This window comes from Schistocerca piceifrons, chromosome 1 (genome assembly GCF_021461385.2).
Source record: "Schistocerca piceifrons isolate TAMUIC-IGC-003096 chromosome 1, iqSchPice1.1, whole genome shotgun sequence".
NCBI lineage: Eukaryota > Metazoa > Arthropoda > Insecta > Orthoptera > Acrididae > Schistocerca > Schistocerca piceifrons.
The window spans coordinates 848,517,800-848,661,978 of record NC_060138.1 but is presented as its reverse complement, the minus strand read 5'-3'; the positions used below and the strand labels follow the sequence as shown (position 1 = coordinate 848,661,978).

The window sequence follows — 144,179 nt, the reverse complement described above, 5'->3', positions numbered from 1 at the left end:
TCCAACACTTTATACAGGTGGCATAGAAGGGAGATAGGCCTATGGCTTTTGGAATCATGCCAATCTTTTCCTGGCCGACCGGAGTGGCCGAGCGGTTCTAGGCGCTTCAGTCTGGAACCACGCAACCAGTACAGTCGCAGGTTCAGGCTGATTCTGAGCACTATGGGACTTAACATCTGAGGTCATCAGTCCCCTAGAACGTAGAACTACTTAAACCTAACTAACCTAAGGACATCACACACATCCATGCCCGAGGCAGGATTCGAACCTGCGACCGTAGCGGTCGCGCGGTTCCAGACTGGAGCGCCTAGAACCGCTCGGCTGCACCGGCCGGCTCGCATGTTCGAATCCTGCCTCGGGCATGGATGTGTGTGATTTCCTTAGGTTAGTTAGGTTTAAGTAGTTCTAAGTTCTAGGGGACTGATGCCCTCAGATGTTAAGTCCCATAGTGCTCAGTGCCATTTGAACCATTTCGATCTTTTCCTGGCTTATGTATAGCTATAATTTTTGCTTTCCTCCAGGATTTAGGTATCTCACAGCTCTTGATACAATTATTCATTAGTTCGAGTAGCCAGCACTTTGCGCCTGGACCAAAGTTCTGATCTGTTCAGTTCTTGTATCATCTACCCCTGCTGCTTTTCCGACTTTGCACTTGTTTAGAGCCGAGTCGAGGTCGTTCAGACTGAAAAGTCAACACAGAAAGTTGTCCTCTTGCTCGGGGTCCCTTTCCAGGGTTCTTCTCCCGATTTTACTCGTGCGGTCAGGTTTACCATTTTTCAAGAGCTGGTATGCAATCTGGTCTGCCTTCACATTTGGATGTGAATGTGATTGGGAGAAATCGTTGTTGAGGCGTCGTAACAGTCTCCAGAATTTTTGGCTGTCTCTATTCATCTCACATTCTGTCATCAGTTTAAACCACTGTTCTCTCTTCGCCTCAGAGATCGAGAAGAGATCGAGCGAGATATGTTTCCTCGCTATAAGATTTGTCTTCATGTAGCCGGTAATATTCGTTCAGCAGAGCAGCTGTTTCATGTGTCACGCCCTGCAGATACTTTGGCCTACACCGTCTCGGAATTGGGAGCAGTGTTTTACAGTTTGAACAAAGCTGTCATACTCTTCAGATGTGGGTGGCACAGAACTAATCTCCTTGTCCAGCATGTTAGAAAAGTTCGTCCTATCAGCTTTCCTGAGTTTATACTTCCGTTTGTAACTAACCTCCTGTGGCCTTATGGATGGGAGAACTTGACACAGCAGTGACCTGTATTGCGTTTTTGGTACGGGCGAGCACACTGATTTGGAGCATATCTGTGCGATGTTTTCAGTCACAAAGAGGATGTTAGGGTTGAATCCACGCTGCCATCTGCCACTATTGAAGGAAGGGGCTAGCTTGCTGTCATGTACAAGAGACAACTGGCAGGATTGAGACCGGGAGAGGACAGCCTCCCCATTTTCATTATCTTCAGAATATCCTCACATGTGACTATGGCTGTTAACGTCACCGATCACTATAGACGTCTTGCTATTGTGGAAGTTCCTAGGTGGTGTAAAGGAAAAGGCAGCAGAAGGGGGCTTCATACAGAGGTAACCAAATAGTTACTCAGCTCCACTGAAATAACTTCGGTATTATTTTCTAAATTGCAGTGGGCACTGATTATCTGAAACCGCGGTCTTACAAACATCACATGAGTTTAGTACAGTTACGAAGGCGTGGACGTTCTACGGGTACGACTTTTTTGGATACATGTGACTAATGTCTCTTGCAGCTATTTGTACAAGCTGCTTTTCCAATCGCATTTACGTCATCACGCGAACTTTTTTATAAAATTTAGAAAGCAGCGTTTGTGCCAGCTAATGACCGTTCTATACATTACGCAGAAAATCGTACACGCAAAATATCTTCACTGATATAAATCCACTCGATGATTGAGATACCGAAACGCGCCGTGGAAAATATAGAAGTGACTGGATTAAGTAATTTTCTGTTTCAATTGCTATTACAGTCAGCGACAAGCCTAGTCTAAAGTATTTGGATTTAAAGACGAAAATAGGTTAATATGAAACCAAAGTAATCAAACAGCTAACGAGGATGGAAGAATGGGGTCCCAAAATTAGCTATTGGTTTTGCACCCTGTTAAGCGTAGGGCGTAGTCCGTGAAGCTTGACCACCACGAAAAATGGATGTTTATAAAACATCGAATATAACAGGAGTAGTCTCATTTTGTTGTAAGCTTCTGACTAAAACAGTTGTTTCATCTTTAACATTAGGAAAATCGTTCGCCGCTGCGTAACAGTTTTTTATTAGTTAATGTAGACGTTAAGCAAACCATAATTGTGATTATCAACAGAAGACGTACCTATAACCTGATTATTTCGGCAAAACAGACATGCAGTCTGTCAGCCTGAAGACAGGCACGGGAAGTATTAGTGCACGTTATGGCTTCCGAAAGTTTCTCAGTACTGATTCTTTTAGACATACCCATACTGCGTACTTAGGGTGATACGAAATAAAATTTTTGTTCCGTCTGGGGTCGCGACTACGTCACCGTGGTGCTCCAGTAACGTCCTGTGTTAAGCTGAAAAGCGTAAATTGGCTTCTCGTATACGGGGACACTTAACAACCAAAGTTTTATGGCAAAAAAGTTTTTTTAACCAATTCTTTCTATTTGCTGCTGTTAAACCGAATATAGGCCATCAAATACGCATTGCGACTTGGACAAAACTTAATCCTATTGACCGTTTTTGCACAGTGTCTAAACATCAGCCGTAAGTAGGAAGGGCCCTTAGCGATATGTTAAGTATGTTATTCGGCATTACGATGAATAAAACCATTGACAGATAAAGGATATTTCTTCAGAAAATAACCGATGCATTTCCTGCCCTTGCTTACTGGCTTATCGTGTGTTTAGCACATATTCCCGGAATTCTGTCTCACAAAACTATCGACAAGTAATGGATCCTTCTCCAGAATATGAATTGCTATTTCCTTGGAACTTTCCATCCCTCGAACGCTGCCTCCCGCCATTAACGCAGTCAGTGCGCCTACAAGACTGTGCGATAAATTACCGACTCGCAGAGGACTGATATAACAAGTTATGCCCAGTTTGGGGAAGTTTTGCGATCTTTAAGCACACATACATGATGAAGTTGTCGTCCAATTTCTGAACTGTGTTCGGTCTGTGCGGCCTCGAAGCCAGAAATGGCTGTCGAATTAGGCAGATAGGATCCAAATGGATGTAAGTATGTGTTTTTTTAATGGTAATTTTTGTAATTGGTTTAGTGACTTGAACCTGAATTTATTGTCACGCCAACGAGTCAGTCTAGACTTTTAGTTTGCTGTTCCGAAAAGGCGCAGTAAGCTGTTTGTAACTGAGGTACAAATATCTATTACTGCATTTTAACGACGATACAACACATACAGTACAATACAGGGTGTTCCAAATAGAATGACAGGAGTTAAAGCTGCATATTTATTGATAAAAGCAAACTACAAACATGGGATAAATTGCAATATACTCACAAAATCTTAAAATTTTGGCTATAGTATTGCAAATGCTGTATTTGTCCACCATCAGCAACACAGACAACATCTAGATCCTAGACGATAGCTAAATTCGTCATAAGCCTTAGACTATGTCTCTGCTTTTATAGAAGTTATGGCGGCTGTAATTCTGTTCTCCATATCTTGTACGTCACGAGCTAAGGGCGAGATGAACATACTTTCCTTGACAAGTCCCTACAAGATAAAAATCGCATGGAGTCATGTCTGGCGATCTTGGAGGCCAAGAATGCAGGGTACCCGGGCGCCGTATCCACCGTTGAGGCAGAGTGTAATTGAGAAACTAACGTACGTTTTGCCAGCAATGTCATGAGGGTTCTGGAGTCCCCATATGCGCATGTTATGTCGCTTTACTTTGTCGCTGACATGAAGTGTAACTTCATCATTGAAAATTAACCGTGGTAAAAATGTAGCAGAGCATTGCTGAAGTCAACCCGTTTCCTTTCATCACCGACCCGAGGGGCTTGCACTAATCGTAGTCTGTATGGTTTATAGACCAAACGACGCCTGGTAACACTCGCCAGACGAACGAATGGGGTATTGCCGGGTCTGTGCTTGTGTTGCGAGTAGGCTTCGTCGATTTCGCTCAAACGTTTTCCCTGTCATCAGAAGTGCGAGGTCGACCTGGACTGCTACCTTTGCTCAAGCGTCCGGCCTTTTCAGATGGTTTTCTGTGCCGACGGACCAAGTCGAATGCCGACGAAAAGCACGGAGTAACGAAGTCACGGACTCAATCTTTCCAAACTGTAGCACAGAAAATTTTCTGTTGAGCGAAACATGTAGCGCTGAATGTCGATGGAAAATTATTTCGTTGTAAGACACATGTTTCAGGAGATACATTAGCGACAACACGTATTTTGACAAACACATTTTCAACAGAAAAGCAAATTATTCAAAGGAAACTCTTTATAATTGTTATGTCACTTGATTAACAGCGATAATTGCGCTAATATCATATAACAAGGAACTTTTTGTCCCATAACTGGCAATTCACAGATAGTTTTAGAAAGTTACTATAGTTTTTATAGTTTGACGAAAGTCACGTTACAGTTTAAAAGACTTATGGAACTCGAATCGATGCACATAGCCATTAGTACTTGGTTGTGTAACCTTTCGACTTAGTTACAGCCGCAAAGCGTTATGGAATGGAGTCAACGAGAGCAGCCAAAAGGTGGAGGGGGACTTTTTGCCATTCTTTAACAAAAGGCTACAATAATTGGTCTCGGCTAGAGAATTTTCGTCGCCTTAGCCATCGATCGAGTTCGCCCCACAGGTGTTCCATGGGAATTGGGATAAGGTTGGCTTTGGCTAGGCCACTTAAGCGTCCTTACTCGCCTCCTTCACAAAAAGTCTGTGACATGACCGGAGGTGTGCTTAGGATCATTCGCGCTGAAATTCCCATTTTATTTTGGCATGGGGCAACATTTGCGGGCTCAAGATTTCACAATATTTGAAACGAACCATAATGCTTTCGGCAGGCACCAGAGGGCTGCCACCTGAAATGGAGAACCATCTGCACACCACGACGTTCCCAACCCCATGCTTAACAGTGGGTACTTGGTACCGGACATCGTTTCTTGCATTGGCCGGTCTTAGAACATATCGATTCCCATCGGAAGAAAACATATTAAACTCAACTTTCATCGGTCCAGAGCACACGCGCCCAATTTCGAGGCGTCCAGTCCTCGTGCACCCTGGCAAGCTTCGTCGGGTTTTCCTATTCTTTGCTGATATTAACGGTTTTTTGCTTGGGCACCGACCGTGAAGATTAGACTCTCCGCGGATCCGTTTTACGGTACTGTTCGATATTTCCACGTTGTGAAATTCACGTGGCTCTCTGTTTATCTCAACAGCAGTCTTCTGTAGGTCGCCCTTTGACATCCTCGTGACGAAATTCTTAGTTCGGAGTGTAACTTTGCTGGGCCTTCCCGTTCTTTTTGTCTATATCTGTGGTCGCTGTAAATCGTTCTTCGTATTCCAAACACTCAAAATTTGTCTGGACAGACAAAAATCCTGAGCAACATCTGCCTGGATCTTTCCTCGCTGTAGGGCATCGGCTACCGCATTTTTTATATTGCTGAATACTCTTTTACCTTCTGCATGTTGCGAACTACCTAAAAGCAAAACAAAAGCGAATGTAAACCAAAGGTATTCGACATAATACTCGCGTAGGCAATTGTTTTCCGACAAGAAAACACATTGTCAAAATACAAGGTGTATCAGAAAGAATCATCCGATTTAAAACTATCATAACGATCATGTTATCTGAGATACACTATGTTATCAAAAGTATCCGGACACCTGGCTGAAAATGACTTACAAGTTCGTGGTGCCCTCCATCGGTAATGCTGGAATTCAATATGGTGTTGGCCCACCCTTAGCCTTGATTACAGTTTCCACTCTCGCAGGCATACGTTCAATCAGGTGCTGGAAGATTTCTTGGGGAATGGCAGCCCATTCTTCACGGAGTGCTGCACTGAGGTGAGGTATCGATGTCGCTCGGTGAGGCATGGCACAAGTCGGCGTTCCAAAACATCCCAAAGATGTTCTATAGGATTCAGGTTAGGACTCTCTGCAGGCCAGTCCATTACAGGGATGTTATTATCGTGTAACCACTCCGCCACAGGCCGTGCATTATGAACAGGTGCTCAGTTGTGTTGAAAGATGCAATCTCTATCCCCGAATTGCTCTTCAACAGTGGGAAGCAAGAAGGTGCTTAAAACATCAATGTAGACATGTGCTGTGATAGTGCCACGCAAAACAACAAGGGGTGCAAGCCCCCTCCTTGAAACACACGACCACATCATAACACCACTGCCTCCGAATTTTACTGTTGGCACTACACAGGGTGGTAGATGAAGTTCACCGGACTTCCGCGTACCACCGTGAGTTTCGCGGAGCGCCCCATTCTGCTCTCTCACGATGTCTAATGAATACTGAGATCGCTGACATGGAATACCTGGCAGTAGGTGGCACCACAATGAACCTAATACGAAAAACATATGTTTTTGGGGATGTCCGGATACTTTTGATCATGTAGTGTATGTGCGTGTACAACATACTGTTGGAAAGAACAAACCGGAAAGAACAAACTCTTAAATTTTACATGGTTCCCGATAGGTAGCACAGGCATCTGGAAGTGCAGGAATTTTTGAATCAAAGGTTACTGAACGATGAATCGGTCGCACTGGACCAAATGATTCAGCCTTACATTACTGGCCCTCAAGGTCACTGGACATGACTGTATGTGATTATTTCTCGTGGGGATTTGTAGAAGACTCCGTTTATGTACTTCCGTTACCAACAACAATGAATGAATTGAGACAACGCATAGCTGTAGCTGTGGAAGCTGCAACTCAAGACATGCTCGCTGCAGTGTGGGACCAATTTGAATATCGCATTGACATATGCCATGCATCTCAAGAGGGACATATTGAACACCCTTGAAAAGGTATGAAAAAAAAACTTTTTGAATTTCTCGTTCATCAAAAAACTAAATTTATTGTATATGTTTATTATTTTCAGAAATACAGAAGTGCCAAATCGGATGATTCTTTTTGATACACCCTGTACTTTTGGACCGACCACAAACAAAATTGTCAGTGTTGTACTTACGCCACCGCTCTGAATCCTGATCCTAGTGTTTATAAAGATGCGCACTGCTTCACAGTGAGTCAAGACGGGCTGGTTAGGCAAGGAAGCACACTACGCACACACCCCAGTGGCGAAAATGTGTTTGTCGAAATACTTATTGACGCTACTGTAAGATTACGTGAACACTGAGATGCGCGAGAAACTAGCTTTTGCTTAACACGGAGCCAGAGTTGTAATAAGATAGCCCTCCAAGCGACTTTCAACAAATCCTTTCCAGAGTTTTTCTCGCGTGCATGCTTAATGTGATATTTAATACGTTAATTCATTTGTAAGATAATCATAAATCTAAAGCTCCCCCCCTCCCGAGGGGGGGGGGCCGAGATATATACCTGCCTGTCATAATAGGCGACTAAAAGGAGTCTTTCACCTTTTGGCCCTACAAGTTCAGCTTCATTTTATGATTTGACCTTCTGCTTTCCAAATTCTACAGAAGTGCGGGCCATTTGGGAAATCTCCTGCACCTCTTCTTGTCGTGGCTTTGCATCTCCACCTGCAATTCAACTATTTGGGCGGAGGGCATCTTCTGGGGTACGTCATCTTCTTCCACTGTCTCCCGTCCTCTTGCGTCCCCATGACAATATTGGATTTCTTGGCACCCGACATCCAGCACGGTAGTCAGTCCATTGTGGTGGAGCTGCCATTCACCCACTTGGTGGTAGCCCCCTGACAACACAGGGATTGCACTGCTGATGCCTGAGCTGTGAACTCCCCCCGTATTCCAAGGAGTAGATGCTCATCTTCTTGGGGCATCGGGACTCCCAGCAACAGCCATCGTGCCAGATGGCCTTTGCTGTGGCTGGGTGGCACCCATGGGGACAGCCCCTGATCGGAGTGGGTGGCATCAGGGCAGATGACCCGCAATGAAGCGGACCAAGTTACCTTTTGCAGGGGACGGAATGGCCCCAGCAGTCTCTAAAAAAGGAAAAGTTGACTTTAATGCTGAGAGGTATGACCCCAAATCATTCTCCTCCCTAGTCACTTCATTGGACGAACGTAGATCCATGAACAACAGAGAGCCATATTCGCCAAGGTATTTAGTCTGCAGCAGAACGGATGGAGACTCCTTCCTAGTTATGAAGCCTCAATTTTTGTTGAATATCTCGAGTATAAGTTTGGGGAAGTGGCTGCGCTGTCAAAAATGAAAAGTGGGGCAGTCATCATACAGACAGCATCCCCTGCCCGGTCCTGTGTGTTAATCGCCTGTGACCACCTGGGTGATATTCCCATTTCCGTCACCCCCATAAAAGCCTCAACATGGTCCAGGGGATTATTTTTCATTTTTTCTGGCGACGAGCTCCGCGCCAATTTAGAACAGTGGGATGTTCATTTCATCTGGCGTGTCTACAGGGCATCCAAAGGCAATAGGGTTGCTATCGGTGCCTTCATCTTGGCCTTTGAGGGTGAGTCACTACCTGAAAACGTCAAGGTGATGGTTTACCGCTGTGACGTCGAACCTTACGTCCCACCCCCTATGTGGTGCTTTAAGTGCTGGAAATTCGGACACTTGTCTTCCCGCTGCAATTCCAACACCACATGTAGAGACTGCGGACGTACACTGTATCCAAATACCCCATGTGCGCCACCTCCCAGTTGTGTCAGCTGTGGAGAGTACGACTTCTCCTGCTCGCCAGACTGCACAGTACTCCAAAAGGAGCGGAAAATTATGGAGTACAATATCCTGAACCAGCTGACTTACCAAGAGGCTAAACATAAATTTGAATGATTGCACCCCATTTGGTTGACATCCACATATGCTGCAGGACTGTCAACATCACCCTCTCATGTGCCAGTACTTCCACACTCCCTGCCGCATACAGTGGGCTCTCTGGGCCACCCTAATACATCCAGCCCCTTGGTGGTAGGGGGCATATCTTCTTCTGCTGCTCTCAAAGCACCTACTTCAGGAGCAATACCAACCCCCCCAAAAGCCTGGGACATCGGTCCCCTCTTCCCAGCCTCCTCTGGCTCCTTGAGACCCTCCATCTCATGGTCTCTATTAATGCCACAGTGAACACTTACCAGTGGCTGAAGGAGCCACAAGCTGCTGGCCGAAGGGCTTCACGATTTTCCACCGTTCCTGAAGCTACTTCAGAGATGCCCTCCCAGCAAGCCCCTACAGAGAACCGGGAGAGCAAGCAAATGAAGAATTCTACTAAGAAACAGGACCCTCAGTGGCCCTGACACCACCACTCCCCACCAGTCCTGCACTTGAGGACGAGATGGAGATTTTAGCATCCCCCAAGGACCTGGCTCTCATCGCCACCTCATCCACAATAGCGACGGATACAAATACTCAACCAGTGGTGGCAGGTGATGCTACGACATAACCTGCCTTCTTGGTCACTAAATGTCTTCTCTGATTCCAGATAGCGTCATCTTCCAGTGGGACTGCAACGGTTTTTTCTCCCACCTGTTTGAGTTTCATCAACTTTTAAGCGTTACACCTGCTTTTTGCATTGTCCTTCCGGAAACCTGGTTTGACCCCCGCACTTCATGGCTATTGGGGGTAATACAAAAACCGTCCTGCCTGTGACAGACTGTCAGGTGGAGTTTGCATTTTTGTCCTTACCTCTGCCTGTTGTGAACCTGTGCCCCTTCAAATACTTTTATAAGCTATGGTTGTCGCAGAAAATTACCATATGTAATATCTACCTCCCTCCAGGTGGTGACACACCGCCCCATGTATTTGCTGCACTTATTTGGAAACCCCCCCCCCCCCCCCCAACATTTTCTCATTCTGGGTGATTTTAATGCCGATAACCCTTTTTGGGGAGGAACCAAGATCACTGGCTGTGGCAAAGATGTTGAAGACCTGCTAACTCAACTCGACCTTTGCCTCCTGAATACAAGTGCCCCCACACATTTCAATGTGCCAATGGCACGTATTCAGTCACTGATCTCTCGGTTTGCAGTCCTGGGCTTTTCCCATTTATCCACTGGAGAGCACATGACGACTTGTGTGGTAGTGAACACTTTCCACTGTTCCTGTCCCTACCATTGCATCCCTCATCTCATCGCTTGCCCAGGTGGACTCTTCCCAAGGCTGACTGGGATACTTTCTTATCCGCTACCACCGTTGAATCTCCGTTGCATGCCACCATTGATGATGTGATTCACACCATTATTAATACCATTATTGTTGCAGCCGAATCTGCAATCCCTTGTTCCTGCAGTTGCTACTGGGGGAAATCAGTGCCTTGGTGGTCGCCAAAAATCGCTTAGGTGGGCTCTCTAAACACCATAAGCGTCACCTGTCCCTGTGGAATATCATTGCCTTCAAACAGCTCCATGCCCAGGTACGCTTACTCATCAGACGAAGGAAGCAGGAGTGTTGGGAATGCTATGTCTCCACCATTGGAACACGAACCTCCCCTTCCCAGGTTTGGACAAAGCTCCACCAACTTTACGGCTATCAGACATCTGTAGGTGTCCCTGGAATTTCCACAAATGGAGCTGTATCTGCTGATACAGACATAAACGCAGAGCGTCTTGCTGAGCACTATGCTCACATCTCTGAGTCTGAGAATTATCACCCCACCTTTCGTCTCCGCAAACAGAGGGTGGAGAGACAACACCTCTCTTTTGCTCCATGCCACCCTGAACCATATAATGCTCCATTCAGTGCGTGGAAGTTTCTCAGTGCTCTTGCCGACTGCCCTGACACATCCCATGGCCCATACTGCATCCATTCGCAAATGCTGAAACGTTTGTCAGCGTATTCCCAGTGCCACCTCCTTGCCGTCTTCAACTGCATCTGTAGCGATGGCGAATTCCCATCACAGTGGTGGGAAAGTATCATCGTCTCAGTGCTAAAGCCTGCTGAGAACCCACTAAATGTTGATAGCTATCGTTCTATCAGCCTAACTAACGTTCTGTGCAAGCTATTCGAACGTATGGTGAGCCGGCGGTTGTGTTCGCTTCTTGAGTCTCAGGGCCTTCTGTCTTCATCCCGGGGCAGTTTTCGCCAAGGACGCTCAGCCATCGACAAGTTGGTGCACCTGGAATCTGCCATTCGATTGCCCTTTTCCTGGCGACAACACCTTATTGCCGTCTTTCTCGACCTGACGAAGGCCAATGATACCCCTTGACGACACCACATCCTCGCTACTCTGCATGAATAGGGTCTCTGGGACCTGCTCCTGATCTTTATACAGAACGTTTTGTCGCTCTGCACTTTCAGAGTTCGCGTTGGTGCATCCCACAGTGCACCCCATATACAAGAGAATGGGGACCCACAGGGTTCTGTCCTGAGTGCCCCACTCTTTTTAATTGCCGCCAATGGTTTCGCATTAGCAGTAGGATCGTCAGTCGCTCCCCTCCTATATGCTGACGATTTTTATATTTCCTTCACTCTTCTATTGTTATGGCTGAACGCTGGCTGTAGGGAGCTATACGGAAGGCACAGTCGTCGGCCCTCACTCATGGCTTTCAGTTTTCGGCCGCCAAAACTTGCGTCATGCACTTCCGTCATCGTCGTACTGCAAATCCCTATCCAGAACTTTACCCCGATGACCAACTACTAGATGTAGTGGAGACTTGCCGCTTTTTGGGGCTGGTATTCGACGCCCACTTAACTTGGCTTCCCCATCTTCATCAGCTTAAGTACAAGTGCTGGCGGCACCTTAATATTATTCGATGCCTGAGCCAGACTGACTGGGGTGCTGGTCGTTTTGCACTGCTGCAGCTGTACAAAGCCCACATACAATCCCGTATTGACTATGGAAGCGTGGTGTATGGTTCAGCATCGCCCTGCGCACTGTGTCTGCTGGACCCTATCCACCACTGTGGAGTTCGCCTCGTGACGGGGGCCTTCCAAATGAGCCCTGTGCACAGCTTCCTTGTGGGAGCTGGCATTCCTTCATTGCGGCTCCAGCGGCAACTATTGCTCGCAAATTATACCGCCCACGTTCACAGTTCGCCCCTGGCATACCATCTCCTTTTTCGTAACACGGCGATCCATCTCCCACAACGGCGGTCCAGCACTGGGAATCCCCTCGCTGTCCGTCTCCGGTCGCTTCTTAATGATTTTGACGTTTTCCCCTGACTACCTTTCCTGCAGATCCACTTCTGTACATCCCCATGGTCCATTCCTCGGCCACGGCTTCGCCTGGACCTATCACAAGGCCCAAAAGGCTCCGTTCCACCTGAGGTCCTCTGCTGAGAATGTCTCTCTCTTCTCAGCGATTTCCAGGGCTCAGAAATAGTCTACACCGATGGATCAATGGTCGACAGTCTTGTTGGCTTCGCTTACACTCACGTTGGACATACTGAACAGCGCTCCTTGCCGGATGGCTGCAGTGTTTTCACTACAGAGTTGGAAGCCATTCATCGCGCCCTTGAACATATCCGCTCCTGCACCGGTGAGTCCTTCGTCAACTGTAGTGACTCCTTAAGCAGCCTACAAGCTTTCGGCCAGTGCTTCCCTCGTCATCCTTTAGTAATGACCACCCATGAGTCTCTTTATGCCCTCAAGAACAGTGGACGTTCAGTGACCTTCATCCGGACCCCAGGACATGTCAGGATACTGGGCAATGCATTTACTGACCACCTGGCCAGACAGGCTACCAGTAAACCAACTCTGCAGATTGGACTGCTGGAGACTGACTTGAGATCGGTCTTCCGCCACAAAGTTTTCACGATCTGGGATACTGAATGGTGCACCCTCAGAACACCAAATAAACTCGGTGTTACCAAGGATACAACAAATGTGTGGCAGTTCTCTATGCGAGGCACTAAAAGGGAATCTGTTGTCCTTTGCCGGCTCTGCATCGACCATACGTGGCTAACACATGCTCACCTCCTCCTTCGCAAGGACCGACTACGGTGTCGCTGTGGCTCTCCTATGACTATCGCCCACATCTTGTTGGACCGCCCAATTTTAGCCACTTTGCAGCAGACTTTTAACCTTCGCAGCTCCCTGCGTATGGCGTTGGGCGGCAATGCCTCAACAGCAGATTTAGTTTTACGTTTTATTCTTGAGGCGGGGGTTTTATCGTACCAACTAAAGGTGGGCGTCTGACCTTCTCTCTGAGGCCTCCACCCTCCCTCCGATTTCACTCTCTGTCATCATTTCTGTGCATTTAGTTTGCTTTGTTGTTCGTCTTTTCCCTATGTGTGTTTATCTTGTCTTTTTGCTGGACATTTTCGTGTGTCTCAGAGTGACTGGTTCATTCTCTTTTATTCTTGTGATCAGCCAGCTCAGACCACCTGCTCTATGGTTTTAATATTTTCCTCTACTTTTCCTTGTGGTTTCCGTTTTCCCCCTTTTTTGTTCCTTTCTTTCGTTTTCTCTTTCGGTGTGGTTCCCCATTCCTTTTACCCTTTTTAAATCCACAAATTAAATTTGGGTGTTGTTTTACCTTGAACCTTGTTTGCATCAGGATAAAGAGACTGATGACCCTGTAGTTTGGTCCCTTTATATCCCAAACCAACCAATCAACCAATCCAAAGCTGTTATAATCGTGGTAGTTCGATTCTTTTAAGAACCACAGGTTGACTGGTGTATTACAGAACCACAGGTTGACTGGTGTATTACGATATTCCTAACCCGGGGCACGGTCCGCGTTGCTGGATGCCTGCCTACAAAAATTTGATTTTCAATATTTCAGATAATTATTGACCCAATTTAAGAATTAAAAATCCTTTCGTAATCTAGGCTACTCATTAACCCTAGCAATACCAACGCACATTACGAGGGGGAGGGGGAGAGAGTTACTTTATTACTTTATGCAAAAATCATCAATATTCATTATTTGTCGATGACTTAACATCAACAACACACATTTTAAAGATATTCTGATGCGTAAGTAAGGTCTGGAATCTGGAAGCATCTTTTAGCACTCTCTTAGCATTATCAGTGCAATTTCAGTAACGTGTATTGCCAACGGGGGTGGGGAGAGGGTTTACTTTATGCCCACATAAAAAGATTTAAGAAATGCAAATTTCAGAAATTCGTTGTTGTCTTTTACGCTTGACTCACTGCGAGCAAACTAGTCAGACTATATTGGTCCATTTGCGGATTTTGAGAGTGAGAGTGCTTTACGTATAATCTCGGACATTCCCAAAAAATTTTCTCGCAGGAACCCACCATAAAATGATGAAAGGAAAAGAGTTTCTCGCTTTCTACACTTCCACTGTTCAAAATTTCAGAATCGTGCTTGACGTTTTAATTGATTACTTCCTTAGCACTAATTCTATTCGAAACACAATTTGCAGACTCTTATCTACATAAACAACTGAATGTACCTGCAGAATGATGTTACACTTACAAGTTCTGTAGATATGTCGTCATAAACAGTGAGTTGCGTGAAGAACCAGTTTTTGCTTAAAACGCAGCACAAATTACCCAGATTTTACTCATCCAGTGTTCGATAATGAGAGCACTTAGTGCATTGCGACAAACATTAAACATAATTTCAACCTTTTTCTTAATGCAAATAATCCTGTCTGAGAAACAACCGTGACTGAGCATTGTAACAGAGGTTGAAAATACTGTTTCAGTTGTAAGGTTCTTTTTATTTTTCAGTATTTAAAACACTACTGGTTTCGGGCTCTTACTTGGCCATCATCAGATGTAACTTTGTGCTGTGACTCTGAGCACCTCGGAGCCCTGCGCTCTGTGCTTGCTGATGAAACACTGCGTCCTCTACTTGGAGTCACAGCAGCATGATGGCCATGTAAGAGCCCGAAACCAGTTGTGTTTTAACTACTGAAAAATAAAATGAACCTTAAAACTGGATGAATAAAAATAAAATACTGACTAATGCTCAAAATGGGTTTAGAAAGAACAGATCCACAGAAACGGCAGTGTACTAATTCATGAAAATGATTCTAAATGCCTTAGACAAGAACGAATTAAGCTGTGGAATATTCTTAGGTTTAGCTAAAGTATTTGATTTAGTCAGCCATGACTTATTGCTTATGTAACTAGAATGTCTTATCTCTCTGATAGACAACAGAAAGTACAAATACGTCATGAAGGCAAAGAGTATCTTTCAGATTCCAAAAAACTAGCTATGGTGTGCCCCAGGGTTCCGCGTTAGGCCCTCTATTGTTCTTGGTGTACATAAACGATTTGCCAAACCATCTGACAGTTGCAGAAATGGTGATGTTCGCTGACGACACTAGCATTTTTATAAAAGGATACACTGAGGATGATCTACAACAGTGTGTCTCTAGGACAATAAATGAGACAGGAAAATGGTTTAGTGATAATGCTTTGATCATAAATAAGGATAAAACAGTATTGTTGCATTTCAGTAATATTAAAAGTAAAGCTAGAAGAAGAGTAAAAACTGAGTTAGGGAACTATGTTGTTGCACAAGCTCCATACACAAAATTCCTCAGTATATGGATGGATGAACACTTGAGATGGGAAAAACATCTAGAAGTTTTGAGTAAAAAATTAAGTAAATGCTGCTATGTGCTAAGAATGCTTCGGGAATGTTGCAACACCAAATCATTGCTGTGTGCCTATTATGTTTACATGAACAGTTTGCTTAGATATGTTGTGACATTGTGGGGAAATACAGGTACGTCAAAACAAGCTTTCAAACTTCATAAAATGGCTATTAGAATAATTAAAGGGGTTCCTTGCAGAGTGTCATGCAGGGAAATATTTAAAGAATTAAAAATAATGACTCTTCTTAGCTTATACATCTATGAATGTGTATGCTTTCTGAAAACTCACCAGGAGTTTTCAACATTTAATAATCAGGTTGAAAACCATGAAACAAGGAACAGGGATGATTTTTGCAGACACACCCACAAAGGAGCACTCTACCAAAAAAGTGTAACCTACCAGCCCAAAATACTTTTTAGTGCATTGCCTTCTACAATAAAGAAAATTAAAGAATTTCATAAATTCAAGGTAGATCATAAACAAATTTTACTAACACATACTTTTTATAGCATTAAAGAATATCTGAATATGGAAAAGTAATGTTATTTATATACACTGATGAAAAATATTTGTATTTATTATCCAAGTTTTTGAAACAAATTAACAATAATAAACTGTTTTGTAATTGACTACATCCATACAACCTATATTGTTAACAGATGAATAAAGAGATTGATTGATTGATTGGTATTTTCAACTTCTGCCTATTCTTAACATTTCCCCCCCCCCCCTCAGATACATGACAAATTTTTAAACATTAACTCCTTTGAAAAGCAATCAGACGCTTGAAGCTGTTCTCTACATAATTTGTTTGACTCTTTAAAAAATGCTATGACAAACACTGTTTAGTTTCCTTGCAGTATGTGTAACAAGTATTCGGGCAACTAGGTATTTTGGTTTTGCTGCTTCTTTGGGAGATGAAGCAATGTACTAACAAAAACGTACACCACAGATTTGAAGTGTGTTTTTTTCTACGCGAAGCACAAAAGATTAAATACATTAAGTCAAATAAAATAAATCTTTGAACATTTGTCCATTTTTTTACACACAGCAAGGAATATTTGGACGTCTAGGAGTTTTACTTTTAATACATTCTCTGGAGATATGCTTGTGCTAAGATCCATCTAATGTATTTTGGAATTGTTTTCACATACTAACATTACGAAGTTGAAGATGGCGTGGAAATGTGTCACTATCAACATACAGGGAGGGCTGGAAATGGAACCTTGGCCGCCTGCGTTTCTACTAGGTACTTATGGATACGCGAATGACGCCTCGGCTATGCTTATCTTATGGTTATGTTGATTAGTACGGCCCCTAATCTCTGCTGGCATCCTCAGGCAGCTGACATGAACATTGTACTTACTGTAAACAGTGCGAAAAGTTTAACATTCACTAACCTGACTTTGGCAAAGCAACAAGAAGGAGTACTAGTGTATTTAAGTAAACAGATCCCTGTACATCGTGCGCATCTTTCCCGCTTGTGAACCATTTGCTGTCCTCCTCTCTCAGCCGTCATTCTTGTTTGAAGTTACCAATATGTTCCTATATACCGAGGTGACAAAAGTCATGGGAAACCTCTAAATATCGTGTCGGACCTTCTTTTGCCCGGCTTAATGCAGCAGCTTGACATGGCATGGACAGAAAATTTGTTAGAAGTTCCCTCCAGAAATATTGAGCCATCCTGCCTCCATAGCTGCCCATAATTTCGAAAGTGTTTCCGGTGCAGGATTTTACATACGACTTTACCTCTCGATGATGTCCCATAAATGTTCGATTGGCCTGATGTCGGGCGATCTGGGTGGCCAGATCATTCGGTCGAATTGTCCAGAACATACTTCAGACCAGTCATGAAGGATTGTGACCTGATGATATGGCGCATTGTCATCCATAAAAATTCCATCATTGTGTGGTAACATGAAGCCCATGAACAGCTGCAGATGATCTCCAAGAAACTGAACATAACTAATGATAGGTTCAATTGGACCAGAGAACCATTAACATTATGGAGCGACTAAAAACTTGCACAGTGCCTTGTTGACAACTTGGGTCCATGGCTTCGTGGGCTCTGCGCCACAACGGAACTCTGCCGTCAGCTCTTAGCAACTGAAATTGGGCCTCATCTGACCAGGCCACACTTGTTCCAGTCTTCTAGGGTCCAACTGATTCGGTTGCGAGCCTAGGAGAGGCGCTGGAGGCAATGTCGTGCTGTTAGCAAAGGCACTCGCTGTCGGTCGTCTGCTACCATTGCCCGTTAATGCCAAATTTCACTACTGTCCTAACTGATAAACGTATGTCGTACTTTCCACATTGATTTCTGCAGTCATTTCACACAGTTTTGGTTGTCTGTTAGCACTGACAACTATGCAAACACTGCTGCTCTTGGTCATGAAATGAAGGCCATCAGCCACTGCATTGTCCGGGGTGAGAGGTAATGCCTGAAATGCCTGAAATTTTTTTTTCTCAGCACGCTCTTGACACTGTGAACGTCAGAATATTGGATTCCATAACGATTTCCGAAATGGAATGCCCTATAAATTAGCTCCAGGTATCATTCTGCATTCAAAAGTCTGTTAAGTACCATCATGGCACCATAATCACGTCGGAAACCCTTTCACATGAATCATCTGAGTACACCATGACTTTTATCACCTCAGTGTACAGTGGAGTCACATTATTATGGCCACCAATTAGTGTAGACCGAAATCGGAAACATGTACATGTCTGCTCAACAAAGCACTGTGAAGGATGTGGTGGAAGGAGTGTAACAGTTAATACGGGCTTCTTTTCGTTACATTCATATATGGCTCACAGGAAGAGTGATTTATCCCTTTGGAAGTGATTCAGAGGTGGCTGTAGTATATTCCTAGAGATATCATTTAAAGCCGGTGCTTGAAACTTCGTAAGTAGGCTTTTTTGGGATAGTTTGGGTCTGTCTTCAGACACCTGCCAGTTCAGTTTTTTCAACATTTCTGTGCCAGTCTCGCATGGGTCAAACAAATCTGTGACCATTAGTGCTGCACTTCCTTATATACATTCAATATCCCTTGTTAGTGCTGTTTGGTACAAGCAATATTCTTGGGTGGATTGCACAAGTGTTTTGTAGGGAATCTCCTTTGTAGACTGATTGCATTTCCCTAAATTCTACCAGTGAACCGATGTCTACCATCTGCTTTATCAACAACTGAGCCAATGTGATCATATAAATGCAAATTGTTACACCCGGGTATTAGTACATGTTGACCAGTTCCAGCTGTGACTAGTTGATATAGTGTAGTCGGAGAATTACACTTTTTCCCTCCTCATGAAGTACACAATTTTAAATTAATCAACACCTAAAGCAAGTTGCCAATCTTGTGCCACCTTGAACTCTTTATCAAACTCTGTCTAAATATTTGTACAGCTTTTTTCGGACAGTACTTTATTATAGCTGTTCCATGCAAGACGCAGGGTGCAGATGAATCTGCATGCACAGTTGTGACCAAGCAGGGTCGGCAGGGGACCAGATAAATTCGTGAAACCATAATTACGGTCCTCTAAACATTGTCAGAAATGTCAGGCACTCATACGTACTACATTGTTTTCGTGAAAGATTGTGTATATGTTCAGGGAAATGCAGTCATCAGTTATAGATCTATACTGTTCACGATGATGTATTCATAATCTTTCAGTAGTATGGATGGCCTTAGAGAATTCCGCTCGGGTTTTTGTAGAGTGTTACGCAATGGCCAGCAGATTGTGCGCTCATTGCAGTTGTTGGAGAGAGATGATCCGTTACTTTTTCACCTGACACTCAGCCCCTCAAGTACAGTCCATGAGGCCATTATCCAGTATGATTTACACCTCTTGGTTGACATCTGCCTGTGCTTGAAAACATCAGTGGACTTATGCCAGTACGCTTCACATTCAGCAATTAATGATTACTTTTGAAATTGGGGTCAAGACGTCCCCTTCATATAGCTCTCGAATTATCCTGACTGTGCTTTATTGACTACATCTCAGTCATCCCAGGAGGTAACATTTCTCGATGATTTACAAGTATGTATTACAGATAACCAGTTTGCCTTTAATATGGTTTTAGTTCCGATAGTACTTATCACAGATGCAGTGACTGTTCTTTTGCATCAGGGTCCCTCATTCTGCAAACTTTACTGAACTTTTGTTTTAGGTATATCTGACAAAACTGTGGCTCATTCAAACCGTGACCTGATCCACTACACGCTGAGAGACAGAGAGAAAGATTATACCAAAATGCATCTGTGTAAGACATTTGCACCCCCAGTGGTGTATTGTGTTTTGTGGGCATCCACACTGATTTCCACTTCTCTGCTCAGTAATGTGCTTTTGCCATAAGAGCATACACACCTTCTCATATTGCAGGGTCCAAACAAGGTGCTGTAGTGGCAAGAGGCTGCACTAAGAGGATGGGGTTTCAGATCCCCTCCTGGTGAATCAGTTTTACGTTTTCTGTGATTTTTCCCGTAATTGATAAAGGCAAATTCCAGGAAGACACTTTTGAAAGGGCACTGCCAAATTCATTACTTAATCTTCCAACCCATGCTTGCGATCTTCTCTCGCGATCTCGTCATCATCAAATGTTGAAACCTGATCTTCCTTCCTTTCAAACTGGTGAAAATATGGGGTGATGTGAAGTAAAATAAATGCAAAAAGATCATTTTAAATCAGAATAATGCAGCATAAATGTCAATTTCAAGTTTATAGTAGTTAACTTTCTTATTTAGTTGGAACCTTGATGTCATTCTTGATGTATAAATGTTTGGAGTACCTTCTTAAAACTCTTCAATATAATCATCAACATTTCTTCTTACTCAAGCTGCAATATCTTTGTGATCATGAGTTCCCATTTGTCTACTCTAGAAGGCTTGCAAGTCTAGACTTTGGGTTTCAGGTAACTCCGCAGGAGGCGGCACAGTACAACAAATCTTGGTAACCTGGGTGTCAAGGATCAGCGTTGAAAGGCTTGACTAAATATTGGTACATAATTTTCCTATAAAATATTCTTCCCAGGTCTTACCACTTGGTTTGTGGTTGTTATGTTGTTGAAAGGTTATATCTTGGGACACTGATTCAAGACCTTCCACATTCTGGATTTTTAAGAAAACACATCAATAAGAACATGAAAAAATAGCGCATCAATGTCAGTGTTATTGCAACTTGTAGTGTCTTATACTTACTACTCACCATATCCAAACGGATACTTGACTTAATGGAGAGGTCTTTCGTGTAACTATTTTGAATTTTATGGTGATAAAAAAGTCAATGGTTTCACCTGTGTACATTACCATTCTAATGGAACTGTTTCCTGTCAGTTATCAAAAACACGTCATCGAAAGCCAAAACACTTTCCATTCGTCAGGACCATCTTCGAGCAGATATTGAATAATCATTATGTTTTATTTGCGCAGTTTCAGATCACCATTTAACTTGTGCTGTAGTGAGTGGAGAGATCACCGGATGAGGAGAATGAGGCCTAGTGGAGTAGTAGTGACTCAGAAAGCGAACATAAACTGGAACCTAGGACACGGCACTATTGCGTCCCTGTCCCATATCGGCGCACGGGGCACAACACTTTATTGGTACCACTACCCTCCAGAAACATATACAGTAATACAATATATAGAATTTATTCTAGTAATAAATCTAGTTTGCCTTGCAGATTATTTGGCGCCCCTCACCAAGTGGCGTCATTAGTGTCATAGACCCTCCTTGTTGGCCCCCTCCTCCTATTTCCCCATTACGCCACTGACCTTCACATCTGTTAGAAAGGCCCAACTGGTTTTCTCTGAATAAATTTTTTAGCTGCTCAAAATTATCCCACTCACTTTGTCATGATGAAATGGCATCGTGGAGGAAGACTGGAATCATTATTTTCGGATTCACCACTCTACAACAAAACCTTCATCATCGGCCTCAGCTGTATGTGCAGTGTTACTTGTCATTTTGTGCTAAAGGTGCTGGGGGCATATGTAAGGATTCTGCCTATTACTCTGCTCTACACTGTGCTTTTAGTACGATGTAATATCCACGCCAGTCTTTTAGTGCTTGCCTGTAGTGTCGTATATGGCCCAGAAGGCAGTAACTAAGCACAACAGGCAAAAAATGTGTCACTCCCAGGAGACCTCATACCAATATACTGTGTAACACTGCCTGTAGCCATTGTACTGACCTGGCAAGCACTTAATTCTGAATTCTGAATTCTGAATAGTCACGTACATGTAGACTTCAGCAAGAAAGTCTAAAAGTTTCTTCAGGTATGCCATATACAGCAGAAGCCATTCATTGCTGATTAGTTTCCAAAGAGCTACCAAATTGGCGACATGTTGATTTATGAATTTCAAGTGCAGCTATATGTGCTGCTGTGAGCAGTGGCATTTTGCAAGATACCAAACTTGAAATGTCCATCCCAAGCAGTTACCTTTGCAGTGTCTGTTTGGAAATAGTTAATATGGGCCTGCTTCACTATCATGATTTGTATATCAGTGGGGTTAGGGGGCCACTTAACCACCTCACACAAATTTTACACCATATACAGTGTTCCAAAGCACCCAGTGTGCTCCTTTAAGTAGGTGACTAATATTTTGTCTGATAAGCGTATGTCTCCATACAGTGCAGTTTTATTGAACATGTTAGCCATATATAAGTGTGTGCAATAAGCTCTTCTCCAGATGCCACATTGCCAACTCACAACATGAATATTTTCGTGGGCTATACATAGAGGTAAGTTGGTATGATGTAGGAGGTGGTCATAGCGATGTGACTTAGCTGTATTTAACCCCAAAGGCCAGTGACCTGTGTCTGCGGGTAGATGGCAGTTCTGTCTTTACCGTCATATGTGAGAAATGGGTGTTTACAGCTGCAGCTGGAGCCATCTCAAACACCACAAGAAGAAGTCAGTCGACGGTGCTCCTTAAGATCGAGGTGTTTGCCAAGAAGCAGGTTGCCCAGTGAGTACGACCTCTGGTGGTCGATGCCTCGAGGACGAGCTCGAGGCAGAGGCCGTGGCTGCCGTCGTCCATCAGGACCGGGCACCCGCCGGGGCACTAGCAGGGCCTCTGCGGTTCGTGCCAAGCTGTTGGGGCCCACTGCGCACCCACAGCTACCACCTGTGTCTCCCAAATTTGATGCCCCTCCTCTTCCTCCATCAATGACAGCGGCACAGCTTGTTCCAAATCAGCCACTGGTGCCACGACTGCCACCTCCTGCTGAGGAGCGTTCGCAGGACTCTAGACTCTTGACTCCTTCGTGGTCTGCTGTCTTCAAGTACCACTTAGCGGCAGACATTGGTCAGTTAGTGCAGAGTAAGGGGAGGCGTTCTCATTCTGTTGCAGATTCTGAGAAAGCTAAAGTGCGCTTGAGCTTCAACACTGAACTGTTGACCACAAATATTCATAGGTCTTCTACAGGCGATGAATCGAGTGCCTACACATCTGTGCCCCTAAGTCCACAATCCTCTTCTGAGAGCAGTACACAATACTTGGATAACTTTGACTCCCATTCCATGGGAGAACTTGAAAGTAGGAGCTCTAGTACCGATCCTGATGCAGATGTGCAAAGTCAGACAGTATCTGAAGGTACAGCACAAAGTTCTGGTGCTCCTTGGAGCCGGGTGACAGATTCCAAAATCCTTGAAAACAGCTTTGTAAACAAATTCAAATTTATTAACTCCGAAAACCAAGAGAAACCTTTTTTCTCAGATCACAATGCTAATTTTTTGTCCCATTTCACAAGTATTTCAACTTCGGAAGTGCTTCAGTCTGACAATGAAAACAGTGTAAGTGCTGATGCACTACCTAGTAAACAACAGTGCTTCCATTCTACAGTTCGTTTCACATCGTATAATGATGCCACGTACTGTTCCAAAGAGGCTAGCAGTGCAGAAAATGAGATATCATGCATCGGTCAGAGGCTCAGTGTACCGAGGAGTACAGTGTGGGAGTTCGCACCACCATTAGAGTTGCCAACCATGTGGCCAGTGCCATTTGACAGACCAACGAAACAAAGTGTAGAATTTATTACAAGCACTAGACCTGACAAAGTGTTATTGAATAATCAGTGTTTGGAACAATATGCAAATATAGCAAGTTGCCAACCAGATTTTACATCACGTTCAAGTAATACCAGTAGCATATTTTCTCACCGCAGTGTTTCAAAATGGAGATTCAAGCATCCTGCAAAAAGGTACTTGTCGAAACTAAGGCTTGTAAAGTCAGCAAATGTACCACCGAAGAGAAGCCAGACAGTTGTGTGTTCAAATGCATTGACTACACTAGAGGAATATTTTTCAGTTTTTTGCAACAGGTGCCGTCCTCCTGGCCGCACACATCCTAGAAGTCAGAATAAAATAATTAAGAAAAGGTATCACAAAAAGTACTGGAGTAATCTACATATTTTAAAGAATAGTAAGCTGTCAAATATTACATATGAAAATGGAGAAATTAAGTGCTCCTCTTGCCATAGGCTACTTTGGAAATGCCACAAAAACAAGGACATGTTCAAAATTAAAGAGATGACCCCAAACCACCACGATGCTCTAGGCTCCAACTGTTCAGTGAATGAAACTGGACAGCTCACAGGAATAGGAGAGTCAGAAACTGAAGATACAGTGTTGAAAACTACAAAGAGAGTACAAAACCAGTTATCACATTCTTCTGACAAGGAATGTTCACACATTCCAAGTACTACTGCCGAAGGTGATGGCCCAAAAACTGTGAAAGATTGTCAACATCTGAATCATAACTTAGACCCTACTTACAAAGTCAAATTGCAGAAAGTAACGTTTATAGTGTGTGTGACAGATGAGAGACAGACTGAGACTATTGTTGAGTCGCAGCGTGTCCAAGTGCCATGCCAGACTGGCAGAGAATTCATGGAAATAAGTAACAAGTCAAACCCGTATCCTTACAAGATCTCAGGAATTTTTGGATCAGAAAATGGCATTTCTGCTTGCTTGGAGGACAAAGGTGACCTCAGCAATGAATTCGATTTTGACATAAGCAATTCTGGTGAGCTCACTTTGCCAAGCTATGAAGCACAACTTGTGGTGAGTAAAGATAAAGCTGAAGCTTGGAACCTTGGGGAGAATAGTGTCTTTCTTGCTCTGATGTGCAAACATAGCTCTTGTGCTGAAGGCATCTCACACTGTGACCAAACTGCAGAGATGACAGCTTGTAATCATGAAACTGACTCACCGGTGAACATTCCACAAATTCTTGACGACACAAGAGGGCATTCTGATTCAGTCAAGAATGTACGCAAAGCACCATTTGAGGAAATGTCGTCTAACAGAAACGAAACCTTAGGGCATAAAAATAGCTACATTCAGACTAAAGAGATGGATGCTCTTACTGGTGAAGCTGACCATCCCGTTGTAATTCACCAACCAAATGGCTGTACAGGAGGGCAGCTTACTTCCATTCAGAACGGGCACAGTGGAAGCAATCATAAATCATCAGAGAAAATATCATCTAACATGAATGAAACTGTAAGTCATAAGAAGAACATCACTCAGACTAAATGGATGACATCGCATCATCATGACTCTTCAGTCATAATGCCCAAAACAGTTCATAACAAGGGAGAGCACCTTAATTCCACCAAGAACACACACAGTGAAGGCACTGATGCACAACGAGAAGAAATTTCATCTGTAGTGACTGAAATGTTGGATCATAATGAGAAATCTGCATTAGGCGGTAGACATAATGAAAATGCCAACCAGAATTCCACTGTGGATGCCTGTGAAGAGACAGAGTGTTTTGTTTGCATTAAAGAGGAGGATAAAGTTTCAGTGGCAGGAGACTGCAAGGAAACCTCAAAAGTGGTGAATGCTAACTTGTTGCAGAACACTGATACGTCTTCTAATCACAGTACATGTAGGGAGGAAACTGCTGCTTGTGAAAACACCCATGTACCTTTTGGCAACAGTGTAACAGTGAAGGAGGAGGCAGTAAAGGATGAAGAAGAAGGTTTTGGACCTGACGGAACTTGCTCCTCTTGTTTTATGTGTGCTGAGGAGAAGAAACAGATGGGTCACATGTCAGCGACGATCAATACAGGGACAGTAGTTGTTGCCAAATCATCTTCCATTCTTGCTTCCAAAGATAAATTGGTGGTACAAAGTCGGCAGACTGATGAATCCTCTGCTGGTAGTAGCTCTGACACACACAATGACAGAAATAACTCAAATGGGAAAGTAGAGACATTGCTTGTTCAGTCTTCAAACAGCAGTACTAATGATATTGATCTGTCCATGAGTGACAGTGAAGAACTAAACCAAGGTGTTAATTCTAGCAGGAGCCCTAGGGAAACTGCTCAAGAAGTCTCTGAAGGAAATGAGGACAGGTCACTTAACAGTACAGAGCCTGTAACTGGTCAACAGGTGGAGCCTCTGATGATGGAATTACAGGATTCAGTTAGGCCTCCTTTTTTTGTATATGGTGGCAACAATGATTGTATTGAGGAACAAGTAACAGAACAACTGAATTTACTGTCATCCAATACCACTGAAACTTTTGATCATGTGGCAAGTGAGCATGAAGCAGATGAAGTTGTAGATCAGCTTTGTAATATCTTTAGCGAAAATTTTGAAGATTCTTGTACATCAGAAATTCTAATTAATGATACAGTGGGTTCTGTGATGCTCATGGAGAAAGGCACTGAATACAGATTGTGCAGCATTCAAGAAGAACTTCCAGAGCTAAATGTACCACATGCAAGTGACAAACAATTTGGAATTACACATGAAGATGGATTCCAACAGAATTGTAATATTTCTTCCAGTAATGAATCTCAAAATTGTGTCATTATCAAAGATGAGGTACATAACCTTACTACTGAAAGTACTGAAGATAGTCAAAATGCAGAAAATGAAATGAATAACAATACATCTTCTGTGATGCCACATGAACAGAATGTGGAATACAGACTGTGCAATTTCCAAGAGGATTTTTGCGGTACCATCCAACCTGTAATTGAACATGATGATAGATACCAACAGAATTATGACACATCTTCCACTAACGAGAGTCATAGCAATCTTATTATCAAATATGAGAGCTCTTCTGACCAGGAATATGGAAGCTGCTTTACAGATTCTGAAACAGGCAGTGATAGTGATGAAAGTGTGAAAATAGTAGCTGAAATTAGGTGTTCAGGAGGTACGTCAAATAATCAGCCTGATGGTAGACTGTTGCATACATCTCCTCTGAACAGTACTATCAGTGAAGACACTTTTGAGTTTGTAGGTTCTGGGTGTAGCCCAATGTCATCTATGACTGAAATGAAGCATCCTAAAAGTTTTTTTACTAATCAAGTTGATGACAGACCTGTACCTAAATCTCCTCTGAGCAATTTTAATACCAAAGACACTTGCAACTCTGTAGATTCAGGTTGCACTTCCACATTAGATAGGATTACAATAAAGCATTCAAAAGTTACTTCAAATAACCAACCTGTTGACAATCAGGTGTCCATGTATCCTCAGCACAGCTTAAATTCTGAAGCAACTTGTGAGTCTTTAGACTCTAAATGCATGTCTACTTTAGCTAGGACACTTGAAAACTCTGTAGATTGTAATACTAAAAGTGCAGCAGAAACAATTCATAGCTTAGAAACTAAAGCAGGTTCCTCAGAAATGAAACAGACAAGTGATCGTCCTATTCGTGTTTCCATACCACTCTCAAGTATTACAGATCCAGGGCTTCTGGAAAGGCTGGTGTCAGAAAGAAACCGGAGAACAGCAGGTCATACAGGAGCTTCTCTAACACAAACACCTGAGAAAACAACTTTGAAAAAATCAAGTCAAGTACTGTGTTCACCTCCATTCAAGATCAAAATGAAGGCTGTAAACAGATATGGTAAGCATTACATTTCATACAGCTACAAAGTTGTCATTCTGCATGGAATTCGTACCTTCTATTTGTTTGTAATAAGATTTAAGTTACTGAGCATACTATTTTTGACTGGTAGTTCGCTTCGTATGGTATAAAGGAAAGCAGCAATGCACCACATTGAGTGGGTGTTGAGCAGTGGAGAAGCACATAAGAAGTCATATTGCACATGTGTAGTGTGTGCCTATCTCTCTCTCTCTCACTCTCTCTCCCTCGCCCCCCCCCCCCCTCTCTCTCTCTCTCTCTCTCTCTCTCTCTCTCTCTCTCTCTCTCTCTCTCTCTCTCTCTCTCTCTGATGTACAAATTTCTGCAGACCTTTTCTGAACACCACACATACAGTCTGCACATATACAATCTATAGTGTGTTCCCTGAATAAGGACACAAATTTGATAGCTGGACAATATTACTTATTTCTTATGTGCATTGCTGCTCACCAGTGCTTCATCTATATAGTAAGTGTTCTTTTTTCTTAATATAATTTTGTATCCTTTGTTTGGGATTTTCCATTAATGTGTAATATATAAATTTAGTGTTGCTAAGCAGCATGTGTAATATGCATGAGTAAATTCATTTGCTTGTTGTGTCATCACCTTATGATTCTGTCTGCGAAAATATTTTTTTTATTTTTATTTTCTTGCACTATGTAGTTTTATGGGCATGTAAGAACAGTTAAATATTTTGACTGATTCAACTGTGTGGTCTTGATGAATCTTTATACTTAATAGGTAACAGTAAAATAATTTTGTTTTCAGATGGTAACTGGCATACCACACTTTTATGATGCTCATGAACTGAGTAATGCATCTTGCAACAAACAGAGCAGAACAAAAAAAATTGTAAAGCTTAATTTCTTTTGCATGCTTGTTTTGTCTTTGGAGGTGAACCACTTTCTTGAACACACATGGAATAGATTGTAGAATATTGCTCTGTCAACTGTGCCACTGGCTTTGGAAATCCAGAGGAGACCTGAATTAGGGTGAAAACACTCCTGACTGTGAGGCATATTTCAAATATTGCCATGTGAACACAGTTTATTTATTCATGCCGTATAGCAAATAATTCTGTGTGTTAATTCGATCATTGGTGCAACAGTGTAGATGTCTCAATTTCAGTCATAATGCTCATGAAAGAAGACAATGTAGGCATATGTGGACAAAAATGAGTGGGAAATTTATAATCAAGTGTTAATGCTTGTAAAATCACAAAAATGTGTCATTGCTGTTTCAGCCCTGACAGTTAAGATGTATTTTAAGGGGTTCTACACTCTTACTTCTTTACACGTGTCTTGCAGTTCCTGCCTCTCTGTGCTCATCAATATCTGCTAAACAAGAATCACAGCTGGACTGAAACTATGTCTGCAAGAGGATGTAAGGTGTAAAAAAACTACTTTACTGATTATACAATTCTGTACCAGATTATGAATTGGATCCGCATTTTTGCCTTTGCATCGACAAGCAAACATACAGAACACTTGGTCAGTGACTGTGTGACAGTTCACATAAGCATGTATCATCACTTTTAATTAAACCAAGTTCCCATGGTGCATGAGAGACAGATGTGCTATGATATGTTGCATTAGTTCAGAGTAAAATGTGGTGGAAAGGAAGTGGTCTCAGTCTGTGTACAAAACAAGTGTTGGTATTTTGTGAAGAAGGTGTAATGTTTGAATTAAACCCATATTAATGTAATACCTGTTCCAGTCAAGTGCAGTGAAACATTATTGATAATAGTATTATAGATTTTATTCTGTCTATAATCAGTTGATTATTATTGGCTTATTTTCTTCATCACACACATAAAATGTTAGTTTGGTTCTCTTGGTCGTTCTACAGTTTCATTTTTATTTTCACAATAAAGGTAATTATTTTAAAAAAGATAATGACAATAGTCCAAACATAGCAAATATGATGAAATTATCAAAGAGCATTCTGTAATGACTGCAATGGTATTTTCCTTCTTCAGTCTTGTTGAATCATATGGGTTGCCAAAAGTTATTTGATAATATTTTTTAAATAAATTTCAGAGATCGTAATGAATGGTAGAGGAAAAAGAACATTTGAAAAAGTGTCCCAAACAAAGGAAGTTGATGATCTGTCACTAGTGGCAGATCTGCCTTCACACAAAGGGTCAGAGAAGAAGCATGAAAATGGTGATACAGGAGCCAGAGATGTAATAGAATCATCAAGCAGTGTCGCTACTAAAAACAGGTAAGTGCAGCACTGTCACCAGGAAGGTACAGTTTCGTATGTTGCCTTGGTTCATGGATGGACATAGACAGCACTTCTCATATTTGTTGTTCTCCCTTAACCACTGGAATTCTTGGGATAAAAGTAGCTTTGATTCAAGAATTATTCATTTGTGTTGTTCAATATGCTCACTGTAAGTAAAGACACCATGTGTGACTGACCTTCGTAAAAGTCCTTACCAGCAAAGGGGAAAAAACAATTTTTGACGTCTTGCCTGTTGGCTTCTGTTGCAGGATCCATGGACAAAATTTGTTTAACTGTTGTCCTGACATTTCACCAACATAAATGGTTGGCACTGTCAAAGATTCAACCTCTATTGTTAGTAGCGGACTGGATTTGAGCCCTCAATTTGAGATTATGTGAATCAGGACCCTGGTTTCTGGTAATGACTAGGAGAAAGCCTACAGAAGTTGGGGCGACAGATGCATATATAATCTCCAGCTGTGGGCTCAACTCCAATCCACCAGCAGCAATTGAAAGTCACTTGTACCAGTCACTCGTACTGGTTAAATATTAGAAAAATCATTAAACAAATGTCGGACAAAGATGCCAATACAAAAGCTAACAGGAAATACATCAACAAGTGACCATGAAAACATCAAAAATTCTGTAAAATAAGTTATGTTTAACACTTCTGAACACAGTTAGAAAGGTTCCTAGTGCTTTTTTAGGTCGGGAAACTGGAAAATGTTTGCGGTCATGTCTGGAAAATGGTGGTTGTGCAACAGCTTCAGACCAGATACTGATGTGCTAGCAGGACCATTGAGGCAATGAAAGTAACTTTTTTTTCCTCTGATCTTAAATCTTCTGCTTCAGTTCACTGTACAGCCTGAGAATGGTGCACATTAGGAGCCATTGATTGTTTTGCTCTTCTCCAAGCATTTATGTAATACAGCTAATGTTGTTTTCAGACTATGATTAATGATAGCTCTTTGTTGTACAAGTGCAGTTTATGTTAGCTGCTTGTGTCTGGTGATGAATGTTTACACTACATAATTGAATGTGTGATTCACAGAACATGAACCGTGAGGGAACAGATTAAAACTTCTTTTACTGTTCTTCTATGCTTGAATGTTTTATCCATAAATCACTTCCTGCTATTGTCTTCATAGTTATCTCTCAATTGTTTTGCTTTGCTTCATTCAGCTTTTTAAAGTAACTTTTGAAGATAAATATTCTATACTCTATGGGCTATTCATGTGGCAAAGCACTCATTTATCGTAATGCCACTGTATAAAGGAGAAAGTGAAGACTTGAGTACTAGTTTTATACAGTGGAACCTCGCATAGAAAGCATAATTTCGTACCAGAATCTTAGTGCAAAACACTCGTTAAGCAAAACAACCTGTCCAATATGTAATATATGATAATGTGTTCCATGCAGAAAAAATAATAAAATTTTTATCTTACTCATGCCATTAGTTCAGAGAAAATTATGCATACAATATTATGTATTTTATTATTCATGATACATAACTAATTCTTTTTTTACTAGGAAGCTATCTATAGTCACTTGTTTCTGCTGACGCTTCAACACTTTGAAAAAATCTGACACAGCATTATCACCAAATAAATTTGTAGCACGTATAGCCACTCCTTTATTGGGGTGATGATTCTCGATGTTTGATGCAGCTGATCCCATGCTTTCAGCATTTCTCTTGTTGTGCCAGAAGATTGCTGCTTTGCTGTTACTGCCTCCTCCTCCTCCTGACTTCTTACCAGAACTGCTTGCTGTGAAATACACTGCAACTTTGTAAGCTCTTTGGTAGTCGTTTCATGGCTATGATCTTCCACAAGCTCATTGAAGTCATTGTCATCCACTTCTAGCCACATGCTCTTGGCCAAAGACACAGTCTCGTTGACTATAATATCCACAGGCACTGAGTCAAATGCCTCAGAGTCACATTCGACAACACACACTAGCCAAAGCTTCTTCCTAGCAGAAGTGAGAGTTCTCTTGGTAACCCCTTCCCACACCTTTTTGATCAACTTGATGCAGGCAATGATGTTGAAGTGATACTTCCAAAACTCTATGAGAGTGAGATTGGTAGCTTCAGTCAACTCAAAGCAATGCTTGAAGAGTGTTTTAGTGTCTGCTGGTCCATAGATCCAGTCACAAAAAAGAAGAAGTCACCAAAGCCTTGTTGGATCTCCAGATCATGTTTAACCTGCCCTTTGCATTTCTTGAAGGCTCTGGGGTTTCTGACTGGTAAGCAAGCAGCAGTTTAATTTTCAAATTGCTACTTGCATTGGTTGGCACAAACATCAGTGAGATGGTCATTGGCTTGTGACCAGGCAATGCATTCTCCGCTGCTGTTTCTTTTTCCAGAATAGACCTGTCTCATCACAATTAAAAACCTGTAGTAGCTGATAACCCTAAGGATCTGTGAGCATCTTGAAGCTGCTGATGAAGTTCTCTGCTCCCTTTTGTGTCAGAGCCGGCTGCTTAGCTGTACCTGACAGCACTGTAGATGCCTGTTCTTCCATTAAGCTTCTTGAACCACCCATGGCTTCCCTTAAACACTTCTTCTGCTGCTGCTGATCGTGTTGTCTTCATAACGAGTTCAGCTAAAATCATTCTCTCCTTCTCACAAATGATGATCTTGTTAATAGTGTCACCCTGCAATTGATTTTGATTCGTCCATATAAGGAGCAACCTTTCGACATTGTCCAGAATATGAAACTGTTGTTTACATACTCACTCCCTTTGAAGCATCTATCTCCTTAATCTTGTTCTTGTTCTTGAGAATAGTGCAAACAGTTGATGTAGACCGACTGTATGTGCATGCTGAGCAATGCTCACATCATGTTTGTGTTCCTCAGTGATTTTACATTTCATTTTTAAGGTAGTTTTCTTTGTCTTATGGCCGTCTTCTTGCAGCCTTATCTTTGGGGACATTTCTATGAAGGTTATTAAAATTTGCACACACACAAAATAATAATTAAAAAAAAAAAAACACTATACGAACATGAATTTAGAAAAATGTGTGATCACAAGCTGTACTAAGATGGTAGCAGAAAGAACGCTAAACCTAGACTGTAGTATGTTCATATGCCGCTGCCTGTGGCTAGCATTGCTGCCTCTCGATCACGGGGTCCTGAGTTCGATTCCCAGCCGGGTTGGGGATTTTTTCTACCCGCAGACTGGTTGTTTGTGTTGTCCTCATCATTTCATCATCATTCATAACAGTGGCTAGATTTGAATATGTAAAAAATTGGACTGTGAAAAAATAGGGACTTTGTACGGGCACTGATGACCGTGCAGTTGAGCTCTGCACAAACCAAACATCATCTTCATGGCACTGCTGACAGGTAAAAGGTGTTCATATTGTTGAACATTTCCCTCGTCAACCGTGAACAGCTGGTGACGTCACACTAAATAGTCATCACTAATTACGTGAAACAACACTCGTCATTTTTTTACAATTTGTTTTGCTCGTTATGCGAATTGCACATTATGGGAAGTGCTTATTAAGTGAGGTTCCACTGTATTTCATTTCTGGAGTGGCACGAATGTGGGCTTCCATGGAACTAGTTTTTATGTCAGTTATTACAAAGTTCCATACTAAAAAAGAAGTAAGGGTATCTTACACTTTTGAGTGTCCATAAAATATGCTGGTGTGCAAAACTTAAGGATGAAAGTAACTTTCACATCATGTTTTCTTTCCCAGTAATCTAGTTCACTGAAACCTGAACCACATAGAAAGAACTGTAACATAATTTGCTGAAAATTGAACCATATATAGAAAGAACCACAAGAGTACGGTACAGACGTTAACAGAAAGATTGGATATCTTATGTATTGTGACATGGTGAGAGGTGGGAATGTGTAATGCACCCAGGAACATTGTCAGATGTGATCATTTTGATGGTCCAGGTGTTATGGTGGGAAGAGGCATAATGTTGCATGGGTCTACTGACCTCCAAATCTTTGAACATGGTACACTCACCAGTCAACATTATTGTGACATGGTACTGCTTCCCCATGTGCATCATTTCAGTTGTGCATTTGGTCCTGACTTCATTTTTATGGGTGACAGTGGTGCTGCATTCAACTGCGCAGAGAGCGGCTCTAAGAACGAAAGGATTTCTGTGAAGGGATAGGTCTGCCAGAACTTGTGGCTCAGTTTATCTGATTTTTCCTTGCAGCCCGAAAAAGCACTGCTCATATTTGCCACTCCATCAGTAGAGAAAAACGAGAGAGAACATCCATTAAAGTCATCAAGAGTACTGTATTGAAAGTCATTGCTGCTGACACATCCATCGTAAACATATCAAAACTTGCTTGTGTTGGTGTACATCACTAGTTTCATTGAAAATTGTTGGATGCTATTCAGAATATTTTACAAACTTTTTCAAATTGTGTTAGACTTTGTTAGCCATAATGGAACCTACTTAACTGTTTTGTCGTGCAAAAGCCATCTATAGTTTGAACGCCAATGCCTGGGGGACAGATCTGGGTTACTTACAGGGACTATCTCTACCAATAAATTGTAGTTAGAATTTTCATCTGTGTGACCGCAGATCACTAACACCTGCACCACGAGGTAATGCAGTGAAGATTAACATTCTCAACAGGGTTGCCCTTGCAGACTTGTTTTCTCACACTGTAACATAAAATTAGACATAGAACACTGCATGTGTACACCTTTATCAATTCCACATTTGCCAAGACAGCAAGATGTATGATTATTCAACGTTTAATGACAAACAATGCTTTCTGACACTTTATTCCAAGAAGAAAGCCTCACTTCAGTGAATGCTTTAAACACATTTTCATCTTGTTTAGTTTTATTTGCGAAAGATTCACTGGAGGAACTCATTTCCTTACACAAAGAACAAAACACTTTACCACACTTATTATTGTATAACATCCATTTATATTTGTCTTTCCAGTGTTTTTGAAAAGAATGACCAGCAGCAACATGACCAGTTGTCTTTGTTGCATACAATACAGCCACTGCATATCTCATAGACAAATCACTTTTCTTCGCTGATGAGTGAACAGTGAATTTATCTACTACCAAAACCAACAAAAACAAAGAAAACACAAAATAAATTGTAATTGTATATGATACTGTGGTATACAGTAAAAAAATGTGATCTAAAATCTGCACCACAAAGAACGGTACTGATTGAGCGAATATCTGTTTACACGAAGCAGGCAGTTTAAACCTCAGCTGGCCATTGCCCATTGGGCAAAACGTTCAAAAACTTTTGTGATGTTCCCATGAGAGAGTAGTACTGAGCACTGGTAAAATAATTTCTGGAGGATCGAGAAGTGTGCTTGCATTGGCCAACATGAGATCATGACATCAAAATAGGCAAAATTAACAACTCTGATTTTTTTTTTTTTTTTTTTTTTTTTTTTTTTTAATACTCCGCATTTTGTGCAGTTGCTAAGCATTGTAAAGAAATTTGGTGCTGTGTGCGAGCACCCCTTGAGACAGCACCCCTGTTCATCCTGAAGTTTTGTACACCAGTGCACTAATGCAGATTAGGTATGAGGAAATTAAAAGAAATAGAGAGTAGGATCTATACTCTGGCCAAAAACATACAGTTCGAATGTTGTGCTTGGTAGTGATCACTCTAAATGTAGTGTATAGGAAAAGTGCATCGTACCAGTACTGTTTGTATGCAGTCCTGTAAGGAGCAGTCAGGTGAAAATGAGATAGATGGAAAAAAGTAAGTTAACTGTTTTATTATTTCAAAGGTAATCACCATATCTTGTAATACACTTCTCCCACTGTGAGACAAGATGGTCAGTGCCTTCATGGAAAAATGTTTGTGGTTACCAGTACAACCATGATTGTACCCAGGCATGCACTTTTTTGTCCGGAGCGAATCCATGGCCATGAATATCTCTCTTTAGGGCTCAAAAAATATGAAAATCGCATGGAGAGAGATCAGGACGGTATGGAGGATATATAATGGCTTCCCAGTGTAGTTGAAATGACCTTGACAACATGTGGGTGGATCCATATAGATTTCTTACAAATGTTTGAGTAATCTGCACACCTCACTGATATCAGTTAACTATTTTTATTCTCAAGTTTCAGTGATTTGATAACTGAAAATTTGTTTCTTTTCTAACACTCATTACTGTGTCTTATTTTGTTTTGAAGTTATTCTGAGATCATGTGCAGTATGTGGAAAGTTTATTCTATTAGCTCGTGTCATCACATTCATTAGACCTTACAGTATTGTGCAGTGAGTTAATTCTGGTAGCTCTTGATTATGCTGTAAGCTATATACATTCCCTGTATCTCTTATTTGGGATTTCTGTGAGCTCTTTCAATTAAATTATTTATTTTCTGTCTTCCCTTTTTTCAGTAAAATCATAGTAAAGTATTTGTGTTTCGTTGCTATAGACATAAATGTGCTGATGAAGCTGTGCCTTCTGCTTTCTGTTCCTGTTCCTGTTAATGCTTGTCTACCCAAATTTTCTTTGCCAGTTTTCTTCATAGAAAATAGAGAAAAACTGACCATTAGCTACCAAGAATGCTTGCAGTTGTAGCATTACAGGGATTATCAGTGTACAAGTAATGGAATGTTATTTACTTTCTGAAGTCACTAGCAATTCCTTCATTCATTATAGTTTCAGATGTTTTACTGATTTGTTTTTTCCTGAAGATTGTATGCTTGTTGCACTGAGCAGTAATAGATGTCATTTGTGTTTGCCTGAACTTAACTTTTACCCCGTTTTAACTTGCACCTCATTGTTACCTGACACTGTAAAGGAATGTTCCAGAGATCTGTGGTATTGACTCTCACCAGCTGTTGTCTTGTGTCCATCAGCTCCTGGTATCAGCCACTAATACCCAGTGGTACAGATAGGATCTGGTCTGCAAATAAATCTTCCTCATATGCGGACACATGCAATTAAATAGAATTAAGGTTATTAAAGCCGAGTACAATGCATAAGAAACAAAAGATTAGACTCTTTTTCTTCTTTTAAGTTCTCCAGGGTGGCTGTGATGACATCTGTCATATTTTCAGTAAACCAAAAAAAATTTAGTATGAAGTTTTCAACTTATATTTGAAGCTGGTAAGTCATTATAGAAGATAAAATGAAGGAATGCAAAGTTCTCAGCGAAATCGATTTATAGAAATAACATGAGGTATTAATGAGTCATGAAAACCACCTCAGCTGTACTATTATTCATTTACTTTGTTACGACCAGTTTCATTTCTTTGACATCTTCAGGATGCTGATTTGCACTGAATTTAAGATGTAATTGGTCTGGTGGTGGTATGTAATGTTAAAGACCAAACACAAGAATACTGGTTGTAAACACTCTGTCAACCGCCTGGCTGAAGTATGGCAAGCAGGTGCAGCACACTGCATACAGGACACACAACATGATGTGTAGTTGTAAAAGTTATGATAGCATGAAGACTCCATCAAATTGGCTGACAATCAGTTCATCACGTTCACATATAACAGCCCTGCAATTTGCTGACAAGTTCAGCTTTTATTAAAAGTTGTGGTGGCATCTCAAAATACAGTTTTCATGGCAGTAATGCGACTGATTTAAAACTTTACTCATTTATTTATGTAACTGTTAGTATGTCACATAAATATGGTTTTGTTTACTCTGTTTTATTTACTTTGATTTCATCTCTTACCTGTGATTACAGTTATATTAAATAACACTGTTGACATGTTGTTTCTTCTAAATAATTTCCTGTGTCTTTTCTTCTAAATAATTTCCTGTGTCTTATGTCTCTCGTGATCCAAAGTTTGATGCAATTTTTTTTCTTTGATAACATTTGTGCCTTCCCTTTTTATTGCTCTGTGTTCATCTTAAATTTCAGCGAAGGAATGAAAAAGTAAAAATTGAGAGAATACTTTTTTTTTAAATTGATGTCTGTCGGCTTCACTGCAGAAGTACCAATTTTCACAGTTGATAGGGGAAGGCCCCTATTTTTTTCCCAGACAGTGTCAGTATTCAGTTTTATTTGCTTCATTAGATGATTGGTGTTACACATTATTTACTTCTTTTAGTGTGATATTTGCTACTGTTTTATATATGAAACAATTCCTGTATTCAAGGTACAGTGATGACTTTTTTTGTTTTTTCATAGGGATACGCTTCATAATAATGAGAAACAAAATGCAGAGGAAATCTGTAAACAAAAGAATGTCCATCGGTGTGCTGTTCAACCACAATATGAAGATGTCAGTGATGAAGAGGGGGAGTTGCAGATCTGTGAAGAGGAAGGAGATGAGGAAGAGGAGACACAAGACAACAATTCAGAAGAAAATGTTGTTAGAGTGCACACTGTGCTCTCACATGAGGACATTTGTGAAGAAAAACAGACGACTTCATTACATCTTTCTGAGTCTGATAAATTAATCAAAGGACAAGGTACTGAAGGCAGTAATTTAACTTCACATCAGAAAGATGCTGATCTTGAACCACCTCAGTACAGCTGTGGAAATCAAGCAGTACTGCTAGAATTCCAAACTGTATCATCAGTACCTGAAGAGCATGAAGTACATAGTAATAAAAAATTGTCTACAGTTGCTAGAGATGAATTGCAAGTGATAATGCAGAAGGAATCACTGTCACCACTAAAAAAACTGCCAGAAATTAAGCAACCATGCAGTCCACTGCAACAAGCTGAGCAAAACTACAGTAGTAATGATCTCTCATCTGAGACTTCAAGGCCCATTTTTCCTGATGTGAAAGCAAGGGAAACCATGGAGCTAGGATATTGTGGTTCATTAGATGCACCAGATTCTCTTCAAAATGAAAAGAGCGTTCTTGATTTTGATGAGAGTCCCAGTAAATCAACACCTGAGGGGAGAATAGGTGCTGAAGATACATCAACACCATTTAGGAAAGTCTCACGAAAAACTATTTATGAAAAGGATGTCCATGGAAGAAACAGTGAAGAGCAAGAGGTCAGAGAGAGTCGTAATTCTGTGTGTATGAATAAAGTTCTTATATACAGTTCTTCAAAGAGTTCCAACAGAAGAATTTCATCAAAAGCACGGATGAAATGTGCTGACATAGATTCACTGCCACCAAGCTATCAGATTTTGCGTAGGGATCTGAATGAGGTATTAGAACAAGAAAAACTATGTCAAGCCTCATACTCATTACCAAGAAAAGTGCCAAAGAAAATATCAGTACCAAAGGTAGGAGGATATCGTAGACCTAGAGAGTTCCAGAAGGCACAGGTGATAAATGATGAAGAGGAAAGTTCATCGAAAAAAATTAGGAGAGAAGAACCTGATAGCGCAAACTCAGAAGTAAGTGTTGAAGATCAAGAAAAATCATCTGTTCAGGAGGCAGCTGAGTATATGGTAGACCAGAATCCACATACTACAAAAAATTTGTGTCAGGAGCATACAGACTTGACAGCCGAGAAACATGTGGATGGGCATCAGCATAATCAACATCAGAAAAAGAAGAAACCAGCCATAGTGCAGCCAGAAGGAATGGAGGTATGCCATGATAAACCTGCTTTGCCAGAAAAGGAATCAACAGTGTCCTCTATGTGTCAGTCAGATTTGATGACAAATAAAAGAAAAAAATGCACAGTTAGACTGAAAAGATGTGACCGTTTCTCGTGGATACAATGTGCAAATGAATCTACTGTTGCAGAATCAGAAGACATTGGCATTGAGAAGACCCCTACCTCTGATGAGTGTGGCAAGACAGAGAGTCTACCTGAGAAGAATGTAGCTTCAGAGCACACACCTTCTCAAGAGTTAAATGACCAATGTGATGAATCTTCAGTTGTACCAACATGTAGTAAAATTCAAATGGAGAATAAGACTAGTGTAGCAGAAAAAGAGCTTGAAGCAGTTTACTCTCATGGACATAAATTGGATACAGATGTTTCCCATTCTCAGCATAAAAAAATACTATTACAAGCTGAAAATAAAAAGAGAGATGGCAGTAACATCTCTGAAGTAGCAGAGCAGTCACAGCAATGTCACTCCAGAAGTCCAGGTGAGGTTGCAGCACTTGAAAATATTGTAAACAGTCCCAACCAGGCTACACATTGCAGTTCTCCAGTTCATCATCAGAGCAGACAGGAAGATTTTACTAAGGAAAATGTGGACAACAGAGAACAAGATCATTCTGTAAACAGTGATGTAGAGGAAGAGGGGGATGAGAATAGTAGGTCATGTTACAGAATTGCTGAATCACAGTCAGAAGATCAGGTATCGCAGGATGTTGTAGAAAGGAGGGCAGAATCTCCTCATGTTGAGAACATTCTTGATCTGCCACAAGAGGTTGTTGAGGAGTACTTGCAGCAAAATGTGCTACAGGAAAGTGTTGAAGAACTGTTATCACTAGTGACAAAAAGTAAACACTTTAAAAATCTTAGGGGAAGACCATTAAGTGAAACCATTGTGACATTGACACGTGTTTTGAAAGAAATGAAGAACTCAAAAAAGATACCATACCAATCTTTGCTAGACAAAATACAAATGGAGCAACATGTAACAGCTTCTGAAGTTCCCAGTGATTCCACAACAGAGCAGTCAGTGCCAGAACAACAAAGCCATGAGTTAAAGACAGAGTTTCAGCAGCATAATCAATCACCAATTAAACAGCCTTTATCAGTAACTGATGAAACTAAAGGACAACGAGTTATCCAAAAGCCAGAACAAAAATCGGCTACTGATTTTCAGGATCCAGAAGAAAAACTGCCTGAATCACATCTTTGTGAAGCAGACTCACAGGATATAGTGCTTAACCAGAGAGAGCCTTCTACACATGAAATGGAGGGGTTACATACAGAAAACAAAACGCTGCCACCAGCTCGACATAAAAGACATGAGAGTCAGAAACATGACTTTGGACCACAACCACATACTTCTCAGTCACAGCAGACAGTGACTAGTAACCAGTCTGTCTCACAGGGATCTCTTTCATGTTCAGAACGAATGAACCAGTATTCAGAACCAACATCTGCAGACAAAGAAGAAACAAGACAACAACAGAAAGCTGATCAGCAAAATGCCATACAGCATTCAGTTAAGGAAAGAGGACAGTCACAAGAGAAAGATGTGGAGCCTCATAATCCACAAGCCCAAATGTTAATACAACAGCAAGTACAAGATCAACATCGACTGATGCTCAATACGATAAAACAACAGAAACACCACTTACACAGCATGCAACAAATTGCACAGCAGAAAGAGGCGAAATGTCACAAGGAAATGCAACAGTCATCGTTAGAGCAGCCAGTTATACAAACTCACACAGCAGTGCAGCAGTGGCACCATATACAACACACATCACACCATCATCAGACACAGTGTATAGATATGGATAAATTTGTGCCTCAGCAACAGAACGTTTACGGTGGTGCACCACACACAGAGAAGGTAACAAGTATTGTTCAGAACCCTTTGAGGTGCCATCAAACAATGTTGCAACAACAACAACAGCTGCAACAGTTAGCATCACTGGAACAGCAGCCTATGAGGCAATTAGCTGCAATGCCAAATGCAGTGGAACAGCCACAACAAATTGTGCAGCAGCAGATGGAATGTCAACAGCAGCGAGCAGCACATCATATATCACGATCACACATCACAGGGGAGCATCAGACAGTACCCCAAAATCATCAGCAGACACATCCCTATCATCATCGACTTTATTTCCCACAAATTCAGCAGCATTACCAGTTTCCTCATTCCACTGAAGTGCAGATGCGTCCCAATTATCCACATCAGTACCATTCAAGATACAACTCTCCATCAACATGGAGTTCAAATGCACATTTGTTGAGACAAGTTCCATGCAGTCCATTGGATGCACAACAGTTGCAGCCACAGCAGCAACACTATCCCCATTTTCATCAACAGCAGCAACTTGAGAGGTGGCACTCTTCTAGGAGGTCAGGGACTGATGTAGCAGCAACAGTCCCAGCAGTGATGCCATCTCCTTCAAGTAAGTAGAAACTTTCTATACTGGAGATACTGAAAACTGGTTCCCACAATACAACCAGCCTCTACTGGATATCTTCCTAGTCATCTAGCCTCTTATTCCCCCTCCTCCCCTATTCTTTTTTCTGCCATTGTTTCCCTTTACTTCACATTTCTATTTTTCTCCATTACTCCTTTCAGTTATATTTTGCTGCCTCTCATATTTCCTATCTTTTCCTTTGGCTACATTCAACATTAGGTCCTGCTTTCCCTGCTAATGTTTGTCTATGGTTCATGTTTTAAAGTGTTCTTCTGCCATCTCTGTCAGCCGGCAGCTATTGTCCCTGAGGTTTTGTCTGCCAACTCCCTGTTCTGCGCTCATAGGCTGCACAGCGCGCCCAGTTCACACGGTGCTTGGGGACCACAGCACAGCTACGACACCTGAGGATGGGCTTATAACAGTCCAAAACCGGTTGTGTGAAAATAAAGTAATTAACAACTGAAGCGGTATTTTCAACTTCTGCTGGAATTGTGTTCTTTGTTTTTGTCTAACATATGTCTGGATCTCTCTTCAACCACAAGTCTGAGTAACTTCTCTACTAAACTTCAAACAGTGGAAGCTCCAGGTAGTAACAACCACATGGGATGCAAGCAGAAGTCAGGAGGGGATGGGGAAGGGCAAAGGATAGTAGTTTATGGGTGGGGAGAGAGACAAATGCTGTTTGATGGAGTTTGCAGAGAGTAGACTGTCAACAGGCAGGTTGTGGGACAGAGAGATAGGGAAAAAAGGAGCAAAAAAGGACAGGAGCAGGGAAAGATGGGCAGATACACTGGCAGAGGGCTGCAAATAAACAGGGTAGGAGTTGAGAATGGGGAGGAGATGATAGGACAGGGGAGGTGTAAACCACTGGATGGAGAGTGTGGGGACAGTATGTCACCTTAGGTTGAGGCCATGATAATTATGGGAGCGAAGAATGTGTTATAACTCCCATCTGCACAGTTCAGAAAAGCTGGTGATGTAGTAAAGGATGTAGATGGCTCAGGTATGAAGCTGCCATTAAAATCAAGTGTGTTGTACTCAGATGCAAGTTGTGCCACAGGATGGTCTACTTTGTTTTTGGCCACAGTTTGGTGGTGGCCGTTCATCCTGGTGGACAGTTGATCGGTGGTCATACCAATTGCAGCAGAGCTGGTAAATGAAATGGGTGCTTTCACAGGTGGCCTGGCCCCTGATGAGGCAGGATAAACTTGTGACAGGACAGGAATAGGAAGTGGTGGGTGGGCGAATTGGGCAGGATTTGCACCTATGTCTTCCACAGGGATATGATACTTGTGACGGGTTGGGGTTGGGGTTGGGGTTGGGATTGGGAGTGGCATAAGGATGGAATAGGCTGTTATAGAGGTTGGGTGGGCGATGGAACACCATTTAAGGAGGGTAGGAAACAGAACACCACCTGAGGTGTATGTTCCATCACCCACATAACATCCTTACCCACCCCTATGCCAATCCCAATCCCAGCCCCTTGCCACAAGGAACATACCCCTGTGAAAGACCCAAGTGCAAAACCTGCCCAATCCACCCACCCAACACTAGCTATTCCACTCCTGTCACAGGTTCATCCTATCCCATCAGGTGCCGGACCTCTGAAAGTAGCCATGTCACCAGCTCTGCTGCAAAACAACAGCTGCCAAACTGGGGCCAAGAGCCCAGTAGACTACCCTGTGGCACAACATGCAGCTGAACATAGCACACTTGATGTCAGTGGCTGCTTCACTACCTGAGGTTTCTGGATCCTTCCCTCCACCATCAGCATTTCTAAACTGTGCCGATAGAAGTTATCTTTATAACACATTCTCCACTCCCATAACTATCCCGGCCTCAGCCTATGGTAACATACTGTCCCCATACTCTCCACCCAACAGTTTCCACCCCTCTGTCCTGTTATCTCCTCTCCATTCTCATCTCCCACCTAGTTTATCTGCAGCCCTCTGCCAATGCATCTGCCCATCTTTCTCCACTCCTCTCCTATTTTTCCCCACCTCCCTGCCCCACAACCTCCTGATGCCGCACCTGTTGTCAGTCTAATCCCTGCACACTCCACCAGACACTGTTTGTCTCTCTCCCCACCTGTACACTACTATCCCCACCCCTGCCCCCTTCAGACTGCTGCTTGCATCCCACATGATAGCTGCATTCTAGTATGAGATCTGCAGTTGGTGGTCTTGTGTGTGTGAGGTGTGCTTGCTTGCATGTGAATGGGGTGCGTGTCTCTTTTACTGATGAAGGCTGTGCCCAAAAGCTTTATGTAAGTGTCTTTTAATTGTGTCTTTCTGCAACTTGACATATCTTTTTTTATGGTAGGAAGCAATCTGTCTTTTCCTACATTTTGGTTTTACTACTAAATTTGTAGTAGATACGTTCTCTCCAATCCTCTCCTCCTTTTTGCAAGGCGAAGGAATTTCTTGTTCTAAACACTAAAATCTGTTTTTAGCTAGTGTTCATCTGTACATCTTCTGACTCACAAAGAGAAGTCTCTTTCAGGTGCCATAATTCGATGTAGTCACTTTGTCATTTGTACGTTACTACAGTTTAATTACAGTGAATATTTTAAGAGATTGATGTGTCGATCTGTCTTCACTAAAAGAAGTGGATACTTCCTTGATATGCTTTTTTGGCATTTGTTAGTTTCTCACATTTCACTGTTAGCATTTTTATTAGAGTATAGAAAATGCATTAAATTGTTGGTGAAAATTCAAGCAGCTGTCTTTAATCTTTCGACAGTAGTAGATTTCCTTGGTTATCTTATAAAGTATACCATTGATGTTCATCATGTCTACTGTAAGACTCATTTGGATGCTGTAAGTTTTCTATATTAGCACAGGATCATATAAACACTGTGTTTTCTTACACTTTACCTTAGCAGAACCAGTCAACGTTTGTACATGTTTTAGCAAATAAGACACTTATCATCCTATGTGTGCTAAAAACCCAGACAGTTCTTGAGAAAAGGTAACCAATGTAAGGCAAAGAGAGTGTTCATACTTTTTAAACCAACCATCATTGCTTAGATTCTTTCTAATTGCCAGTTGAAATTTGGAACCTCTCTCTAAATGATTATTTTGAAAAGTCTGGGATGGAGTAACAAAAATATTATGAAAAGAATTGGTTGCTACTCACCACATAAATGAGGTGTTGAGTTGCAGACAAGCACAATGAAAAGACTGCTAAACATTTAAGCTTTCAGCTAAAATGCCTTCTTTGGAAATAGAAAACGCACACACACACATTACAACTCACACACATACCCACTTCCTCTGGGTGCTGCGGCCCCATTAACGTCCATTTTGGTAGACATGATCAACAGTGGCTAAACTTCTGATATGAACAATTTTCATGAGATAATCTATGTTTTACTTACAAGTTTTGTTAATGCAGTTGTGTTGAAATGTATGATGACAACAGGTTGTCTGCAAAGTTAGGTCAGTGTCCATTAGTTTCAAGTAAATTCAGTGTGCCACAACTGCTACTTTTTATACCAATAAGTCTAGAATGGGTACTTCTCCATTATTCTACATCATCAAGATATTTCAAATTTTGGTATTGGCATTGCTGACATGTTGCAGAAACAGAAATGAAGTCGCAGTTCTGTGTGAGCAGATGGTGACGTTTTGTCAGCATATTTCTAAGAACAAGAAAGGTAAAATATATAGAATTAATGCTTTTTTCGTCAATATTCCCAATGTAAGGCTAAAAGTTTGCATGTCATTATCAATCAAAGATGCCTTAGTGGAAACATTTAATAGGAGATTGCTCCTGAAATGTCGTATTTGCTCTGTGGAATCAGCATTAGCGGTCTGATGTTCCTGTATTTTAGCAGCACTTTGCAAGTGCAGTATAAACTTTTATCACAGCCAGGACAATTAATTTTTTATACCCCACTGTTGGCTAGTTATTGGGTCTTATATTTGTCAATCAGGCAGGCACATAACAAGTAGGCGGGGTAAACATGAACACAGCTGAAAGTTGCAGTATTATGAGTCCATGTATTCTGAGCATGCACTAAGTGAGAACCACAGCTACCAGCCACAATCCAGTGCCCTCCATCTGGCAAACAAAGACCAAAAACTTGATTTGTGTTAAATAATCAAACACAGTTCAGTACTTCCCCTCTCCTAACTCAAGCCTCACTGTCTGTTCCATTTTATTCCTCAACTTTTCCTGTATTTATTTATTAATTTATTGTGATTGTCTATGTGCTCCACATATTTTGCTGTATGATTCTATATACATCTCCCACAAAGCAAAAGAAATGTTTTGTATGCTTAATATATAATTTAGTTTATGTATTTACTGTTGCAGTTGCCTTTTCTATCCATTACTCTGTTTCTGCATCATCTTCAATATGCAATACCTCTTACAACTATTTTTCAGTACTCATTTATTGGATTAATTTTATTTTATTGTTATTTTTAATTTAATTTACATTGTTATATGAGGGGGACCCAAACATAACTGGAATTTTTGTTATTTTACATTTCTATTGAACTCTACTTTCACAGAACTTTAGTCCCCTTCAAAGCAGTGACCCTGTGCATTAATGAACTTGTCCCAACACTTTGGTCACTGCTGAAAACTATTCTGGAACTCTTGATGCAGGATACCGCTCAGAGCTGTCAGTGTGTTTTCTTTAATGTCATCCATATCACTGAATCGCTTTCCTTTCAGAGTGTGCTTCATCTGTGGAAACAAAGAAAAGTCAGGCAGAGCCAGATCAAGTGAGAAGGATGGATGAAACATAAGCAAAATGTTGTTTTTTTTTTTTTTTCCACAAACTGTCAGAGCTGTGTGGGACGAAGCTTTGTCATGGTGGAGCAACCAGTTCCCATTTCTCCACGCTTCTGGTCATTTGTGTCACACACTCTTGTGTAATCTTTGTAACACATACAGCTAAAAATGTTGATTCATTGTTTGTCCTGGAGGAATAAACTCCTTGTAGCTGATGCCATTGACATCGAAAAAACAAATCAATTATTATTATTATTATTATTTTCTTTTCACATTGGAATGCACTTGACTTGCTTTCTTGGTTTCTAGTAACATTTCAGTATTCCACTGGCTCAGCGCTTGCTACTTTGGATCATATCCAAAGCACAAACTGTCATTCCCATTCAAAGTTCTTTTAAGAAAATATGATATTGTTCTGCACATCACTCTACAAGTCGTGGTAAGCATTGACGGGGTTTTCTCTTTGGTCATCTGTGAGCTAACAAGGAACAAATTTTGCAGACACCCATCTCATGTGCAAATCTTTGGTTAAAATTTCATGACACTTTTCATTTCCTCAGAAATTTGGTTAATGGCCCTTCAACGATTTTCATCAGTTGCACATTTGATTGTGGCAATGTTTTCATCATTGAGTGTTGTCAGATTTTAAATGAGAAAACCACACGTAGACATGTGATTTCACTGAAGTATCATAATTAAAGGCTTGCCAAAGCACCGCTTTAATCTCAACTCCACCCTAAAATAAAACAAAATTTCACACAAACTCTTTTCTCTTTCTTATCAGCCGTGTCATCATTCACCAAACGGTTGAAATAGGAATGCAAACAGAGCACCACAAACCAACCAGTTAACTCTGACTGATGACAGCTTACTGAGTAATGTGGGAGACCACAAACTAAAACCACATAGTGGCTCAACACCTAACTACTAAAAGTGCGTGCACAACAGTTCGGTGCCAGTTAGTTTTGGGTGTCACCTTATATAGGCTATTAGGCTGTTGGGCTGTATGTACATCTTCTCTTCCATTGAGTGTAATTATTACACACATAGTTTTTCTATTTTTTCTGGTTTGTTGCCTTTATATTTATTTACAGGTAACTTTTAACATTTTATTTTACCATTACCCTATCAAAGATTACTCTGCATTTGGATCTCTTCATGCATAGTATCTGTTGCAATGTTGTTCACTGGTATTGTACAGTATTTGACAATAATAGTCATTTAAATTCTGATAATGGCTTTGTAAGCCAAGAACTGGTTAATGAAATAAATGAATGCTATTAGAATAGTCACAGTTTTGTGCTTCTTGTCTTTAAATATGAAGTTGTTCTACCTAGAAGTGGCAGAAGAATCAGTCAGCATTAACTTTCTGATGTTTTTTTTCTGTATTTTAATGGCACAATGCAAGCAAACATACTGATTTTCCCTAGCTGAGCCCTATTGTTCCTGATATATAATGTTCACTTTAAATTGTTTGATTTCACGTCAATACACAAGAAAGAAAAAAATTCTTTTGTTAGCTGCTGAAGTTAGTTTTTGGTCAGTAATTATATTTTTCAGGAAAAAAAAAAAAACAAAATTATATATCACCAATAAAAAAACATTATATGTACCAGTAGCTTAATGTATTGTTCAAAGATTTGAAATCTACTCTGTCAACATTGCTCTATGAAAATTCCTAGGATTTGTTTCTAGTTGCGCCAGAGTGAATAAATTACTTTGGGAAATTTCCTGTATGTTGACATGTTCTCTTCGATGCCCTTGTAACAGGCATTGTGCTTTAACTACTGAGAATGACGATGCTGTATCATGGAACATTGATACTTCAAAATGGAATGGGAGATAGTGTTATCTGTAAATGTTATCACATTTTTAGATATCTTATACTGATGATAACTTGTGGCATCTGGAGTCTTAGAACAGCATCTGTTTTTCATCACATAAAGTTTGCAGGAGTGAAACAGACATCTATTCTTATTAAAATTGACTTTAGATTCAGTACTATGATGCCATTCTTGGCAAAATCATTGCCTTTTACAGGAAGTGAGTGACTGTTCAATAGTGTAAGATACTTTCCACTTAAGACTGAGTTTAGATTATTATATGTTCTTTTAATTTAATTTTTTTGTTTCTCTGTTTTCTCCAGAGGTGTAGTACTGTCACTTTTTTTGTAATTTTGTTATTGATAATGGTAGTAGCTCATTAGGTTAGTGGTAACATTCTGGTTTGATTTGTAGGCCTTGTTGCCTGCTATTATTTTCATTTGAAATTGGCACGCGTCTTTTTTTCTGTTTCACCTCTGTTTCGTTTATTTCTTTTTTCCTCCTTTACTTGGTGCATGACATCCTCAAGTGTGTATACTTGTGTGCAAAGAAAAGTGTGAAGAAGCTAACAAACAGTGTACAATTTTTTTCATTACCAAACTAACTTTTTCCAAGAATGTACAAACCTAAAAAAATGCATGTCGTGTATAACGAAATGAGGTGTGATAGTGCATTTGTGAAGACTCTGGCTTCACATTCAGGAAAATGGAGGCTCATGTCCTGTGTGACCATCCCTACTTAGGTTTTCCGTGATTGTACTGAATCACTTCAGACAAATTGCAGTATGATTTCTTCATCAAAGCTAGACCAACCACATGTCCTGTCCTCTCATTAAACACAGTCATATGTCTGTATGAATGAAGTAAAATTGTAGCATATCTTTGTTTTATGATTTATTTTTGTTTAAGACTGTGTCCAACCTCTAGAATACATGGGGTTAAAAGTTCACAATAACATAGTAGGGAGGTATATATTTAACTTGGAACTTGGTTCACTGAAAAGATTGCTCTTTACTCTTCTTGTGGAAAAGTGTTGTTATTCTACTGAAGAATTCATTTAGGACAGTTTCAAAGCTTGATCAAGGATGTTATATATTTTTTTTTGTATACTGCAAACTATAGTAAGTATTTGTGTAGTTGTTTTTAATTATTCTTTCTAGTTCTTACTTCACACCTATGATACATGTAAGTTCATTTTCCGCCCCTGCTATAGAATTTAAGATTTTTTAGTTGTGTTTCCCTGCTACTATTTTCTTGGTTTCATTTAACTGGTCATTAATGTATGTATGAAAAAGCAGTTTTCACACCCAAAATATCTACCTTTGTATAATTTACATCTAGTGGTGGGGCTATCTAATTTTGTAATTTATAACATTAGAAGCCAAGATCGCTTGATGTGAAATAGTTTATTTGGTGACCTGTTTTGACAGTAACTTGTTGTCATTTTCAGAGTCTCAGATCTGAATTTTACGGCTAGAATAACATTAAGGTAGTAATGTGTATTATTGAACAACTATTATACACAAGGAACCATGTTATCTGAATAATAAAAGTTACATACCCCCAGGAATATAATTACACATGAGTCTTGTCAACATATGATGAACATGCTCCAATTTCAATAACACAGCTCCATACTCATTCATCAAATTCATAAAACTTGCTGTATAAAATATCCATAGCACCACTATGCTACTTTTATTATTCAGATAATATGGTTCCTTGTGTATAAAAGTTGTACAATAATGCAGAATAAATTATTAACTTTGTTTTATCATTGCTCATGATCTAAAGGACATGTCATGCTGAATCTTGGTGATTCTGTTCAAATTTTTGGGTACAGTACCTTAGTTTCAGAACTAAAAGTTCAGGTTAAGGTAAGTGCATCATAATGTGCTATCAAAGGTCGTGTCGTAAAACATTTTGTCTATATTCTATCAGCTTGTATCTATTGAAAGAATAACTTTCTAAAGCTGATTCTTTACTCATTTGGAGCCTGTAAGCATATCAAAAAGCTCCACAATTGGCACCTAGATTACTCAAATAATAACCGAGTTATCTAGGTTCAAATTCAACTCAAAAATTTAATTAGTCAATTCTGGTTCATTTTCAAGAGGTCATATCTCAGAAGGGATCAGTTAAATCGTATTGTCATTTGCACCATTGAAAAGAGCTCACTTTGTTTGATCAGAAGAAGTTGTTTTTATTTTTGAGACCGGCAAGTTTACTGACAACAGTGGAGTTCAAATACATGCTTCAACAATTATTCTGAAGCACACAGTTGTGTAGTGAAAAATGTTCAGATTTAGAGTGGTGAGCACCAAACTAGTATAAATTACTCTTGTAGTAACTGATACTTATTTAGTCTGAACCACTTTAGTAAATTACTTCTGTAGTAATATACTCTTTTAGTAACTAATGGAAAGCTCAATTTCTATTTACTTCTGTAGTTGTAACTAAAGTAGTAATGCCTTTTTACTAAAGAAGTAAGCCATTTCTGCACACTGCTAGCATGTGCATTACGTTCCTTCTCGGAAAATATCGATTGTCAGAAGACATTATTGCATCACGCTGTAGCGGTTATGCCTCCTTTTTATCTCTTCATTGATTGTCCTCAGTGTCGATGTACTGCGTTGCCACACTGGCTGAAAAACAGGGTTTGTAAATTGGGCACTGACTACTGTAAATGCGTAGCCAACAGGTACACATTTGCATTTCACTGTAGTTTACTTTCGCTTTGCACAACCTCTCAATAATACACAGTTATATATGTATGGCTAGTGCACTGTTGTTTAAACTCACCATAAGTCTCATTAATAGTTTGCAGGTGAACCTCCACATACTGCTACAATGAGCAGTGAAAACATAACCACATAGTTCACAGTCTTTAAAATAATTTGAACAGTCACTGTCATTGCTTTAACACACTGCCTATTGGTGTAACACATATTTCACTGTTAAGTTGATGCATTGTTGTCGTTCTAAGCAACACAGGTTTCTCGTCTGAAACTTGGCAGTGGACTGACTGTCTCGTGACCAAAAATCAGGCCCTTATATCATCACTACACATTGTTTAAAGTTAAATTTACAGAAATTACAATTAAAACTTAACTCATTAAATTAACAGAATATGTAAAAAATTGTGTCTTTTTAACAGCTTCTCCTGCTACAAGGGTTAAGCTGAATTATTTGTTTAAATCATGAAATTAACTTATATAGTTACACAAACAATACTTTTGACTAGATCACTGTTAAAAACTGGTAATTACTTTGGAATTAATTAAGGGATTGCTTTGCTAACATGTTTTCAAATAGATCTAAATAGAGCCTTTAAAATTACTATTAGCTGTTTCTCCAAATGTGTATACTTAGCGCAGAATTTATATTTGTTTATATGTCAACAATAGATTATAAGTTAGAAACAATTACTGATTTCACCCTATAATGAAAGATACTAACTAGTAATATTCAAAATAAATTAGAAAACCAATTACATACATAAAACTAAGCACAAAATTAGATCTGGTGTTACATTGTTTAAAACTGAGGGTCAACCTTTCTCTATTATGAAAATGCAGAATATATCCACATATATTAATGGTAAATTGTTAAAAGTGAAAAAATGAATTTAAGGATGCAGATGGCAAAACAAGAGGGGAATTAAAATTGTCCCATTGGCTTCATCACATCACTCTCTCAATGGATTGACCAGATAGTGTTAATAGCTAAATGGGCAATTCAATGATCACAAGTGACGCCAGAAATTGGGTATAAAATCTACACACACAAAAAAATTACATAAGAAATCTTATCAGAACTACAGTACATATGTTTTTTTTCAAATTTACACTTACGTGAACTGGCCATACTAAAATCACCATACAAAATATTTAAATACAGTGTATTGTTGTACAATATCAAAGCTATACTTTTAATAAAAATTAGGCATCTTCATCGTAAGTGATGTCCTTTTTGGGTAAAGAAAGATTACATTTTAAAACACATATTACTTTGTACAAGTCCTGTCTTGCTAAACGAAATAAATCCTCATGGGTGGCAAAAAACTTCACAAGCACTTTCACACTTTTAATGATCTTTAACACAAAGCTGTCCATGCCTTCAAATTGGTCCAAGTGGCAGCTAGTTAGGAAATTTACTGCGATCAGTTCCCTTGGATGTAAATATCTTCAACATTTCATGGCCCCATCAGCAACTGTGTAAATATTAATTTTAATTTTAACAATTAACAGCCTCAGTTGCACTGTTTGCCTAGAATTTGGATGTGGTTCTCCTCTGCCATAGTACATGAAAAAATTCAGAAAAAATATCCCCCTTTAGTACACTTATTTTTATTTTTAACTTAATGCTAAGAAAAAATGTTTAACACTAATGGCAAATAATAGTCATTACTTCATAAATAAATACACTACATAGTTCTCATAACATTACAATAGCACTAAAATTAACTATAGTACTAAAGGTGCGGACTAGTAAAATTTTAAAATCAGGTGCACATTACATTACTTATTTTAAGTCATAACTGTCTGAAACTGGTTAAACTTGAAAGACTTTTGTTTCTTTCCCATTTGCAAAATAGAAAAAAACTAGCATAGATTTACTATTCATTATGTTATGAAAAAAGAATAAAGTCACCATCATGTGATTCAATTACTATTCAAATCAAAATTATTGGGATGGAAGTTGTACCAAATCATTGCCCCACTTGTCTACTCAACTCTGAACACTACTCTCATTTAACCAGAAAATTAAATCATCATAAAATCACAAAAGTTACCAAATCGTTGACCTGTCTGAATATTCACATCACTCTCACACCACAGTTATCAGTTAATCAGCAAAATTACTGGCATCTTTTATTTTCTGTTTAACTTACCTTTTTGTTTGACAGAAAATATTTAACTGTAGTACCAATTTGTTTCCTTCCATCCTCCGGTGATTCTGTCACTTATAACTAACACAACATAATACACATATGCACACAGATAACATCAGAGAAACCTTTTTGTAAGTATTTTACTGCACAAAATTACATGAAAGTCAAAGATAGAATGTCTCTGATTGACTTACGAACTACAGATAGGATAGGAGAAGAGTTTGACTGCCTCAGGAAACATGAAAATTGAGACAGACAGCTGGGATAAGCATTATCACCACATAATAAATCCAACACAGAATGTTGAACCCCCTACTTGTTATTTGCATAGGAAATTAGTCTCAAATATAACATCAAGCTGAGATTTTGGATCACCAAGAAATTGCACTCCAACAGCTGTTCTGCCAATTCCACAGTTAGTAGTGCCTCTTGTTTGACAATCTTTGATAGCTTACCAGTAGCACCAATAATTTTTATTCCAGAAACTTGCATTACTATACCCTCTGTGTTTTAATGGATTCAAAATGCTTGTGACATGTCATTCAAATCACTTACACTGTCCAGTAAACACTTAACTTGTACACCTTGTACACTTGCTGTTATTACAGGTTGACACACTTCTTTTATGTTTACCATGTGATCTTGTTCATACAACAAATCCTCGTTTATCCTTTCTTTACTTAACACGTTGCCCTCATTATTAGTTATAGATTCAAATACCCCATTCTCATCACTAGTGTATTCATCATTTCTATCATCTAATGATCTGACGACTTAAAGTGTGAGAGTGGCTCTGGGTTATATCGGCTTATTCACCCAAACCACCTTCCACTTCTTTGTGAGATCACTTACTTGGAATTTGCAGCCACTCTTCTTTACTCAACAGCCAGCTGCTGGAAACCATCTTGACTTCTTCTCCATCTAATAACGCTAGATACAGGAATTTTTAGACTCTTTCTGCTTATGAAATAAGTAGACAAACAAACTTTACTTTTCATCAACTATCGATGGATTTGACCTCCATACACAACAAAAATCTCACTTTCCACATGAAAATGTAACTTCCTGCAAGTCTCTCGTTCAGTCGGACGTTAGAAACAAATTGAATTACAGTTAAAAGAAAGTTGGCTTGGATACCATGACCATTCTTAACATGAATCATAAAATGAGTCTTGCCTTCAACAAGGTTGCGTCAAGAGTCCATAAGAGTACTTTTTCAACTGTTCTTGTTTTAATAACAATAGTTAATGACACAATAAGCACAGAGCTGCTTATAAACTCCAAGGTTCGTCCTTACGCACTCACTAAAACATCTATGGATTGCCCGACAGGTACTTGTCGGAGCTGTCCAACCGCCATGTCTACTTTCTTCCTGCGAATGACTTTAAACCTGCACACACAAACATGACACGCAGTAGGTAGGATTCTACCATCTCATACTTTTCTTACATGTCTTTATATACATATTTTTCCTTTCCATAACAATTCTTTGTCCTCTCTTGAACAATCTCTCACTTAACTGTGTCTCTACTCTTTTCTTATTTTACTTTGTTATTAAGACATGAGCATTTACTCATGGTTTTAGTCAGCTTTACTAATATTTAGAAATTGTGAGAACTCTTTTTCTTTTCTCTCTCTCTCTCTCTCTCTCTCTCTCTCTCTCTCTCTCTCTCTCTCTCTCTCTCTCTCTCTTTTCCCAAGTCGTAAACTTCAGGTGTTTATAAAACATGAGTAATCTACATTCTATTCTTATCTTTTGTACTACCTTTTTCCTAGTATGTACTATTTTCATTATTTGTAGCTTGGAGGAACTCTGGACGAAATGAAAGTGTTCTTTTGACACTCATTGTGTTAAATGCAAATTGAAATATTTCCTCATAGTACGCCAAGTATTATTATAATATTTTGGTTCCCACAGATCTGATATTAACTTTTCTTGAGCACTGGCAGACCAGTACTTCTCTTTAAATTTATTCTGAAAGTCTCCTCAAGAAGAAAAAATTTCAATATTTACTGTTCCCCATTCTGAGGCTTCCCCTAGAAGGTACCACACAGCAAATTCAATCTTCTTTGAATCTTCCCAAATTTTTGGCAAATTTTGGTTAAATCGTTCTAAGAAATGGGTCAGATGTACATCTCTGTCTGGCTTAAATTTAGGGAATTGTCTAGATAACCCTTAATTAGCTCCCCATTGCAAATCAGTCACCACTTCACTAGTTAATACAACATTAGGTGAAGTTACCCTTTTCTCTACTTTGTCTTGGATAAGCATAATTTCTCTCCACAGGTCGTCCATACCCTTCCTGGTATCATTAAGTTCAGAAGAAGGAATAGGCGACACGTTCCCCCAATGTTATTCTCTCGGTAACCTTTTGATCTGTAATTTCTCCAAATTGTTCCTCCAACTAATTATATTTATAATATCAGAGTTAGCTGTCTTCGCTTTGAAATTCCTTTCTACATTACCTACCCCTGTATTGACACCTGTAATTGTATTAACACCTGTAATTTGTGACTGAATAATTGGCATTAATTCATTATGCTTATCTACACTCTCTTTCAAAGTATTCATTCCCTGTCTTACATCATTATATTTAATTTTGTACGTGTTTTCAAAAGATCTTAACTTTTCAATAAGTTCTGATTGTACATTATTGCATTTGTTCTCAATGTTAAGTTCTAACATTTTTGATAAATCTTGAAAAGTGTCATTCTGTTTCTGACTAAGGTCAGTAAACATATGATTTATATTAGTGGTCAAAGGATTTGTCAACTCATTCTTTAAATGTACTTTTAAATTCTCTACTTAATTACTTATAGCAGCGAACTCAGTCTTCAAAGAACCCATTCCTTCACACAGATTACTAAATTCTTTGCTTTGATAGTGGACTTTGGTGTTTAACAAACCTAAATTTGTCATTTGAATATTTAGAGTTTCACTCAGAGCATTTAATTGAGAATTTACTAAGTCTAGTTGTTTAGTTAGTCGCACTGTGAGCATTTAAACCTTCACTCTGAGTATTTAATTGACTAAATTTATCAACTCGGCCCAGTCAGGCACTACTATGCTAATTATCATGGCCATAGTGGGGTCTTGAATTTCCCTAACCTGTTATATATTTTTCATACTTTTTTATGCCTTAGCTCTTGTAAGCATTTAAAACTAACTTTAAATATGATAATTTCACAATAACAGTCCACTCAACAGTATCTTGTACCACTTCATGCTAAAGTAATCAAGTTTTGTTTCACACTCACCCGGCGTAGGATTCTTGTTGTGTAGGTGAGCAGATGTGGAGGGAGGTCAACACCAGTGAACAGTAGCTGGTGCGGCGGCATCAGATGTATATTGGTTTCTGTGCCTGTGTCCCCGCGATGTATGTGAGAGCTGTATACTCCCCGCACTGGATGTTCTTAGCTGAAGCATTCTATGCATACTTCTTCTTAGACAAATACGTCGAAATCTTCTTTACTATTTTTATCATTGTGAATTTTTCATATCTTCAGTGTTTTTCCGTTTAAATCTTGTTCCATTGGATACTTGAACCTGTTCCAATTTCTTGGAGTAATTCCCTTGTCGTATTATGTTTGGTTGCTATAGCAACACATAACAGCAGCTTCTCTCCTTTTTTACTTAAAATTCCTTTTTTGTCAGTCCTTTCACACAGGTCGCCATGTTCTAATGTTCTGACGACTTAGTGTGAGTGTGGATCTGGGTTATATTGGCTTATTTAAGGAGGCAGATGGCAAAACAAGAGGGTAATTAAAATTATCCCAGCTTGCTTCGTTACAACCCTTTGTGTAGTTTGTTTTCATCACTATAATTTTAAAAGCTAGAAAAGATTATTAAACTGAATTATTAAAATTGGAAAATCTAAATGTTCTAAGATAAGTTGTAGGGTCGTATTGGAACACGTGAGGCAATACTGACCCTACGACTTATCTTAGAAAATAGATTAAGGAAAGGCAAACCTACGTTTCCAGCATTTGTACACTTAGAGGAAGCATTTGACAATGTTGACTGGAATACTCTCTTTCAAATTCTAAAGGTGGTAGGGGTAAAATACAGGGAGCGAAAGGCTATTTACAATTTGTACAGAAACCAGATGGCAGTTATAAGAGTCGAGGGGCATGAAAGGAAGCAGTGGTTGGGAAGGGAGTGAGACAGGGTTGTAGCCTCTCCCCGATGTTATTCAATCTGTATATTGAGCAAGCAGTAAATGACACAAAAGAAAAATTCGGAGTAGGTCGAATTAAGTCGGGTGATGCTGAGGGAATTAGATTAGAAAATGAGACCCTTAAAGTAGTAAAAGAGTTTTGCTATTTGGGGAGCAAAATAACTGATGATGGTCGAAGTAGAGAAGATATAAAATGTAGACTGGCAATGGCAAGGAAAGTGTTTCTGAAGAAGAGAAATTTGTTAACATAGAGTATAGATTTAAGTGTCAGGAAGTCGTTTCTGAAAGTATTTGTATGGAGTGTAGCCATGTATGGAAGTGAAACATGGACAATAAATAGTTTGGACAAGAAGAGAATAGGAGCTTTCGAAATGTGGTGCTACAGAAGAATGCTGAAGTTTAGATGGGTAGATCACATAACTAATGAGGAGGTATTGAATAGAATTTGGGAGAAGAGGAGTTTGTGGCACAACTTGACAAGAAGACAGGACCAGTTTTTAGGACATGTTCTGAGGCATCAAGGGATCACAAATTTAGCATTGGAGGGGAGCATGGAGGGTAAAAATCGTAGAGGGAGACCAAGAGATGAATACACTAAGCAGATTCAGAAGGTTGTAGGTTGCAGTAAATACTGGGAGATGAAGCAGCTTGCACAGGATAGAGTAGCATGGAGAGCTGCATCAAACCAGTCTCAGGACTGAAGACCACAACAACAACAACAACAAATGTTATTATACTAATTAATGATAATATCTATGTATTATGAAAAAGAAATGTGCTACTAATGGATGAATCTATTGTTAACCCCGCCTTCTACAGCTACCAATGTCCATTGCTGGTTGGTGACACGTATTAATTTAAGCATCAGTTTGAGATACGAGCTAGTAGCAACATGGAGATAGCCAAGCAATGTTCAAAAAACATACCAGAAAATGAAAAAGAGAGCATGATGCTAACATGATAAAAAGGAAAAAGGATGCATGGGAAAAAATACACATCGGATACAATGCAGAAGCTCTTACACAAAGCTCACAAGAGCGGCTTAAAGTAATTTGGAAGGACATGAAAGCAAAAGCAAAGAAAATGAAAGCTAAATGTAATTGAGAACAATTTCAAGCTGGTGGTGGAGTAAGTGAGATGAAGATTGATGATATAAGCCAAATGGTTGATTATATGATCCCATAAGTTTTCAAGTGGATAGCTGGAGTTAATGACAATAACACATCTGAAGGTAATGTGATACTTTCAAGGAACTTCAGTGATAACTCCTCTGAAGGTAACAATGAAACTACTGAAGGTGCAATTTCATCTCATAGTCATGAACCCTTGGCCTGCATAATTCTGGTAGTAGCTTATCAGAATATATGCACAGCAAAAGAGGGAGAGAAAAATAGTTGTAGTGAAGAACCGAGAGTTGCTGAAAAAAAGCAGATGAGCTTCATTCCTTAAAAATGCATTTAATACAAGAGGAATACAATGTAAAATGGCATTAATAGAGAGACAAAGAGAAATCATGGAAGAAGAGCATAACCATAAAATGGAAATTATGAGTAAGTTCAAGAACATAATGGAGCAAACTTCAGGTTCCAGTTCTACAGCCAATGTGCTCAAGAAATTTGGGGTTTTTTGAATGAATAAGACAATATACATATGTATAAAACATCTTGTTTCTTATATGGCAGATTATGTGTGTTTATCATTTCAGTGTCGGTTCTAACTTTCGTTAATACCGCATTCGAATATTTATCTGAATTTTCAATCTTATGAAAGAAGTCTTTTTTCGTAGAAATGATCAAAACATTGTATGACTTTGTGTACTCAGTTAAGAAATCATATGAAAATGTTAATCATAACTATAAAATTACATATAAATAAAATAAGTCACTTTCACTGCACTAGTGACAACCCAGGGTCTTATTTATTCATTTAAGAAGGAAAAGTCTTTACATTAACTTCTAATTTTACCAGCAAACTAGCTATAATTTCAATTAATGTAATTAAGTATAATAGATTTTCTGACAGCTTGGCCTGTAGCATCTGCTTCTGGCTGAAATCCATAATCTTCAATGTCACTCACCTCCACAGCATAAGAGTGAAACATATCTCTGACTAATATTCCAAAGATGTGTAGAACTGCAGCAGCCACAATAACATTTCCGCACTTGTTTGGTATAAATAGCATTGTTTTAGTAAGAATTTGGAAACGTTTCTTCCGAACACTGAACGCTCACTCTATTACACATCTGATAGCAATATGGGCCCTATTGTAGCGCCACTCGGCTCCTGTGTGGGCTCTTAATGCAGACATCATGGAATGTTTGGAGAGAGCATATCCACTATCTCTAACAAGCAACCCATCATACTGTCTATTTTCAAATTCTGCAGCAACTCTACTAATGCCCCAAATGCATGCATCATGTGTGCAACCCGGCCAACAGCTTACCACATTCAAAATCTTCATATTGGCATCAGATGATTTGTGTATTGATAGAAAAGAAATTCTTGAATTTCTGTATAGTTCTGCTTGTGCCGCAGAAGGACAAAGCATAGGTATATGTACACAATCTATGGCCCCTACGACACTTGGGAATCCACCGGTTCGATAGAATTCCCCTTTTGTTCTTTGATATATTTTCTTGGCTCTGTGGCATGGGCATTTACAGTGGCTATAATGCAATTAAACTGTTTATTGCACTGTTAAAAGCTCTTCCAGCAGTAGTATGATGGATATTACTGGAGTAAATAAATGTACTTCAGAATTAAATGAAAAATTTACTCCCAGAGTAATTTACTCCTTTAATTCAGTACTATCAACTGGAAGTCACCGATTACCTTCTCTCTTAGTAACTTACTACTTGAGTTTCACTTACTCCTGGTTGGTGCTCACCACCCTTAATATGTGCTTTTTTAAATGATGTAAAGTCTGTTGTCAGTACTACATAAATGTGTTTTTCTGTAAGTACAAATTATTTCAAGGTGTCTTACTTTTTAGAAATGTCTATCTGGTCATTAAAATTTTTTTTTTCAGTTCTATTCCCAAATTCCATACAAAAGTTTCCATTACTTTCTTCTTCTTCTTCTCGCGGCTTTACAACCCTGTGTGGGCCTTAGCCTCACAACTAGTTTCCTCCATTAGGCCCTCTCCAGCATGGTTCTCCTACATCTTTGGACTCAGAGAGACTTTATATCCATATCCCTGTTTCCTAGCACAGTTTGTCTTTGTAGGGGCAGTCCAGCATTTCTTGTTGAAATACTCACAATAACAGATTTTTTACAAGGCAGGGGTATCAACCCTGTACTTAACCTCCACCCTGGAGGACTGGGTCCTTCATTTGGGGTTAGCTCCCCTAGTGGGGTTGACAACCTATCCAATAAGTCCCCCCTCCCATATGGTGTGGGACACACTTCATCAAGTTCCTAATTATCTATGACTGTTTCATATTTTCCAGTTGAAAATATACATAACTTTTGCTTTATCAAATATTGAACGCAAAGGCAGTTAGGATTAAAAATTGAATTGTAGTTTAATGGATATCAAAAATCTTTCAATGCCATGTAGTATTGGCCTTGCAGATAATGATGCATGTCATATGAAAACATATACACATCAACAGGTCTTCAAACATATCAAAGAATTTTCGGCAGAACAACAACAATTGCTAAAAGGTGAAATATGTCATACTGAAAATGGACAAATATGCTTTCATCACAAAATAATACTTTTAGACAAATCTGAGCTTCTACAGATATCCTGTTGTAACCCTTCTGGTGCAAAGAGCCATTCTGTAAAAAATAGTTTGTGGATTGTTACTGTAGAAATAGCAAATTGAAAGCTGCAACAAAGAGTGATGTGAAACTTAGTCAGAAGATCTGTCCAACGTGTAGAAAAGAGAATTCAGCTAGAAAAGAAGAAAAATCTCAGTCTTCTTCATCCCAGTCAGAAGATGAAGCAGAGTTATACCCAGCAGAATCACTCAATGCAAGTCTTAACTGCTTTTGACGTCTCCCCTCTAAAATTTCAGAGACTATCAACAAGGGATCCTAAAGGTTATGTAAAATAAAAAATAAGTGAAACTCAAGAGGCAGTTGTGAATAACATTGGTGCCACTGGAGGCTTCAACCCAAAAGCTTTTCAGACATCCAGTACAAGCAAGGCATGCCCTGATTGTGAAGATTTTAAGTAGCTGCTTAAAGAACTGAACCAATAGTTGCAATTGTCAAGTCACATGAAAAAATTCAGATTTTGACATTAGTACCACAAAGTTGGAATATTAGAGAGACAGTGCAAGAATTTGGCATTTCAGAAAGGATATAAAAACAACTAGGAAGTTAAAGGCAGAAAATAGTGTATTAGCTCTGGCAAATAACAAATGTGGCAAGAAGATTCCAGGGGCTGTAGAAGAAAGAGTAGTAACATTTTTTCAGAGTAGTAACATTTTTTCAAAATGAAAATTTAGCAAAATTTTCCTACATAAGAAAGACTGTGTATCAATTAGAATAGATGGAAAGAAAGTTTTGATGCAAAAATTCCTTCTAAGGAATAATTTGAAAGAAAAGTTTGCAGTGTATCGATTTCAGCACTGGCCTGAAATTGGATTTTCCAAATTTTGTGAATTGAGGCCAAAATTATGCATCACTGTTGGTGCTGCAGGAACCCACTCAGTCTGTGTTTGCAATTCATACCAAAGTGTTAAAATTGATGCTTTAGAGCAGTCCAATTAAATAAGATTAGAAGAACCTGTTTGCTAAAAGAGGGTGTGATTTGGAATCCAAAGACTGAATATTTCATCAGTGTGAAATTTGGCAAGAAAAAGAACTTCTGCAACAGATTTTAGAAAACAATAGTGAAGACAGTGATCCAGATGATATTGAGTTCAAACAGTGGGGGCACATTGACAGAGATACATTAGAAACTAAGCAGATGACTGCTGAAAATTTTACTGAAGACCTGATTCCAAAAATTGACAAGCTTTCCACTCATCATCATATTGCAAAGCACCAAAGCAAGCACCTCAGATACATTAAAGAAAGCCTCAGGCCAACTGAACTGATCATATTAATTGATTTTGCTGAAAATTATTCATTCATTGTGCAAGATGAAGCTCAAGGTTTTCACTGGAATAACAGCCAAGCAGCTTTACACCCATTTGTTGTGTACCTTCTAGAAATAACTTGGACATCAACAGCATCAGCTACTGCACAATAAGTGACAGCCTAAAACATGACACAATTGCTGTACATGCTTTTATAGAGAAATTAATAGAAGATCTAAAGTGTCGCCTTGGAAAAATCACACATATTTGCTACGCAGTGATGGGTCAGCAGCACAGTGCAGAAACTTCAAAAATTTTCCGAATCTTTGCCACTATCAAAATGGGGTAACATGGCTCAAAGCACAAAACAAGTGCATAACCAGGCATTGGGTAGAATAGATTACAGATGTCTATAATTACTATATATAGGTATTACATGTACATGATAGTAGGCTCATACGTAGAGCAAAAAATATTATTACATTATGTAATTGAGAGCCAATGAATGGAAACATATTCACACAGCTTTGTACCGGGCACATCCTTAGATAAAACATAGGTACATAATGTAGTATAACAGCTATGAAGTGCAAACTAACATAACAAATGGATGAGACTATATTCATGAGAAAAATTATGAGCAATGAATGATACTTTCATTAAAGTAAATAACCTGAAAACCCAACAACCTACACAGTGAGGGAGCGGGGTAGGGTGGGGGATGAGGTAGTCTGTAGTTTTGTAGTTTTCTTGAGTCACTTGTTCTTTTAAATTTGTTTTCTACCTTTCCTTCTCCCCATATCTTATCTTCCTCCCTTCTCTCCCCCCGAATTAGGTTTTTCTTAAGTTATTTACCTTACAAAAGTACAATTTGTTGCTTATAATTTTCCTTAGGAATCCAATATAATCTACTTGTGTTGTTAATTCCCACTTCATAACTGTTATATTACGTTACATGCCTATGTTGTATGTAAGGATGTGCTCACTACTAAGCTTTGTATATATGCTTCCATTTACTGGCTGTCAGTTAGTTAATGTAATAATCTCTCTTGCTCTAGGTATGAGCCTACCTCATGTACATGTAACACCTATATGGAGTAACCATAGATATCCATTATCTGTTCAATCGTGTACATTATAACAGGTAATAATTGTAAAAAAATTTATTATATTCTACTTCCATCATTTTAACTTAGCCTCAGGCAGTGGTGTGAGCAGTTACATAAACTACTCTGCAGTATGTGTGGTTGGCTCCCACACTATTACACTGAGCGAGTGATGCCACCATGGTATTGCTGAGTGAAAGATGCCAACTTTCTGCCACAGACTCACCAATGGGAGGACCGGGTGCCATCATGTGAGGTACGTAAGAGGGTCAGTGAGGTAGCGGCCGCAACAGCAGGTCATTGTCTTACCTGCTAGCTTCCTTACCATCTGGATGTGTCCACCAGTCCTTCCTATAGAGAGCAAAATGCTCTTTCCATACCATATGCATTTCATTCCACGTCTGTAGCCAGTTTTAATGAATATTGTGTCCCCTTGTTGTAGTTCTTGCTAATAAAACCCATTTTTTTCCCCGGAATCCTGACATTTCTTGTTTTACCTGCAGGAAAAACACCTCAGATGCCCACCTGAGCAGCTGATGCCATTCTGACATGTACAACCCTACTCCTGGTTAAGTTCTTGTTTTGTGCTGCGAGCCGTGTTGTGGTCAAGAGCAGTTTCTATTATCTTCCACTGTTAAGTTTTTAGATATTTTATGTATTTTGTACATATGGAGCTGTTGTTCCCAAAAAAATCTATTTCTTATCCCTGCCCTTCTCCCCCGTACCCCATGCCCACCCCCTGTCCCCTATGTCACCTTACCCTCCAACCCCTTTGCCCCCTCTTCCCCTCCCCCCTCCTCAATCCCACAACTCCCACCCCCCAATTGGTTTCTTATATCACTTATCTTACGAAAGTACTACCCACTGTGTATAATGTTCTCATGAATCCAACATTATCCAGCTGTTTTGTTAGATCACTTTGAAAGCTGTTGTCCTGTGTTATGGACCTATGATGTATCTTAATATGTATTCAGTACTAAACAATGATCATGTATTTTGATTTATAGCTGTCAATTAGATAACATAATAACTTCTTTTGCTCTATTTGTGAGCCTACCATTATGTGTACCTGTACCTATATGACCCTATGTCCGCTTTTGACCTAAATCAATGTTTATCTTTCAGTTGGCACTTTCTACGTGTAGATGTATTATGTCATTTGTTCTTTTAAATTTGTTTTCTGTCTTCTCTTTCCCCCATCTGCGCCTCCTCACTCCCTCCTCCCACCCCCTTCCACGCCTTGGTTATTGTTCCTTTTTTTTAATTATTTTTTTATTATTTTTTTTTAGGTTATTTACCTTGCACAAATACCATCCACAGCTTATAATTTTTCTCATGAATTGAATCTTATCCAGCTGCTTTATTATTTTGCAGTTTATAACTGTTATACTATGTTACATGCTTACATTGTATTAATGGATGAGCTCATTACTAAGCTATGTTTATATGCTAGCATTTACTGGCTATCAGTTACATAATATAGTAATCTCTCTTGTTCTAGATGGGAAGCTACCATCATGTACACAAAATACCAGCCTACAGTAATCATAGATATCCATAATCTGCTTGGTTCTAAGCCCGGTTATGTACTTGTTGTGTGCAGTGATCCATGTCACTGTTTATTGTCCAGTTGGGACTATATTCCTGTCTACGGTTTTGTTATGTAACATAGTTTAAAACAATTGTGTAATCACTTCATTAGTACAACTTCGAAATGATCATGTTCACTTCGTTGCCCTACTGTGATGGCACTATCTTTGTATTTCCATATTTTGTCAGTGAACTGAAAAATGAAATAGAATTTAATTTTGAAATTCTCGACCAATGTATCCATGACTTTTTTTTTTTTTTTTAAATAGATGTTTCATTGGCCTGTGTTCATCACTTGCCTTCTGCCTTAAATGTGAATTTTGTTTCTAGCAATAGTTGACATTGCCCCTTCGCATCCATTTTTCACATAATGCGGACAACTTGTTAGGAATTTGGCAGTGTTGTTGGGCCAGGGATGTAATACTTCTCAGTGTTCGTGCTAATGTGATTGCTGTCGCAGCTAATTTTTCACGTTTAAGTTTCTGCAACCTCTACAGATTTATTGCTATGTACAGGGGAAGTTTGCTTTTATGTCATTCTTTTTGTACTTCTAGACTAAAAGCATTTTTTTAGGTGTTATTGTTGCATCATGTCTTTCAGTGTCAGGTGGGACTGTTGTGGAACCTGAACATGATCGGAGGCGTATCTTGTCCCGTGAAGCCATAAATTCTTTTGATACAGGACACAGAATTGATGCTGTGCCTTCATCAAGGTATGTACATATTATGAACAGAAATTACTGATTATGACTTACATTAATGAGAAGTACACCTGTATGCCAGCTCGTTATTGAACTGGATTGCACAAAGATAAAATTTTATATTTGTGTATGAGAGGAGTCTGATTCTAATTCATGTCTAAACATTAGAGTATATTGGATGAAAAATTAACAATAAAATAAAAGGCATAACATGGAGCTTGGTTCAGTGAAGATTGCTTTTCAACCGTCTGGTGGAAAAGTGTTATCATTTTGTCAAAGAATTCATTGAGGACTGTTTCACAGTTTGAACAAGGGATTACATATTTTATTTTTTTGTATATTTAAAACCATAGTATTTATGTAGCTGTATCTCAGAAATGTATATAAAATAATGTAAACTTTTGTATTATTTATCTTACAAAATATTCTTTATTTTAAATGTTGCAGAGTGTCACAGGCAGGTACAATGAAAAAGACTTAAAATATTTAAGCTGTCAGGCAGCCCTCCTCCTGATGTAGAAAACACAAACATTCACACGTGCGCAATTCTCACACACACATGGCCACTCACATATTTGAGCTGTATTTGTGTGTGTGTGTGTGTGTGTGTGTGTGTGTATTTTCTACTCTGGAAGAGGGAAGGCAGTCTTTTTCATTGTGCCTTTCTACAACTCTACGCCTCCTCTGTGTGATACCCATCTACCCTTACCATATTGTTGTTATTACATCCTGGACTTTCCACAGTTATTTTTCTTTATTATGAATATTTACATGTCTCCAGTACAAAAAATGAAATGGTTTGAAAATTGTATGTAATGAGATAAATGAATCCAAAAGTTTGATGAAGCTGGGAAAAGTTAAATCTCATACAACATGGAATGGTATTTCTGTTTGCCCTTTCTTTTTCAAATGCTTGAAATCTTATTTAATTCAATCAGGAAAATGTCCCAGTCATAAGGAACTGGTTATGCAAATAATTTTAAGTATTCTGGTGAATAAAAATATCTAAAGTAAATAGCCATTTGATATATGGTGCATAGACACAGCACATAGACTTAATAAGATTTTGGCACACACACACCCACACACACACACACACACACACACACACAAAATCACATGAATGGCCAAATATACCCACCCATGACTGTGTCAGTACATACACTAACAACATTTGTTGACATAATCATAATCAAAACAAAGTTTTTATTTTAAAGATGTTATGGTCAGTATTTCTTCTTTGAGTGAAACGAGTATTGTATGTTATTGAAATTATTTTTAAATATTAATCTAAGATATTTTAGGGCACTATTTATCAAATCAAAAAATCGCATGCTGTCTGTAACACTTAAATGTTTAAGGCATTTTTCACAGTGTACATATGTTTTCAACTTGTTATCTACTCTTTAAAGTGACTGCTCATCTTCCTTTATCACTATGGACAATATTGTTTTTATTTTGCTGCCGTATTGCCCCCTCTAGTAAGAATGCATTTACTTAAATGTGGAATTACTTTCTTCATTAACACACTGCTCTTGTAATGAGCTACTTTGGTGTAATGAGCTACTTTGCTGTCAGAGCTATTACTGGCTGATCAATCAGGGAATGTACTGCATATTATCCTACGAGTATTCTAAAGTAAAGAAAAGAAAAATATGTTTAATTTGAGGTATACTTCAGGGGAAAGAAGTCACCAAGCATGGTAATAAGGTTGTTAATGAATGCATTAATTTTGCATCCAGGTAGTGATCACTGTTACTTTGTTTCATGCTCCAGGCATCATTTGTTGGATTAAAGATGATGACTTGAATTGAGTCATTTTACTTTTACACTGCAGACACCTCCCAATACAGGCAACAAACTTTTCTGTAGTATTTCTCCAGATCTCTTGCTTTGAACCTGTCCTTTTTTATGACAGTAACTGGAAAGCAAGCTTGATTTATTAATAACAAGGTTTACAGAGGTATTTGGTTCAAGTCAGCAGTGAGAGCCATTTCTTTCTTGTTTTAGTGTATTTTTCTTGTTTGAATGCACCAAACATAAAAATGTAATTTATACAGCTAAAGGACCAGATTGTATATTGCAAGCAAAAGCTAGAGAACCTGTCTGAAGTAAGTTTGCTGCTTGTTTCTTGAGTATGGGTAGGGACAAAAAAGGAACCTTTGTAACATCTGTGTGTGATAGACCTTCTGAACTGTGCAGTATACCAACATTATTTTCATTCTCTTCTCAATTAAATTTACAACACAGGATTCGCCCAGCAAGGGGAGTAGAGTTGGTTGTGTATAGTTCCTGACAAGTAAACTTTGTCCCAGTGTCCTGAATTAAATTTCAATCTCTCGGCAGTGTCTCATGTTTGTATACTGTTGATGGTAATCTGTGCATCAGATAGGGGTATTATGCTCACCGGCCCCTTTTCTGCTATTCAAGAGGAATACCATTTGAAGTTTCTTACAAATGCTCCAAAAATAAATCTTGGCTAATTGAATCCATTTTTATTATCAGTTATTTGAGACTCAAGGGTAAGACCGATAAGATAAGCAGTACATTTATGTTTCATCATTTGAGTTTATTACCTTATTAATTGGCAATAGTAGTTTCATAGACAAGATGACTGCATGAGGCAGTGATAGGAAAAAACTTCTCGTTTCTCACCGTTTGCAATTTTCTGAGCTGTTGTAAAATTTTACCTTGCAAAGAAACAAGCTAGACAGTTTCCCTGTGTGTAGGGATGTCTAACTACATAATGCTGTAGGAAGAGCTGTTGTCTCATGATCTGTCAGACGACGGATGTATGAAGAAGTCAAATGTTTTTGTGAACCTGCAATGATTTTGCTCGATGTGCTAGTACAATATAAAAGCAGCTGTCATTTCTGAAAATACTCTAACTAGCTATTAAGTAATTCTCAAATACAGAGACGGGAGTTATAAAAATGATATGTTTAAATGTATTGTAACAAACTGCTTGGAGGTGAACCATTGTTTTGTTTATTATTTATTTTAATGCTATGTGAGCTGGGTTACTCTGTTTCAACTCCTTGAAGGCTTGCTATTGAATGTATTCCTGGAATGAAGACAGTAATCACATAATATAAACATTTTAACATTTTCAGAAATGCAATTGCAGGAGACTTTTATTCCCAGTGGGGGGCTATGAACCATCAGTCACAGTGCTGTGCCGACAGAAGGTTCCAACAGAAATGTCATAATTATGGCATTCCTCAAGCTTACCGTCATTACGGCAGAGCTTGGATGCCAACAGTACAGCAGAATTTGTACCAAGTAATGTTAGTTCAGCATATTAATTGCAAGGAATGGTTCAGCTCTTCATGTTGTTCATGTTCAACTCTTAAGCACTTACATAATTTGATATTATTCCACAAAGAAAATCTTTTGTGTTGCAACTTATGCATGGTACACACTGTTGGTTATTGCACAGTTCTCCTTTAGTTACACACATAAAGCACTGTTAGGGGTACTGCACCCTCCATCATGCACCATGCAATGGCTTTTGGAGTAACTACGTAGATGCAGATGTAGATATAGTCTTTGTAGCAGATTTGCAAGTGATTTATAGATTATTACAATTCAGTCATTGTGATTTTTTGTGCTTTTTAAAAATATTTTTTAATTTTTTATTTAAAAAGCTGTAATTCCAGTTTTAGTCTCAAGGCAAGTGCGTGGTGTTTCCACACTTGTTTTCTGTTTCTCCCCCTCCCCCCCCCCCCTCCACATGACGTTTTATCAGTGGTGTTGTAGAAATAATTATTTGACATGATAATGGTGACATCTACATTAAATACAGGATGAGTCAAAAAGGATGTTACAACTTTGAAATGATGTAGAAATTTATTGAGATGGCTTACAGAATTGCTAGATGTGTCATTTTGTCGCAAACAACCTCAAGTGTGATTCACATAGTGCATCAGTGCACCATTCCGCTAGCAGGACTGGCAGTGTAGTGCACAGTTAAAATGACTACTTTCACTGGTGCGGAGAGTGCTTGCTGTGTGTTTTGGTTTCATTGTGTATCTGTATATGCATGAAAACTTTTAAAATAAAAAAAGAAGATGACTGAGGTGGGATGGTTTCAAATCGAAACTGAAGAGTTTCCTCATGGATCATCCTAATCTGTTGAGTTCTTTGAAAAATTACGCTGATTCTTGTATTGTTGATTGTGTTTACTTAAACTTATGGATTGACTTTTTTCGGGTTCATAAACATTTTATTTTTATCTGTTATTACCTTTATGTTGTAATTTCATGTACTGACACATTCCATGACCTTGGAGATGTGCTCCTCAATTTGATCCTATGGAACTTGTTGTGTAAATAAAAAAATGAAATAAAACCAGCAAAACGATGCACCATCTCATTTCCTCACAGAAGTTCAAGGTTTCTTCAAAAATTTCTTCCCACCTCACTTCTCAGACCTGACACCACTGAATTTCCTTTGTTTCATTAAAGACCATGTGTATGTTCCTCCCCTCCCCCAAGCAATTTATCAGACCTGAAAAATCGAATCTATAGTGTGTTGCACAAGTTACGTCCAATTTGGTGCAATAAGTGTGGGTAGAAATTGATTACAAGTAGGATGTTTGTTGGATCATAAATGGTAGTCACATTGAACCAAAATGACATTTGACACTTTGAAGTGAGACTTGAGGTTGTTCGCTGCAAAATGACACATCTGCTGTTTCTGTAAGTTGTCTCAATAAATTTCTATAGCAGTCCAAAGTCGTGAAGTTCCTTTTGCCTCAGCCTGTAGTGTTATACATCCAAATTTGTGAAAATCACAACAGTGAAGTAAACTTCATACCATGGCCTTAGGTGTATGACCGTAACAGAACTGTACACGAACCTTGACATTGAGAATTCAATGTGGTTTGAAGCCCTATATGCTGCAGTCACAGCTTTTAAATGCTGTGGTACAGTGCAAAGAGTGCATGGGTATATTCCTCTGGAATCTTCCTTCATATCATTAGCAAATCAGCATACACAACATCAATAGTGGTAAGTGGAGTACCATGACAAACAGCTTGCAGGTGATCCAATTCCAGACCTGTCTGATGGGCAACACTTTAGCCAAAAAGTATTGTGCATTTCTTACAACATGTTGTGAGGCATTAGTCTAAAACCTACTCAGTGTAGCAGCCATAACTAGTGTTTGAGTGCCCCAATGTGCAACAATGTGAGCTGTCAGATTATATTCACCAAAGTTACATCTAAAACCTATGTGCCCATCACAGTAGGACATATCAAAGCAGAAACAGACTGCAAACTACAGTTTTCCACTAAGAATGCAAGTGACAGCCCTCATAAGCCTGTTGCAGTTTCAGGAATTTATGATTTCTGAAAAGTGCAAGTTGATATGATGACATGTACGTCACCAGCCCAGCTTATAGTAAACAGTGCCAAATCACTTATGCAGACACATTCACACCTACTGTATTGCTTCAGCATTGTACCAGTGTGGTGGACAAAGCTGTGCAGTCCGCTAAGCCCATGTGGACAAGATGGCAGTCACTATCATTACATTGCATGGCCCAGTATGTGTTCATCAATGAGATTGACTCCCACTGGTTCCACTGACCAGGATGTACTATATACCATCTTGGATAGAGAAAGTTTAAAGCATTTGATTTGTAATTTGAGGGCCAGTGTCAGAAATGTTTGCCTGCAGAGTGCTTTCAGGTGAGAGATTATTGCTAAACAAACATTTCGCTGTGGTGTGGTACAGTGGTGATGGAAAAGAAAATTTAGGAACAGTGACAACCACCATAAGCCACGTGAAGTAAAAGAAAGGGCCTTTGAAGTAGATGTACACTCATTGTCACACATCCTTAGGCATGATTTATGGAAAAAATATGAGATTCATTTCATTCTTATTGTGCATATTCTTAATGGGGCCAAGCTACCCGTTTGATATCTTTATTGATGCCAGGTCTGTAGACATGATGACAGGCCTCCGATTTCGTTTAAGAAACTCCTAAATGGTTATGATCCAACAACACAAATATGCAAGAGCAAAACAGGCCAAGAATCATTTCATGATGCTCTTGGTCCTCTGAGAACAATAAGACATCAAAAGTGACATCAAAGGTGAGGCTGTGAAACTCACATAACCTTGAGTAGAACATCACAGCGTAGATGACTGTGGAAGGGAGTGCTACATTGTATGGTACTTGAAATCGACAGAAGCTGATGGAAATTTTGTGATATGTTGCTGATAATTAAGTTAACAGATGTCAACTGATGAGGCAAAGAAATTAAAAGAATGAACATTTTACAGGCTCTAATGAGGAACTATTGTAAAGCACTTGAGAAGCCCTGCATGTTCATTTACAAATTTTTTACCATTTTGCTGCATTTGTCATAAATTTTTAAGAAATTTGTTTCTTAACTACTGGTTTTTGTTTCATATCAGCAGATTTCTTCGTCTTTGTCATTATCGTCTCTTGTATCTATTAGAACTGAAAGATACTGTTGCCTAAATAACAGCAGCTTTCCGGATTTTCTGACATACTTAAAAAAAAAAGATTTTTTTACCACAGTCTTATAATCTCTGCTGCTCTTTGTAACTCTGTCTTTAAATTTATGTTTGTAAACCAGATTCCTTACTGAGCAATTTACTCATTCCAGTTAAGATAAGTTTTGTACATCCCGTGTTTCCTAACACAGTTTGATATTTCTATTCTTCCTCAGTGTACTATACTTTATATTATGTGTACCCCTTTCACTACTTATTCAGCCAACAAGCAATGAGGCTGAGGTGGTATATATGAGTATTCATCTTTATTATCTTTGAAATAAATTGTGTCAAAATTCAACACCAGCTATTGTCATTGTTGTTGGCTTCCCCAAATTACTTTAGCTGAATGGTGGAGATTCCTGAAACAGGTCACAAGTAATCCTCCCAAATGAGTTGAAATGAGCTAGCTTTACATCTCTGGTGTTCTTGAACAGATTTATAGAGATTTTTGGATTTAACTGCTGTCATTTATGAACACATCAGTGATATTTGTGGTCACAAGTTGTGCCCTAAGAGGATGCATTGTCATGCTAGTTGCCCATAGTGCTCACTCTTTCATGTCAGAGGATCCACCATGGTTTATCCAATAGGTATAAGGCATGAAAGTAGAACTAACCTATATTTCATAATAGCGAAACAACTGAGTAGAATAAAAGCATTGTTCCAGCCTCAAAAAGAAGGGATAATGTAGAGATATGCCATTGAGGTTGCACTGAGAATTTTGTGGACATGTACAAGTATCATTAGGATGTGTGAGAAAATTTAATCAGTACAATTTTAGTTTCTTAGTTTGATTTTTCGAGAAACATAGTAGTTAATTGTAAGATGAAAGTGAAGAGTATACATATCTCACAACAAGCATGAACTTTCTTAGATTTCATTGTTGTCTGTTTACTGATGTAGTATATTTGTATTGCATGATATTAATCTTTACTATTTTCCACTAGCAATAAGGGTATTGATGAAATTATATGAAGAAGTCTTTAGGCTACAAATTCTATTCCTTTCTTTACAAAGCAGACAAAGACCTGCAATTTCAATCTTTTCATTTGTGATAAATATTACATTTCTGAGTAACAAGTTGGATTGTAGTTTTCATTTTCACACAATATATATCAAAAGTTACCCTGGTTGTGTTTTTCAAATGCTGTTAATAAAACTGTTATTAGATTTTGAATCAACAACAGACAAATTCATATTTATATAAGCACCCAGCTCCTGGTATCAAAAGCTATTCTCTCTGATATCTCCATTGATATTCAACAATTCAGCCTGGAAGTGACTTCCAGTGACATCTTGAAAACAATGAATGCCAAGTTCTACAGTTCACTTGAACTAAGAGTGTTATCTCTATTTTTTCAGATTACCAGAGGTCTTGTTTTGAGAGGCAATTCACTTGTGTTTCATGTTTCACAACCTTACTTTTTGTTCCCGTTATACCAACTATGTAAATTCCAGTTACTGTTAACAGCGTTAAGTGTTGTTTAGTCTTTAATGAGTTAAAGAATACGCTAGATATGATGATACTTCACTCCCTGATTCTGTAAATATGTAAACTTCAGAAGTCCCTGGTATTATAGGTTGTGGATTGTTGATAACTAGGTTTTGTTCTTCCAGCAGTAACCATTCTTTTGTCGGTATTTTGTGCGTGAAATTAACATACTTATCATTAACTAGGCCTTCTAATGTACCTCTATGACCTGGGTCCCAGCCCTGGATCCAGATCACACTACTTTTTCCTCATTGGTTGGTTACGAAATCAGCATACTATGTTACTACTTTGTGCTCTATTATTACTTGGCACAAATTCCTGCGAAGTTACTGGACCTAAATTCGAAGATGGTTGGTTCTTCTGATAATTATCATTGCCATTATTTCTGTTGCATTGGTGTACTCTAGCAAAGTTGGCCTCATTTTTTTAAAAATTATTATTACTATTCCTTTTGTAATTCTGATTTTTACTTTGTTGTACACTCTCATTGTGGTCCTTACTTACGGCATCACGTGCATCCACAAAGGGCAACAATGCTTCTAATATTTCCCAGCCACTACACGAGATGTCTTCTCTTTTCCTCCATCGGTTTATCTAAATACTTCGCCCGTGTTAAATGCTAGTGAAAATATTTTCTCATAGTACCCCACATATTATTGTAATATTTCAGGTCCCGCAAATCTGATATTAACTTCTCTTGTGCACTAGCCGACCAGTATTTTTCTGTAAATTTCTTCTGGAAATCTTCCCAAGAAGAAAAGTTCTCAATATTTACAGTACCCCATTCTGAGGCTTCCCCTAAAATGTACCCCACAGAAAATTCAATTTTCTTCACATCTTCCCAGTTCTTTGGCAAAGCTTGATTGAATGTTTTCAAAAAATGAGTTGGATGTACATCCCCATCTGGCTTAAACTTAGGGAATTTTCTTGATAACCCCAAATTCGCTCCCCATTGCAAATCAGTAACTACTTAAGTAGTTAACACAGCATTCAGTGAAGTTGTCTGTTTTTCCACTTTGTCCTGGATAAGTTTGAATTCTTTCCATAAGTCATCTATAACATTTTGAGTATCTGAAAGTTCGGAAGAAACAGTAGGGATAGGTTCCTGGAGGTTACTCTCGCAGCAGCTTTTCGATCTATCATTTCCTCCACCTGTTCCTCCAAACTACTTACATTTATAATGTCTGACTTCGCTAGTTTCTCTTTAAAGTTTCTTTCTGCATCACCTACTCATGTATTAATACCTGTAATTTGTGATTGGATTATTGGCATTAATATATTTTGCTTGTTGGCACACTCTTTTAAAGTGTGCAACCCCTGCTTTACAGCATCAAACTTAACACAACATACATTTTCAGATGATCCTAACTTTTCATTAATTTTGGATTCAACCATATTACATGTTTCCTCAGTATCAAATTCTAATTTCTTTGTCAAACCCTGGATTTGATCATTCTGTTTCTGACTAAAGTAACTGAACAGTTGATTTACATGGCGGTTTACTTCATTCTTTAATTCTAATTTCAAATCCTATACTTTAGTATTTAAATCATCAAATACAGTATTTAAAGCCCCCATGATTTTGCATAAACTACTAAGTTCTTTGCTTTATTATTAAACTTTGGCATTGAGCAAATTTAATTGAGAATTTACTGAGCCTAGTTATTTCTTTAGAGTTTCATTCTGAGCATTAGAAGCTTCATTTAGTTCATTTCTTAAAGCTGCTGAATCTGTACTCTGTACATCTAATTTAGCATTTTGAGCTTCGATTAGGTTTACTAACTCAGACCTGTCTGACATTTCTCTACTGACTCTCATAGCCATAACTGGTTCCTGAGGTTTTTTCCATTTGTCCTAAGTTATCCATATTCTTATTAACTTTAGACCTAGTAATCATTTTCAGAAAATTCAACTCTGAGTATAATAACTACAGTAATTTTTGTGGCGGTGTTCGTAGCGACAAACACTTGTCTGTAGAAATGGCTTACGAAGTCACCGCCACACTTTTAATAGCGGGCCGACCGGTCCGCTGGAACAGTGAACAGAAAGATGAAAAACCAAACACTCTCATTAAATAAAAGTCGGTACTTATCTTTATCAATGAAGATACAGAAACACAATAGTGAACTCCGTGTCTACAGAGATCTGTCTAGTTCGAGTCGGAGCGGCTAGGTCAGCGTCGGCTGACGACAAACAACAACTCTGCTGCGATGAACACACAACTGACTAACAAGTACACAATTCGGTGGCGAGTATACAACTGAGCGGCGAATACAGAACTGTCCTAGCGCTCGCGACTCCAGCGCTTAAGAAGCCAGAAGCCAGCGGTGGCGCGCGCAGACTTGCGGCGATTTCCTGTCTCGCTGGCGCTGCTTATGCGGACGGCGTCCGTACTTTGATGCTGCCAACCTTTTGGCAGCGGGCTCGGTTGGCATTACTGGCTAGGATACAACACTCCTCCCCCCCAAATCGCCGCACCGTCGTTGAATAATGACGTGGCGAGCGTCGACGGCGGGGGAGGGGTCCGGCCGCAGGCGTAGCAGAAGAGACCGGGGCGGAGACTGTTGTCGGTGGCAGTCCCCGGTCCGCACCCCAGCATTGGCTGCGCGGGGCCCCGGGAAACACCGACTGAAAACCGAGGTCAGGGTGCACGCCTGTGACCACGGGCGCAGCTTCTGGTACTGGACGCGACGGGGCGTCGGGACCCACGAAGAGAGGCAGCGTCTCCTGACGCTGCGTCGACGGCTGCTGAGCGGGCGCCGGACAAGGCGCTGCGGTGTCAGACTCCTTGGGGGTGCCCAAGGAAAGCGGCTGCAGGACAGGCTGCACAGCCACCGCTTGGGAAGGCGGCCCGACTGAGGGGTCGACGTCCATCAGCTCCGAAGGCGGTGGCGACTGAAGAGGGACCGCAGGCGCCGGAGCGACCACCTGGGGCGCTCCCGAATGAAGCTGCGCGGGAGGCATCAACGGGACGGGCTGTCGGTGTGGTAGCGGCGACGGCTGCTGCTGCTGCTGCTGCCCTGGGGGCGGCAGCGAAGTCGGAAGGCGCGGCTGGAACCCGCCGCGTACCAAATCTGTGGACAAAGAACGAGCGGCAGAATCCGGGCGGCCAGCGCGGCGCAACTGGTTCTGATGCCTCCTGTGCACCCCAGTAGCACCTTGAACAGTATAATAACCGCGACCCTGGACACTTATCACGGTACCACGTTCCCAACGACGGCGACCGTGATAAACTCTGAAAAAAACGGCGTCGTTGCGCTGAAAACGCGTGCGATGCTCAGAAGCGGCGGGTCGATCCGGGGGGTGCAACAACCGTAGTAGGGTGCGATGACGACGGCCGTGGAGAAGCTCCGCAGGCGAAGGGCCGTCGCGTGGCGTGGTCCGGTACGACGACAGGAACGTGATGAGGGCCTGCTGACGAGAGTGCGTAGCACGAAGGCGGTCCATATGATCCTTGAATGTGCGTACAAAACGTTCCGCTGCATCATTCGATTGAGGGTGGAACGGCGGAGTAAGAACATGGCGAATGCCATTGGCAGAACAAAAACTTTCGAATTCAGCAGAGGTAAATTGTGGACCATTGTCAGACACTAAAACTTCTGGAAGACCCTCAATACAAAAAATTGAAGTCAACGCCTGTATAGTTTGTGCAGACGTTGTAGACTGCATGGGCACAACAAACGGAAAATTACTAAATGCATCTATCACGATGAGCCAACGAGAATTCCAATATGGACCAGCGAAATCAATATGTACTCGCTGCCAGGGACCGGTAGGGCGTGCCCCCTCAAAATAGCGTTGAGGCGGAGCAGCTTGGTGTTCGGCACACGTCGAACAATCTGTAGACATCTGCGTAATCTGCTTATCAATGCCGATCCATGTACAATGACGGCGGGCAAGCTGCTTGGTGCGGACTACTCCCCAATGACCTTGATGCAACAAGTCGAGGACCTTGGATTGGAGCACTTGGGGAACCACTACACGAAGCTGGTCATTCTCGGTGCGTAACAGCAAAACTCCGTGCGAAACAGACAACAGATGACGTTGCGGATAATAGCGACGAACCACAGGATCCGATATGTCCTTTGCCTTGGACGGCCAACCACGTTGAACAAAACGTAATAGTAACCTCAGATGAGGATCCGTAGCTGTCTCACGTGCCACCTGACGATAATCAATCGGAAAATCTCGGAGGGATTGATGCTCATCGGCGTCAATCTGATGGCACGAGTCTTCAGAGGAATCGAAGACATCATCCGCAGCAAGCGGCAATCGAGAAAGCGCGTCAGCGTTTGCATGCTGAGCTGTAGGGCGATACAGTATCTCATACTGGTATTGTGACAACAAAAGGGCCCAACGTTGTAGTCTCTGAGCTGCCGGCTGAGGAACTGGTTTAGACGGATGAAACAGTGACGTCAGGGGCTTGTGATCTGTTACTAAATAGAATGGTCGACCATAGAGGTAGTGATGGAATTTTGTGACACCGAACACAATAGCCAACGCTTCCTTGTCCAATTGGCTATAATTACACTGAGCTTTGTTTAGCAATTTAGATGCGAACGCAATAGGACGTTCAGTGTTACCGACTCGGTGAGACAACACAGCACCGAGGCCGAAAGAAGAGGCATCACAAGCTAACACCAGAGGCTTGTTAGGGTCGTAATGCACCAGACAACGATCATTCAATAAAGCCTCTTTAAGCTGCTGAAAGGCTGACTGGCAATCAGCTGACCACACAAACGGAACATTCTTACGGCGGAGACGATGCAACGGTGCAGCAATCTGTGATGCATTAGGTATAAACCTAATATAATACGTCAATCCGCCAAGAACTGCTTGCAATTCATGCAGATTGCGAGGGGCGGGCAAATCACGAATAGCTGCTAAATGTGACTGGGAGGGATGAATGCCTTGAGCATTAATAACATGTCCCAGATACTCCATCTCCGTAAGGAAAAATGAACATTTATCGATGTTGCAACGTAGGCCTGCCTGAGACAACACTTTAAACAAACACTCCAAATTACGGAAATGTTCAGCAGGCGTCCAACCGGACACAACAATATCGTCTAAATAGTTGCAACACGATGGCACATTAGCCAGAAGTTGAGACAAAAAACGCTGAAAAACAGCTGGAGCTGACGCACAACCAAAAGGCAAACGCAGAAAACGGAACAACCCCAACGACGTGTTTATGACAAAATACTGTTGTGATTGCTCGTCGAGGGGCAATTGCAAATATGCTTCACGGAGATCAATTTTGGAAAAGAAACGAGCTTCCCCTAACTTATCCATCAGCTCGTCCGGTCTAGGCAAAGGAAAAGAATCAATGACAGTCTGAGGATTAACTGTCGACTTAAAATCAGCACACAAATGTAACTTGCCAGACGGTTTCTTTATAATAACTAAGGGAGAAGCCCACTGGCTCGCTGAAACGGGTTGAATAACACTGTTGTTTTGCCAACGACGAAGTTCATCTTCTACAGGTGCCCGGAGGGCGTGAGGCACTGGACGAGCACGACAAAAGCGAGGCTGAGCATTATCTTTTAACGTAATATGAGCGGCAAAGTTCGCAGCACAACCCAGTTCGTCTTTAAACATGTCACTGTATCGTTTACACAACTCGGTTATGGTGTCTTGAGGAACAACAACAGAATTAATCTGCAACACATTGTCTTGGATAGACAGGCCAAACAAGTCAAAACAGTCCAATCCGAAAATGTTTACACTGTCTGTAGCGCGGAGCACTGTGAATGAAACTGTTTTTGTATTGCCACGGAATGTGGCTGGCACGCTACATACACCTAACACAGGAATTTGTTCCCCACTGTAAGTAGCCAAAGAATGTTTTGCCGCTGAAAGTTTAGGGTGGCCGATAGCCGCATACATAGCACTATTTATGAGAGTCACAGACGCACCAGTGTCTAATTGAAAATTGAAGGTCTTATCCTGGATGCGTAGCTGCACAAATAGTTTATTACACTGTCTCTGGATCGGTGCAGTGGAGGCGGAAGACACAAAATCAGCGCGTTTAGCGCTAGTTCGCTGCTTACGACAACTCGTGGGTTGGGCGGGTGGAACAACAACTCCCGCTTCACTGGCAGTCTGTACAGTACTTTTTACAGCGTTTGAATTACGCTTGGGTCGCATAGCAGAGGGCTGGGTGGGTGGCTTATTGCGAACAAGTTTATTGCCCACACGAACCGTGGAAGAGTCTTTAAACGCGACCTTCTGGGCGGGCTGGCTTTGAAGAACATGAATATCCATGGGCTGGGCAGCACTAGAATTGTTCTTGCGTTTACGCAAACAAACAGTCTGGATGTGTCCTTTCCTTTGACAAAAGTGACAAACCGTGTTTCTTAACGGGCAACGTTCACGAGGATGAGCAAGAACACACTGAGGGCAAGACTTAACTCTATCATGTTGCACACGCGGCTGACGAATGTGTTTAACATGACGCGGCCGGCCAGTGTTTACAGTCTGACTCTGCCGGTGGGGCCGCGGGCGTGACATAACTTGCTTAGCACAGGCAATTTGAGAAATACATGGCTGATCTAACTCACACTCAGCATAGTCAAAAGTATCTTGGGCTTCAATGATGTTCATCACAGTCTCTAATGACGGGTCAGGCAACTTTAAGATAGCAGCACGAATACGAGAATCTGCAATGTTTTGAGTAATAGCGTCTCGTAGCATGACATCACTGTAGGAAGCTCCACACACACAATTAAATCGGCACTGACGGGTGAGGCCCCGTAAATCTGTTAACCACTGTTTATGAGATTGATGTGGCAGTTTCTTGAATCTGAAGAACTTGAATCTGGCTGCTGCCACATGAACTCGCGACTCGAAATACTCAGCAAGCTTGTTAACAACAACGTCATAGTCTAAAGCTTCTGGCTGGGATTCCGGGAACAACTTACAAAGTAGTCGATAGAGTTCCACGCCTGCAGTGGAAATTAAATAAAGCTGCCGCTCAGTACCTGTGATTTTGTAGACTGTCATGTGCGCCTGTAACTGCGCGAAATATTCTCGCCATTCTTCTCTGGATTCGTCAAAAGCCCGGAACTGTGGTGCTCCCTGTGCTTGTTCCCTTTGTGTTGGTGGATGAGCCGCTTGTTTGGCGATTGCTTCCACCAGACTTTGTATTTGCTGACTCTGTAACAAGATCAACTGTTGTAATTCGGCAGACATAGTGAACACAAATTAAACCAGCCCCCAAAAGTTTATCACTATAATTAGTATAACAAGAACAAGTTGAACCAGCCCTGCACACGAGTGCGGAAGTCCTCGTCGCCAGTTTTGTGGCGGTGCTCGTAGCGACAAACACTTGGCTGTAGAAATGGCTTACGAAGTCACCGCCACACTTTTAATAGCGGTCCGACCGGTCCGCTGGAACAGTGAACAGAGAGATGAAAAACCAAACACTCTCATTAAATAAAAGTCGGTACTTATCTTTATCGATGAAGATACAGAAACACAATAGTGAACTCCGTGTCTACAGAGATCTGTCTAGTTCGAGTCGGAGCGGCTAGGTCAGCGTCGGCTGACGACAAACAACAACTCTGCTGCGATGAACACACAACTGACTAACAAGTACACAATTCGGTGGCGAGTATACAACTGAGCGGCGAATACAGAACTGTCCTAGCGCTCGCGACTCCAGCGCTTAAGAAGCCAGAAGCCAGCGGTGGCGCGCGCAGACTTGCGGCGATTTCCTGTCTCGCTGGCGCTGCTTATGCGGACGGCGTCCGTACTTTGATGCTGCCAACCTTTTGGCAGCGGGCTAGGTTGGCATTACTGGCTAGGATACAACAGTAATACTGTACATTCAAGGGCTAATACCACATTGTATTAATACAATAAAGTTCTGTTTTATGCACACCCAATGTAGAATTTCGGCTGCGTCGATGAGTGGATGTGTAATCAGGACTGGTGAAATGCAAGTGGTGCCGGCGACGTCGGATGTAGGCTTCTCCGTCTGCATACCCATGACATGTGAAAGCTGTATACTCCCCACACCAGATCTTCTTAGTCGAATTGTTCTCAGCGTATCTCTTCTTAGTCTAATACGTTGAGATCTTCTCTCCGTTCTTTTAACATTATTACTTTTTTACGTCTTCCCTTTTTTTTGCATTTACTAATTTTCACCATTCGAATTTATAGGCAGAATCCAAATCCGTGACTGGTATTTTTGTCTTATTATGCTTGGTTGCTATGGCAACATGCAACATCAACTTTTCTCACTTTCGTCTCTAATTCCCATTTTTTTGGCTCCTTTTTCACACGTCATCACATTCTAATGCTTTAGGACAACTAAGAGTGTGTGAAGTGTATGTGCAAACTTCCCACTTCTCTTAATTTGAGTCAACTTACTTGGTGTACACAGCCAATCTTCTTCTCTAGATAGCTGGCTTCTGGAATCTCTATAAACTTCTTCTCTGAAGAATGATGCTAGTTACAGGAACCTTAAAGACTCTCTGTCTACTTGTGAAATAATTAGGTACTCGAAGAATACTTTTCAACAACTATTGGTATATTTGAGCTTCATAAAGAACAAAATTCACATTTCGCATATAAGCATTTGACTTCTTGTAAGTCACTTGTATCGTCTCACATCAGAAACAGATTTAAGTATGTTTTAGAAAAGAGTTGGCTTAACAACCATAACAAACCGTGAAATACGTCTTGCCTCCAGCAAGCCCAAGATAAGAGGTTTTTTTTCAGAATTAAGAATCTCAAATGTTTGTGTTATTTGTAACAATGGTCACTGATATGATTAACACAGAATAACCTAGAAGTTCCATAGTTCTTCCTTTCTCTTTCACTATGACTTCCATGGATCGACCGACAAGTACTTGTCGGTGCAGTTCGACCGCCATGTCTACAATCTTTTTATGACAGACTTCAAACATGCACACACAGACATATGATGTGCAGTAGGTAGGATTCTATCATCCCACTCCCACATCTAAAATATTGTGTGTTCAAGAAGGTAGAAGGCCGAGTGGTTCTAGAATTTTTGCCAAAATTCTCGAAACACTAAAGTCTCACCCAGAAACTTCTCATTGCTTTCTGAGCTGCAAGCCGTACTGAATTGAGCACTAAGGAGGTAATCACAGAATTGAAGAGCCCATCTACTAATGGACATGGAATGATCTTTTGCTGGATGTTTTTGAGAATGAGCTATTGTTTTTATGTGCCATCTTAATATCAATTATTTATTATGTTGATATTAATAAGTCACTTTTTATTGGTAATTTCACAAGTATTTACGTATGTCTCTACCAGTGGTACCTAATCACAACTGACTGATTTGTATTGTGTTACAGTTGTCCTGTGACTCCAGCAAGCACAGAAAATATACACACAGCACAAGTCCACCCATCACCGACTTATATGAGGACAGGACCACATCCTCAGCCAAACAGCAGTACAGCTCCAGTGCAGGTACATACTGAAGTTCATCAGATATGCATTACATTTTATGTTGTCAATATTATTAATTTTATTTGTGTTTATGATAATTACACAGTGAATTTGTTACAATAAAATGTTTGAAGTTCTGTTTTCTGGAACTCGCCAAGAGAACAATCAAAAGTGATACATCCATATTCAGTTGTATAATATCAGTTGCATATTTTTCAGTGTCAGTTCATTCCACCTTGAAGGACTTTGCTATTTATACTGAATGTTATGTATACAAAATAAAATAGAGTTCGATTTCGTAATTGTACTGTGTTTCAAATCATTCTCTTGCTCCGTGGTTCTGAACAAAGAGAGACCAGTAACCATTAGTCAATATCATTTATAGATTTTTTGTTGTTGTTATTAACTTTGTCAAAGGTCATTCTTTTTCAAAATATGAATGTAAGTGTCCATGGTTACAATGCAACTGTCACTTTCTTGCATGTTTTTATCAGTTGCTAGGAGTGATAAGAACTTTGATAGTGTGGAAATTCTTATGAAGGGTAATAAAGTTAACACAAGGCAGTTACAGTTTTACTCTCTGTGAGGGAACTTGCAGAACTAGCACTCCTGGAAGAAAGGATATTGTGGAGACATGGCTTTGCCACAGCCTGGGGGATGTTTTCAGAATGAAATTTTCACTCTGTAGTATAGAACTTCTGTGACGTTTGGAAGGTAGGAGACAAGGTACTGACAGAAGTCAAGCTGTGAGGACAGGACATAAGTCGTGCTTGGATAGCTCAGTTGGTAGAGCATTTGCTCACGAATGGCAAAGGCCCTGAGTTTGAGTCTCGGTCTGGCACACAGTTTTAATCTGCCAGGAAGTTACTTGTGGTGTGTTTGCAAATCTATTCACTACAGGGCAAAGTGCTCATAGATCTAGGTAAATAGATGAAATGTAGAAATAATTACTGCAATAAAGTAGAGGTAATCCCGCATTATGTAAATTCATTGAGTTCTCATAATCCGTTTAACAGTTTTGAGGTTCAGACACCCGGAAAAATTTCGGACCCAGAAAACCACCCAGTTATGCCAGTATTTAAAATGTTTTGGGCACATTTGTGTTTGATGTATCTTAAAGAGTAATACGTACTTAAAAAGACCAAGCTGCAAGTTTTATTTTTTGTATCTATTTTAGTTCTGTGATGGATTGCAAATTTTACTATAATGGTGACAGAGTCTTTCCAAACAAAAACTATTATTTGAATTCTTGGGTAATGTAACTCATAATTGGCTTCTGTATAAAACGTCTGTAGCAACAATATTAGCTGTGGAAAACTGTAGCACACTGCAGCTTGCCTGAATATGAATCTCCTTCAGACTGTTCCCACTATGATATTTCTCGCACTGAGCTAGAATCACTGAATTCTTACTCCAGAGCATCATAAATTTCTTGCTTGCTCAACAAATGTGACAGGCATCAGCAACACCTTATGAATGCATGTACTATCTGACAACAATGTGAGCTCACATTGGCTTACACAGTTGCAACAGCAGCTCTTAGTAGTGTGCCGACTCACTGTTCAGTGGAGTTAGCACTGATCTGAAACTTCATGACAGACGAAAACTTGCCATGTGGCACCAACCTATGACAACCTATTCATGGACCATCTAGATGAACCCTTCCTAACCACCTCGAATCCCAAGTCCCTCACAGGGTTCAGGTTCATCGACGATATCTTTGTGATCGGGACCGAGGGTGAGGAGACCCTACCTACATTCCTCCAAAACCTTATCACCTTCTTCATTCACTTCACCTGGTCCTCCTCAAGCCAACAAGCCAGTTTCCTTGATGTTTACCTTCACCTTAAAGATGGCTACATCAGTACCTTTGTCAATACTAATGTACCAGCCACCAGCAATACCTCCACTTTGACAACTGCCACCCATTCCATACCCACCCGTGGTCGTCGCATGTGTATGATGAACAGTCTCTCACTCCAGATATACCAAGGGTCTTACTGAAGTCTTCACAGACCAAAATTGTCCTCCCAACCTTGTACAGAAACAGATCAACAGTGCCTTGTCTTGCCATTCATATACCACTTCCCAAACTCATAAGGCCACAAAGGAGCATTCCCCTCGTTACTCAATACCACGCAGAACTGAAGCAGCTTAATTACATTCTCTGTCAGGGTTTCGACTACCTCTCGTCATGACCTGAAATGTGGAATATTTTACCCATGATCCCCCGACACGTACACACATATTCATGCACACAAACAGTGCTATTCTGCCGCCGACAAACCTAAGCAATAACCTTGTCCACGTCTACTCCACCCCTGCTCACAATCCCTTCCTTCTTGGCTAACATCCCTGTAATAGACCTAGGTGCAAGACCTTTCTCATACGTCATCCCCCCCTCCACCACCACGTACTCCAGTTGGATCACAAGCATCACCCATCCCATTGAAGGCAGGGCAACATGTGAAAGCAAATCATGTGATCTACAAACTAAGCTGCAACCACTGTGCTGCATTCTACGTGGGCAGGACAACCAACAAAGTCTATCTCAACATAGATGGCCACCAACAAACTTTGACCAACAGTGCCATAATGTCTGTAGCAGTATCCAAAGAAATAAAATTTGTGTGTTTCATCAGAACATTAGAAGACTGAAAAATAAGATAGATGAACTTTTTGTATGCCTAGAAAATGGGGTAAATTCTGAAGGTATAGATGTTTTGTGTCTCTCTGAACACCATGTAACTAAAGGGATGAAGAAGTTAAATTTAAGACATTACAGATTAGCATCTTATTCATGTCAAGTCAACATGGAAAAAGGAGGAGCTGCTATTTATATAAAAACTGGACACAAAGTCATAAATATTGAAACAAATAGTTTTTGTGTAGATCAGACCAGTAATTGTAACAATCTACAGATCCCCTCAAGGTAACTTTCAGCTAGTCGTGAAAAATCTTGAGGCATTATTGAGCTACCTGTCAGACAAAAAGAAGCAGTTAGTGGTTTGTGGTGATATTAATGTAGATTTCTTAAAAGATATGGATAGGAAAAATGAGCTAGAATCTTTGTTTGGTTGTTTCAATCTAGTATCTGTTGTAAATTTTCCAACTTGCGTGCAGCAGGATAGTAGGTCACCTATTGATAACATTTTCATAGACAGTGCTCAGGCAGAAACAATTAATGTGTACCAAGTTGTTAATGGTCTATCTGATCATGATGCACAGTTAATGGAAATAACACATATAGCACCTTACAGGATTCAGGCAGGTTCATACAAGGCAGGGAAGCTTATTAATGTGAACAGGATACAAAGCTTTAAGTGCAGCCTAGAAGAGGTAGAATGGGATGAAGTATACACAGAAAATGATGCTGATGCAGTTTATTCCACTGTAGATTTGTCTCAATATTTGAGAGTTGCTTTCCTGAAACGTTATCCAAAAAAGCTATTACAAAGTCAAGAAGCCATGGATTACTAACGGAATTAAGATATTGTGTAAGAGGAAGAGGGAAATATATGGACAGGCAAGAATAGGTCAGGATCTGATGTTACTTGCTTACTACAAAAGATACTGTAACATTTTAAGGAAAGTCATCAAGAAGTCAAGAAGCTTATGCATTCTGACAGAAATTAATAATGCAGATAATTAGATTAAAACTATATGGAATATTGTCAAACAAGAGATGGGGCAGCCTGACAGTGCATATCATACCATAGCAATAAAGCTAAATGATGATGTTGTGAGTGATAATTCACAAGTTGCAAGTATCTTTAACAACCACTTTCTGAATGTAGCAGCAAAAATTGGGTTAAAGGTTTCAGTTGAAGAAGCAAAAAAAAAATATGTTAAAAATGTCATTCCCCAGAACTTTAGGCCTTTAGAAATAGCAACAACATCCCCCACTGAAATTAAGGGAATTATAAATATACTGAAAAACAAGAGCTCATGTTGTGTTCATGGAGTCTCTAACAGAATTTTGAAGTGTTGTTCTAATTTAATAAGTGGAGTCCTTAGCGATATAGCACAGGGAATTTCTCCAGGCAGATTGTAAAATGCAATTGTCAAACCTGTTCATAAGAAAGGGGACACGAGTGAATTAAATAATTATAGACCAGTCTCATTGCTGACTTCATTTTCTAAAATATTCGAAAAAGTTATGTATTCAAGAGTAGTCTTACATTTAAGTGAAAATAATTTACTCAGCATGTCACAGTTCGGATTCCGGAAGGGTTACTCGACTGGGAATGCTATTTACACATTTACCCATCAAATAGTACAAGCCCTAAATAATAAATTATCGCCAGTTGGTATTTTTTGTGATATATTGCTATATCTAATTCTGTACACCGAATAGAGTCATACCGACAATTGATGTAGCATATGAACAGGGCTCAGTTAACAGGGTAGATTTATTCAAATTTTTGGGTTTTCACATTGATGACAACTTGATCTGGAAAAAGTATATTACTGAGCTTCTCAAACAACTAAGTTCAGTTTCTTTCGCTCTTCGTATTATTGCTAGTCTTGGTAATAAAAAAATCAGCTTCCTAATGTACTTTGCATATTTATACCCAGTAATGTCTTATGTAATAGTTTTCTGGGGTAACTCACCACTTAGACATAAAGTATTGATTGCACAAAAGGGAGCAGTGAGATAATTAGTGGTGTTCATCCAAGGATGTCCTGTAGGCACCTTTTCAAGGAGTTACGTATTTTAACTGCACCAACAGAGTACATATATTCACTTATCAAATTCGTTACAACTAATCCATTTCAATTCGCGAAGCCGCATGGGATTAGCCGAGTGGTCTAAGGCGCTGCAGTCATGGACTGTGCGGCTGATCCCAGTGGAGGTTTGAGTCCTCCCTCAGGCATGGGTGCGTCCTTTGGATAATTTAAGTTAAGTAGTGTGTAAGCTTAGGGACTGATGACCTTAGCAGTTAAGTCCCATAAGATTTCACACACATTTGAACATTTTTCATCAATTCGCGAAGAACAGTGATGTTCATACGTACAACACTAGAGGGGAAAAATGACCTTTCCTATCCATTATTGAAGCTGTCAGTTGCTCCAAAAGGAGTATGTTATTCAGCAACAAAAACCTTTGATCATTTTCCCAACAACATAAAGTGTTTGGCAGGTAGCAGATCAAGTTTTAAATCTAGCTTAAAAAATCATTTCTTTTGAACGACTCCTCCTACTCCATGGACGAGTTTCTGTTTCAGATATGGTTAGAAAAAAAATTACCTCTAAATATAGTTGCGTGTGTAGAACTAAAAATTTCAGTAATATTAATATTAGCACTATTCATGTGTGTATATATATATATCTTGTAATCTGACTTGTTCCACATCATATCGATAAAATAATCAGGAAAATGATATATGGAACACGACATAACTAAAACTAAAACTAAGGACACCTGGACCACCCAGTTGCTGAAAATTGTGCCCTATACAATGTGCTCCACTTCAGTGACTGCTTCAGAGCCTGTGCCATATGGATCCTTCCTACCAACATCAGCTTTTCCGAATTGTGGAGGTGGGAACTCTGCTTGCAATATATCATAAGTTCCCATAGCACGCCTGACCTCAGTCTTCACTAGTCCCAGTCCTTCACCACCTATCCCCTTCCCTGCCCTCAGTCCAGCACTACATAACCTTCTGTTCTACCAGTGCACCCACTAGTCACTCTACCTTTTTTCCCCTCCTCTGTTTCTCTCCATCTCTCCTTTCCTCCTCCCCCTTCAAACCTCCAGAGTACACTTAGCAGCCGTAACCTGTCTTCACCACATACCTACATGCTCCTGCAATCAGCACTACATCCCTCCCCCCCCCCCCCCCCCCTATCCTGCTATCCCTCCCCTTCACTGCTGCAGCCTTCTCCTCACCTCCACCTCCCAGATTTCTTCTCCCATCAGGCACAGTTGCATGCAGTCCAGCTACTGTGACCAGAGACAGTGGCCATGTATGTGTGAGTCATACTTGCATGAATGAATGTGTGTGTGTGTTTTTTATGGTAAGAGAATGCTTTTTTGGCCGAAAGCTCCATGTATGGTAATCTTTTTGTGTGGCTGTCTGGGACTTGGCATCTCCTCTACATGATGGATAACAATCTATCCTTTTCATTATATTGTCAGAATCAAGATTACCACATTTAGAGATATGGGGCAATATGTGATTGCTTAATGGGACACTTTATTTTTATTATTATTATTTTTTTAAAATTGTATTTCGATTGCCCCCAACACATTTTCTGGCATACTATCTCAATAAATTAGAATGCAAAATGTGCCTTTTGGAGAACACGCTCAGAATACCATATCCAGAAACACTCAGAGTTACCCATTAGAATATAAGGCGCAAAAATATCTTAAATATGGTGACATTGGCCAATATGTTGGATGTGTACATGTCTGGCATCAGCCTATAGCTTTTGTTATTGTTGGAACAGGCAAACACTCTGCATCCTTGTCTTCACTTTCTTCTTGTTTCCGTGCTACCTGTCCTGCAAGGCTTCATCAGTTGTCACAGACTAACAGATGGTGACACATTAGTTACATTCAGCATATGCATCAAACTAAAGTAGTTAATGTTTTTGCTTCCCGCATTATTTGTTGTTGTTGTTCAGCTGGAATTTTTTCATTTTCTGGTGTGATGTCTTCTTTAAGTATCTGACGAAAACCAGCCTTCCTGAAGCAGTTTGAAATTGTACACTCTTGCACGGAATTGCAGGCACTTCTTACAAAATGCTTAGCATTGATCAGCTTCTTCTGTACAAGACTCTCATTGTATTTTTGTTTCAGGCATTTTATAATGCCAGAGTAGAATAGTTGAAGGTGGCTTCTGCAGACAGTAGGAGAAAACCTTACATTTATGTGACATAGGTATGACATACTTTGGTGCTGTACTGTGCACTGGTCAATAAACAGTATGATTTTGCTATTAACGTCCAACATTGCATCCCAGGTATGCAATAATTTTTCGAATATAGTTGTTGTTACCTATGCTTTTGCATTAGATGCGTATTTACAGGGAAATGCTCACACATTTTTAAAACAGTTTTGCCTCTTCACCTATCAAGTTATTAGTGGCATTAACCTTTCCAGTTACAAGTGGCACAAGCTTTTCTGTTTCCCTTTCATTACAACATAATGAGACAGTCAGTCTTTTTGCTAAATTTTCTGCTATGGCATCTCTCTCATCTGAACTCAGAATGGTTTTTTCAGACAGAAGGTGCAAAAAATAGCCCACTTCTTCTGCACTAAAAACGTTATCGCCACTGTACCTTTCTAAGATTGGCAGAAGAGTATTTTTTCATGACTAGACAATGTCAATGTTTATGCTTCCAGCCTCTCCTTGAACACATTTATACAGTAAATCCAACCATTAGATGCTTTGAAATATGCATTTGTGCCAAATAAATCATTTTATAATGAACTACAGTACCATCAGTTGAAATACATCCACTTCAGTAACATGTTTTCCAGGTCTGGAAACTGAACTTCTTATGTACAGATTTTTGTTTCTCATTTCCTCCTTAGAAATAAATTGCTTTAATTGTTTTTCATTTTCTCACTGTTGGATTTAATGTTGATGGAAGAATGTTCAATTTTCGTGCAATGTCAGCACGCCTCAAGTGAACTTTTATCCACTTCCTGAATAATGTTCCACTTTTCTTCATTTGTTAACTGTCTCACTGTCTTTTAGTCCATATCATATTGGAACAGTGTTAAAAAAGGCCACAGACTGAGAGTCAGTCACACCTTAAATACCACTGAGTTACACTCTAATAACTTTTCAGTTTATTTTTTGCCTGCTACAACTTTAATCCTGCCTCCACTGAACAGCTCTGTCTCCCTGGATGTTTCGTCACTTCCCAGCCACAAGTGCCCTAGGCCTACCACTCCCAGAACTCATGGCTGCAAAAGTTGCAGCAGCCAAACAATACAGACACTGCTGAATTTAAACACACTAAGCAGGGATGGAGAATGTATAAACAAGTTGTTTTAACAGGCATTTGATGCAGTTGAGAATAGGACTTCCAGAAACTGACATACTATATGGGAAAATGCAGCAATGAAGGACATACTAATGAGATTCCATTGTAATTACATTTTAAGAGTGGAAAATTGTAGAACACAAAGATTTTGTACATGAATAACTTTTGAAGTTTGAATTTTCTCGAAGAAGAAAAATGTTTGTTGAAACGAGGAGAAAGAGGACTTTTAATTAACTATAACAATCCAGAAACAAACAATTTTTTGCAGCATCGGAAATTTCCTCTGACTAAATGTGTAGTAAATTAGTAATATTTCATTAAAGAAAATGTTTCCATAAAAACCAAATGTACAATATCATTGGCTTTCATTAAATTACACAGTGAGTAATAAAGTTTAATGAAATAACGTCTGAACAAGAATTTAATAGTTTCATGTATCTTATACATACAGCTAATGAAAATATGTCAAAATGGGCAAAAATTACTGTGTGTTTCAAAGTGAATATGAGCATTTTAAGGCTTTTTAGTATTTATTACAGTTGACTTACAATTATAAATAATAGACGAAACCGTTTTGCTAAGGGAAGAGTACGGGACAATCGAGGAAGAGAGAGAGTCTTTTACGCTTAGCCCCAAGAAATCATTTTGGAAGACTAGTCTTGAATTAGAAATTGCACTGACATCTGGGTGGAGACTTTTAAGGAAATGCTTGCAGTTATGTCCTTATCATTTGCAGTCGTTACAAGCTCTGAAGCCTACAGACTACAGTTTACATGCCAATGTAGCAAATGAAATGTTGCTGCATGATGAAGACTCTCTGAATTGTGTTACTTCAGTAATGAATCTATATTTGACCTAAGTGTGATGTGAACACACATAATGTGCACATCTGTGGGTCATCAAATCCTTAAGAGATGGTACAGCTGCAATGAGACTCCCATAAATCGAATGAGATGGTACAGCTGCAATGAGACTCCTATAAATCGAATTTTTGTGTTCCATATTGTGGCCTTCCTTCTTGAGTGAAGCAGCTGTAACTGATGTTTTGTTATTTTGGTCCACTAGAACTAAGGCTCTTTCCTCAATTATGAGAAACTAACATTATTTGGCAGCATAACGGCGCGACCCCTCACTGGCATAACTTTCTCTCTCTCTCTCTATCTCTCTCTCTCTCCCCCTTCTTCTTCTTCTTCTTCTTCTCCTCCTCCTCTCCTATTTTTTTTTTTATGATTGATCAGACGATATTCTACCCGATCACTGGATTGGATGTAAGCAGCCGCATGACAGAGCTTGTTTCACATAGCCTCCAGCTTCACCCAATCTGATACTGTGCATACTTTTACCTTTGGGGGTTCATAAAGAATCACGTGCATATGCCTCTGTTACCAGCAGATCTACCTGACTTGAGGAACAGGGCTGAAGTAGTTGTTGCAGCAATTACTCCAGACACATCGATCAAGGTTTGGGAAGAACTTGCCTATTAACTCCATGTGTGTCCTTTGTCAAATGGGTTCACCTTAACATGTGTAAGAAAAACTGTTTATTTTATATACACTCCTGGAAATTGAAATAAGAACACCGTGAATTCATTGTCTCAGGAAGGGGAAACTTTATTGACACATTCCTGGGGTCAGATACATCACATGATCACACTGACAGAACCACAGGCACATAGACACAGGCAACAGAGCATGCACAATGTCGGCACTAGCACAGTGTATATCCACCTTTTGCAGCAATGCAGGCTGCTATTCTCCCATGGAGACGATCGTAGAGATGCTGGATGTAGTCCTGTGGAACGGCTTGCCATGCCATTTCCACCTGGCGCCTCAGTTGGACCAACGTTCGTGCTGGACGTGCAGACCGCGTGAGACGACACTTCTCCAGTCCCAAACATGCTCAATGCAACTATCCTTTTCATAATATTGTTACATTCCATCCCAGATTTTCAATTGTCTAATGATTTGAACTTTAAGCAAATTCTAAGAAACTAGTTATAACGTGAATCAATACAATACCAATTGCCATGTAACAGATGTATAAAATAGGTATAACATGTAACAACTGCAGTATATAACATACTTTGTATGTGTAATTGTTCATACTATTATTTCTGACATTTGCAAAAGCCATTGTGATGGCTTGATGCAAAGAGAATATAAATAAATAAACAAGTAGGATAGTCCTATTTTTCTCTGTAGGTCAGGTGGGAACCATTTGTGCACAGCTTACCAGATCGTTTTTCCTGGCAGTCACTTTATTTTTCATTTTATTTTTTAATACTTGAGGGCAACAGGTATTAAACATATCTGAGAATATATTGACAAACAGTGTAAGAGCATTCTAAAGATGAGAAATTTAAAGGATACCATTCTGTTTAAATTTTATTATCGTTACCTGTGACCTAGAATGCAGGAGATGGAACTGCAGTTCCGCACTGGATTATTATATGGAAAGAGTCTTTCCATGTCAGGTAGTAATTGTTTAATAACTCTTAGGGTTGCCAGACATGTTCCTACTAATAATCAGTTTGAAATTTGAGTTGTTGATCATGTCCAGCAAATGCAGGACATTATAAGTATTTTATTTGTCAATAGGCTCCTCTGAACACAGCATCTATACATCAGAGACCCATGAAACTTGTCCAGTCATCCACAGTGGACCAAGAGCAACGGCCTATGGGGCACGGGGGGCGTCTGAAAATACCAACGCCGCCTATTGTCAGCCCTTTTGTCGAAAGAGTAATGAAAGGTTATCAGCCAGATATGTTCAACGCAGAGGTAATAATCTACAGTTTATTCATAGTTTAATAGTTTAGTTACTAAATGGTGGACATAGTGACAGATCACTTAACAAATTGCAAAACTGCTATCATATTTCACTGTGTTAATGCATTTATTCTCCCATGCTATAAATATGATAAATGAGACCTTGTTTCACAGTGGGAATTATTTATTTATTATGATCTTATTAGGGCCTTGAGACCCTCTCTTTGTCAGACCAGATCACTTGTCAAGGATTTTGTTTTACTGCTAGTACAGCTGATTTCTATATTACATGATGATAGCTTAACTGCAGCAGAAGAAAGTACTTACCAAAAGTTAAGACATTGTATATGTTTAGCTGAAAAATATGGAAATAACATTGGATATGCAGTAACTGAAACAGTGTATACTAGTATTTTTCATAGACCAGAGGAAAGAAGAATGGAAAGTATAGAAATATGATGGTGGTGGTGAGACATCTATTAACCCAATCAAAAAGCATGAGGTTGGAAACTATGGTAGAGATTCAAGACACAAACAGTTGATAGTGGATTGTATGCAGATGGTGACCAATTAAAAGAAGGTGTTGATTTGGTAACTGTAGAGATTGTAAGAAAACATAAGTTACTTTTAAACACAGAAGAGGTACTTGGTGAAAGTTTCCATGAAGAGAAAATAGAAGTGATTAATGAAAATGTTTGTGAGGCTAGGAGCAAGAAAGAGAAAGAAAAAGATAAAAAGTAAAATTGGATGGGAGAAGCTTGGCTTAGCTCTCGTTTATCTTGAATCTCCTGCCCAACAAAATTCCAAGGTGACTGGAAAAAAGTACAGGTGACTCCTGAATATAAGAGGGGTAAAAGGAACTGACCCAAACAATTACATATCATTACCCCTAATTTCAGTGAGCATATATATTTCCAGAAAGCATTTGACACAGTACCACATTGCAGACTTTTAATGAAGGTCCAACCATACAGAATAGGTTCTCAGATATGTGAGTTGTTCGAAGAAGTAATAGAACGCAGTACATTGTCCTTGCTGGTGAGTGTTCATTGGAGACAAAGATGCTTTTGTTGTCTGTATAGATAAATGTTCTGTCAAATATGGTGAGCACCAGTCTGTGGCTGCTGATGACTCAGTAGTGTATGGGGAAAGTATCATCTTTGAGTGACTGTAGCAGCATACAGTTACAAATTGGAGAGAATTTCTGTTTGTTGTGATGAATGGCAGTTTGTTTTAAATGTGGGAAAATGTAAGTTAGTCAAGGAGAGTAGGAAAACAATCTTGCAGTGTTGAAACACAGAATGATTGGTGTAATTATTGAAACAGTCGTGCACATTAAATATCTATGTGTAACTTTGCAGAGCAAGATGAAATAGTACAAACACTTAAGATCAGTTGCAGGAAAGGTGAATGGTTCAACTCCAGTTTACTGGGACAATTCGAGGATAGTGCAGTTCATCTATAAAGGAGATAACATACAGAAACACATTTGCAACCCATTCCTGAGTATTGCTTGGGTGTTTTGGATCCCCACTCTGTCAGATTTAAGGAAGAAATTGAATCTATTCAGAAGTATGCTGCTAAATTTGTTTCTGTAGGTTTGATCAACACACAAGGATTACTTAACCAGTGTTTCTGACAGACTGAAGAATGATCCTGCTGTCACAAACATACATCTTGCATTATGACCGTGAAGACAGTTTAGAGAAATTGGGACTCTTACAGAAGCATATAGACAGTTGTTCTCCCTCACTCCCATTTGCCAGTGGAACAATGGTACAGGATGCCCTCTGCCATGCACCCTACAGCAGCATGCAGAGTAAGTTTATAGATGAAGATGTAGAAATACAAATTACAGAACGCAAGAATAATGAGATGGGTGGTCAGAAAGAATTAAGGAACTAGTATCAATGAACAGAGCTGGGAGTGTGCAGCTATAAATGAAGTTCAGATTAAAAGAATTTGAAAATTTAAGCATCTATTTGCAAAGTTCTGACACTTTGTCACCAGATTCACATGATCGTAGTATATCAGTGGGGAAGCAGGAAACCATACTATTTGTGCTGTGTTGTTGTGTGTTCACTGTATGTTGGCATTGTATACTGTTTGTGGTTCCGTGTTTAATAGAATTCTTAGCAGCACAATCCATGAACTCTATCATCATGTAAATCTCATATGTGTATATTACATGCAGTATATGTGTTTAGTAGGGTCAGAACACTTAATTATTTCCTAAAACAGCTTGCCATTCCTCACATACTCTAAGTATGTTCTATTTATTTTGGGTGTTTAACTCCACTAGCTACTTTTCCCTTCCTTGTTATTTATATTAAAGTGAGCAGTTAGCTTGTGTGCAAAACTAGGGTTAAAAGTGCTTGTGCTAATCTTAATTCGGAATGCATATTTTATCAAAGAACACATCATTGGTGTATATATCTCTGGGAAGTATTCAACCTGAAAACATTATTTATCAGGATAAATAGCATTGCTACAAGAACGAAAAGGCCTCTGATTTTCATTTCTGAGAAACTGGCAGCCATCAACTGTAAAGTGTCCTAGTCTGGTGTTAGCTTACACCATTGGGATGGTGCTGTTCTGGTTTGTCACATTAGATTTCTTCAATTTTGTTATGTTCTCAATGAGTCAACTGTTCTCTTTCATCTGATCCAATAGATCTTATCTGAAATCAACCTGCACTCTTCTCATTGATTAAATTCTGTGTCTTTCAATGTAAGTGTTACACATTGGTCCTTTATTAATCATGTCCAGTGCATGTCCTACCCAGTTCGACATACTCATAATACTGTATGTAAGTCATGCAACTCCTCCTTCTGTGAACAACTCTCCTGATTTGTATAGTGTCTTCACTTTCATCCATTCACAAAATTGCTGCAGCTGGGAAACACAATGCTGCTCAGCAGTTTTTAAAGTGAAATTGAGTGTGCATAAATTCATTCAGAGAAATGGCAAATAACTTGAAAAGTAGGCCACTATTTGTTATCATGTTCAGCAACTTCAGAAAGTTTGTCTGTATGGTGCTGTTAGTTGCTTAACATAGTAATGGGAAGAACTAAGTCAAAAGTTCATAATGTTTAACCACATAACTCAACGTTGTGCCAGGATTTTGTTTATCTGCATTGTATTGAGCCAATTAAGTCATTCAACCTTTTGTGCAGTTTGTACATAAACCTCCTTTCATTTATAAATTCATAACTTTCTGTCTCTTTTCTTAGCTTTGATTCGATTGTCTGGACTGTTGAAATGTAAGCCTTTTTTTGGGTGAATTATTGGCTTACAGTTGAATCCATTGTAAATTTATAATGAGGGACTAAAAGCTTTTCGATACACGTACTACACTATATCGGATCATTTTTCGCTTGTCACTGTACACTAATATAGAGTGGAATTTTACTTACTATGCATATGTAGAATAACAACAAAGGCTCTTAACTGGCTGATCATTGAATCGAAATGAGCATTGAAGACATACACTGGTACATCATTCCATGCTACTTTAACTCTTTACCAGAGTTTATGTAACATAGTGGCCTTTTAATTGGTGACATGCAAATCTGTTGGCAACCTATGAACAGACATTTTCAATTAGTGAGAGAGCTGATGAAGAAGTTGACCAGGCCAACAGTTGAGCACCCTCTGTGTTGTGGTATAGTAGGACAGCACAGGAAACATGTGATCTTGCATTATTTCTTTGAAAGACGATATTGCAGACCAGATTTATCACAGCCATCAGCCTTAACTCAGAAATGTAAACAATGGCTGTCCAAATTACTAGCTAAGCAAATCAAAGGTGATAGTGTTGTATATTATGTGGCACTTAATTCCGTCAGGCCAGTTAGTTGGTCCCATATGTCAGCAGAATCCTACCTTGCAATGTTCAGTCTCCTTTGAGCCTCCACATGGGCATATATCCATAGTGAGACTGTGCAGAACTGGGATTCACCTTAAAAGAAGACATAGCGCCATCCCTATGCTCAGGTTTGCCAGTGGGTGCACCACTGTCAGCATGCATCTCTCTGCTGGCACCTCGAGGAAAGCTGCAACAATTTTTGCTGTGGTTACAATCTAGGGTGCTCCAGATGTAGCTGCACTGTCCATGTGGTTATTCCTCGTACCTTGAATCAGGGAATGGATTTGATTGTGGTAACATGGCTGTTCGATCCCATATAGCAAGGAGAGAAACATACTGCGTAATCTTCCTCTATTTCCAGAATGTATTTGGTGTTCCTCCTTTGTGTGGGTACACCATAATGCTGACTGTATGCATATCCTAGCATTTAGAACGCTTCATGCCAGTTTGCTATGGTTGCATGCCATCTTCATGGTGTCACTCTTTTAATGGCCAGCTGTGCATTTGAATACCCCTTTTGCAATTTGCAGTCAGAAATTGATTTTACACATATTAAATAATGGAAGTTTTAAGGCTCATGTAATGTTTTGTTTAATGTTAGGAGCAGCTGGCTAACGATATGTGCCTGATCTTTGTGAGAGGAGCAATGGAAACTTAATCCATTCAGTTTTGGCTCTGAATCTGCTGTGTCTTATCATGACACCATCTATTGACAATTTAATTTTTTGGGGGGGATTACATTTTAATTTTTTTTATCATTTTGACAGGTCACTTGTTTCATTAATTAGTGGTTTCCACTGTAGCTACAGAAATAGTTACCTCTCTTGAAGAAAAGCATCTTTCTCAAATTTTGGTTACATTTATTTATTTTTGAAACTAAGTTTAGTTTTTGCATTTAATATATATTTAAATTGCATTCATAAATGAGACTGTGTATTGACTTCAATGTTTTCATATGGTACTGTAATGTTTACTATTGCTTGACCCATGTTTGTTATAACTTAATCTTGTTTTCTTGTGGTTCCTTGATGTTTATTATTATAGTGATCAACTGTTGTGCATTGTAACACACGGTACTATATTAGATACATCTGAGTGATTATTTAGTGATACACACACAGTATTAAGTAGATGCAGAACACACTCACTAGTTTTGTGTCCCTTATAAGTTACCGAACCACAGAATTTTTCATTTGTCACAGGGAGCAATTCTGTCTCTTGAGAGCTTCAACAAAACTTCTAACTAGTGTTAAAATTTTAGTTTTAAAGTTCACTGTATGTGTGGCATTTCAGTGGCTCATACCAATAATACCAATAGTGGCAATATAAATAAGTGACTTACAAACTTTTTTGTTTTTTTACATACTTTACTTGAACTGCATGCTACACACTGAATGCCTTATATTTTGCACATCATATTCTGTGTGTGTTAAATTATTCCACTTCTGTTGCTTTCTTGGCATTGCCTAGTCTTGCCTGTTGATTCAGTCCAGAAACACAATGCAAAAACTTAAACACACCATTTTTTTAAGACATGAGTCTTAAAAAGTGATTTCTTGTAAAAGAAAAATAAGTGTTTGCCTCTCCCTATCCCCAGAGAACTTCTGTTCTTCTCCCTTCGGCTACCTTTTGCTTTACAGAAATGATTAGTGGTACCACAGGTCCTTATTGTGTTCATACAGATTTCTATGAAAGAGATATGAAATTATTTTGATACAGAGTAGCTGAAAGATTCGAAATTCCATTATTCAAAAATTAGTCTATGATTATATTGTTATAGCTCTCACTTGTTGATCATCAGTATAAAATTATGTAAGTGGAAACATCCTGTTATCTGTTCTACACAACCCTACCTGTGTATGAATGTGGAGATAATCAAGTAATGAATAACAGATTGTCTTTCAAGTTAGGATAAAATATTTTATGCATCTTATGGGTATAGGTGCATCAGTGACTTGGTCCGAGGCAAAGGAAAATTTCCCAAAATTTTTTTTGCTGATGATACGGTCGTAATTAAGTATATATATTTGCAAGTCCTGATACATCTAAGACAGTGACTAAATAGGTACATAAACAAACCACTGCAAAAAGTTTAACCTTTAATATTACAGCAACTCACACCAAGCAGCTCCAGAGGAGAAACAATGGCTTACGACTACCAGCCACAGAGATGGAAGGATAGAAAATTTACGTAATATCTTTATCTTCATCTTGGGATTCAAGTAAGACATATAAGATTTTTGAGTAGCTCCTTGGGAAATGACTTTAATGTTGCTTCTTGTTAGGGTTAATCCTGCTGCATTTACTTGCATGTTTCTGTATCTTATGTATTTCTCCCCCCATTTGGTTTTGTGTGGTATCAAATTTTGCAGTGTTGCTGTTAGGGTATAGTGATGATGCTGCTGATATATTTGTTTGAAGGCACAACACTTGGATCTTTAATGCCCATATAACATTTTTTATGAGACAAGGTTTTTTAAAAGAAACCTGTAAAAGTTTCAACATAATGAAAAATACCAGCTTCCTTGAAATGAAGATCACTGTCTCTTTCTCTAAATCTCTCCCTCTCTCTGAATCCCCCCCCCCCTCTCTCTCTCTCTCTCTCTCTCTCTCTCTCTCTCTCTCTCTCTCTCTCTCTCTCTCTACCTACTATCAATTTAGGCATCAGCTCTAAAACTGTATGAGACAGCCACTGTACAAGACGCTAAAACCTCCAGCCTCAAAGTGTAGGTTGAAGTATGGACTATCATTAAATTTTAAAATGTCATGTAACAAACTGTTTACATAACTGACACCACAATGGGCAGATCCTCCCACTGGAGCAGAAAGCAATAACCTATATAGAGACAATTGAATAAGACTTCTCTCGCCTTCCATTCTGACGTAAGGAAAAGGTTTCAGCATATAGGGGAGTGATACATTTTTCAGCTCTGTCACCTTTACAGACTTCCGTGGTTGATATGTCAGCTCCATTATTTTCTTTTATTGCTGAGTGCCTTGATACGCCTGGTTGTTACATGAAGAAATGGGTATCTACTAATGACACGAGCCAGTGGTGAAAAAAAAATTGTGGCTTATTCGTTTGCTTCTGTGCTGAATGTTAACATGACAACAAAAAAGTCATGTCACCCACCATTTTTACATTCACTTATGAAAAATAGAGAGTACATCGAAGGAGAGAAGGAAGCAAAATGAAACTTTGTGCGTAGAAAGGCTGTGGGGTTTTATATCAGTCAGACACTGCTCCATCTCGAGTCTGGCTACAGTTGGTTGAGGAGGATGTCATGTGGCTGTTGAATCATCTCCAGGGATAAGTTGACTTACAACTGTTGTAACTGGCCCTCAGTAAAATGGACTTTGGTACTGGGATGCTGTTGACAATGAAACTGGCCCCACATATGTTCTATTGGGGATAGATTGCGGAACATGGCCAAAGTAGCCACTTAACATCATGTAGGAAGTTCATATGTCATGTACCTTATTGGATGAGTGTTGTGCTGCCACTAGACAGTACCAGGATACTATCTAATGAGAGTTGAGACATATGAGGAGGCAATATGTCTGTGATGTACCACTGTATCATCATAGTTCCCTGAATCACTACCAGAAATGACCTGAAGACACTTCTAGTGGCTCCTCACACCATTCACAATAGCAGTAACACCAACGTCAGAATGTATTTTCTCTCATTTATTCTCTCCCTTAGTGACAGAGGTCATCCGAGGTAATGCAGAACCTATATTTGTCATCTAATGAAGTGCTAGTCATCAACAGTTCATGTTCCTCACGATTGTCACCACTTTGTAAACAGTCATCAGTGTGGCACTGCTAATGGCCAACATGTGGGAGGGCAATTCAGTGGACAGCTTCTGTAATCTCCGACCAATGATGAAGGGTGACACTGGATGACAAGTCCATTACTTCTGTTTGGATGGCAGATGCAGATGTAAGAAGGGCTACAGTAGTCTTGGCTCACAGATGGTGATGTCCCTCAGTGTGATCAGACTTGGTTGATCCAAATGTTGGTGATGTGCAGTTTACCCTCTGGTTCCCTTTCAATCTACATTGGACTACTGACCTGTTCAAATGCCTAGATATCACAGTTTGATTTGAAAGCCCTGTGTAGACCCACAGTAATGCCCATTACAAACTCTTGCCAAATGACACAAGTGCATGGTATTCCCCATGGCTATTCAAAGTGCTTGCTAACCATCTGATGCTAAACATACCCATTATATACATTGAGACAAAATTTCTGGCAACCCTTCAGGAGGTAAAATATGTGGTATAAAAGTGACACACTACCTAGCTTTTGGAATTAATAGTTGGAACTAATAGTTGTTTTCATCCTAAGAAAGTATGTCGTATTTACTTCTCTGGCACTGCTACACATTTTTCCTGTTGAGGGTAATTACTGGCCCATCCAGGATTTGAACCCGGGACTTCTTGCACCCAAAGCAGGAATCATGCCTCTAGACCAACAAGCCAGCTGCCGGCAGTAATGTTACTAATTGTAAACAGTCCACCCCCAGGACCACCATGCAGTACTTTGTGAGGGCTGATAATATGGCCTTGTCATGACAGCACTAATTAACTCTTGTGAGCATTTTACCTACCACAGATCATTGTAATTATAGTCATTTAGATACCCATTGATGTTCTGTGCATGTACAAAATTGCTTCTATAACAATTCATTCCAGGTGCTTAACTTTTTTAGTCAGCCATTAAATTTATAGGCTTGTTATGTAATGGGATTCTGGGAAGCTTTCAGGTTTTATGATTGATTAGGCAAGTTTGATATTTGTTTGATGAACAGTTTGTGAAGTTAATTGTAAAAACAGAACAGTAGAAATTGTCGGATTACCTAGTCTGTCAGATAATGATACCAGGTAAGTGCTTGTAGAGTTGTCTTTATGCCTGAAATGATATCAGGGGGAAATTATTTGCATGAATAACTGTTTGTGTAATCTGAACTCTGCCATGGAAATGTAAGTCCAGTCTTGTTCTGTATTCTTACAGTAGACTCATCTGTGGAATCAGTTGTACTTAGTACAGACAGAGTTCTTTAATTGTCTTTTTCATTGCAGCTTCTGATTGCACAATTGTAATGCAATACGTTTTTCTTTCATTTCTTTGGAATATGGATTATATGGAGTTTGGTTTGGATAGTTTCCCAGAACCCACTAAAACTCATCCCATGTTTTGTAGTGGTTTTTACTATTTACAGTTTTTTTAGTTCCGGTCTGGAGGTATGTTAAACAAAATTTATTGTTATTTCTGAGAACAGACAGAAGGAAGAATTACTCAGTTACACTTGCAACCTGGCCGTTTTTCTTTACCGACAGCTGCTTATCATCTTTGGCTGCATTTATGACACATTCAAACTGTTTTCCAATTTTTTTATGGAAAATTCAAGTAGCTGTACTCTGAAATAAGGTACTCTCACATTCGACAATAAGGGGAAAAGACTGCATTTAGTTTGCAGCTGTTGCTTCCATGACACTTTACAACAATTCTCATTGAGCACCTTTGATATATGATGTGAATTACTTCATGTAGATCTACCTTCATTTCCCCACTGATGAAAACTTGTCCCAAAATGTGCCATAGAGTAATGGTGCGTATCCAGCAGCTATTGTACATTTGAACATTGTTAGTTATATTGACCATGGAATTTCGTAGCAGTGCTTTACAGTGGGAAATATAATATTCTACATAATAGACAAGTGATGCACCACTCACAAAAAACAGCTACTTTCGTGTTGAAGTGAATGTTGCATGCACATATTTTTGTTCCTTTCATCCTCTTCCTGTTCTTTTTCGAAGGCTAGCTGACTGCCCTGATGCTCTCAATGTGTGATCATTAGGTATTTCGCTCTTCTGGTTTGTATACAGTAAAACAAAATGCCCCATTCTTGTTGGTCAAATACAGCTGAGGAAAGTATTATTCTGACAAACAGACAGAATGGCTGGCAAGTACTTCTCTATAGGAAACACAGCCTGTTATTACCAATAGAAACACGTAAAATAGGATGCAGCACTACTAACTTTCAGATAGTAGGTTCATTTGTCATTGTGGAAGGTGAGGGAGGAGGCAGGGGGTCATCATATTTTAAGATCAGAGGGACCAATTTTTTATGTGGTGCAAGGGAGGTAAAGCTGAAGGAAAAGCATTGGATAACATAAAGGGTAAAGATAACACATTAGTAAACAGTGTGGCAGCTTCAGTTCAGGGGCTATAGGAGGTCCAAGATAGATTATAGGAGGAAGAAAAAATGAAAAGTGGAAATAATAATGAAATAATCAAATAAAAAGAAAAGGGGAAAATAAAATACAGAAGTAGGGAAAATATGGGTATTGCACATATTGGTGGGGATGGTGTGGAGTATTAAACATTTATCACTGTGATGAAGGTAGGAAGGATTGGGCATATGCAGACATACACAGGAGACATTATGAATTACTTATTGACACCAAACCTTTCTTCAAAATAAGTAGACCATTTTTTGTTTTACATTAGTCACACCTCCTAAAAAGTTTGTATCATTAACCTTGTTAGAATGCCAAATATCTTTGGTTAACTGTTGTTGATGTATGCTTGTGCTCTTTCTGATGTGCTACATGTTTGTGTTATTTGCTGCTACACATATAAGGGATTGCACATTTCGTGTGATCTCTCTTTGTTTGTCACTTCTTCCTTATAACTGACTACTTCCCTGCATATTATGAAAAATGGAAGGAGATGGAATGGGGCAAAGAGTTCATAGAACTTAGTTACAGCCTTTACTGAGCAAGCATATGTAGTCCTCTGGAAAGCAGAAAACCTGTGATATCAAGTGTCAAAATTCAAGGTGAAGTCCTCTACAGGTTTTACCTGATTTCTGGCCTCATTAATGTTTTTGCCACTGCTTTTGAAAGTATTTTGTGCTCAGTGTATTGGTCTGTTCTGTGTATTTTGAATTTATTGCTGCACTAACACTATTCCCAACTACCTTCCTTAAATGTAAATAAGGAGTTTCATTTCAATGTGACTTGCTAAAAAAGTAATGCCAGAAACTTGCACCTCTTCACTGTAAAGCAACTTTGCTTTGTTTGTGGGCTTTATGCTTTTGCACAGTGTTTTTGTTCATAGTCCTCTTATAGCTTTTTGTTGTGGCTTCACTGTTTTACATTGTCTTTTCTTATGTATGATGATCCAAGAAACATGTGCTAACTACACAATGTCTCTAATACTGACTGAACCTTCCAGGACTTATACAGATACCAGTACAAGCTGCCTGAGAGGGAGTGGGCTGCTCGATTTGCATTGCCACAAGATACTGTGCATGCAAGGCATGGAACAACAACAGTACAACAACTTCCTTACAGTCAGCCAGTTATTATGTTTCCTGAGCACACAAGAATCCCAGCATCACCAACACAACCACTGCTGTACAAAACAGTCCACACTGTTGGGCAGTCCTCCCATCGAATGGTTGTACCGCCACCATCAAGTTTTTTCGATGACTCCATGAATAATTCAGCAGTGAAATTACCAGTGAACAGTGTGCAACCAGCACCTAGCAGTACAAACGTGCAACTCCGCTCTGAACTTACTGCATCATCTTCTAACCGAATTTCACAGGAAGCTTCACTTCCTTCTGTGAGAGACACTGAAAATTTAAACTGTGATTGTGATGTTATGGATCTGTCACAGGACAAAAGCACGCCAGAGTATAATGATAAATGCCAAGTGGTTAAGTGGAGTGACAGAATCCCCAGAGGAACTGAATTGCATCGTCCTGTTATGGAGAAGCCAAACAGCATCTCTTCATCCCAAGCTATTAGTGAAATACCACAATCTTCAGACTATATACAAAATAATATTCCAGACCACCTTCAGGTCAACATCTCTGCAACAAAAACAGCCCTTCATTCAGAATCTGTGGATGAAAAATGTAAAAGTGAAAGTCTGTGTGGTACTCCAGAAAAAAGGTTGTGTCAAGATCCTGACAATAAGACAAGTGCTTTATCCAATATGCACACCCATCAAGTGACAGCGATGGATTTGTCACCATCTACCATTGTAGACTGTACTACCAAATCAACACCATCGCAGTCATCACCACGTATGCTGGGAGCCAGCCACCCTCAGTCATGTGCCACAAGAAGACCTTCACTAGACTCAATACAGCATGCAATGAATGGTAAAGGTGCCAGCTATGTAAATTGTGGACAGCAAAATCAAGAATTGTGCACTGTCAGCTGTTGTGAGCAAAGTAGATGTGCTACACATACCAAGAGGCTTGCAGCAGCTGGTTCTGCTTGCTGTGGTGCAACCCAACTACCACAGCAGTCACCTAATGATGAAAGGTAGAGTTATGTGAATTTAGATTTTACCTAGTCACTATTATTTAATGTAAAGAGAATATTCTCAAGTAATATTTAATTTTAATGCACAACAGAAAATTCTTCAGCATGAAAAGAGAATTCAAGCTGAAATTGCATCAAATTTTTGATGTGTATGAAGGCAGCTGTGCCTTGCAAAGACTATTCTTTATGAGCCAGCAAACCATAGGTACTGTGAATTAAATTAGTAAATGCAGCTATTTTGTGAATATTTTGATTTTGTGTTCACTGATGGCAAGTTTCATGTGAGTGTGTGTGACACGCCCATCGGACACATTCCTGTCCATTTTGGGGAGCTATACTGTCCATCAGTATGGAGTAGTGCTTTGTGCAGCACTTATCTCTACTAGGAGTGCATTATGAGCACTATTAGTGCAATAAAACATTAATAAGGTGCTGAGGTCTGTGCCAATATAGTATCTATAATATGCCTCAAATTGTATTTTTGAGTAGAATAGCCCCAGAAACTCAAAATAAGTATCTGTGATTTGCAGCATGTATGGCTGTTTCTCCACAGATACTCTGTATTTCTCTGTAAGGCTACTTGAAAGCAGCAGTGTTCCAGGCATTATCTTGCTGTAGTACAAATGAGTTGAATTTGTGTAGGAGCTATCATATTCATGGGCTGGAAGAAGCACCTTTTTTCTGGCAGTCATTTTGCACTTGTCAGAGGAATATGCACTGTGGAGTGCTACCAAGTCTATTGTGTCCATGTGGCTACCTATTGGCACATCCAACTACAGGTTTTACTATTTATTGTAATGATCTACTGGCGTGTATGTTAGTGCTTGTGTTGTACCATATAACATTGCAGTGATCTCTGTTGTTCTCTCAGCAATTGAGTATCTGTAAATACAGTTGGATTTAGCTCAGTATTCTAACTCCTTCCATATGAGTATCAACTGATGGCTTACCGCAGAAGGTCTTATATATTACTTGAGAAATTTATCTGAAACTTAATGCGTTGAAACCAGATCAGTTCTGTGGTATATTGTCTCTGTAGGTGCCCCTCTATTGATATATGGTCCTCCACATTAATTTACTTGATTTTTTGCTTGTATAATTCCATTTGAAAATATTATCTGGCACATTTTGACCAAATAGCCTTTAAATAACATGTCATGTTTAGTGAACTTTATCTGCTATGCAAGGCTGTGTGTCTTGATGCAGAAATCCATGGCTGTGCACAAGAATGACTGTTAAAATTTTAGTACATCTAGAGTATTGTTGCAGTGTCTGTGTAGCTATAGGTTATGTAGCATGGGGATTCCAAACAAATTCAAGATACTTCAACTTTAAAACACACATGACAGAATTCCCATTACAATGTAACAGGGTAAGACGGGAGGGTATGGGCAAGTGGCTCTGTGCTGGAGGTGGTTTTGGAGATGCAGACAATGTAGGCAGCCAGTCTGTTGCCAAAACACTTAACTATCATAGATCAGTATACCTGCAGTGTGCAGTAAACAATGTCCTTCAGACGTGAACATGTCTGCTGGGTGAGACCGGACAGAGGGGCAGCAGTGACACAGCTGGTAGCTAGGACTATGGCAGGCATGCCCAGCAGAACTATCCAAGTGATGAGCACAGAACTGCAGACTGTGGAGCAGTGATCAGCAATGGCAATCCGCCATGATGCAGTACTTACTGCCTGACCCAGACCGTGAGGTGGTGGCAGAGTGTTGGCTGCCTGGGCTCAGACAGTAAGATGGCAGTCATTGGTTCATAGCCTAGATGGCAGTCATGGCTATGTCATATGGTGATGACTGGCACAGGCTGTGCATCATAGTATGGCCCAACTGTACCGATGACAGACGGACTGGACCAGGGGTTTTGAATACCGCTGCCTAGGGCTGACTTCGTGGAAGAGACTGTGTTTTTGTGTCATTTGGAAATGTCTATAGCAAAGGTCAAAGGTTGGGATCTGACTGTTGTGACTCAGCAGCTGGTCATTATCCCATATTTGGCCAGTAGCTCACGGAAGTGGACTGCTTGGAAGTGGCGGCTTATGCTGAGGAGGTTGCTGTGTAGGCAGGGACACTGACCAGCTTTCAGGCTATGACTGATTACAGTTCTGGGCTGTCTTTGATGACATTTGAGTTCTGTGCTGCTACAGTTCCTCCCCCCCCCCCCCCCCCCCCCCTCCCTAAATTAACCTGGACTACTGGATTACTGTTTAAGTATGTGGCTGCTACATAGATACTTTACATTCTACTGCATGAATTCGGAGTAAATACTTCTAGTGTAACTTCTTGCATCAGCATGTCCTTCCCTTCTCTTTGTCACTTTATGTACACTATCTTACTCTTGTATATTCAGATATGGAGTTTCTAGGTCCCTTGTCCTTTTCCATCACTTTGTGTTGAGTTATAGCTGCCAGCAAGGCTAGGGTGTGGACCTGGAGTTTAAACAGAGGTAAGGGTAGGATTTTAAGCAACTCTACATTTGAACTGGCAATACATAATACTTACTATTATCAGGATTATGCATACAGCTTAAGTCAAAGTTTCTATGGCCATTTTTTGTGGATATCGTCTGATCCAGTGAAGTGAAAAGGGTCAGATCTATCATACCATTTAAGTAGGATTTTGAAGGGTAGGTCTGGCAGGTAGATTAATGAGTAATTGGTATTTAGGATGATGGTTCCATTGATGGTAGGTAACTGAAAAATAGGTTCTGAGATGCCCCATTGTGTAGCACTTATCAGCAATCCCTGTCCCTCCAGTTGTATTCCTGTTCACAGCAGGTACAAATGACAACTAGCGATTTTGGTACTGAGGTTACCCAGTGTGACCTTATCTTTTGAAATAATTCAGTTTCACTTGTGTTGGTTCCCCAGGGCAGTCGGTTGCAGGCTACTTGAGTATCAAACAGAGTTTAGTCGCATGACTCTAGGACTTTGTGTGTCCATTTTGTGGGGTGGCCAGTGACTTGCCACTTCTGGCACTTCAGTAACAGTGGAGAGTAGTACTTAGTCAAACCCCCATCATCTTAAATGAGTATAAACTGACCTAGCAAACATACACTATAACGAATTGGTAACCTTACATGCATCACATGTACACGCAGTCAGTATCATTTACTGCCAACTGCCAACCTACATCGTGTTGCAATCAGCACAACTACTTCTACACAAGACACACACATCGCGAAACAGTAAACGTGTGGCACCAGGTGACACTGATGCTATCCTTCTAAACTGAATTCCACATGCTAAGGTGACATATTGCCAATAAAATTTCTTGAAAATCCTCTTAGCCTATTACATGCACTAAAAGGTTCCTGTGAGGCTCTCCTAGAAAAGCGACACAAACATGGATATAACCTTAATATATACTCAAAAATGTCACTAATAATTAATTAGAGAACATAAAAAATTAGTTTGAAAGGCCACCTCATGATCTCAAGGCATACAATATTATAAGGACTATACGACTCACTTTTTTCTTCGAAACATTGCCTCCAAAATTCAGGTGCATCTTATACTTGAAATTAATATAAAAATGTCCAGTGTTCAATTTAAAATTCCTGCCAGTCACAAAAATGGCCATATATTAAATACCAAGGGAGACCTATCTCTATCTGGCAACATCGGATTCAACTGTCAGCAGCAGTTCACCAATGTGGCGAATATGAGTTCCTGGGATTCACAAGCTTGCTAACACTGTCTCCCTCCCACCCTACCATCAAAAACTCAGAACACTGTCTAGCTTATGGTGCACTCTAAGGCCAGTGAACTTGAACTGAAAAGTGATTTGTGTTGTTATTGGTAACAGAACAATATCTTTGTCGGTAGCTAGTTTCGTTATTAGCATATACAGAAGAACATGGAAACAGTGCAGCTGAGCAACATTTCAGCCCTTCACCAACAGAAAAACTATTCACGATTGGCGAGCTAGGAAAGAAGAACTGAAAAAAAAAATGAGGAAGACTAAATGTGCAAGTAGAGGACTGAATGGAAATGGCCAAAATAGAAGAGTATGTATTGAAATGAAGCCAAGGATACTGTCAAAATGGCATTGGAGTTAATACAAAAATGATGGAAATACACAGTCATAAGATGGCGTTCCAGTGGAACTTAACGGTCTTTAAGGGTGGAGTTTGTTGGAGCTATAGGTTTATGAAGCATCAAGGACTTATCATGCAACCCAGAACTAAAATATCTCATAAAATGCCAATAAGAGTATGGAGAGACAATATTATCTTTCCATTGTGTCATTAATCAACATCGAAAGAAAACCAAAGTGGACAGAGCTCCTCTGACATTTGATGTGCTGAGTAACAGAACTGTTGCCACGAAATGTGGTGAAACTGTTACTGTAAAAAAAAAAAAAAAAGAAGACATGAAAAAATACACTATAGTGATGTCCTTTCATGTCGTGCAATTGGTACTAAACTTAATCCAATGATCATTTTCAAGTGAAAAACAATGCCAAGACCTTCTGAAATATAACTAGGTGTTATTGTTCATGTACATGACAAGAGTTGGATGGACGAGACAGGTGTGAAATAGTGGATTAACAGAGTGTGGGAGTAAAGGAAAGATGCTGTATTGAAGAAGCGTTCTCTTTTTCTCCTAGACTAGTTTAGTAGTCATTTGAAAAATTCTGTGGAGGAGAACTTAATACAGGGAAACACAAAGCTTGCTGTTGTTTCAGGAGGACTTATTTCGCAATTGCAACCTCTTTATAAATAAAATATGAGAGAGCAATGGAATGAATGGTTGGGGATGAAACGCAACATGAATTCATGCCAAAGGGAGCTTTAAAATGACCTACCATCAAACAAGTATGTTAGTGGATGAAACAGTCATGGCCTAGAGTGAGAGAAGACATTATTGTTAAATCTTTGAAGAATTGTGGCATAAGTGAGGCTCTCTATGGCAGTGAAGAACATAATATATGAAGAAGACAATGATGATGATGAAGAGGAAGAATAATAATAATAAGAAGAAGAAAGTTCAGCTGACAGTTTTCAGAGATTTTGAAGATCAGTTTGGTTTATGAATAAGAACTTTTTTTCATGTGACTTTGCAGTCTAATAATAAAAATTGTAAAAATTTTATTTAAAAAAAAAATTGCATAAAAAGTAAGGGGCGCCTCACAGTCTGTAAAATACTGCATGGATGTGTCGGCACAATTGTAGATACACCCTGCTTCACTTTCTTGGTTTTACCTTCCTTTCTCTTATTTTCTCCACCCAATCTCAGAATCAATTTTCAGAAGGAGCTGCTGATAATTGAGGCAGTGCTTCTGCTTCAACGTGAAATTTACGAATTCTTCCTACATAGACAGCTGTGCTTGGGTTCAGAAGTTGCAGCTTGACTTTAACTGGAGATATCATTTCATCTTTGGTATCGCAAAATGAATTTCTTAGCTTTTCCTTTCGGCACAGGAGATTTGGATTGCAAAACCCACTGCACAACATGGTTCTTAAACAGTTTCACTTCTTTTGTTGTGGGTGCCTTCCTGCCATTCTAGAGCCTTTGTATTTATCTTTTTAAACTGACACCAGATACTTTCTAATGTTTTAGCAAAATTTCAAACATTTTTCCTGCGATTCTCTTTCACTTCTGCCATTCACTTGTGGGTGTAGTGCACCAGTTCTTAAGCTTTTTATGTGTAGTAGTCAGTGTAATTACTTCAATAAATCGGACATAAAGTTAGTGCCTTAGTCAGTTACTAGGGTCTCTGGTGTTCCAAATTTCAGTATCCGCTGGTTAACCATATCTGTGCCATCATTTCTGCCTTTGTTTCAGTATAGCAGTCATGGGCAAGAAATATGAAAGATTATCAATTATCCTTAATACATATCAATTCCCTGCTGGTGTTTGTGCAAAAGGACCAAGAATGTCCATTCTGATCATTGTGCTTGCCTTGTGAACTGCTGACAAACAGTCAGCAGCCTAAGGTATGCAGCATTTTTTCATGCCTACTCCCAATACATTCTGTCATGCATATCTCGTGACTAAGTCTGTCCGTGCTTCTGTGACCTTCCCCTGGATGATGTACAACCTGGAAATTGCCATAAAGCATAGCAGCAGGTCAAACAACTGGTTGAATCTTTCACTGCCAGAAGCCATTCCAGTGGTGCATGACATATTGTGATCTTACAGATAACAGCAGAAATAGGCAAGGCCAAAAATTATCTTGAGCATTTCTTTTTTGGTACTTGAATAGTTCTTCTCTGCCTGATTGAGCTGTCTAGGAGCATAAGCTGTGGGTGTTTTTCCCTTCTATGTCTTAACTTAAAACACAGCCTTAGAACATTCTCACTGGAGTCACAAGACAGTACAAAATCTTGAAATTGCTCAAATGGTGCTTTGCAGCCTGGAGTCCAATGAAACTTAGCTCCCTTCTTTAACAAAATCTCATAAGGAATCTTTCTACCTCTCCAAAACTTGGAATAAATTTTCCGTAAAAATTAGTGATACCGATATGAGACTTCAATTCCTGTGCTGTGCTACATGTTTGGAAATCCTTTATTATGGTTTGCACCAGATGTGAGCCATGGCTGATAAATATAGCTTAAGTAATGGGCTTTCTGCAGTATGAAGTGGCTTGGCACTTGGAGAACACAATGACATCATCTTTGTAGATATCTGCTGTTTTAGTTTTCGACCTGTAGCATCCTGCCTAACAAGCATTGGGAAGTTGTCAGTGCATTTTTGAGACCTGATGGATCCAGTGATACCACTAGTGAGCAAATGGAAGCAGAAACAATGTTTTTGGCAGATACTCCATTGATATCTCTGATTGGTGGTACCTGCTTCATAAATCCATGGTGGTGAAATAATGGCATTGGCCCAGATTGTTTCAGATCCCTGTAATTTTTGGCATAAGGTAGGCACCAGTTGTTGTCTATAGTCACAGAGGAATCTATAAGCCTTCTTACCATCAGAAGATTTTCTGGAATGATAACAACAGGTGCCAACCAGGTACTTTCTTCTATAATTCTGTCACTGGTTGCAGATTGTTTAGGACTTGATATGGCTTCTTACACACAGGTGGCTTGTTCCTAGTGGGAATTCTGTGTTGCTTTAGTGGTGTCACCAGCAATGGTCCAGGCAGCTTAAATAATTCTGTGTATTACTGCAATAATCTCCCTGTGTTCACTTTATCGTGTCCTTCCAGATGTAACAACTTTTCTCAGCACAGTTAAATCAACAGAGTGTCTTGGCTTCATTGTATTCTACACAGAAATCCATACTCGGCTCACCTTCCTATGCAGTTCTATGTTATCTCTCAGTGCACCTTTTGATAGCCTCACACCTCACCAACCAAAATAGAACTACTCAGCTTCCACCAATTTCCTGCACAAATGATAAGCTACAATTTTATGAAATGTTGTTCCAGATCCAGAGCAATGGCTGTACTAAAAACAGTATTATTTGGCACATGGGCTCATGCATTCATCCCGAGCAGCCTTCCTGTGCTTTTCAGTATTATATCCCATGAGTCAGTCTAATAGACCATGTATGGTTACCCAATGTTCAGGTTTTCCTTATGAAATTTTTGTTTTTTCAGCAGTAAAAACAAGACAGAATGATGTCCTATCCAGCTCCTCTGTGCCCGGTTATAGGTCAACTTTGGCGTGATTTTTATCCAGTAAGTGTAGCTCAGGAATTTTGTTATAGTTTACACCCACACTATGGAGAACTTCCACACACACCCGGAAGTATCTCCTGCCCACTTTGAAGCCCAACAATGCCAAACCACCCACACTACTTAGTGTACAACAAGGTGGGTTCAGTGTTACGGAACCAAATACACTCTTGGCGAGCCAAGGGTACCTGTGATCCTGTATCCAACAAAAACTTACACAACCTTCCTTTTACAAAGCCACATAGACAAATGTGTGGCACTCATTTTGCACAGGGCTGTCCCATGAACACACTTACTGGAAGTGTTGTGCAGTGGTCACTCCACCCTCCGTCTGGTCAAGTGTTGCCCCAATTCCACCTTACACATGCCTGCAGACACTTTTGAATGGAGTGCCCTACCTGTTTACACCTTTGACACAATGTATTTCTACAAAACAGCTGAACATGGCCCAGAGAACCAAATTCCATAAGATAACCACTGCATTAAAAATTACTCATTTCTCCTCCAACCTAGTTGCTGAGTCAGTTTCTGACTGAACTGTGTTTCGTTCAAGGATTTTGGGAATTTCATGTGCACTTCACCTGACACGACAGCCTGTATCTCCTGAAAAGAATGTATCAGATACCCATTGTCCTGCTTGCTACAGTATGGCTTTATTGGCAACATCATCCCTCTGTTCATCTGTATCAATATTGATTTTTCTAGTGTTGTTGTTGTGGTCTTCAGGCCAAAGACTGGATTGATGCAGTTCTCTGTGCTACTCCATCTTGTGCAAGTCTCTTCATCTCCAAGTAACTACTGCAGCCTACATCCTTCTGAATCTGCTTAGTGTATTCATCTCTTGGTCTCCCCCTACAGTATTTACATCCATGATTCCATCCAATACTAAATTGGTGATCCCTTGACGTGTGATCCCTTGATGCGTGTCCTGCCAACCGATCCCTTCTTCTAGTTGAGTTGTGCCTCAGATTCCCCTTCACCCCAATTCTGTTCAGTACCTCCTCATTAGTTGTGTGATCTACACATGTAATCTTTGGCATTCTTCTGCAGCACAACATTTCAAAGGCTTCTATTCTCTTCTTGTCTAAACTGTTTATCATCCATGTTTCACTTCCATACATGGCTACACTCCTTAGAAATATGTTCTGAAAAGACTTCCTGACACTTAATTAATGTATACTCAATGTTAACAAATTTTGCTTCTTCAGAAACATTTTCCTTGCCATTGCCAGTCTGCATTTTATATCTTCTCTACTTCAACCATCATCAGTTATTTTGCTGCCCAAAGAGCAAAACTTATCTGTTACTTTAAGTGTCTCATTTCCTAATCTAATTCGCTCAGCATCACCTGTTTTAATTCGATCACATTCCATTATCCTCATTTTGCTTTTGTTGAGTTCATCTTATATCCTCCTTTCAAGATGCTGTCCATTCCATTCAACTGCTCTTCCAAGTCCTTCAGTGTCTCTGACAGAATTACAATGTCATTGGCAAACCTCAAAGTTTTTATTTCTTCTCTCTGGATTTTAATTCCTAGTCCAAATTTTTCTTTTGTTTCCTTTACTGCTTGCTCAATATACAGATTGAATAACATTGGGGATAGACCACAACCCTGTCTCACTCACTTCTCAACCACTGCTTCCCTTGCATGCCCCTTGACCCTTATAAATGCCATCTGCTTTCTGTACAAATTGTAAATAGCCTTTCGCTCCCTATATTTTATGCCTAACACATTCAGAATTTGAAAGAGAGTATTCAATCAACATTGTCAAAAGCTTTCTCTAAGCCTACAAATGCTTTAAATGTTGGTTTACCTTTCCTTAACCTGTCTTCTCAGATAAGTTGCAGGGTCAGTAGTGCATTGCGTGTTCCTACATTTCTATTGAACTGATCTTCCCCAAAGTTGGCTTATACCTGTTTTACCATTCATCTGTAAATAATTCATGTTAGTATTTTGCATCCATGACTTATTAAACTGATACTTTGGTAATTGTCACACCTGTCAGTACCTGCTTTCTTTGGGATTGGAATTATTATATTCTTCTTGTAATCTGAGGGTATTTTGCCTGTCTCATATGTCTTGACCGCCAGATGGAAGAGCTTTGTCATGGTTAGCTCTCCGAAGGCTATCAGTAGTTCTAATGGAATGTTGTCTACTCCCTTGTTTTGACTTAGATCTTTCAGTCCTCTGTCAGAGTCTTCACGCAGTATCATATCTCCCATTTCATCTTCATCTATGTCTTCTTCCATTTCCATAATATTGCCCTCAAGTACATTGCCCTTGTATAGACAGACACCTCTATATATCTTTCCGCCTTTATGCTTTCCCTTCTTTGCATAGGACTGGTATTCCATCTGAGCTCTTGATATTCAAATGGGTGGTTCTCTTTTCCCCAAAGGTCTCTTTAATTTTCCTGTAGGTAGCATCTGTCTTACCCCTAGTGATGTATGCTTCTACATCCTTACATTTGTCCTCTAGCCATTCCTGCTTAGCCATTTTACACTTCCTGTTAATCTCATTTTTGAGATGTTAGTATTGCTTTTTGCCTGCTTCATTTACTGCATTTTTATGTTCTCTCCTGTCATCAGTTAAATTCAATAACTCTTGTGTTACCAAAGGATTTCTGTTAGCCCTCATCTTTTTATGTACTAGATCCTTGGCTGCCTTCACTATTTCACCTCTCAAAGCTACCCATTCATCTTCTACTGTATTCCTTTCCCCTATTCTTGTCAATCATTCCCTAATGCTCCCTCTGAAATTCTGTACAACTTCTGTTTCTGTTTACCCAGGTCCCATCTCCTTAAATTCCTACGTTTTTGCAGTTTCTTCAGTTTTAATCTATAGTTCATAACCAATAAATTGTGGCCAGAGTCCACATTTTACGTACTTACTTACTTACTGCGTTGGTCACACAAACCGCAGTTGGTCTTTGGCCACATCTACTCTTGGAAATGTCTTACAATTTAAAACCTGGTTCGAAAATCTCAGTCGTAGCATTACATAATCTATCTGAAACCTTCCAATGTCTCCAGGCCTCTTCCACATATACAACCTTCTTTGTGATTCTTAAATCAGGTGTTAGCTATGATTAAGTTATGCTCTGTGCAAGATTCTATCAGGCAGCTTCCTCTTTCATTCCTTATCCCCAGTCCATATTTGCTTACTACTTTTCCTTCTCCTACTATTGGATTCCAGTCCCCCATGACTATTAAATTTTTGTCTCCCTTAACTATCTGAATAATTTCCTTTATTGCACCATACATTTCTTCAATCTCTTCATCATCTGCGAAGCTAGTTGGCACATAAACTTGTACTACTGTAGTAGGTGTGGACTTGGCTACAATAATGCATTCACTATGCTGTTCATAGTAACTCATCTGTGTTCCTATTGTTTATATTCATTATTAAATCTACTCCTACATTAACCATATTTGATTTAGTATTTATAACACTGTATTCACCTGACCTAAAGTCTTGTTGCTCCTGCCACTGCAGCTTCACTAATTCCCACTATATCTAACTTTAGCCTGTCCAGTTCCCTTTTGAAATTTTCTAACATATCTGCCCAATTAAGGGATCTGACATTCCATGCTTCAAACCATAAAAATGCCCCTCCTCCATTCTCTCTCTCTCTCTCTCTCTCTCTCTCTCTCTCTCTCTCTCTCTCTCTCTCTCTTTTTTTTTTTTTTTTTTTTTTTTTTTTTTTTTTTTTTTTTTTTTTTTTTTTTTTTTTTTTTTTTTTTTTGACGTCCTCCTGCCTTCCCGGAGATCCGAATGGAGGACTATTTTACCTCCAAAATATTTTACTCAAGAGGACACCATCATAATTTGACCATAAAGTAAAACTGCCCCCCTTGCTTTCACCCATTTGCAGTACCAGCACAACAGTGCTGTTTTGGGTGATGCTGCAAGGCCAGTTCAATTAATCATCCAGACCGTTGCCCCAGAAACTACTTAAACAGCTGCTTCCCCTTCTTCAGGAACCACATGTTTGGCTGGCCTCTCAACAGATACCCCTCCATTGTGATTGCAGCTACAGTACAGCTATCTGTATAGCTGAGGCATGCAAGCCTCCTCACCAATGTCAAAGTCCGTGGTTCATGGGGAAGATTTTCCTGGTGTGGTCTACAAATTTTTCTACTGATTCCCCTTGTATTTTAACTATACCATTAAGCATTCCTCCTCACAGTATTCTCTCTTCTGTAACGATCTCCTAACGCTTCCACAAAGTAAGGAAAGACCATGCTGCAACTTCTCATCACACATCACATATGATCTAGCACCTCTACCAATTTTAAACAAGCGACACTTAACAACTGCTCACTACTCCAGTTCCATAACATCACGACTGGATACAAATTATCAAAAAAGACAAAAACATCTTCCTCAGAGTTACCCGAAAATGAGGTAACCAGTGAAGTAGTACCGTTATCAATGATGGGTGGATACACACTAGAAAGCTACTGTTCCCTTCTTTCATTAAACAATCTATTTCCTTATGTAAAGCATCATTATCAGCTGGAGCCTTAGCTATCTCATCTGTGAAATGCTGAAATGCCTTCTGTGTTGTCAATTTTTCACTGACCGACTTTCTGTTTACTGCAAGTGTACAATAACCCCTAACAGAAAAGATAATGAAAGGAAATAATACATCCTGACAGGGCATTGCACCCCCCCCCCCAAAGAAAAAGAATAAATTAATAAATTAGTCATCAATTACTTCAGTTTTAGTGCTAATTGCTGCTGCCGCATCCTCTTCATTTCTACCCTTTGTTGGCCAGCCTCCAACAGTTCTTCTGACACAAATCTACATCTACATGATTACTCTGCAATTCACATTTAAGTGCTTGGCAGAGGGTTCATCGAACCACAATCGTACTCTCTCTCTACCATTCCACTCCCGAACAGCACGCAGGAGAAACGAACACCTAAACCTTTCTGTTCGAGCTCTGATTTCTCTTATTTTATTTTGATGATCATTCCTACATATGTAGGTTGGGCTCAACAAAATATTTTCGCATTCGGAAGAGAAGGTTGGTGACTGAAATTCTGTAAATAAATCGTGCCGCGACGAGAAACGTCTTTGGTGTAATGACTTCCATCCCAACTCGCATATCATATCTGCCAACTCTCTTCCCTATTACGTGATAACACAAAACGAGCTGCCCTTTTTTGCACCCTTTCGATATCCTCCGTCAATCCCACCTGGTAAGGATCCCACACCGCGCAACAATATTCTAACAGAGGACGAACGAGTGTAGTGTAAGCTGTCTCAACAACAGGAAAGTGTGGACAAGCTGCTCCTGCTGGAGGTGGTTGGAGGTGCTGATGATATAGGTTGCCAATCTGTTGCCAAAACTGCCCTGGGCTGACTTTGTGGAATGAACAGTGTTTTTGTGTCGGTTGGAAAGATCTGGAACAGAGGCCGATGACTGAGATCTGGCTGTTGTCATGTGGCAGATAGTTGCTGCCCCCAGACTTGGCCGACTGCTCGTGGAAGTGGATGGCACAGAAGTTGTGGCTTCTGCTGAGGTTACTGTATAAGCAGGGGCATTGACTGGCTGGAAGGCTACAGCTGTGGCTCGATTTCAGTTCGAGGCTGTGTTACGTGCCGCTAGAATTCTATGTACCAAATATTTAAGATTTATGTGTATGAAAACCAGAAAAAAAATTGTTAAGGAGTGAAGGTAACAACTCAGAAAATAGTAGATGCCCCGAGTCATCGAAGGTACGTTAATGTGAGTGAAAATTAAGCTAGCTTTCAGGTGAATCCTGTCTCAGTACCATAATTTCACTTATCCTGCACCCATACCCTCTTTGCCATGGTGTCCATTCTGTCTCCCCCCCCCCCCCAATCTTCTCCTCAAACTTACTATGGTCATGTGCTGCACAATTTCACTGGTGCGGTACCTGTGTCGCATTCTGTAGTAACCAAAACCAACTGCGGGAACGCCTTGGGCTGCGGATCGGAGCCGCCAGGCGGGGAAGCCGCCGGCGGTGGAGCACGCACCACCGGGTAAACACAAGGACGAGTCGGACGACAGACCAACGACAATTGACAACAACCGACCATGACCGACTATGACCGACACAACAAGGAAGAGACAAACAACGGAGGCTTGTGGAAACCACAACACCAAACACCAACAGTAAATCCACTCGGAACCAGAGCCAGGCAAATGTCAACAACGAGTAACAACCAGAACGCAGTACCACCGAAAGAGAAACGAAATCCAGAGCGAGTACCAGACTGACTGGTCTAGGGTAGAGCGGGTCCTTATATACAGAACCGGAGGGAGCGGCAATTGGCCGCTGTCTGCACGTGGCGTAGCGGTGGCGCCCTCGCTGCGCGAGAGCTGCTGCGCGGAATAGCTGCCGCAGAGGCAGAGCCCTCTATGGGCTGACCATGTCCATTTGTTCTGGCGCGTGTTTGACTTTCGCAGCGGAAGGTACTAGACATTCATATTTCATGCACATAATGTCTGCCACCAATACGTTGGCCACTCTTCTCTGAACCCCCTTTTTGATCACACCAGGTGAGATACAGCACTGCATCCACGGCACATACTTTCAGCTGGTACAGTGTACTCATATAGTAACTTGAAAAAGGATTCGTCTGAAAGCTAGCAATGTTTTCAATTTTGTTTACATGCCTTCGACAACTTGAAGCCTCTAGTATCAGGTGAGTTGTTACCTTTACTCCTAAATAAGTTATGTTCCATCAGGATTTTCCATTGCCATATTTAAAACAAGAAAACATTTTATATATCTGGGAAGAGTCAGCACATTGGCCTCCTGAATAGTAAATACTGAGCAACACTGTTTACTCAGAAATAATTTAGGTTCAGTTTAATATTGTTAACTACATTTTACTGTCAAGTTATTGTATCTTTTCTTGTTTAACAAATACATTGTGTTATGGTGATATATATAACAATGAACAGAATATTCTTTTGTGTGCTAGCTTTTGTAAGCCTGGTTACAGATACTTCCATAAGCTCAAGTTCAAGTTGTGTTAGTATCCTGCTTGGTGATCGTAGTTAGTGTACCTTGATTACTTACAAATGATATGCTGCTAATGAAGATAATTTATTCATCAAAGAGGAATTCTTAAATGCTGTAAAAACACTTATTAGTAAGATACTTTTTTGGAGAAACTTCTATTTAAACTTTTTATATAATTTAATATACTTGGACAGATCGAAAACAGTCTACTTGCCAAATGGCACTCTGAGAAAACTCGTATGTAGGTTAAATGAACATGCAAGGTTTTGAAACCAGTGTGCCCTCCTTCTGGCAGAAGGATTGAATGTGAAGGAAGAGAGATGAAGGAAAAGGAAGAGGGGTGAAGGGAAAGGACTGTCAAGGTTTAGGAAATGGGGAGAGTTCAGAAAAGTCACCCAGAACTTAGGTCAGCGGGCACTCACCGAATGGGGTGGGAGGAAAGACTCTTCCCTTCCATCTTGTCCAGTAAATGTCCGGTGACCTGTGGTTCTGGCTGACTTTTCCAAACTCTCCCCATTTCCTAAACCTCAGTAGTCCTTTTCCTTCATCCCTCTTCCATCCCCTTCAATCTTTCTGCCAGAAGAAGGAGCCACTGGCTCTAAAAGCGTCCACATTTCTTTAACCTTTGTTGAGCAGGTTTGTTTTGAGTATCCAATTATATCATATTTTCAAAATTTAATTATTAAACTATTTGATTCCCATGTGTTATGCCTTGCCAGGTGATAATATCTCTGCTAGTGTTATCAATATGTACATAGCATATTTGTTTAAATTGTTGTGCTGCTTATGTCTTAAAATTTATTGTTCAGTTTAAAATTATGTATTGATGGCAGTGTACATAACTTGCTCAACTGATGTTTAATCGTAAGCAATTACTTTTGAAATAATTCCTCAAACTATACGAGACACATGGATGATATGTAGAAGTCATAAAACATTATCAGTTCACCAAGAGGAATTCTCATTAATAATTCCTCAAACTATATAAGACACATGGATGATATGTAGAAGTCATGAAATATTATCAGTTCACCAAGAGCAATTCTCATTTGAAATTGCGCACTGATTTCGAATACGGTTTTCTAGAGACGGAAAACAGTTATCTCATTAAACTGCATTGTGAATGGTAATCTGCTTGCCATTCCCCTTCTCACATTCGTCCTAGTGTTCCATCTAGTTAGTGCTGCTGTACACCTCCCTCCACCCCCACCCTCAACCCCCATCCAAAGTCTTCAAATTAAATCTGTGTCTGACGACAATTGATGAAGCTTTATCTGTAAATGTAAGACAGTCTCTATATTAAGCTATTATGTGGAGGTTATTTAGAAAGTTTTGCACACTGTAATATAGTATCAATGAAAATAAAGTTATTTGACAAACTACTTTTGCAGGCTTTCAATATAACCTCCATTCTTGCTTAGTACAGTTTCCCAACCTTTTGGCAACTTCCGTATTCTGGATTGGGCACATTACTGAGTTCACATCATTGGAAGCTTTATTGATTGTATCAAAATGTTTTACATGGAGATGTTCCTTCAATTTGGCAGACAAATAAAAATCTATTGGGCTCATATCAGTACTGTGGGGAAGTGTTTCCCATCTGTATTTGTCAAGTGTTTCACTGCTAGGCAGTATGTGGTCTTGCATAAATCAGGACACCACCTGCAAGTGTGGCAGGCCTTCTTTGAAAAATTTTGATTGCAAAACATTTTGCAGGAACAGCTTGTACATGGCTGTTACAGACATCTCCTGGGGCACTCTTATTTGTAGCTATGACTCCATTCCTGTGATATGCAAAGATTTTCATCAGTTTCACATTTGACTGTTTGTGGCAGAAATTTTTCAGATGTGGAGAGCTGGAATTTTTCCTTTGTGATGACTGAGACTTCAATTCTGCCTCAGAATCTCGTATCCACTTTTCAGCAAGAGCAACAGTTCTTTTCCGAAACTGTTCTCCTTCTGTTTGATGATGTTGAAGCAATTCTTCTGCAATTATTTTGCAACTTGATTTCTGTTCTTCACTCAGATCTTGTGGCCCCCATCTGGCTGTAACTTTTCTCATCTTTAACTTTGAGTTATGACTCTGTAAACTGATTTGACGGACATTCTATCCTCATATGCAATTTCCTCAAGTGTTTTTCCATCCTCTCACAAAATGTCATTAATAATTATGTGAATGGTATGGTCTGTTTGCAGTTGATGGCGTTTCACTTCTTGGGTTGACCTCAGAGCTTACCCGATCTTTACAGAAACAAGCAGACCACCATGACACTGTGCTACAATCAAGTACACTATTTCCACACACCTCTCTCAACGCGTTGTACATTTCTGTTGGTTTCTTTTTGCATAGGGATTCGATTTTGGTGCAGAAACGCTGGTCACTACATGTAATGTAATCTGATTTGGTTTTAGCTTCCATTTTAAAATTGAATTACGTAAGTCGCAGCCATGTGATCCAGCTAACACATATATGACCATCATGGCTAAAGTCTTGCTCATAACTGACATGAATGTCAAATTATTCAACTCAGTGTACGGGTGACTCTTGTACAACATAAATAATTACTGCAGGAATAGTAATTTAATCTACACATTTAAGACAACCTTGTAGTTTTCAGATAATTTACTAAACGTCTATCAAACTTTTGAATTCGATACTCCTTGCAGTTACTAGATAATTTACTGTTGGACGTGAAGTCTGAACCATTTGGGCCACAGAGATGGGAGAATGGAGAATGTCCCCCCCTCCCCACCACCACCACCATCACCACCAACACCAACACCAACACCCATTTTCCTGCAGGCTAAGTGGTGAGAATCTGTAATCAAGAAAAGTATATTTTACAAATGTGCCTCATATTGAATGACTTTTTTCAGAAATATCTTCATATTTACAATTGCACATGAAGATTCTTACTGAATCCATATACATAATTTGTAGTTCATTCAGCCTGATTCAGCTGTGTACAGATGAGTATCACAAAATACAGTTAATTCATTGTGTATCAGGCTTCGTTTTTTGATTGTTTACAGTAACAAATACATGGTCTGATAGGAATTTCTCCTAAGGAAGAAAGATTAGGGTTCATGTTCCATCAATGGCGAGGTCTTTAGATGGAACATAATCCTGGAATGGGGAAGGAACCATCCATGGGTTGCTTAAAGTAATTTAAGGAACCACAGGAAAAAAGCTGGATTGTTGGACTGGGATTAGAATTGCCTTTTTATTGAATGTGGGCCAGTGTCATACCCATGCATCACCTCACTCAGTTTATTTTTTCTTTTATTTTTATGTTTTCTTACCTTTGATTATCAACAATTTTTCCAGATTCAGCTTTCATATTAGCTGTGCTATTAATAAAAACTGTTTTATGTAATGAATGGTAAACCTGCTACGTAGCAATTTGCATATTACAGTTGGGAAAATTGGCACATGTGTTGATAATGGAACCAAACCAAGAATGGTTGGAGATCTGTTGGAAGTATTCTTTCTTAAGTGGACCCTTGGTGGAGATTCAAAAACATCAAATGTGCATGTGGTGAAGATCTTGTGCTTCCAGAATCACTTTATTGGTAGGATGTGGGAAACTGCAATTTGTGTATGAAAGAGATTACTTATAAATTTCTAATATTGGAGTATTGTTGAAGTGATAAACTGGCAATACTGGAGTACTGTTGAAGTGTTGAACCAACGAGTGGTATTGAGCACTTATAAAGAATGACCACAAATGGTCACAGATCTGAGCACATATAAAGAATGACTGTACAAATGGTCACAGACCTGTTTGCTTCATAACAGGGAGTAACAGATATGGTACCAGTTTCCAGTGCTGTATCTATCACTGAGCCTCCTGTATATTACTGCTGCAATTGCTGCCATGTCAATAAAAGTAGGACACACAAAGACATTCCTGCATTTGTCCACTTGTAGATGGGACAAGAAGAGACCTGAATCTGTGTATCCTTTGTAACCTGTGCTGCACAGTTCATGATCATTTGCTGGTTGTAATTTAGACAAATCAGTGTGCAAGTATAGCCATGTTGATAAAATGGCTGAGTGTATGAGGAGACATTCTCTCATCAAATTTGTGCTGGACTGATACTGGCAAAAAAATTATAGACGTGCCAGACTTTGAAGTAGGTGCTGAAATTAAGAATGTTATACTGTGAGAATGTAAACTGCAAACGTTCATGGCCAGCATACTGAATTTATTAAATTTCTTTCTATTCTGTTATGTGCAGTCAAGTGGTTGCTCTTGGAAATCGCAATGTTGTAACCTCGAGGGTGATTCAGTCGTACCTTTGATGTATGATGAATGCCCGTCATGGCTCGATACTGGCTGTAACCTTCTTAACACTATACATTCACAAAGAGACATGATGTCGCTTTTTCGTTGAATTTGAGTACAAGTTGGTCATTGTTGTTTATTATCATCAACGGCACTGTTCCTTAGTGGATAACTAGTTCACATTCTCTGCAGTACCATATTCAGATAACATTTAGCTGTACACCTCATACTTTCTAATGAAATTATTGATGTGTTAACAGATATCTATCATCTCTCTGTCAAATATCATGCATTGTTATGCTTCTCAGGACCTAGGTTTTGCAAAATAGAATTATGTCTTTCATGCTGATTTACCAATCATCCCCCCTCCCCAACCCCATATTTAACCATTCCCTGTATGATTTTCTGCCAGTTTACTTCAGAGTGTGAACTATTTCTGCTGTCATTTCCTAGTAAGACTATATTTTACCTAAAAAATACAGAATCAGTTTTTAATATGATACAATTATCAGGTAAAAAATTAAAGAATCAGTTGTTAATGTCATACAGTTATTAGTTTTAAATTATTGTTTCAGATGACATGAGATCTGTTGGTGCCAGCAATGTGTTCCAAGCTTTACATATGATGGTGTTTCACCACATTGCAGCATTTGTTTTCCAAGATAAAACTTGCATTAAGTGAAAAATGGAAATAAGTGAGTTTCAGTAATATTGCAGCGTTATTTGTATAACACCTGTGACTGAAGATTGTATTCATCAGTGTCATTGTCCTTGTATATGTAGATTATCGTAGTAAAGCCTGTATTGATGTCCTATAATATTCAGGTTTGAAATTTTACATGTCTGCAGTGAGCATTTTTGCCTGCTAGCTAGAAATATTCACTTTTGGGAAAATTTGGTCCTCATCACAGTAATTGATTTAAACTTTTTTCATATAGATTTATAGATGTTCTATTTTATTTTAAACGGTGATGCAGCATAATGTGATAGCTGTATGCAGTATTGCATACATTTTGGTCTAGTCCATCGTGAAAAACTTATTTACTATCCTTCTTTGTACCTGAAATTTGATACCTATTATCAAATGTATTAGAATAATATTCCTATTTTCTGTATGTTTTTAATTAGAAGATTCTTTACGAATACTTTTTATATAGTGTATTGTACCAGTTTATAAATATTGCAACAGAGTTAGAAGTACTAGTCACTCAATCAGTGAATTGATGTACTTATGTAGCAAAATTTAAACATGATGTTAATCTTGCTCTTTTTATAACTGTGAATTGATTGTATGTAATATGTGTGGTAAATCATCTGTGATTAAATGTGATGTTCAATGGCTACTATTAACAGTATTTGTCTTAATTGTTGCTTATGGTAATTGTGTATGTGCTGCAAATTTGATATTTATTAAATTTGAATTGGTGTAAGTCTCATACTAAAGGCAAGAAGATGATGTTCCATTAAATTATTGATCTCGACATGCCGAAGACTAGCCTTGGATACAACAATAGATGTAGTTCATAAGGAGACTGTTCAAGGCATTCTCTGTAATTGTAATGTTTCTAAGTAAAGAGAGTTTTTATAGATGTTTCATGATACTTGTGGACAAAAATATGCTTACACCTGTTAGCATAATGGCAGTGTTTTCAAAAACAAAATCCATAGAAATATTTGTCACATTACATAGAGATACAACCAGAACACTTAATGTGTTAAATTATTGTATTTCAGTCATTGTTCCAATTTTATTAAAACCATCTACAATGAATGTATCCATGTCCTGAACTTTATTTCATTAATGAGGATCTGTACCTTCAAGGTATGCAATTATCTAGTTTCATGTTCCATATATCATTTGTACGATTAATTGTAATGATGTGACACAAGTCATTTTACATTCACATTACACACCCGTGTGTAAATATGGCTACATGCTGACTATTTACCAGTGTGTGTAGTTTTTTTAAAATACAGATATGAATTAGTAATTCCTACTCTTTACTCTTTTACCCATTACAAAAATAAAAATTCTTCTACAGAATAGAAGTTGTCAAGGAAGTAAGTGATCAGAAACGTTAGTGGCAAGATTATACATCACTTTGTGTGCTGAAGACAACCTTAATGTGAATAATTTATTGGTATTATAGTTGTGTACATCATTGTTCTTTTTAAACTGTTCCATTGCAACAAACTTCATGAGGGAATAAATATACAATGAGGCAATAGTCAAAATGCCTAACCTCTTGAATAGACGGCTACAAGGTGGTAGAGGATGAGCATCACATATTATTTTTACAGCACATTTTTGAGCAATGGATATCTTCTTTCTTAGTTATGAATTGACTGAACATTATTCAGTGTGACATTATTCAGTTAAAATACATAAAATATGTTAACTTAACTGATTTGTCTCTCTCCAAGATTAGCAGTGATTTAAAGTTGTTGAATGTGGTTGAACTAAGAGTTTTGGGAGTTTCAAAATATGCTTCCTCAAGTTCTCATCGATATGTACATGTAAAACATTTTAAGGTTGTTAGAAGACATCTTATTGAAAACCATGAGCTGCATGTGAAAATATTTAGTTGCCTGACCAGTATTTGCACCCACCATCAGTTGCTCATGTTACAGAGGACAAAAAATGAATGTATATGTAACATTACTTAAATATTCTGTATACATAACATTATTTAAATATTCTGTACGTCTATATAAATGAGCCTGAAACTCTGGTTGTCTAAATTTCTGCAATGGTGGCTCCCTCAAGGGCTTCCCATTTGAAATGATGTAGCATCTCTATAATACTTTCTAGCAGCACCCCTCTTAACTGCTTCAATGTCTTCCTTTAATCTGACTGGTTAAGATCCCAAACATTCGAACAGGCCTCATGAAGGCATCACACTAGCATTCTGTACGCTGTCTCCTTTATTGATGACCCACACTTTCCCAAAAATCTCTCAATAAAAAAAAAAGTTGATCACTAGTGTTTACTACTACCAAACTGAGATTCTCATTCCATTTCATTTCACTTTTCAGTGTTGTGCCTAAATATTTAATCATTGTGACTGTGTCAAGCAGCACATTACTAATGCTGTGATCAACTGTTACAGAATTGTTTTTCCTACTCATCCACATTGACTTACATTTTTCTACAGTTAGAACACGTTGCCATTCATGACACCAACTAGAAATTCAGTCTTAAGTTATCTTGTATCGTCCTGCAGTCACTCAACAACATCTTCTCATACACCACAGCATCATCAGCAAACAGCCATAAATTGCCATTCTCCCTGTCTATCAGTTCATTTATGTATGCACAGAGTTAGAGCAGTGCTACCACACTTTCCAGGGGGACTCCTGATGATATCCTGGTCTCCGATGAACACTCTCTGTTGAGGACTACCTACTGAGTTCCATTACTTAGTCGTAGCTTGCAGTGGGACATCATGTCGAACACTTTCTGGAAATGCCTGTTGCCCTCCATCTGTGGTTTGTAGGATATCATGTGAGAAAAGGGCAAGCTGAGTTTCACATGAATGATGCTTTCTTAATCTATGCTGATTTGTGGACAGAAGCTTTTCCTTGAACTCGGAATGTGTTAACGAATTCTGCGGCAAACCGGAGTTAAGGACATTGAAGTATATTGGTCTGTAATTATGTGCATGTATTCTTCCACCTTTCTTATATACAGGAGTCACCTGCAGTTTTTCCAGTAACCTGGGACTTTGCGCTGGATAAGAGATTAGGAATAAATGCAAGCTAACAAAGGGACCAATGCCTCAGAGTACTCTCTGTAAAACTGAACTGGGATTCAATTTAGACCTGCTGACTTACTTGTTTTCAGCTCTTTCAGTTGCTTCTCTGTGCCAGTGATTCTTATTTCTGCATCCTCCATGCGGGAAACTGTGGAACAGTCAAACAATGGTGTGGGATGATACAGAATGTAATAGGGAGTGAATTACTTGTTCTTGGATGGCAAGCACAGATGTGAAGGGCTTTATCTTGGATGGAGAGTACAGATTTGAAGGACTTTATGATATGCTTCGTCCACAATATATGACGGTCCTCCCTTGTTGTAGTCAGACACAATCAACAGAATGTTGATAATGAGTGTTCTGCCCTCATATCTTCATTTGGTCTATCAGACCACTGTCACATTCAGATGCCCAACAAATCTGGATATTGCGCGATCCAACCAGTCACAATCAGGCTCCTTTCAAACTCTTATCAGGTGCTGATAATGCTGTCACACGAGTATGCAGCAATCCTGTGTCCTGCATGGTGCCACACAGAATCTTAATTCTAATCATTTAATCACCCATCGATAGTGTGTACGTGTCCGTGTCTTCCAGGAGATTCACTTTTTCCTTTGTCAGACTGTGTAATGAGGACTGCACTTGGACAATTGGTATCTATGGGTAGAATATATACAGCATGTAAGACAAGAAGAATAAAGAGATGAAACTCATGTTAACTGTCTCAAACAACACATTGAGCAAGATGGACATATGCAGCAAAATCTGTGTCCACCATGTTACAAAGTTGTCAAGTCAGACCTGGATCTAAGGATACATCAACAAATGTCAAATTTGTTCAATTTTACAGAAAGGAAATTGGAGAAAATTCTATTTTGAACCTTTATTGTTAAAATGCTGTTAAAGTTCTGTACATACATCTTATTTCATAACTCTGTTGTTCATTAAGGACATTATCTGGGTGTTTGGTTATGTGAGTACTTATCTCTATTTCTTCTAGGATATTCAGTAATCGACCTTTTCTGCCATGTGAAGAACGGTGTTTTTTTAGTGATGTCATTGATAGAATGCTCGCACTCTCTTAAATGAGCATCAAATACTGGGAGATTAAATTCATTAACGTTAGTATATTCTCTAAACCTTGTGTTTGATGTTTCACTTGCTTTTCCCAACACAAAACTTATTAGTCACTATATATTATTAAGTATACTCTGGATGTGTTATGTAACTGACTGTTATCTACGTTATATATAATGCGAGGTCCTATAGTGTTCTCTGCCCTGAAACCCAGATTTCTGAAACAAATGACTCATCAGAAATGTGATTCCAGTGTGGTAAAACTATAACTTATCTTTTTTCTTCTGTTCACTCATTCCTGATGTGACCTGATCTCAATTCCTAGTTTGTTCCTACTGTTTCATGGTGTAAAACCTCATAATTAGTGTTTTGTCGAAGCCATTGTCAGATACTACCTTTTTCAGTATGTGTGATTCAGTATTAATATTTGCCTCACATGAGGAATATCTGGTTATATTGTCAATTGCTGGGTGAAAATAAGCTTCTTTATGGGACCTTTGATAACAAGAATTGTTGTGAATTACGCGAACAGAAGATGTTGTGGGTTTAAGGGATAATACTGAATAAGAGGGCCCTCCCTTATCTTTTGATGAAGGTGGTATTGTTCTTTCAGATGTCCGAAAGAACGGATACCATCTTCATATAGATAAGGCTAACTGGCCAATGATTTTCTTCAGTCTGGATGCACTGACATTGCCCGAACTCTTACGGGAATTGGTAGACTGACTGCCGTGAGTAATGAGTATATTGGGCAGGGGCACTACAAATGTAGTGTGTGGACAGTAGGCTGGGAATGTGGGTCTCACAGGGAGCATGCCAGAGATAAGTCCCTGCAGTCGCACTATCCTCTGTGTCCTCGGTGGCTCAGACGGTTAGGGCATCTGCCATGTAAGCAGGAGATCCTGGGTTCAAGTCCTGATTGGGGCACACATTTTCAGCTGCCCCATTGATATTTATTGATGCCTGTATGCAGTTAAAGGTCTGGATTTCATTGTAATTTCACCCTTCTCTTTTGATCTACAGATACAAAAAGTTAATATTCCCCTTTTCCTAATGTTCCATAGTGAAGGTGATGTCTTAATGTTAACGTATTAAACACTTGGTAACACCTTATAAGCCAAGAAACACTACAATGAAGTGACCAATGCCAAACCTGTGTATCCTGGTTCATGGGTAGTGAATAGGACAAATTTTTTGTAAGTTTGCCATTCTTAATCTTAATAAGAAATCAGTCCTTAAATGATATATTTAAAATAATCATGATGTTTCATGTCAATTTATTACTTTATATAAATTGTTAAAGAGCATTTTGTAAAATCTACATACAGTAATTTCAATATTAACTGTTTTAAAATGTTAATCACATAAACAAGAACGTAATTAGAGAACCGGCATTTGTGGCTGACTGTAGATCGATTTTACTGGTGCCATCATGCATTTTGTATAAGGACCATGAAGATAAGATGAGAGAAATAGGGCTCATATGGAGGCTTACAGACAGCTGTTTTTCCCTCACTCTCTTTACAAGTGGAACAGGGAAGGAAATGACTAGTAGTGATTTGTGGTACCCTCTGCCATGCATCATATGATTTCTTGTGGAATATACAGATATAGAGGTCTCATACTTACGTTGTTTTGGAGAGGCACAGTTGTATTACTTCTTGTGTCGTGCTGTGGATAGCCATCGGGTATGACTACAGGTCATGGCTGGTAATGGCTGAAAGAACTCTGCTGGCACTACAGTATATCACGAGCATCTTGCATCCTCATGTGTTACCTCTCGTGCAACAGTACTGTGGTATAAAATAAAATAAATTTGCTTTAATTTACGTCTATGGTCACAAACTTTTTGTTCACAGATTACCAGTTTTGGTCTATCATGACCATCTTCAGATCTTTGTTTTGTAAAAACAGTGTCCTAAAGTACTGCAGCCATAGTAGCATCGTATTGTGGTACCATTTAGCAACAAGACAATCCATGCCCACACATGGAAAATGCCTGTATAAACTGTCTTATGTTGTGATGAGGCATACTGGTGCCCATTGAGATCTGTTTCTGATAGAACATGTGTGAGACCAGCTCGGATGTCAATTGTGTTCCAGTATTAGTATTCAGGCCTGGTGTGATTCCGCTGGCACGAGATTGGTCAGCAACCGGAATCTGATAGCGGTCCAGCGGTCAGCATGCCAACACTTCACCTGAAGATGATGGATATGCAATCCATTGCAACGTTGCGACTAGAAGACGATGCCACTCAACTGATAACCCATGAACATTTCATAGCTGAAACACGCCGAGAAAGCCTGCAATCGCAGTTTATTGTATTTTTTATCTTTACGTGAATTTCTTTTATTTGGATCACTTTCAGAATATAATACTCCTGAATGGTACAATATACCTGCATAATTTGATAAACGAACAGAATCAAATTTTTCACCCATATCTTCCATAGTAAATTGTTTATATCTAAAAACAAAGATGATATAACTTACCAAACGAAAGCATTGGCATGTTGATAGACACACAAACAAACACAAACACACACACAAAATTCAAGCTTTCACAACCAACGGTTGCTTCATCAGGAAGATTCATTATACCATCTGTGCCTTTGGTTTCTTTTCTACCAAATTTTAATTTATTGCCATCAAAATCAACTGGGAAACTTCCAAAAAATTTAAATCTATCAACATGTTTTCATCCAAAAGTTAGATCTTCACTATAATTAACACTATGTCATCCAGTGATATGACAGTGCTGTTGTGTGCATAGTATCACTCAAAGACTGGTGACACCACAGTGGAGTCATGTATAGTATCGCTCAGTGGCCAGCGACAGCACTTTAGTATCTTTTGCATTCTGTTGGTGTTTTGTTTAGGTAACAATAAATTACACATGTCAACAAGTTTTTTGTTTTTATAAGTACTTGTGCCCTTTCATCTTGGCAGACGAAAGAGGCGATACGATTATTTATGATGAATGCACGGACGTCTTGTCTGGTGTTCTGGACAAGTTGGCCAGTTGGGAAGAAGACATTGGATAACCAAAAATTAAAGTGAAGCAGAATCGTTGGATGATAGAGAAATACGTCCAAGAAGAATTCGGTGAACCCTATGGTTGCCAACTGATTCGGATGAATCAGATGAAGAAGACAGTGTACAGTGGTCAGACTTTGATTTACCGAGGACCAATGATAAATTTGAAGGACCTCCGGGTCCAAACATATTTCCAAAAGATATTCACAGCATCGAGGATATTGTAGAATTATATATTGGGAACAAACTGTCTGAATATATTAGCAATGAAACCAACAAGTACTACAGTCAAAATTGCAGTAGAAGGAAGCTGGATAAAAAATGCCAAATTTGTCTACGTTATGGGATCCAAACTTAGAAAATGGTTTGGGCTTGTTATCCTTATGGGAATTGTAAAAAAAGTAAGGATCAATAATTATTGGTCAACGAATCCGTTGATAGACACACCGATGTTTCACAAAACGATGTCCTGCAACTGATTCAGATAAATATCATTTTTCCAACAACAACAATAAACCGGATAGCACTGACTGGCTTTTCAAAGTGCAATTCATAATTGATTATTTTACCAAAAAGTTTTAATCCAAGTCAAAACATCTCAATTGATGAAGGAATGATACCATAGTGTGGACAGTTAAATTTTAAAGCTTACAATTCATTGAAAATTACGAAATATGGCATACTCATTCTGATGTGTTTGAAGCTTCTCATCAATGGAAAAGTGAAGTACTTGCACAGGTATGGCGAGATTCGAAAACTAAAACACTACAAATGATCTCTACAATACATAGTGCCGTTTGACTGACACTCAAAGAAAATGTAGAAAAACCAATTACACAATTTAAAAAAACTTGTAAGTGTAGTAGACTACAACAAATACATGAAAGGAGTCAACCGTGTAGACCAATATTTGAGAAAGTACCCTATATATAGAAAAACTTCCTCTTTAATTGCACATTTTTATTGCATTCCATACATGTCAATATTGCATACAGAACACAAGAGTCTCCGATTTCACCTTTTTTTATTAAAGCACCATGTACCTGCTTCTGAGCAAAACTTGCACATTGCCACTACATTGCATATGTCTCATTATGATCTGGTTGATAGACTTTCCACTAACATAAAGCAACACCAACTAATACTTATTTCCGAAACTGCCATGTATGTTCCAAAAACAAAAAAAGAAGAACAACAAACTTAATGTGCAACTCTTGTGGAGTTGCATTACATCTTGGAGAATGTTTTGCTGCATATCATATGAAAGAGAAATACTAAGTACCAAAGACAACGCAAATAAACAAATATATGAAACAAACATATTAATTGAAGTATATATATCTTCGAAATTTCATGAAAGTAGGAGAACAGGGTTGAAAACTTATGAGAACTAGCGATGAGATTAGTAAAACAACAATTTATAATCTCCTGATAACGTCAAGAACGGCCGGTGACAAGCCAAGTAATCCGCATTAGTGCTGTCAGCACCAAGCGAATCAATTTGTACGAGATGTTTGGATGGGAAAGTGTTAATATACTTTAATGTTCTTTCACTAACATTTATTTTTTTAATACCATTCTCTTTTATTTTTGTAACACCATCCTGATGACTGCCAAAGCTGTCTTAGGCTGTGTGTCTTTTATTTTTTTAATAGCACCTTTTTTCTCTTCTTCAAATTTTTAAAATGCAGCTTGAATTTCTCATTCACTTAATGTATAGTCATACTTACCACGAATATCAACAGACCAAACTCCTAGTTTTCTAATTCGTGATAAGTCTCCAAATTCTTCTAGATGAGGATGTTGATGATAAGGAACCATGTTTTCCTCAACCTCTATTTTCTTCAGTGGATTTCAAAACATTATCACCTAGTACTTTGATTCCTTGTTTAGGCTGTTCATTTGCATCAACAACTGGTTGATTTTCTTTTTTTATATTTTTTTATTCTGTTCGTGGTTGTTTCTTCTAAAGCTTGAATTGTTGATTAAATTCTTCAGCTTTCTATCTATTTTATTTAGCTATTTGGACAACTTCTGCATCGTATTTTGGGAACATTTATTAGAGATGGAAAAACATGACTTAAACATTTTTAATGTCTGACATCTAACGTTTATGTTTACATGTAATGATTATGTTTAACGTTTATGTTATCAAAAAATTCTGTATTTTATTTCTGAACTTCCCACCAATTGGTTTTCTAGTCATGCCTATTGTAAAAAATTCCAAATTGATCATTCCAGCATTTACTACAATTTTTTTAAAATAATCAAACTTTAATTCTCCACCAAAAAATTCATGATTTAAATTTGTGTCATCTTGTCTAAAAATATTTTAAAAAATTAAGATTATCTCTAACTAGTTGTTTTGGTATTTTTGAGTAAGTTTGAGCAAAATAAAATCTAACTAATTGTTTTGGTATTTTTGAGTAAGTTTGAGCAAAATAAAAATAGGCAATTCCTTTATGCCTTTCTCTAATAAAAAATTCCATACATCCTGATTTTCAAGAATGGAGTAATCAAATACAACAACATAATTCTTTTTACATTGATCTAATGGAATAATTTCTTCATTATTTTCAATAAAGGGAGTAATTTTTCATTTTGCTTATCTTCAAATTTTTCACATCTTTTTACAAATCCTTGATATTTTGGTTGACGTACATTTCTTGAATAAACATACAAATGATTAATTTTCTTACAATTCACCCATCCTGGAGTTAGAATATAATTGTTGTTTTTCCACAACCACTTGGACCTATAATTGCACATCAAATAGAATTTGGTAAAAGTTTACCACGTCATTTTTTTATTCTTTTCTGGAAGTCTTATTTTTGGTTACAAATGTGTCATTATTTTAATGTATTTTTAACAGTAAATTGAACATAGTAGATATTTCAGTTAAGTCATAATTCATTTATTCTTAAAAGCAGATTAACTATCACCGTAAGAGAAACTTATAAAAATGTTTCACTGGTTAGTTTTTATTCATGTTTTTAACTGCAAATATCAAACCGAAAAATGGAGAAACAATAGAAATTCTTGTTGGTCAATACAATTTGAAAAGTATAGAAAAATTTGCTCAATCGAAAAAGTCAGGTGTTCAAATTAAAGCAGATGAAATATTAAATAGAGTTGTTATTGAAATTAATGTAAAATTATACATGGATATAAAAGATAGTATTGGTAGTATATTAAGATTTAATGATCAAATTATAGAACCTAATGAAAAAACTGTTGCTAAAGATGTTCCAAAAATTATTCCATTTCAATTAATTACTATAAATTTTAATTTGGTTGATGGAATGTTGGTTAAACATACTAATCATTTTCATGGAGAAACTAATATTATTGCTTCATTTAAACCAAATGCTGAATTTGGATGAGCAGTTATTTATGAGCTTGATTATCCCATAGATATTCCTATTTTTGATCCTATTCAAGATTTACTATAATTGATGAAAATGATAATCTGACTGATTTTAATAGTGCTACAGTAAAAGTTGTTTTAAAACTACCTTAATAAATTTTAACCTGAATAAAATATGGACAAAATCTAGAGTTATCAGTTTTACTTATTCCCTGTGTATGAGAAAAAAATAATAATTTAAATGCAGCCAACAAGGATAGAGAGACTGAAATAAATATCGGAGATGGATGGCTTCATCCAAATCATACACAGTTATACATAAACTTTAGAATTGTTATAGCTAATCCAGATGGATCAGAATCAGATTATCTGACATATAATGCGAAATCCAGTAAAAAATGAATCAATAGTTATGTGGTAAGACTGTTTGATTTTCTGACCATAAAGAAAGGAAATAAAATTTTATAGAATCGAACATCCCTTTATTTCATCAAAAGTTGTGTTATATTTGAATTTATCTGTTACTGATAAAATAAGCTTGGAAGGACATATTCTTAATAATGGAAAAATAAAGAGTAAGAAAAATAGGAGGACATATTCTTAATAATGGAAAAATAAAGAGTAAGAAAAATAAAGTACTTTATCACTTATCAATGCTTGGTTGATATTTTAAGATTATAAATAAATTATGTGGGAAGGAGGTTGAATAGTAATTTTAATTAAATCTTCTAGTTCTGGAGATGCACTTCTTAGAGGGGCTGATTATGATGATGCTGGAATTGAAATTATTAAAGATACACTTCCTAAGGAAGAAAAATTGTAATAGAATCAATGGAAATTTGTGTACCAATCGTTAAATATGAACCAAATTAGGAGTTAGAACAATGAGAAAATATTCTGAAAAATCCAAAAATTTCAATATTTTTCTATGAGGATTCAGTGGCAAGGAAAGTTTAAACTAGATATCACTGATTACTGTAACTCAATGAAATCTGATATGCCATATTTCGTATTTGTTGAATTTCAGACAAATCGTAAAAATAATCAGTTACTTGACTCTTTCTTATTCAACCACGTTACTCTACAGAATATATACTTGAAAAATGGAAGAAAAGAAATTTTCCCACAGGAAATGTGGAATACTAATCTCCAAATAATTTTCTCAAAGCATACAATGCATTTCTTGATCTTAAATGAGTTACACTAATCAAATCAGACAGTAATACAACTCCATATAATTTCATAGAGAACTATCCTATCTATGTGATTAACATGACTCGTAGAAATAATATTGTAAGTTCACTGAAAATGACTATGAAACTTTCTGCAACTTTTAATGAAACAATTCCTACAAATACTTTTAAGTATGTAACGATGTATGGTAAGAAAAATTTAACTTACGATGCACAGTACAAAATACTTACTGAAAATTTTTAACTATATAAATGAATAAAAGATTAGGAAAAGTTAGATAAATCTTTATAGCTTGTTGGCATTTCATTTTGAAATATTTTCAGAGAGACAGAGAAAATAAAAACAAAAAATTTGTACATCAGTTGTGAAATGACATCCAATTCTCATTTTTCTGAATAGCTCTTTTTATGTAGATTATGTTAGCATTTTGAATTTGCATGTAGGTAAGAAAATCACTTCACTTTACTTTCAGCTATTCATATAAGTAAAAAAATCACATCACTATGCTTTCAGCTACCCAAGTTTCAACTACTTTTTTAAAACAATTAAATTTTATGTCTTTTATTAATAATTTTACATCTCTAAATCTAACTACTTTTTCATATAGGTAAGAAAATCACTTCACTTTACTTTCAGCTACTCAATTTCAGCTACTTTTTATTTTACCTATAAAATTTTATAACCTTTAAATGGACAATACCAAACACCTAAAGTAGTGTGGTGACTGTTTAGAGAAAAAGAATATTAATGAATTTAATGAAGATAAGTATTGAAAAGAAAGATTTTGTTGGATTTGTAAGCAATGTGTATCGAGACATCAGAAAATTAAAGTTACATGTTTATGTGGTAAAACTGTAAATAAGTCTTATCTCAAAAAACATATACTAACAACAGATGATAAAAATCCTATGACTGCTCAAGAAGAAAAAATTAGAAATGAATAATTTCTTATGTTCACCATAATGCTTTTTATTTATTTCCTTATGTTCACCTTTTATAAAACAATATTAAATTTTATTTTCTTATGTTCACCTTTTGTATGAAAATTATTATTCTGAGAATTAGTGAACATGATACAAAAAATATTTATTTTTATTAATTTTTCTAAGTAATTTAAATGGAATTAAGTGAGTTAGACCTGAAGAGTGGATTATAGTAGATCCATATAGTAGGTTTTAGGTAAGTTTTCATTTTCTAGTGAAAAGGATGAGTGAAACGAGCGATTTCCTGTAGAAAATGAAAAGTGAGCAAGAACATAATAATTGGATCTACTCTTACTAATACGACTGGGTTTGTTCGCTTACCTTTGGAAGAAAAAATTGGAAACTGCCTCTGTCGTAATAAACCTTTATCCATGAGCAAAGCAGAAAGGCTCACAGAACTACCCATTACTGGCATGACATTGTTTTGATGTATCAGATCGTGTTCCAAATATCTCGGCGTGACAGGGACAGAAGTCGGCAGTGTCAGCTGCACCTTATAGTTGTGACTGATTTCACCTGACAGGTCAGGGTTCAATTTTAGACAGATGTTCGGATTATCTATCCTGTCAGTTGACACCTGATAGCTCGGGGTTAAGTGTTCACTTTCCTTTTCAATGTTACTAACGATGTTAGTTTGCAATTTTTCCTCCACTGGTTTCAACCTGTGATCTATTTCAGCTCCATCTTCTGTACCTTCATCGCTTCCTCGATCACATCTACGTAACCCTTGTGTTCCTGGACTAACGTCTGTGCCAGTGTACTGCCTTGGTGTAACATAACCAGCCTTGGCACTATGCTTTATCTCTGTAATGATTTTATCTATCCTTCCTTGCTCCTTTCTTATTAACTGAGTATTTGTATTTATGCTACCTGGTTGCATTGACAGGTCTTGCACCTGTTCAGGTTGACCTTTGTACACTGTTTGCAACCCATCAACGGTACCTACGAGTGTATCTATATTCTGGCACAATTGTGACTGCTCCTGTTGCATTTTTGCCTGAGTGTCAGATACGTCCTTCACCGTTTCCATGAACTGTTTTGTGATTCCCCTACTGATGACACCTTTTGGCTTAAAGTATTTATACCTTGTGGCAAGTCGCTGAGAGACTATGTTTTTAGATCTTTCCTCATAATTACAAGTTTATCCCATAATTCATTTGAAAGATCAGCGTGCAAACGTTTTGCCAAGTCATTGAACTGTTGCATTGTGTTGGTTTTGAAAGCATCAAGACTTTGCTTTTGCTGATCAAGTAATTCCTTTTGTGTATCTGTCTATTGTTTCGAAAAATCATTAAATTTTATATCAATACTTTGTTTGAGTGTCTTTTGCTGTCCCATGAACTCGTTCTTGAAATTGTTGAAACTTTGTTTAAATAATTGTTGTAACACTTGCATCATGATCAGGGCTTCTGGCGTGCACAATGCACCCTGTCCAATCATGTTTGCATTAGGTGTAAATGTGGCAGGCAAAGAATGATTTATTAAGTTCGCGCTGTCACGTGTTAAATTTTCACCAGGGGAAAGAATAGTTGCTGGAGAAAATTATGACCCTATCTCATCTACTGTCATTGTCATGTCAGTTCGAATGATAATGTTACTATCATCTGTGTCCATGTTAACTAAAAAATGTAACTCGTCTTTGTCACTCCGACTGACATTTTTCTTTTGATTTCATTTGTTGCCATGTCCATGTCAGCGATATCTTGTGCCTGGCTATCTGTCAGTGGACTGACAACGATAAGCCTAACTTGTATCTTCATTTTTTTGATAACTTTATAAAATGACAAAATAAATGCATACTTTTGAAAATGAAATATTCTGTTTGTAACAGTGAGGATATCACTATGAAACCTTTTCAGTAGTACCTCGCCAACATATATCAAAATACATTGTCCGTGTAACTCAACTGTATGCACACATTTCAATCCCTAAAATTAATTTTCTGCCCAAATGTCTACATATTTTGCGAGTATGCTTCAGTTTGGGAATTGGATTAGAAAAGGTACTACGTTCACTATTGGCGGAGATACTACTAAGCACAGTTGTGTACACAATGGATTGTGAATTTTCCTACCTTTTCGTTGGCATTTTCGCTCCTTCTGGAATTAATTCTCCAATTGATTATGTTTAATTTTTTGCACATCGTGTGATTCCCATCCTTGTTGCGATAGTATAGTATCCCACTCATGAAACAGTGCAAGAAAACAATTCGTACAATAGAAAATTTGCAAAATTATATAACCATTTTAAATTATTAGAAATGTGCTAACTCTCTCCCGATGGTAATGTCCTGTCATGGTCGCCAGATATAGTGGTTGTTGTTGTTGTTGTGGTCTTCAGTCCTGAGACTGGTTTGACGCAACTCTCCATGCTACTCTATCCAGTGCAAGCTTCTTCACCTCCCAGTAGCTACTGCAACTACATCCTTCTGAATCTGCTTAGTGTATTCATCTCTTGGTATCCCTCTACGATTTTTACCCTCCACGCTGCTCTCCAATACTAAATTGGTGATCCCTTGATGCCTCAGAACATGTCCTAACAACCGATCCCTTCTTCTTGTCAAGTTGTGCCACAAACTCCTCTTCTCCCCAATTCTATTCAATACCTCCTCATTAGTTATGTGATCTACCCATCTAATCTTCAACATTCTTCTGGAACATCACATTTTGAAAGCTTCTATTCTCTTCTTGTCCAAACTATTTATCGTCCACGTTTCACTTCCATACATGGCTACACAGCATACAAATACTTTCAGAAACGACTTCCTGACACTTAAATCTATACTTAATGTTAACAAATTTCTCTTCTTCAGAAATGCTTTCCTTGCCATTGCCAGTCTACACTTTATATCCTCTCTACTTCGACCATCGTCAGTTATTTTGCTCCCCAAATAACAATACTCCTTTACTATTTTAAGTGTCTCATTTCCTAATCTAATTCCCTCGCATTCGGGAGGACGAAACGGTTCAATCCCGCGTCCGGCCATCCCGATTTAGGTTTTCCATGATTTCCCTAAATCGCTCCAGGCAAATGCAGGGATGGTTCCTTTGAAAGGGCATGGCCGACATCCTTCCCCGTCCTTCCATAATCCGATGAGATTGAGGACCTCGCTGTATGGTCTCCTTCCGCAAAACAACCCAACCCCAACCCTCTATTTCCCTCAGCATCACCTGACTTAATTCGACTACATTCCATTATCCTCGTTTTGCTTTTGTTGATGTTCATCTTATTTCCTCATTTCAAGACACTGCTCTTCCAAGTCCTTTGCTGTCTCTGACAGAATTACAATGTCATTGGCGAACCTCAAAGTTTTTGTTTCTTCTCTGTGGATTTTAATACCTACTCTGAATTTTTCTTTTGTATCCTTTACTGCTTGCTCAATATACATATTGAATAGCATCGAGAATAGGCTACAACCCTGTCTCACTCCCTTCCCAACCACTGCTTCCCTTTCATGCCTCTCAACTCTTATAACTGCCATCTGGTTTCTGTACAAATTGTAAATAGCTTTTCACTCCCTGTATTTTACCCCTGCCACCTTCAGAATTTGAAAGAGAGTGTTCCAGTCTACATTGTCAACAGCTTTCTCTGAGTCTACAAATGCTAGGAACGTACGTTTGCCTTTCCTTAATCTTTCTTCTAAGATAAGTCGTAGGGTCAGTATTGCCTCACGTGTTCCAATATTTTTATGGAATCCAAACTGATCTTCCCCGAGGTCGGCTTCTACCAGTTGTTCCATTTGTCTGTAAAGAATTCGCGTTAGTATTTTGCTGCTGTGACCTATTAAACTGATAGTTCGGTAATTTTCACATATGTCAACACCTGCCTTCTTTGGGATTGGAATTATTATATTCTTCTTGAAGTCTGAGGGTATTTCGCCTGTCTCATACATCTTGCTCACCAGTGAATTGTTCACAGCTAATGCATGTTTAGCAATGCCAGAAATTGTAAGTCCATAAATGCACAGCAGGTATGGATGCATGCAGGTTAAGAAACATTATGGCAGTTGTGGAACTATGATTGAATTTAATTCCTTTGAGTTTTTGTGTTCAGCTTGATACTTGCCTCGTCTCCCCAGTGATGTACAACAATGCCGTCATGGCTGTGTCAGCTACTCTCTCTTCATGTTGCCTTCTCCAAAAAGGTCCATTTAAAAATGCAAGTCCTCATCGTGTCGGGTTGTGAAGATTAGGACGTAGGTCGGTAGAAGAACGAAAACTTGCGACTTTTGCATATAATCGGTAAAAAAATTGAAGTACATAAAGAAATTGATAATATAACATTCAATTTTTTGTGTCAGCTTACTCAGATATAATCATACCTCCCAACAATATCTTTACTGCACGGGACAACGCGAATAAGAATCAATACAAATATTTATTTATATATGTAGGCCATTTAAAGAATCTACACATCACCAAGTGGTGACAGATGAACTTACATATAAAGGTATTTAAATTTGCAAGCATTTGGAGCCAGTGGCTCCTTCTTCTGGCAGAAGGTTTGAAGGGCTAGGAAGTGGGTGAAAAAAAGGAGTGGTGAGGTTTGGATATGGGGAGAATTCAGAAGAGTCACCCAGAACTCTGGGTCAGGGGAAACTTACTGGATGGTATGAGAATGAAAGACTGATTACTGGGGATGGACTGTCAGACTTTCAGTTCCCAAAAGTCTGCCTATCCTTGGCATCCCATTTGGTAAGTCCTCCCTGGCCTGGCTTTCTGAGCAACTTTCCTGAACTCTCCCCATTTCCTACACCTCAACAGTCCATTTCTTTCACACTTTTCCTGGCCCTTCAACCTTTCTGCCTCATGAAGGAGCCTTTGGCTCCAATAGCTTGCAAATTGAAATACCTTTACATGTGTGTTCTGCTGCTGTCGCTTGGTAAGTAAATTTTTTTGTCTATCCAGTTATATTATATTCTCAGTAATAACTATTTAATATACATGTGATGTAATTCATTAAAAGAAAGAATTGTCAATCCATTATAACCTAAGTAAGATATAAATTATGAAAATTGTGACTATTATAGGAAAAACTATCGTCTGCTAACTTTTAAGTCAGAATTTAAGTATAGGGTTTTTTTTTTTTTTGTTTAGGGTTGACGGAAAACCTGCTTGGAATGAAAAGGCCACTAAGATTCTTTTCAAATGTGGGATAAGACTGATGTCGAAAGCAAAAGTATTTTTGACCTGACTGCATAGGAAAATAATACAAGACGACGTCATTCCTGGTGATGATGATGTAATAGCAAGTAATGACTACAATGTGCAAGTTTATTTCATGGAAAAATGGAATCATTTGGTACAAAGAGCATACAGCTTAGTTCCAGACTCTACCACATAATATAATTTGGGATAAACCTGGTCCTCAAGCAGCAACCCATAATTCAATGAAGAAGCCCTAAAGCTCCAAATTACCCAAGAAGTAATATCTTTCTTGGTGAGGGAAACTAACAGTGAGCCTAGGATAGTGTACAACAAGTGGAATGGAGATTATTCTAATAGTACATCTAATGTATGGAGAGAACTAGATGGGGAAGAATTAGAGACCTACATTGTTTTGCTTATATCTTCCGAAACTTGGAGATCAAGGTGGGAGGATTCAATGACCAGC

At 39.0% G+C, this 144,179-nt stretch overlaps 1 protein-coding gene across 1 annotated transcript; it reads left to right on the top strand.

Moving 5' to 3' along the window:
* The first annotated feature begins 29,552 nt into the window (after nucleotides 1-29,552).
* LOC124775929 lies at nucleotides 29,553-126,929 on the top strand. Its single transcript, XM_047250777.1, has 8 exons — nucleotides 29,553-29,728; nucleotides 37,855-41,690; nucleotides 65,675-65,786; nucleotides 68,888-69,061; nucleotides 83,130-83,247; nucleotides 93,828-94,010; nucleotides 105,117-106,219; nucleotides 125,730-126,929. Exons 1-8 carry the CDS (start codon nucleotides 29,553-29,555, stop codon nucleotides 125,731-125,733), a joined length of 5,706 nt encoding a protein of 1,901 aa, XP_047106733.1. The 3' UTR covers nucleotides 125,734-126,929.
* Nucleotides 126,930-144,179: the final 17,250 nt, after the last annotated feature.

Bases quoted from the DNA above. Each gene is read 5' to 3' on its own strand.
- LOC124775929 (XM_047250777.1), top strand. From the start codon at position 29,553: ATGAATGGTAGAGGAAAAAGAACATTTGAAAAAGTGTCCCAAACAAAG. The intron at 29,729-37,854 runs GTAAGTGCAGCA...GTTTTTTCATAG, and splicing joins AGTGTCGCTACTAAAAACAG to GGATACGCTTCATAATAATG. The intron at 94,011-105,116 runs GTAATAATCTAC...TGAACCTTCCAG, and splicing joins CAGATATGTTCAACGCAGAG to GACTTATACAGATACCAGTA.